The 144,179-nt window shown below is 41.8% G+C and overlaps 1 protein-coding gene across 1 annotated transcript; it reads right to left on the bottom strand.

Annotated features, from left to right (window-relative positions):
- Window positions 1-54,133: 54,133 nt before the first annotated feature.
- On the bottom strand, window positions 54,134-128,947 carry kdr (kinase insert domain receptor (a type III receptor tyrosine kinase)). The gene is made up of 30 exons (XM_055648367.1): window positions 128,490-128,947; window positions 120,645-120,726; window positions 118,629-118,834; window positions 117,045-117,166; window positions 115,821-115,989; window positions 111,389-111,528; window positions 107,448-107,619; window positions 106,815-106,932; window positions 105,187-105,356; window positions 103,442-103,598; window positions 100,145-100,277; window positions 96,647-96,755; window positions 92,220-92,567; window positions 91,764-91,910; window positions 86,792-86,923; window positions 84,871-84,977; window positions 84,300-84,435; window positions 82,916-83,020; window positions 80,964-81,077; window positions 78,687-78,775; window positions 74,897-75,009; window positions 74,437-74,566; window positions 73,891-73,980; window positions 71,978-72,089; window positions 71,753-71,852; window positions 70,226-70,331; window positions 66,881-67,026; window positions 65,468-65,561; window positions 62,938-63,023; window positions 54,134-57,394 (listed from the first exon to the last, which is right to left on the bottom strand). Exons 1-30 carry the CDS (start codon window positions 128,554-128,556, stop codon window positions 57,196-57,198), a joined length of 3,999 nt encoding a protein of 1,332 aa, XP_055504342.1. The 5' UTR covers window positions 128,557-128,947; the 3' UTR covers window positions 54,134-57,195.
- Between the last annotated feature and the right edge of the window lie 15,232 nt (window positions 128,948-144,179).

Here is a 144,179-nt window from a genome sequence, read left to right as displayed (position 1 = left end):
GAACCTAGTGGAGTGCGATTTCATCTTTCTGTACCTCCTGCCCGACATGAGAAGAGGGCATGGCACTGATGGTTAGGATCCAAAATGATAAATGCCGTCTACTTGAAGCAGTGCCTCATGTTAATGCTTGTGATAGTGGGATGGGCAGTGCCTATGAAAGACAACAATGGCAGGTATTTCTGGAAATAATACAGAAGGTTCCATTCCAAAGAGGAAGAAAGATTCTAAAGGGAGTAAGAGGCGACCGTGGCTGACAAGGTAAGTCAAGGAGAGTATAAATATAAAAGAAAAGTATAACATAGCAAAGATGAGCCGGATGCCAGAGGATTGGGAAAACTTTAAAGAGTAACAGAAGATAACTAAAAAGGCAATATGGGGAGGAAAGATAAGGTATGATGGTAAGCTAGCCAAGAATATAAAGGAGGATAGTAAAAGCTTATTTAGGTATGTGAAGAGGAAGTAATTAGTTAAGAGAAAAGTGGGCCCCTTGAAGACAGAAACAGGTGAATATATTATGGAGAACAAGGAAATGGCAGACAAGTTGAACAGGTACTTTGGATCTGTCTCCACTAAGGAGGACACAAATAATCTCCCAGATGTACTAGTGGCCAGAGGACCTTGGGTGACGGAGGAACTGAAGGAAATTCATATTAGGCAGGAAATGGTGTTGGGTAAACTGATGGGACAGAAGGGTGATAAATGGTCTGCATCCTCGGGTATTGAAGATGGTCTGCATCCCAGGGCTTAAGGAAGTGGCTCTCAAAATTGTGGACGTATTAGTGCAAATGTTCTAATGTTCTATTGATTCAGGATCAGTTCCTGTGGATTAGAGGGTAGCTAATGTTATCCCACTTTTTAAGAAAGGAGGAGAGAGATAACAGGGAATTATAGACCAGTTAGCCTATCATTGGTGGTGGGGAAGATGCTGGAGTCACTTATAAAAGATGAGACAGCCGCACATTTGGATAGCAGTAACGGGATCAGTCCGAGTCAGCATGGATTTACAAGGGTGAAATCATGCTTGACTAATCTTCTGGAATTTTTTGAGGATGTAACTAGGAAAATGGACAAGAGAGAGCCAGTGGATGTTGTGTACCTGGACTTTCAGAAAGCCTTTGATAAGGTCCCACATAGGAGATTAGTGGGCAAAATTAGAGCACATGGTATTGGGGGTAGGGTACTGACATGGATAGAAAATTGGTTGGTAGACAGGAAACAAAGAGTAGAGATTAACGGGTCCCTTTCAGAATGGCAGGCAGTGACTAGTGGGGTACCGCAAGTCTCGATGCTGAGACTGCAGCCATTTACAATATACATCAATGATTTAGATGAAGGGATTAAGAGTAACATTAGCAAATTTTCAGATGACACAAAGCTGGGTGGCAGTGTGAAATGTGAGGAGGATGCTATCAGGATGCTGGGTGACTTGGACAGGTTGGATGAGTGGGCCGATGCATGGCAGTTTGATGTGAATAAGTGTGAGGTTATCCACTTTGGTGGCAAGAACAGGAAGGCAGATTACTATCTGAATGGTGTCAAGTTAGGAAAAGGGGAAGTACAACGAGATCTGGGTGTCCTTGTTCATCAGTCACTGAAAGCAAGCATGCAGGTACAGCAGGCATTAAAGAAAGCTAATTGCATGTTGGCCTTCATAACAAGAGGAGTTGAGTATAGGAGCAAACAGGTCCTTCTGCAGTTGTACAGGGTCCTGGTGAGACCACACCTGGAGTATTGTGTGCAGTTTTGGTCTCCAAATTTGAGGAAGGACATTCTTGCTATTGAGGGAGTGCAGCGTAGGTTCACAAGGTTAATACCCGGGATGGCGGGACTGTCATATATTGAAAGAATGGAGCGACTGGGCTTGTATACATTGTAATTTAGAAGGATGAGAGGGGATCTTATTGAAACATATAAGATTATTACGCGTTTGGACACGCTAGAGGCAGGAAACATGCTCCCGATGTTGGGGGAGTCCAGAACCAGGGGCCACAGTTTAAAAATAAAGTGTAGGCCATTTAGAACGGATATGAGGAAAAACATTTTCACACAAAGAGATGTGAATCTGTGGAATTCTCTGCCTCAGAAGGCAGTGGAGTCCAAATATCTGGATGCTTTCAAGAGAGTTAGATGGAGCTCTTAAAGATAGGGGAGATATGGATATGGGGAGGAGGCAGGAACGGGGTACTGATTGTGGATGATCAGCCAAGATCAAAGTGAATGGCGGTGCTGGCTGGAAGGGCCAAATGGCCTTCTCCTGCACCTATTGTCTATTGTCTATTGACCAGATCGAGTCCATCACTTTCTCTAACCTCTTGCGTTCCTATGCGATGGAATTGCTGTACCCAGGCGATGATGCAACCAGTCAGGATCCAGGTAATTTCTGAGGCAGGAATTGATCCGCGCCAAAAGCGACCGCACAAAGCACCATCACGGTGGATGTAAGTGCTACTGGACGTTAGTCATTGAGTCAGGTCATTGGGTTGTTCTGCCTTTTAATGCAGGTTAAAAGAATCTCAGCCTGCAGCTGCGAGAGGTTGAAAATGTCCTGGAAAACTCCACTTAGTTTAGTTTAGTAACACAACGCGGAAACAGGCCTTCGGTCCACTGAGTCCGCACAGACCAACGATCTGTGCACACTAACACTATCCTACATACATTAAAGACAATTTACAATTTTACCAAGCAAATTAGCCTACAAACCTGCATGTCTTTGTAGTTTGTGGCATCATCGTAGCACCCAAAGAAAACTCACTCAGTTCATGGGGAGAATGTACAAACTCCATATGTACAGCACCCATGGTCAGGATTGAACCTGAGTCTCTGGAGCTGTAAGGCAGCAACTATACCACTGCGCCACTGGTCCGCATAGGTCTTTAGAACTTGACCAGGTTCATCCAGGAGTTCTGGTTGGGAAGGCTCAGAATGTTTTTGTGGGAAAACACTCGCCCACACATTTCTTTATGAAGTGGGTGATGAGTGTGGCCTATTGATTCAGAGATCCACTGATGAAGGTTTAGAGTTATTATTGTCACATGTATGGAGGAACAGTGAAGGCATTGTTTTGCATGCAATTCAAACAGATCATATACCAGATATAGATACAAACAGTTCAAAATCATGTTCAGTAGAGGGGCAGATACAGCGTGCAGAATATAGTTCTCAGCATTGTAGCACACTGCAGTGCATCAGTTCTATAGACAACTTTGAACATTGCCCAGTCCACCAATTTGACGCATTCCTGAAACCACTCCTCTGCCTCGCCTGACCAACATTTTGTGGTCCTCTTCGATGGTGCCATGTTCTTCAGTCTTTGTCTATATGCAGGAGAAGAAGCATAGCCAAGTGGTCCGATTTTCCAAAGTGTGAGTGATGAATGGAGAGCTAGGCATTTCAGATGAAGGCACAGCAGAATATCTACTGCCTTCATAGCGGGAGAATCAGCATTGAAATAAAACAAAAGCCATTTGGTGCTAATGTTAAAAGCAGACGTTTCACACAGATTTGCTTAATTTTTGCCCCCTCTAGTGACTGCTGAAAGAAAAATCAAAAAGCAATGTTGTGGCAAAATATCCTCTCATTTCTACAGAAGATAGACACAAAAAGCTGGAGTAATTCAGCGGGAAAGGCAGAGGCCTCGAGCTGAAATGTCACCCATTCCTTCCCTCCAGAGATGCTGCCTGTCCCACGGAGTTACTACAGCTTTTTTGTGTCTATCTTTGGTTTAAACCAGCATCTGCAGTTCCTTTCTACACCTCTCAATTCTACAGATGCTGAGAACAATTTTGACTTTGGTAAATAGAATAAAATGAATGATGTTGATAAAGTGGCTGCCATCTTCCAAAATTCCTTAGACTCTGGCATTATTTCCACAGATTGGAAAGCAGCAAATGTAATTCCATTGTTTACAAATGGTCAGAGAAAGCAAAGAATGATAATAGAGCACTTTAAAAATAGCAGTTTAGTTCAGTTTAGTTTAGAAATACAACACAGAAACAAGCCCTTCGGCCCACCGGGACCGCAACGACCAGCGATTCCCATACGCTAACACTATCCCGCTCACAAAGGACAACTTACAATTTTTATCGAAGCCAATCATCCTACTAACCTGTATGTGTTTTCAGTGTAGGAGGAAACTGGAACAGCCAGAGAAAACCCACGCAGTCACAGGGAGAACGTACAAACTCCGTACAGACAGCATCTGCAGTCAGGATCAAACCCATTGGGCAGCAGCTCTACGGCTGTGCCACAGTCCCATAATATAAATAGAACATAAAATGATAATAGGGCATTTTAAATATAGTAATCGGATTGGACAGCATCAACATGGAATTACGAAATATTGCCAAATTTGGGTGTTTTTTTGAGGCTGTACAAATAACGAAAGACTGATGGATGTGGTCTATTTGAATCTACATACATCTTTGAAAAGATGACACTGAAGAGAATATTAAATTAAAGGAAGAGTCTTGGTCTATAAGACCATGAATCAATGATTGACTTCACAAAGGGAATGTTAGGTGACTCCGTGTTAATTTTCACTGGTGGGTCATTGATGGACAGTCCAGGGCTCAGCACATTGATGTGATCATGAAGAAGGTTAGAAACATAGAAAATAGGTGCAGGAGTAGGCCATTCGGCACTTCGAGCCTGTACCACCATTCGATATGATCATGGCTGATCATCCAACTCAGTATCCTGTACCTGCCTTCTCTCCATACCCCCTGTTCCCTTTAGCCACAAGGGCCACATCTAACTCCCTCTTAAATATAGCCAATGAACTGGCCTCAACTACCTTCTGCGGGAGAGAGTTCCACAGATTCACTACTCTCTGTGCAAAAAATGATTTTCTCATCTCGGTCCTAAAAGACTTCCCTCTTATCCTTAAACTGTGACCCCTAGTTCTGGACTTCCCCATCATCGAGAACAATCTTCCTGCATCTAGCCTGTCCAACCCCTTAAGAATTTTGTAAGTTTCTATAAGATCCCCCCTCAATCTTCTAAATTCAAGCGAGTACAAGCCGAGTCTATCCAATCTTTCTTCATATGAAAGTCCTGCCATCCCAGGAATCAGTCTGACGAACCTTCTCTGTACTCCCTCTATGGCAAGAATGTCTTTCCTCAGATTAGGAGACCAAAACTGTACACAATACTCCAGGTGTGGTCTCATCAAGACCCTGTACAACTGCAGTAGAACCTCCCTGCTCTTATACTCAAATCCTTTTGCTATGAATGCTAACATACCATTTGCTTTCTTCACTGCCTGCTGCACCTGCATTCCTACTTTCAATGACTGGTGTAACATGACACCCAGGTCTCGTTGCATCTCCCCTTTTCCTAATCGGCCACCATTCAGATAACAGTCTACTTTCCTGTTTTTGCCACCAAAGTGGATAACCTCACATTTATACACATTATACTGCATCTGCCATGCATTTGCCTACTCACCCAACCTATCCAAGTCACCTTGCAGCCTCCTTGCATCCTCCTCACAGCTAACACTGCCCCCCAGCTTTGTGTCATCCGCAAACTTGGAGATGTTGCATTCAATTCCCTCATCCAGATCATTAATATATATTGTAAATAGCTGGGGTCCCAGCACTGAGCCTTGCAGTACCCCACTAGTCACTGCCTGCCATTCTGAATAGGACCCGTTTACTCCTACTCTTTGCTTCCTGTCTGCCAGCCAGTTCTCTATCCACATCGATACTGAACTCCCAATACTGTGTGCTTTAAATTTGTATACTAATCTCTTATGTGGGACCTTGTCGAAAGCCTTCTGAAAGTCCAGATATAACACATCCACTGGTTCTCCCTTATCCGCTCTACTAGTTACATCATCGAAAAATTCCATAAGATTCGTCAGACAAGATTTACCTTTCATAAATCCATGCTGATTTTGTCCAATGAATTCACCACTTTCCAAATGTGCTGCTATCCCATCTTTAATAACTGTCTCCAGAATTTTCCCCACCACCGATGTTAGACTAACTGGTCTGTAATTCCCTGTTTTCTCTCTCCCTCCCTTTTTAAAAAGTGGGGTTACATTACCTACCCCCCAGTCCTCAGGAACTACTCCAGAATCTAAAGAGTTTGAAAGTAGTTCCTGAGGACTAGAGTTCAATAGCAACTCTACATTCTTAGTAATTTAAGGAGATTTGTTACGTCACTGGATACTCTAACAAACTTCTAATTATGTTGTGTAGAAAGTATTATGTTCAGTGGCATCACGGACTGATCTGGCAATTCGAATGCACTGGAACACAGGAGGGCGCAGAGAGTGGTGGACTCAGACCAGTCCATCATGGGCACTACCATCAAAAGTATTGATATCAGGCACTGCCTCACGAAGCCAACATCTATCATCAAGATACCCACCATATGGGCATGTCCTCTTCTCGCTGCATCTGTCCCAGACCACAAGGTACAGGAACAGCTATCAGGGTCTTGAACTGACCTGCAAAACTCTAATCCTATCTCGACAATGGAATACTATGGACCACCTCTTGCATCATCATAGACTTGCCATTTTCCTGGTTGTGTTTTGCACTGGTTTAGTGTTGATTTTAAAGAGGCAGCATGAAAACAGGCCCTTTGGCCCAGCAAGTCCTCACCTACCAAAGATCACCTATGCACTAGTTCTATTCTGCACACTGGGGACAATTTACAGAGCCAATCAAACTACAAACTTGCATGTCTTTGGAATGTGGGAGGAAATCGGAGCACCCGGAGAAAACTCACACGGTCACAGGAAGAACGTACAAACTCCGTACAGACAGCACCCGTAGTCAGGATTGAACCATGGTCTCTAGTGCTATAAAGCAGCAATTCTACTTCTGTGTCATTGTGCCACCCCAATGTCTTGTTGCTTTGCAGTCTTATGTTTTTAATGCCTGGCAGAAATGTATTGATCAATTTATTTATAATTTCTTTCTGCATGTTGTCTGTGTGTCTATGTGCCTGTGATTCTTCTTCAAGCAAAATCTTCATTATGCCTGTACCTCACCTTACTTGTGCAGATGACAATAAACTCCACTTGACTTGACAGGATATGAGGGAGCGGATGATGGACAGGAGAAAGATATACACAAATCTGGGTGGCAGTGTGAGCTGCAATGAGGATGCTATGGGGCTGCAGTGTGACTTGGATAGGTTGGGTGAGTGGGCAGATGCATGGCAGACACAGTATAATGTCGATAAGTGTGAGGTTATCCACTTTGGTGGCAAGAACAAGGCAGATTATTATCTGAATGCTGTCAGATTAGGAAAGGGGGGGTTGCAACGAGACCTGGATGTGCTTCTACATCAGTCACTGACAGTAAACATGCAGGTATAGTAGGCAGTGAAGAAAGCCAATGCCATGCTATTATTCCATGTTATAACCTTTCCTATCATATCAGCTGCATGTTACTTGTCTCGCCTACATTCCCTTGCTCCTTATTGCAAAATTCGGGAAGATATGCATCGTGGTTGAATTAAAGGGCCTGTCACACTTAGATGACTGTTTAGGCGATTGGAGGAGACTGTGATCGCCACATGGTCGCCACATGTTCGCTGGTGGTCTCTGGTGAGTCTCCTTCATGGTCGTGAGGAGTTCCCGCATTCTGGGTACTAGTTGCGGCCTCAGTATGGTGCCGCAAATTTTTCAACATTTTCTACGACCAAAAATTGGTCGCCATGGAGAAAATTGATAATCCTGTAGTCATGGGTGCAGTTGTAGTGGGGTCGCCATGTAGTTATAGGTAGTCGAGGTAGTCGTAGGTAGTTTTAGTTAATCGCCTTTGCTGACCGACCATTTTCATTGGCTCATTGGGAAAAAAAACGTAAGCACTAGTTTTCAGAACCAAGGATATCCGACCGGTAATGTTAAATGCCCGCCGAACTTCACAGCTGTGTATCTCTGGCTTATTAAAAGCTGTCTAGCTTCTTTAAAGTGACTCCACTCCTTCTCCCCCCTTCTCCCTCCCCCTTCTCCTCCCTTCTCCCCTCCCCCTCACCCCCCCTCTTTTAAAAGACTTACCGTACACTGTGCTAGCCGTCTTAACCTCCCTGTTCATCACGGTGTGTGTCTGTATCACCTTGGCTTTGCACCGTGTGAATTTCAGACAGTGCTCCCCCACTTTCCCTGGCCCCTGCCTTTGCGATTTGTTGTGTGTGTGTGTGTGTGTGTGTGTGTGTGTGTGTGTGTGTGTGTGTGTGTGTGTGTGTGTGTGTGTGTGTGTGTGTGTGTGTGTGTGTGTGTGTGTGTGTGTGTGTGTGTGTGTGTGTGTGTGTGTGTGTGTGTGTGTGTGTGTGTGTGTGTGTGTGTGTGTTCCACTCCGACAGTCGCCGTTCCAGTTCCCAGTTTTTCAGGTGAGTGCCGCGAACTTGACAGTCGCCGGCAGTCCACTGAAAAATCGCCCGTGGGACAGGCCCTTAAATAGCGCCCAATTTTCATCTATTTGTGAAGGGTTGAAAAGATTGGGCTCTGTTATCTTATCATCCAAATTTGTTCTGAAAAAACGATCAAAATATACAAAATATCTACATATGATGATACCATCTGCGTTTTGCAAGCTGCTTTTTATTTTACAATGACCAGGCCATCCTGTTGTATATCTAATCGGTTTCAAAATGCTAACAACTATTAAATTCACAAGTTACAGGAATAGAATTAGACCATTCGACCCATCGAATCTACCCCACCATTCAATCATGGCTGATCTTGCATCCTAATCCCATTTTCCTGCCTTCTCCCCATAACCCTTGACTGCTGTTCTAATCAATAATTTGTATATCTTTCCCTAGAAAGAAAACTGTACTTATTTGACCTCCACAGCCCGAGAGAGCCTCAGCACTATATCTCGGCTTTTGTATTCCAGTCCTCTTGATATGAATGCTGGCATTGAATTTGCCTTCCTTACTACCAATTTGACTTGCAAATTAACTTTTTTGGAGTCCTGCACCAGCACTCCTAAATCCATTTGCACCTCTGACTTCTGGATTCTCTCTCCATTTAGAAAATAATCTATGCCTTTATTCTTATTACCGAAATGCATGACTCCGCACCTTGCTATACTGAATTTCATCTGCCACTTCTCTGCCCACTCTCCTAACCTGTCCGAGTCCTTCTGCAGAGTCCTTGCTTCCTCTCCTTCTCCTTCTCCTTCGCCTTTCTTAGCATCATCTGCAAACTTGGTCACAAAGCCTTCCCCTTATCCAAATCATTAATATAATAATTATCTCCCTAATATTCAGGAACATTTTCCTTATACTCTGTTCAAGGACACCCACCTGTAATCATTTTTTTTTTTGCTGCCTTGATTAATCACATCCATATTTTATAGAAAATGGCAAGTTATCTGTTAATTAAGCTGGCTAAAATTTCTTGCATCAATCTACTCCACCGAACTACTAAACTAAACTAAACTAATAAAAATAGTAAGACTGTATTGCAATAATAAGTACTATTGGCTCAGGGAACCAGAAACCTGGGATTAATTCTGACTTTGTGTAGAGTTTGTTTTCCTTTTTGTGTTTTTTTCTTGGGCATTGTAGTCACCTGCCACATATCAAAGATGTACTGGTTTGTTAGTTAAATGGACAGTATACATTGTTCGCAGTGTAAGTGGGGGTAGGTGGAGGGGGATGGCAAGAGATTCAAGAGAGACATTTATTGTCACATGAACCAATTGGGGTCACCATACAGCCACACGAATAAATAAGAACACAACACACGATAGACTTTAACACACGATAGACTTTAAGGAAAATTGGTGGGGGTGGGTGTTGCTAGGGATGTGAGAGGAGGAATGGGATGGGTGTAGATGTGTGCTTTTTGAGTAATGCATTGATATTTGAGTCTTTGCAGAACGTCTAAAGTGTTGAGGTTGTGGTAACCTGTCAACGGTAAAGTAGGCATAATGTGTAGTAATTTAGCAAATCCGTGCTCCTTTTGATCCCAATGTTAAATTCATGAATTCTATTTTGTAGAAGAGGGCGGCACGGTGGCGCAGCGATAGAGTTGCTGCTTTACAGCGCTTGCAACGCCGGAGACCCAGTGTTTGATTCCGACCAAGGGTGCTATCTGTAGGGAGTTTGTACATTCTCCCTGTGAGCACGTGGGTTTTCGCTGAGATCTTTGGTTTCCTCCCACACTTCACACTCATGTACAGTATGTAGGTAAATTGGCTTGGTAAATGTAAACATTGTCCCTAGTGTGCATAGGATAGTGTCAATATGCGGCGATCGCTGATTGGCGCGGACCTGGTGGCCTGAAGGGCCTGTTTCCGTGCTGTATCTCTAAACGAAACCAAACTAAAGATACAGTATACCCAGCTTCGGTTTATCATATCCAAGTTGCTCTGCGGAGAATGGAGGCTTGTGAAATCAATTCTGAATATTCTGATTTTATTATTATGAAATAAGAAATCAACGTGGGAATCTCAGAACAAAAAAGAACCATTTAGAATATATTGATTGAGTGGGGAAGCTTGTTTGGAGCCAGCATCTACCAGTGATACCAAACAGACTGAATCCCTACATAAACATCATCACAGTCTTTTGTAGCTGCCGTTGTTCTGGAGTAAGAGACTACAGTAATCTAACATATATTCAGTGTATGATTGCTATCAAATTTTGACATTGTCAAAAACATTTGTATGAGCTTAAAAAAAGAATGAATAGAGCATAAAAGGAAAGTCTTTCACTATTTTGTGCATCTGTAAACTGAACCATGTTTATTTCAGAAACATCCATTTCCTTCTTTCTTATCTGTGACGAGCTCGCCATTAACATTTCCCAGTTCTGAAATGCAACTTGTCACACTATACTATTCATTGATATTAATGCAACATGGCAGATGATAAGGATTTAGACCATGATGTAATTCTGTTATCCACTAGGTGTCACCATTAACTCACATTTTACCTCATCTTCTTATTCTCATACAGACCTGGGCCTCTTTCATTACCAGGGTGAGGCAACATGCAATCTGGAGGAATGGCACCTCACACTCTGCTGGGGTAGCTTATGACCTAACGGAATCAACATTTAATTATCCTCTCTGCCCTGTGCCCCAGCAGGATTCGCACATATTTCTCTCCTTCCCACTCTCCCCATTCCCCCACCCAGCTATAACCCTTCCTCTGGATTCAAGATACAAGTTACAAGATAGATTTAAACTTGCCAGATTCACCTCTTTTATCCTTACTGCATACTTTTTGGTTTTTCCTCTCTGGCCTTAGACCACTCACCTGTCTATCATAAATACCCCTCACCTATATCTACCTATCACTTCAAGAGTTCAAGTTCAAGAGAGTTTATTGTCATGTGTACCAGACAGGACAATGAAATTCTTGCTTTTCTTTAGCACAACAGAATATGGTAGGCATGAATACAGAATATATCAGTGTGTCCATATACCATTATATAAATATATATATATATATATATATATATATATATATATGCCAGGTGTTTTCCTATACCTGCTCTTTCACCATTTCCCTCACCACCACAATCAGTTATTTACCCATGTTCTCCAGTAGATTTCGCCTGACCCGCTCAGTTACTCCAGCCCTTTTTGATTAATGCATTGATATTTGAGTCTTTGCAGAACGTCTAAAGTGTTGAGGTTGTAGTAACTTGTCAACGGTAAAGTAGGTATAATGTGTATCGATTTAGCAAATCCGTGCTTTTTTTATGTCAATGCTAAGTTCATGAATTCTATTTTGTAGAAGTACTAGGTCACTTTAAGTTTATTATAGTCTCCTTGAAATAATATTGACTTGGAATTCCCAATCCTTAGACATATGGCGTGATAGATCTGTACAGCATGTTCGTGAGTCCATCAGCCCAACTTGTCCATTTCAGTCAAGATGCCAGTCCATGCTAATCCCATTTTCCTGCATTTGGCCAATATCACTCTGTTTATTTTGTATCCATGTACCTTCCCAAAATGCTTTACTGACGCTGATTGTGCCTGGTTCTGCCACCATCTTGTAGCTTGTTTCATATACTCACCGCCCTATATGTGAAAAGCTTGGTCATTAGACATCCTTATATTCCATTCAGTGAGACAACATCAGCCGCTCAGACTGACTCGTGCTGACATGGTCACTGTTATATATCATAGAATCATAGAATCATAGAAAATAGGTGCTGGAGTAGGCCATTCGGCCCTTCGAGCCTGCACCGCCATTCAATATGATCATGGCTGATCATCCAACTCAGTCAGTTTGTCCTACCTGCGAGAGCACGGTGGCGCAGCGGTAGAGTTTACTGCCTTACAGCACTTGCAGCACTAGAGACCCGGGTTCGATCCTACAATACTACAGGTATTGTCTGTCTGGTCATGGAGTTTGTACGTTCTACCCGTGACCTACGTGGGTTTTCTCAGTGATCTTCGGTTTTCTGCCACACTCCAAAGACGTACAGGTTTGTAGGTTAATTGGCTTGGGTTTGTATACTTGATATGAGTGTAAATTGTCCCCAGTGTGTGTAGGCTTGTGTTAATATGCGGGGATTGCTAGTCGGTGTGGACTTGGTTGGCCGACGGGCCTGTTTCTGCTCTGTATCTCTAAACTAAATTAAAATAATAAGTTTCCTGCCTGTGTTAAGATTCACTATTCACCCTGGAAGCAAAAAAAAAGAAAGTCAGTATTCCTTAATGTCTCATCTGCTGGCCCCAACATTCAGCGTCATGATGTGCTTCAAGAGGATGGTCGTGTGTTCGTTAACTCCAGCTTCCCAGATAGCCTTAATCCATTGCAACTCACTTACCACTGTACACTCCATACATTCATCCCTGGAACACCTGGATAACAAGGATACCTCTATCACTCCTGCCTTTCGGTTTGAAGGGTTCTGATGCAAATCGTCACCTATTCCTTTTCTCCAGAGATGCTGCCTGACCTGCTGAGTTACACTAGCATTTTGTATCTACCTTCAGTATAAACCAGCATCTGCAGTTCCTTCCTACCTCTACCAGACTCCTAGTTATTGATTATAACTCCACCCTTTGACATCATAATTCCAACTAAATTCATTTCCAAACTCCTAGACCTAGGCCTCAGCACCCCTACGGGTATCTACAACTTTATTCTTGACTGCCTGACCCATTGACCGCATAGGTGACAAAATGGCCTCCACGTTAACTCTCAACATCGATGGCCTGCAAGATTGTGCTATCAGCCCCTTATTTTAACTCTTATACGCTCAACTGTGTGGCCATATTTTGCTCTAACTCCACTTACAAGTTTGAGATGTCTCTACTGTAGTGGGCCGGATCTCAAACAATGATGAGACAGAATGCAGGGAGGAGATCGAAAACTTAGTAGTGTGGCGTCAAGACAACAACCTTTCCCTCAGTCAGCAACGCAAAGGATCCTGTCATCAAATTTAGGCAGCGGGGTGAAGTACAAGCCCCTCTCTGCATCAATTGTGTTGAAGACAAGTCGAGATGGATAAAACCTTCCTAGGTTTAAATATCACCAACAATTTGTCCTCGTCAAACCACTTTGATGCTATGGCCAAAAATACGCACCAATGCCTCTATTTCCACAGAAAGATAAGAAAATGATGTATGTCTCTCCAATTACTCAAAATCGAATGAATTGTTGCTTAATGCACAGAGCATTAAACAAATCAGATGTAATGAAAGCACACAAAGTAATAAATAAGCATGGAACAATAGCCATTACACAGATAGGTTTGCAGGATGACATAGGATGGGACCTGAATATTACAGGGTTCGTGACATTATAAAAGGAAAGGCGGTGAGGGAAAAGTTGTGGTGACCCAAGAGCACGAAATCAAGATGTAAAAATATTCTGATGAAAATTATGGAGAAATATTGTTTGGGTGGAGCTGTGGTGGACAAGCTCCCCAATTCTAACCACACAATACAACTGAGGAGGAAGGAAAAAATAATGGCAACTTGTCAGACAGGTATGGCAGCAATTATTGAGGATATTAATCTACACAGAGCTTAGGAAAGGTAAAGTCATGGAGTCTTACAGCATGGAAACATGCCCTTTGGCCCAAATTCCCACACTGGCCAACATGTCCCATCTTCACTAGTCCCATCTGCCTGCATTTGGCCCATATCACTCTAAACCCATCCTATCCATGTACCTGTCTAAATGTTTCTTAAAACAGAGATGAAGAGTGATTTCCTGGAACCATACATCTGGAGCATGTCAGAGAGGAGGATATAGTAGACCCAATATTGTGGATAGGATTATTTAATGAATTAAAGTGCTGGAGTAAATCAGCGGTTTATGTAGCATCTCTGGAGAACAAGGATAGGTGGTGCTTCAGGTTGGTCTGAAGAAGGGTCCTGACCCAAAGCATTACCTATCCATGTTCTCCAGAGATGCTGCCTGAACTGCTGAGGTACTCCAGCACTTTGTTTCTTCTTTTGAAAACCTTCTGCAGTTCCTTGTTTTTTAATGGTTGACATCATCATCAAGGTACCCCTAGGTTGTAATATCCATAATGTTACCTGTTGGAATAGAATTTGTATTGGACTGGATTGGTGATTGGTAGATGGAGCATGGAAACAGATCATTCGGCCCACAGAGTTCATGCTGACCATCAAAGAACCTAATCACACTAGTCCTCACACTAGTTATCCCACTTTCTCATGCACTCCCTACATATTAGGGGTGATTTACAGTACCAATTAACCTGCAAACCAGAGCATCTTTGGGATATGGGAGGAAACCAGAGCTCCAACAAGAAACACTGACAGCATCCAAGACCCTGGGTCTTAAAGCAGCAGCTCCACCAGGTCAGATGAGGTGGTATGAGTAATATGCAAATTCAACTTGAGGAAGAGAAAAACAGGATGAAGCTTAGTATTTTTAAACATAGCTAACATGTATAAAAGCTGAGCTGGCTGAAATAGAAATGGCAGATTAGATTAAGTGATCAGTCAGTCATGATGCAGTAATGGATATCTAAATGGATCTTTCAAATACATTCCACTGAGAAAGAAAGATTCCAAGGGCAGAACACACCACTTGTGGTAAACTAAAAAGTTAAACCTCATATCAGACTTAAAATAAAATAAAATAAAATAATTGCCCAAAGACAGGTAGCAGGCAATGAGAAATGAACAGAATATCAGAATGAGCAACACATGACTAAAATAATATTATGGAAGGAAAAAAAGATGAAGTATGAGATAAAGTGAACTAGTAAAATAAAAACAGAAAGTAGGTGTTCCACATATTAGAAGGAAACATGGCTTTGCGTAAAGCTGAGGTTCATTGTCATTGATGGCTGCATTAGTGGTGATACAAGCAAGTGCAGAGTGTGTACGTAGGGTAGGTAATTTGTTGTGAGGGCTTTCTGCCGCTATCTCAAAGGGTGTGGATATGCAGTTTACCAAGGAGTACAAATACCTTGGAGATTACCTGGACAGTAAACTGGGCTGGCTCAGGAATGCTGAGGCCCTGTATAAGAAGGGACAGAGCCGTCTGTACTTTCTGAGGAGGCTCCGCTCTTTCTACGTCTGCAGTAAGATGCTGCAGACGTTCTATCAATCGGTGGTGGCCAGTGCCTTCTTCTAGTCTGTCGTGTGCTCGGGTAACAGGGCGAAGACTGCAGACGTCAACATGCTCATCAGAGAAGGCTGGCTCCATCCTGTGAGTGGAGTTGTATTCATTGGAGGTGGTCTTGAAGGGGAGGATGCTCCTCAAACTGCGCAGCGTCTTGGACAATACAATTCACCCCCTCCATGACACACTGGCCAACCTGAGGAGCACCTTCAGCAACAGACTGGTTCCACCAAGATGCAGCACAGAACTCCATAGGCGATCCTTTTTCACAGTGGCTCTCAAACTGTATAACTGCTCCACCTTCTGCTGTGGGGTAGACAGACACCCGTCCCCCCCGTCCCCCCAAATCTTTGCACATTCCTAATCCTGCACTTTCCACTCGTCACTTTAATTTAATGCTTCATATATCTTGTTGTGTTTTATGACTGTTGGCAGATAAATTGCCCTCCTGGGATAAATAAAGTTACATCATATTGTATCGTATTGTATCGTATCGTATCGTGTCGCTTCGTGTCATATTGCATGTGAATGAGTCAGATAGGGAAGTTGGCGTAATGTGCGCATCATGATGTAGATGAATGTGGCACTGTGCTTACTTGTCCTGGTCTCAGAGGATCACACCATGATGATTCCAATAGTAGGGAGGACCCTCCTACCTGCTGATTTTGTTGCCACAACCAGCCATAGTGTCAGCTGCTGACTTTATTTATCGCTGTCGCGTTGGAAGATGATGTTCTTCTAGATTCCTGTTGGCCGCAGCATGCCATCCAGCAAGTCCATTTATCAGCTTATGTGCTTTAGTAGCACATGCTTGCACTTTATAAAATAAACTCCCTTCAAATGGGCCTGTTTCTATGCTGTATGGCTCTATGACTCTATGACAAGATTTATTATAACCCAAGCATGACTTTATTGCTGATGAATTTCAACCCCTAAGAATGAAAATTCAATATTCCATTAGCAATTTTAATATCTGCCTTTTAGAGTCATAGAATCGTGGATATGCAGGGAATGGAGGAATATGGATCACATGCAAACAGAGATTGGTTTAACTTGGCATCATGTTCAATACAGACATTGTGGGCCAAAGAGCCTTTTTTTGTGCTGTATTTTTCTACTGTAATAGTCTGAAGAAGGGTCCCGACCCAAAATGTCATCTGTCCATTCCCTCCACAGATGCTGCATTATCTGCCGAATTACTCCAGCATTTTGTCCTTTGCTACGATTTCAGCTTCCTTATTTACTTACTGCCTATTATGCCCCTTGGCATGTAGGGCAGCAACAAAGGTCCTCCACTCCTGTCTGTTCTGAGCTAGCTTCTGGACACTACCCCAGGTCAGGTCTATTGTTTTCATTTCCTCCTCTACAGATCGATGCCAGGTTTTGGGTCTCCCTCTTTTCCTTTTCCCTTCCGGTGTCCAGTGCAGGGCTATTCTTGGGATGCTGTCTGGTTCTCTTCTCAGTATATGGCCAATCCAGTTCCAGCGCCTTCTCATGATGATGGTGTCCATGCTCTCTTGTTGGCATTGAGCAAGGAGATCTTGGTTGGATATGGTGTTTGGTGTTTGATGGTGCTTCCTTGTGCCCAGGGGCGGAAAACCCGGGGGGGCCAGAGGGGAAACGTCCCCTCCATGTTTTGAGAGGTGGGGGATATCCCCCCCAAGTTTTTGTAATCCGGATTTTAAAATCCGGTGAAATCTCCGCTTTTCGCGAGACAATGGGGGTGGGACTGCTGATCGAGGGCACCGATTGGACGAGAGAGATGTCGGTCGGCAGGCAATGGGGGTGGGACATGATTCAGTGCGTTGATTGGACGAGGGAGGAGTAAGGGGGGGGGTGGGACTGAGGATAGAGTGTGCGCTGATTGGAGGAGGGAGACCTCGCACAGACCTGCGCTTCATCCGCAGACAGGATCGATCCCGGCCGGGTCTCCGGCGTTGTCCTGGCCCCACCTCAGTACTCCCCCCCCCCCCCCCCCCCCCCCCCCCCCCCACACTCCTCCCTCTGGCGGGTGGCAGCAAAGATCCTCCGCTATAGGATCTTTGGTCGGGAATCAGATGGGCCAGCGCAGACAAACAGCGCTAAACCCAGCTAACTCTGTCTGTCCCACCAGGTGAGCTTACAACCCTTCCCAGGCTTGTGGGAAATACGGCCAGAGAGCAGAAGCAGTGCTGGTGTCCCGTCAGTGCAGACAGGGCTGTAGTTAACCCAGCGAGACAGGCAGAGTTGAGCTGCATTTAGCGCTGGATTGAGCCTCCGAAGCCTCGCGCGCGCGTGTGTGTGTGTGTGAGCTCGCGCATGCGCGTGTGGCCACCAAAAAATTGTGTCCCCCCGTCTCCTCCATGTTTTGATAGCGAGTTCCGCTCGTGCTTGTGCCTACTTTACTCTTCTCTGTTCCACGTTCTATGACTCCATGCTATGGAGCTTTGTTTTAGCTCCTAATGTCCATGAGCATGGTAGCGACTTTATCCCAGCTCAGCAAACCTTATACTATAACATCAACAATCAATCATTAGCAATCTTTCAAACATCATCACCCACGTAATTGTGAACTGTTTCTGTTTCGATGGATGCCATCGGGTATTTTCAGCATTATCCATTTTTGTTTCAGAATTTACAATCATTTGCTTTTGAATGCTTTTTTTTCTTCCTACTCAATGCTTCTATCATCACAGTCCTTTCTCTGGCCTTCTTCTCTCCGCTCAGCATCTTTCCCTCTTGTTCATTGCACCATTCTACTGTCAGACTCCCAACCCATCTCCCACTTAAGATAGATGCACAATGCTACAATAACAGCAAGTTAGGCAGCACCTTTGGAGAAAAAGAATAGGTGATGTTTCGGGTCGGGACCCTTCTTCAGACTGGATCCGAAACGTCACCTATTCCTTTTCTCCAGAGATGCTGCCTGACCCGCTGAGTTACTCGAGCACTTTGTGTCTATCTTCGGTATATATAAGCAACCGCAATTCCGCTCTACCCACCTCCTAAATGTTCCTTTTACTTTTGTTCCCTCCGCTATTATCACAACCTAGTCCTCCTTTTATTGCCCTTGATATTAACAATTCTTTTTCTCCAAACTGCTTGCCCCCTCCTCTCCCCCTACCCCTCCTTCCACCTGATCTCTCTTTCCATCTCCCTCTTTCCCACTTTCCCTCCTTAATTTCCCCTTTGCAGCTCATCTCCCCTAAACCCTCACCTGCTGGGGCAAGTTACTACCACAGCCCTACCTGACCTGGATCCTTGCCTTCCTGTGTGCAAGGCTGCAGTTGGTGGAATGGCCAAGTCATAGCAAAATGATGCCAATTATCCACGGATGCATAGTTGCAGGAGCACATTAACTCTGTGAGAGAATACATGAGGCAGGTGAATCGGAAATTAAACAGGAAGACAACAGCACAGTTCACTCTTGGTTTTTCAGTGTTGGTCCTATTTCTCAGCTGCTCTATATTTAGTCATTCTCTAGTTAGAGCACAGCGGCATGTTATTTCCATATTAATTATTTTTGTATTTTATCAAGTCAATTCAGGATAAGCAATTACAGATCACATGTTACATTCAAAAGGATGCAGGATATCCCATGTAAAATGTGGTTGAGCAAAGAAGAATTTGGTTCTCATACGACTTGGCAAAAAAAGGGTGTAAGATAAGTCAGTAAGGTGCAAGAGGCAAGTCAGTTCCTGATACGGGGTCCTGACCCGAAACATCGATAATTCCTCTCTCCCCATAAATAGCTCTTCAATCTGCTGATATCCTCCAACACATTGTATTTGAGGCAAATTGGTTTTCTGATTGCATGTTTAAAAGCAATGTGGGTTAGATAAATTAGTTTTATCTATCGAATGATAAATACATCCTAGATCCTATTAATGGCAGGAATAAAAAGCCAAAGATCTAAAAATTAGATCCAATTCTGGAATGCTGCAGGTACCTCCCATGTGGTCAATGGAAGTCACATTGGTTCATTAGGATAGAGAACATACTCAATAATGGTAGGGTAGAACTATGCCTGACAATAACTGAGGCACTCAGCGATATGCGGGATTGCTCAAGGGCCAGGTGGAGAAAGCTGCAAGACAAGCAACTGGCAGTTTGATGTTTTAATGTAAAAATCCAGCTTACCTGATAGATGCAGGCTTCAGAGAAACACTAGTGTGGCTAGCGAACAACTAAAAGAATGAATTATGAAACACAGTACCTCGGTACACATGGCAATAAACTAAACTAAACTAAGCACAAGGCCAAAAATAGGCAATTTGACCAATTGAGTCGACTCCACCATTCAACCGTGACTGATCTATTTTTCCCTTTCAACCCCATTCTCATGCCTTCTTCCCCTAAACTTTGACACCCTTATGGGCCTGTCCCACTTAAGTGACTTTTTAGGCGAGTGCAGGAGTGCATGGTCGCCACATGGTCGCTGATGATCTCTGGTGAGTCTCATGGTCGTGAGGAGTTCCCGCATTCTGGGAACTAGTCACGGCCTCAGTATGGTCGCCATGTTGAAACATTTCTCTGTGACCAAAGATTGGTCGCCATGGAGAAAATTGATAATCCTGTAATCGTAGGTGCAGTTGTGGTGGGGTTGCCATGTAGTTATGGGTAGTCGAGGTAGTCGTGGGTAGTTTTAGTTAATCGCCTTTGCTGACCTGTCATTTTCTTTGGCTCATTGGGGGAAAAAACGTAAGCAGGAGTTTTCAGAACCAAGGATAACCGACCGGTAATGTTAAATGTCCGCCGAACTTCACAGCTGTGTATCTCTGGCTTCTTAAAAGTTGTCTCCACTCCTTCTCCCCCCTTCTCTCTCCCCCTTCTCCCCCCCCCCCCCCCCCACCTTCTCTTCCCCCCTCTCCCCCTCCCCCGTCTTTTAAAGGACTAACCCTACACTGTGCTAGCCGTCTTAATTACAGCGCCAACCATCCTGTTCATCGCGGTGTGTCTGTATCACCTTGGCTTTGCACCGTGTGAATTTCAGACAGCGCTCTCCTTGCTTGCCCTGGCCCATGCCTTTGCGATGTGTTTGTGTGTGTGTGTGTTCCACCGACATTCACCAGCAGACCGCTGAAAAATCGCCTAAGTGGGACAGGCCCATTACTCATCAAGAATGTATTAATCTCCACTTTAAAAATACCCAATGTCTTGGCTTCCACAATCGTCTGTGGGCAATGAATTCCACAAATTCACCACCCTCTGGCTAAAGAAATTCCTCTTCAACTCCAAAATAAAGGTACGTCTTTTTAGTTTGAGCTCTGCCCTCTAGTTCCAGACTCTCCCATTACTCGAATCATCCTTTCCATGTCCACTCTATATTAGACCTTTCATTATCTGGGAGGTTTCAATGAGATCCTCTCAATCTTCTAACCTCCAGTGAGTGAAGTCCCAGAGAACTTCAAACGCTCCTCATATGTTAATCCAATCATCGGGATCATTCCCGTAAACCCCCTCTGGACCCTTTCCAATGGCCGCACATCCTTCCGCAGATGTGGGACCCCAAAACTGCTCCAATATTCCAAACCAGCACCTTATAAAACCTCAGCAATACATCCTTGCTTTTATATTCTTGTCACCTCAAAATGAATGCTAGCATTGCATTTGCCTTCTGTACTACTGATTCAACCTGCAAATTAACCTTTTGGGAATCCTGCACCAGCATTCACAAGTCCCTTTGCACCTCCAATTTAAGAATCCTCTCCCCATTTAGAAAATACTCTATACCTTTATTCCTTCTACCAAAGTGCATAATCGTACATTTTGCTGCACCCTATTTTATTTGCCGTTTCTTTGCCACTCTCCACTGTCCAAGTTCTTCTGCAGACACCCTGCTTACTCAGCACTACCTGTCCCTCCATTCAATTTCATATCATCTGCAAACATGGACACAAAGCCATCAACTGTTGAACTATTTTAAGGACATGCTGCAACCATTCACAGACAATCTCACAAGAAGTGTTGCATTTCTGCAGTGGCCGACTGCCAGTTTCAAAATAATCCCTGGCCACCCTTCAAGATGTGTGACAAATAAAAGTTTGTGCCGGCAAGGACTTCTTTACATTTCGATGCCCCTGTGCCTCTCTCTTGGTGTTATCAGACCTATGATAAACGTCCTTGTTTCTCAAAATATTGCACCTTATGCTGCGTCTTTCCATCCTGTTCCGGTAGCAGGTTAAATTAGGACTTGTAATATTTTTTTCCCCCTTCCTCCACAAGCTAATAAAATCCAAGCTTAACATAAACTGGTGAAGCCTTCTTGTGTAGGAAGGAACTGCAACTGCTGGTTCACACTGAAGATAGACATAAAATGCTGGAGTAACTCAGCAGGTCAGGCAGCATCTCTGGAAAAAAGGAATGGGTGACGTTTCGGGTCGAGACCCTTCTCCAGTCTGATGAAGGGTCTCGACCTGAAACGTCGCCGAAGCCTTTTGGTCTTTTGTCATCTTCTCTTCAACCTAGATGTCAATCTTAGTTGAGTTTGAAAAAGGGTCCTGACCTGAAACATCATCTGTTCATTCCCTCCACAGATGTTGCTTAACCCTCTGAGTTCCTCCAGCACTTGGTGTTTGGCACAAGATTCCAGCAACTGCAGTTTCTTGTGTGTCAGGATGTTCATCTACATTTGCATACCCACTGTGACACAGGAGAACGATTGACCCAGAGTTTCTGCTGGCTCCAGGCAAAATATTCCCCCTCTCATTTCCATATAATCTATTCTTGCTCCCATCCTCTCTCATTTTTACTCTTATCTTTGGCTTCCCAGTTCTAAGGCACACCTTTTTATTAAGTCTGTTGGTAGCTCAGCAGCAGTGATGGAAATGGGGGGTACGCTGGGGGACGGCGTTCCCCTAGGTTTCAGTTTCCATCCTGTGCGTGAATTTGCAGCTTTATCCTGTGCTACTTAATCTATGGGAGAGCAAACCAGCGGATGAAAGCAACGACCATAGAGCGGAATAGGTGACATTTCGGGTCGAGACCTTTCGTCAGACTGAGTCGGGGAAAGAGGAACAAGAGATATAGACGGTACTAAGGACAAATGAATGGAAGATATGCCTATATCACCCGTTTCCCTTTCCCTTGACTGTCCAGGAACTGCCTCAGGCTTGTGTGCATATACTTTGACACCATCTCCATCATTCCGTTCATCCGAGTGGGAGGAATATTGCAACCCTGAACCAGGAGCTGCTTCAGGCATATGTGCATATACTTTGGCACCATCTCCCCCACTCCTTTCATCCGAGTGGGAGGAATATTGCAACCCTGAACCAGGAGCTGCTGCCTGACATGCCTTCGTAACACGGATCATTTCTCGTGCCACCATCTGATTCATCAGATGTTCTAATTGAGACAAACGCCCAATCACATCTGCCATAGATGTGGGGACAGATTCCCCTTGACCCAAATCATCCGATAGGACTTGTCCCACAGACTTGGCTTTGACTTTGCCCCGACTCGGGGTTGTCAGGCTGCTCCCTCTCGGAGCCGAACCGGGACTAGCTGTGCAGATCGGTGCTCTGTTGGTATCATCATTATACTTACCAGACAGGTTGCACCTGCTAGTGACTCCGAGTCCTTGCTCCCTTCTGGAGCCCCAACGGAGTATTACAGGGATGGACTGGAGCACCTCTGGCCCCCATATGACTCGGATGAGCCGGCATTATAATCAGAGTCACCTCTTCCCGATAGTCCACTAGACAGAGTGGGATAAATGCTGCAACCCTGCACTAGGTATAGCTCCACAGGTGTCTGATAGACACTGAAAAAAGGCTTCCTAAGCCAGGAGCTCTTTTCTGGAGCCTCAGTGGAGTTCCTCCGAACAGTCACCCACTCCAGTGGAGTCCCATACTGTGTCAATAAGCAAGTCAAATTTTTCTACACATTTGGTGTATGATAATAAATGTCCTATCTGCTGTGATAGTCACAAACGTGACCGAACAGCAACTGCTATTAAAAAATTGCCAGCTCCATTTTTAACTACTATAATCATTTAATTTGTGTAATATATCACTTTATGCTGATACCAGTATATGCTCCCTTAGCAGCATTTCTATGTTAAATTTATAGACACTATGACAGACTGTAATGCTAAAACCAGCATCTGCTGCCTCAGCAGCAATATTATTCAGACATTTTTTAGGCGCTATTGCCAGACTATAAAGCTGAACCGGTGTATGCTGCCTCAGCAGCATTTCCATGTTTAATAATCTATATAGACACTTATGGCAGCTGTTCGCTGCCCTGGCCACGGCTAACATCGGTCGCTGTAAACTTAGCAGCGATACGAACCGTAGCCGCTATATTAATACACTCTCTTCTGCTATTTTTATCAGCGAGCTCCCAAGCCGTACCGGCAGCCCTAACTCCTAATGCAGTTCCATGGTGGCTAAAATCCGGCCGGCAATAATGAACCCAAGTTCCTCTGGAGCTTCCACGGCAGCCTCCGATAAATCGGCCACCTGCTCCCGTAAGTAGCTCCAATGGCAGCCGCCGTCAAAATGGCCACCTCCATCAACTACTCTGGGACCATTATCGCAGCGGCCCGCTGAAAGTAAAATTCACTTACCTGCCAGAGCAGTTGCGCGCCATTGCGAACTGCTCTGACCCGTCGCATACATTTTGCGAATTGACGTGCATGCGGACTGGCGGGGTCTTCACGTAGTCACTCACGTGACTTTGAAATAATATACACAATAAACTATATTATAAATACACAATAAACAAGTGATGCATTCTTGTACGCTTACATGGGTATGACCACACATTAAAAAATTACCCCCCCCCCCCCCCCCTTCCTTCCCAACCTCAGATTCACGGACCGTCGAGTACCCCTAGTTCCTAAAACCCATTTCCATCACTGGTCAGCAGACTGTACTGAGGCAGTGGGAATGCCAGCATTGTTGTTTTGAGAGGGTTTCAGAAATGAAGGAAATACTCAGATGAAGTAGTGTTATTTTAAGGACGAGATGGGCAGGAACATTTTTGACAACATTTTACGAAATGCAGAAGCTTGACAAAGATCAGTGATCGGCTGTAGCTCTTGTCAAAATAAAAAGTGTTTCCCTCCCCATCCGTGTGGAGTTCCTGCTTCAAAGGCAGTGGCCCAGCCATCACTAGGCGTCTCGAATTCCCAAAGGCTTCTACTCGCTTATAGTTCGGATTCCTTTGAATCCCTTATGCTGGTTTGACACAGGAAACATCTTCCTCCAGGATATGCATACTCACAGGAACTGGCTGTAACTTATTTGTTTAATGCTCATGCATTTATATTAGTGGAAGTTTCAGAGATATTAAAAATTATATGAAAATATTTAACTATTATATATAATATTCATGTGATTGCTGTATGCTGTGATGCTGTGATGTACCGTTGCGAGGTGCCTGATCACCCAGTACTCACATGTACTCCTTACTGATCAGTGAAGAGAGTATATTAATTTGCACTTTGCTGAGACACTGATTCCATATGCATCTGACAGCCTCACTCATGTCATGACTCTTTATTTGTGAATTAAAAAATATAGAGGCTAATATATCACAGTATGCCCGCATGCCTATTGTCCATGAGCATTGTGGCATTCTATTTGCAAAAGGAGCATGTGGGTAATCGATCATAATAGTGTTGAATGGTCCATGCATCAAGAGAGAAGAGAGTTTAGCTGTCATATGTACTGACGACTGTACAATAAAATTCTTACTTGCAGCTGCATTATTGGCCAGTAAACAAAGTAAACAGATAATATATAAGCAAAAATTTCAATAAATTCATAACCACAATACTACTGCAAAAAAAAACCTTAGTGCAACCAAAGACAATGTATAGAAGTTCACATTTGAGGTTGGTGTTGTGTAGTGTTCAAGAGCCTTATGGTTGTTGCGAAGAAGATACTCTTGAACCAGGTGGTCTCAGTTTACAATCTTCCCAATGGTATGAGCAAAATGAGAGTGTGGCCAGATCTTTGATGATATTGGCTGTCTTTTTGAGGTAGCGCCTCCGACAGATCTCTTCGATGGTGGGGGGATAAGTACCTGTGATGGACAAAGCAGTGCCGTCCACTCTCTGTAATCTCCAGGCTTTGATGCAACCAGTCGATATGTTTAATATCATGCAGCTGTAGAAGAGAGTATTTGTCAACATGCCGAATTTCCTCAATCTTCTCAAGAAGTAGATTCATTAATGGGATTTCTTTGTGGTTGCATGAATGTGTTGGGTCTACGACAGATCTTCAGAGATATGTGCGCCCAGGAACCTGATGCTGTTAGACAATAGACAATAGGTGCAGGAGTAGGCCATTCGCCCCTTCTAGCCAGCACCGTCATTCAATATGATCATGGCTGATCATCCACAATCAGTACCCCGTTCCTGCCTTCTCCCCATATCCCATGATTCCACTATCTTTAGGAGCACTACCTAACTTTCTCTTAAAAGCATCCAGAGAATTGGCCTCCACTGCCTTCTGAGGCAGAGAATTCCACAGATTCACAACCCTCTTTGTGAAAAAGTTTTTCATCTCTGTTCTAAATGGCTTACCCCTTATTCTCAAACTGTGGCCCCCTGTTTCTGGACTCACACAACATTGGGAACATCTTTCCTGCCTCTAGTGTGTCCAAACCCTTAATAATATTATATTTTTCCATAATATCCCCTTTCTTCCTTCTAAATTTCAGAGTATACAAGCCCAGCCGCTCCATTCTATCAACCAATGACAGTCCTGTCATCCCAGGAATTAACCTCGTGAACCTATGCTGCACTCCCTCAATAGCAAGAATGTCCTTCCATAAACCTGGAGACCAAAACTGCACACAATACTGCAAGTGTGGTCTCACTAGGGCCCTGTACAACTGCAGAAGGACCTCTTTGCTCCTATACTCAACTCCTCTTGTTATGAAGGCCAACATGCCATTCGCTTTCTTCACTGCCTGCTGTACCTACATGCTTACTTTGTTGCTTGCATACAGCTTGCATGTTGTACATTCATTGACATCTACACTGTTTTGCAGAGACAAGATGGAGCAACTACACAGGTTCCATGAAAGCCATGTGTCAAAACAACAACACAGTTCAACACCGCCAAGAAGACCCGTTAACAGATGCAAACCAGTCACATGCACTGGCTAGAAACTGCCTTAATCCACAGCAAGATGAACCAATTATAAGTCACTTTAGGCACAAACTTGGGTCACCATTCGTCATTGGCCTAAAGTATTCAATTAGCAAATGCAGAAAAGAGACATTGCCCTGAATCAATCACTGTAATTACGTGGCTTCCCTGTGTGATTAGTTCCAGAATTTTGTAAATGGTGCTAAATATACTTGGACAGCTGCTTCACAGAATTATCAAATTGATCTGAGTCATGCCAGTTTGCAGATGAAGTGGGAAAACTGGACACCATATTTGAGTAAAACGGAGCATTCTGCATTGAGAGTTTCTGTTCTGTAATTGATTCTGTATATAGCTTGTCTTCATCTCCACCCAACTTCTGAAGAAATGCTGAACAAATGCTTTTGAACACTAAACATAACCTGTGCAACTTAACAGATCATAAGATCATAAGTGTTAGGAGTAGAATTGGACCATTCGGCTCATCAAGTCTACCCTGCCAATCATTGCTGATCTCTCTCCACCTCTTCACCCTTAACAGACTTTCATGAACTTGGACTCTCAGTCTGAAGGAGGGTCTCAACCCAAAACGTAACCTATTTCTTTTCTCAAAAGATGCTCCTGACCCTTTGAGTTACACCAGCTTTTTGTGTCTATCTTCAAGAACATGCCGCTCAACTTGCTGAAAATGATGTGTCCTGACAAACTCACACAATTCGAGTTCTCTACACAGGATAAGCCAGATAAAATATCTGTACGTTTTAATGCAATTTGGCCGCCAGACAACAATCCCTGACTGTACATCATCCTTAAACTTTCCCTGACCCTGTTAGTTACAGTTCATGAAGGAGATTGAACATTGTCGATGGCAAAGATTAAAAACGCTGAGATGAAAAATACACCAGAGGCTTGGTTTGGAATCAGAACTGATGCAGCAAATTGGTTTTGATTTAATTTTCCACTCTCAAAACTCAGAAGAAACCAAGATGTACCAACTGCCCCGTATCTCCTCCATCACTTCCAGAGATCTCAGCAGTCCTTCCAAGGAAGACAGAAGTTCACATGCATGTCCTCTAACTATTTACACTGTATTTGGTGCTCCCTATGTGGCCTCCTTTACATCGGTGAGACAGAGCGTAGACTAGATGGCCGCTTCGCCGAACACTTGTGTTCTGTCCACCTAGGCCTGCTGGATTTCCTGATTGCTAACTCCCTCTCCCATTATCAATCCAACCTTTCTGTCCTGGGTCTCCCCCGTTGCCAGAATGAGACCATACACAAATTCGAGGAACACCACCCCGTATTCCACTTGGGTAGCTTACAACCTAATGGTATGAACATTGAATTCTCCTATTTTAGGTAGCATCACATCTAATTTTTTTTCTCTTCTCCCCCCCCCCCCCATCTTTCCCATTCTCACATCTATCCCACCTTCTTCCCGCCATCCACATCCCATTCCATCAATATCGATTGCATTAATGTATGAGGAGGGTTTGATAGTTCTGGGCCTGTACTCACTGTAGTTTAGAAGGATGAGGGAGAATCTCATTGAAACCTACTGAATAATGAAGGCCTGGATAAAGTGGATGTGAAGAGGATGTATCCAATAATGGAAGAGTCTAAGACTAGAGGGCACGACCAGAGAATAAAATAACTTACCTTTAGAATGGAGATGAGGTGGAATTTCTTTAGCAGATGGTGATTAATCTGTGGCATTCATTACCACAGACAGTTGTGGTGGCAAGTTGGGTATTTGTTAAAAAGAGATTGATAGATTCTTGATTAGTAAGCGCGGCAAATGTTACTGGGAGAAGGCAGAAGCATGTGGAGAAGGAAAAATAGATCAACAATGATCAAATGAGGGAGCAGACTCGATGGGCCGAATGGCCTAATGCTGCTCCTATGTCTTACGATAACCCTCCCTCAGGTTTCACTTTTCACTCCTCTTTCAGTCTTCTCTCCTTATCAATGCTCTTTTGCCTCCTGGACTCCTTTTTTGTCTCCCTTAGTCCTGTTTTTGGACTCCTTTTGTCTCCCTTTGTCCACCTATCTCTCAATAAAATAAACCTCACCTGTATCCACCTACCACTTACCAGGCTTTGTCCTGTATCCCCGTCTTTTCCAGCTTTCTCTCCCACACTATAATCAATCTGAAGAAGGGTCCAAAGCCAAAACATCATCTATTCATGTTCCCCAGAGTTGCTGCCTGACCCGCTGAGTTAATCCAGCACTTTATGGTCTAAGAATACTGATTGTTAGTTTGCAGTGCAGCTGGTATTATTCTTGTGGTATTCTGGTATTATCCCAGTGTACTTTCGAGTTCATTTTAAAATTATTTTATTTGTTTTTAAATCGTTATGGGCTCGCCCCGCCTTACCTCTCTGAGCTGTACGCTCCTGCCCGGTGCCTCAGTTTGATCAGCTGCTCCTTGATACCAAGGTAGTCAGAGGGGATAGAGTGTTGCTTTCTGGAAACGTTTCAGAAGTCACTGTCCATCTTCAAATCCACCCTTCATTTTTTATTCTCTGGCTTTCGACACTTGAGACATTGCTCCTGTTTTTAGTGCTTTTAATGTCTTTTAATTTTTACTGTTTTATAGTCCTTTATTTTACGGTTTTTAATGGTTTGTAATACCTTCTTGTCCATGAGTTCTCATGTACAGCACTTTGTGGCAACTGCAGTTGTTTAAAGTGCTTTATAAATAAAGTTATTATTATTATTATTGTAACAGTTTGATGGGATGTAGTAAAATGTGTTTTTAAACTTAAGTCATGAATTTCAGTAATTTTTCCAGGTATATGTTTCGTTCAGTTCTGTGTGACAAAATGGAACAGTTAATTTTGTATTTATTCATACCTGGATTTAAATATTTAATGACTTTTGTCTTAATACGTTGATCCCATTCACTTTTTTTAGTTGGCTTATGGGTGGCCTTCAATTTTCTGTTTGCAATAAATCTTAATCCATTTTCTGATTTAAAAAATAATTTATTCACTTACTTACAGATTGGAGGCTTACATGCATACATTTAAAGGGAAGTTGAATGAATCACCTAGAGTAGACCAGGTTTGTACAGAGCAAAGCACAGGCCACATGTTGAACAGAGCCAAAAGGATTTGCAGATGCTGAAATCTTGAGTAAAACACGAAATGCTGAAATAACTCAGCGGGCCAGGCAGCATCTGTGAAGGGCATTGATTGACAGCGATTTGCATCAGGACCCTTTTACTTCTGGGACTGATTGCAGAATGGGGGAGAAAGCTGGAGAATATTACTTGAAACATTGAAACATTGAATAGATTGCTTCTGTGCCTTTATTAAATGAACTTACCTTGAGGCAGTAATTTTAATATTAAATATTCTATGTTGATTTATTTTTGCGTGGTTAAAAAACATATAATTCTAAAATCTAACTTCCAGACTATCATAAATCCAAAGAATGTAACTGAATGAAGAGCAAAATGATTTCTAACATAAGAGCCTAAAGCATTTTGTTTCAAGTAAACTTCATGAAATTATCGAATGGCTGCAGTCCAACTTTCAACATTGACAATTTGGACAGAATTTGCTGGAAATAATAAACATACACTGTATTTTCAGCATGGTTCTAGAACTAAGCAAAGTCATATTTCACATGAGACTGGATCTTAGAAGAAAAAAAGACTGTAAACAAACATCTGCTGCAAGGGATTAACAATGTAGCTTCCACTACTGAGACTCGAACAACTTTAGTAACAATGATGGAAGCTAATCAGAGGAAAATAAAAAATATATTTAAGAAGTGGAGGTCATTCAACAGCTGTTTGACTTGGGTTGTGGCCAATTCACGCATCTTACAATTATGTCAATGGAGAAACCTGCAGAGGGACCCCTCTGACAAACATTCAGAACTGGCATAAGATTGGGCAGGATGGTGTGGAACACAAAGACACCGTGGCTCTTATTCTTCTTTCCAGTGGCAAATGTTCAAGCAGGTGTAAATTGGTGTACAGGATTTGACTTCGAGGTATTCAGGGAATATGTACTTATTCCGGTATTAATGCTCATCGCAGTGTTTCGGTGCAGTTGGCCTTAGGACAAGTATGGGCCAAATGTGCACTAAACATTGTAGGGACTGGGAAACTGATTCACATTCTATATTTGTGTGGGAATCTACATCAATCTGCAAATGGATATATATGAATATATATATATAGTGTGTGTGTATATACAAGAGTGTTAAGTATGCGTGTTATTTAAAACGTGGCTTCTTCCATGTGCTAAAATTGTTCACCTAGCCTATTTAATATAAAGTTAAAACATTGTGTTATTATAATTCTTGTTTTCAAATGCCACTGAAGCAGAGAGGTATTAGTGTAATATAGTCACAGGGATACAGCATGAAAAAGGCCCTTTGACCCACCATGGCCAATTATCCATATCCCACATTTAATCTGCCATTTTTGTTCTATCCACATTCCCTTACACACACTAGGGACAATTTATATTTTTTCCAAGCCAATTAGCCTGCAAACCTGTACGTCTTTGGAGTGTGGGAGGAAATCCAAATATCCTCAATTCTGAATTTAAGTTTTCTAGTGTGATTTTTGACCAAAGTTCTCCTGAGATTAGGTTTTACGCGCCTGGGCTGAATTATTCGAGGAACTGGATGAAAATGTTCATGGATCATTCAGAAAATGATGAACAAACAGACAAAAGACCGATATTACACAGAAACATTTTATTTCATGAATACATTTTGAGTAATTTCATTGAAGCATGTTACTTACAGTTGCTTACAAGACTTGATTCATATTGCGGTAAAGGTATGAGACTTTTCGACAAGGGCATGGGTGCCACATGTCGAGGAGAGGTTTGTTTCATTCACTGGCAAATACTGACCTTTGTCCCCGATGAATTAAACACTTGAAAATGCTTAATGTTGCCTTCACGCTTTGACTTTGTAGAAATACTGAGAGTAGTTTATAGAATGGACATGTTTTCCTGAAGAAATGGGATCCTTGATGTTACTTCCATAAACAAGGGCACTGCATCCAGCAGGCAACAGAAATGTTTATTCTGGAAGGGATCTTTACACAAATAAACTCAAGGTGATAATTTTGCACATAAAACATGAACTCCAGTAGCTCAAAGTCACAGTAACAGAAGTGGGTTTCAAATAAACAAAACAATGGTGAAAGTGTGGAACAAAATATTCTTCTCATAAATAGCACCATTGATTTTTATTTGCTATTTCATTCATGGGAGGATGCCAGGACTGAGTGGCAGATTCTGCTCAACTGTTGTTTCTCCATCGTATCTTTCCTTGTGGATAACAGGACAAGCAGATTAATTTAAGAATATTCTTCTTCAGTCAACTTGCACTTTTCACAATTACTTTCTGATAATAAAGCAAATAAATCCAATTATTCAATCATTCTTCCATATATTTTACTGGTTTATTCTATAGCAATGTTGAAAGTTGTATATCACAATACTCATTTACAAAACAACTTTAACAGTGGTCGGCAATAAGTAAACCATTCTAATATGGAACATAGAACAGTACAGCTCAGGAACAGGCTCTTCGGCCCACAATATCTGTGCTGAACATAATGCTAACCTCAATAAACTAACCTCATCCATCTGCACATGATCCATATTCCTCTATTCCTTGCGTATCCATGCCTATCTAAAAGCATCTTGAATGCCACTGTCTTACCTGCTGCCACCATTACACCTAACAGTGCCAATGAATCCATAGAGCTGAGAAATTAACATTCAATAACATCGGAATTTAAAAGATGAATTAAATACCATCCACACTAAAAATGCTGCAGGAACTCGCCGGGTCAGGCAGCATCCCTGGAGAACATGGATAGGTGACATTCTTCAATTCAATTCAATTTTTAATTTTAATGTCATTGCACAGATACAAGTATGGGTACAAGGAAATGCAGTTTAGAGTCAGTCCGAAGTAATAGTGCAATATAGAAATAAAAATACAGAATAAGCAAACAATATGGACGGAGAGACTGGAGAAATCTATCGTCGGGACTCCGAGTTCAGCAATTGGAGAGTGTTGTTGTAGAAGCTGTTCCTCATCCTACTAGTACGAGACATGAGGCTCCTGTACTGCCTCCCTGATGGGAGGAGGGCAAACAGTCCATGGTTGGGGTGGGAGGGGTCTTTGATGATCTTCCCGGCCCGTCTCAGACACCGTTTTCGGTGGAGGGCATCCATGGCAGGGAGCGGGGCACCGATGATGTACTGAGCGGTTTTCACCACCCGTTGTGTTGCCTTCCTGTCCGCTACGGTGCAACCGCTGTACCATACCGTGAAGCAGGTGGTCAGGATGCTTTCTATGGTACAGCGGTAAAAGTTGGTCAGGATCTGGGGGGACAGGTGAGCTTTCTTGAGCCTTCTCAGGAAGTAAAGGCGCTGCTGCGCCTTTTTGATCAGCTTGGAGGTGTTGAGGGACCAGGACAAATCCTCCGAGATGTGTACCCCGAGGAATTTGTAGTTGGAGACGCGCTCCACCTCAGTCCCGTTTATATGGATGGGGGTATGTCTGCCCCCTCTGGTCTTCCTGAAGTCAACAATAATTTCCTTCGTCTTCTTGGAGTTGAGGACGAGATTATTGTTGGCACACCAGGTTGTCAGGTGCTGGACCTCCTCCCTGTAGGCTGACTCGTCGTTGTCACTCATCAGTCCTACCACCGTGGTGTCATCGGCAAATTTAGTGATGGCGTTGGAGCCATTCTTAGGGATGCAGTCATGAGTGCAGTCTGAGTTGAAACCCATCTTATGTAAATATACCTGGTGTACACTGCTTTTCAGACATTGCACAATCAGTTCATGGTGAGCTAACAGGTTGCAGGGGGAATAAAACACATGCTGGTTGGGAATGTTCATGGATCTAGAATGATTGTTGACCAGAGAGTGAGGGCCAACTGGCTGGAGCTTATGGTAGTTGACAGTCGGAAATGGGAGGTGCTCGTAAATGGGCAATGGGTAACCTTGGCAATCATGATCAACTAAGGTCAGCACTCAATGTTAGGATCATTAGACAATGGGATGCACTGTTCAGGTCAGCAGTTTGGTGTGTGGGAGGCAGTCTGAAGTAGGGTCTTGTCTTACCCGAAATGTCGCCTATCTGTTTGATCCAAAGATGCTGCCTGGCCTGTTGAGTTACTCCAGCACCTTATGTCCTTTTGGTGTGTGGGAGGTGGTGAATCAAAGGACATGCTTTAGGGGAAGGTATTGAATTATTTGAGGTAGTGAGAGTCCACAAGGATAGGCATAACAGAGATCAACTTGAGTTCTGCCCCAATTAACAGCCTGGATATATTATGCTAGTCCCTCTTTACATTGCACTTGTGCGTTTCACAGGCCCAGTAAAAGACTGTGTTTCTACATGGGGGATCCACAAGTGCTGCAGACCACAAATATGCATCACAAAAGTAACAGGGCTTCCTGACCTGCACAAAGAGCCTCTCTCTCTTTATTTCAGATTTGCAGTCTCTGTTGTTGTTTCATTTTCAATATGAATTTTACCTTGGGAAAGGCTGATCTAAATGTGAGTGCAGATTTATCTGCATATGAACTTGCAAGGTCTAGTCTTTCTAATTTGTGATATTTTAAAATAACTGAAATAATTCAGCAATTTAACACTCCCAAGCTTTAGGGACTACATTTCTAGAAATCATTAGATTCGATTATTACTTTATTAATCCCCTTATTCAGGGGAAATTCAGATGTCCTTGCAGCACATTAATAAAAATACAATATAGCATTCAAGAAGTTAACATTAAAACATAAAAACATCCCCCCACAGAGATTCCTACTGTGGGGGAAGGCACAAAGTCCATAAACCACCATGTAAAGAAACTTCACACTCATAGACACATAGGTGCAGGAGTAGGCCATTTGGTCTTTCGAGCCAGCACCGCCATTCAATATGATCATGGTTGGTCATCCAAAATCAGTACCACGTTCCTGCTTTTTCCCCCATATCCCTTGATTCCATTAGCCCTAAGAGCAAAATCTAATTCCCTCTTGAAAACATACAATGAATTGGTCTCCACTGCCTTCTGCAGCAGAGAATTCCACACTCACAACTCTCTGGGTGAAAAAGTTTTTCCTCAACTCAAATTCATCTTATGAACTGTGAAGCCAGGGAGAGTGAGGAAAGTAGCAAGAGACGGTTACAAGAAATAGGTGGAGTCCAGGTGAGGCACAGGCAATGGCAGTAGAGGTGAAAGGGAAGGTGTTGGGGAGAAAGGAGGGGGATGTGGTGGGGGGGGGGGGGGGGGGGGGGGGGGGTGGATTAGTTAGAAGTTACTAAAATGAGAGAATTTGATGTTCATACCATTGTGTTGAAAGTGAATCATTTTGCCACACACCATTAGTCCACGCCGACCATCGATCACCCATACTAACATGAATCTTACTAAATGTTCGTAAAAATTTGTAACTGGGAACAAAGTATCATCATCTGAATGGCCTCTTTCTATGCGTTAATATTCCAGTATTATAATTTTGTATTTTACATATTTCTGCACTAACTTTGCACACATGGCATGAGAACATAAGAACCCAAGATCATGATGGATCTGATGTCTCAGCACCTTTTCCTGTGCTAACCACATACCCCTTAAATCTCTTAAGATCTGAAAATCCATCAATTTCTGTCTTGAGTACATACAGAGACTGAACCTCCACAACCTTCTTGGGTAGAGGAATTGCCCCCTTGTCCTCAGTGCCTGTCCGTGTAATTTCAGACAGTGTCCTTTGGTTCTCGCCACCTCAACATCAACATCAACTCCACGTCCACCGTGATAGCGAGGCAGTTGTTACACCTGCAGGTGTACAGCTGCTATAGCATAGATTCTATTTATTGTGACAGGGCAGCTAACAGATCTGCTGAACGACCTTAAACAAAAATCTGTAAGGAAGTAGCAGGAGACGAGTCACAGATGTTGCTATAATGGTACGTCCTCTGGCGGGAAGTGATTCTCCTGGTGATATTCACCTTCTTTTATGACATTTATATAATAGCAACAGTAACAACAACAGGAGCTGCTGCAACTCCCAGCTTTGCAAATGCCAGTCTGTTTGAAGTATTCAGGATACAGCAACCGCTCCACTCCCTAACTCTTTCAAAGATGAATTAAATACATGACCAGATTTCTACTATATTACATGATGCATGTTGATGGTGTAACAAGGCAAGGAAGAATATCCCTGGACCTTCCCTCCCATAGATGATGAATACCGTGACCCACCAGCTTCGACACCAGTAAAATGCTTCAACTTTACTTTCGGCCTGAGATTTAAATCTTTACTTCAATGTATTTTCCAAATTTAGTCTGTTCATGTGCTGTAAGGGGCTTTGTTTCATTGTCCCACATATTTGGATTGCATTCTCTGACATCATCCCTACCCCCTCCACCCAATTGGAAACCTTGCATACGATGGGCGGGAGAAAGTGCCCAACAACATTATGCTCGACAATGCTTGACATTTTAAATTCCAAAACATTCTAGCTCTTGGTTGGGCTATCCTACTGACAATCCCAGACCAGCCAGCAGTATGCTGTGCTGTTTTCCTGTGCTGATGTTTAAGTATATTTGTGCGTGTCATCTCACCTCAACTCAACTTGTCCAACCTCAAAGTGCTGGAGTAACTGGAGCATCTCTGATCTGAAAGATCACCCATGCTTTTTCTCCAAAGATGCTGCCTGACCCGCTGAGTTACTCCAGCACTTTGTGTCTATCTTTGGTATAAACCAGCATCTGCAGTTCCTTGTCTATAGCATCTCTGACCTGCTGAGTTACTCCAGCACTTTGCACTCTACACAAGATTCCAGCATCTGCAGTTCCTGGTGTCTACATTGTTCAACTGCAATGTACCCACTGAAGTCATATTCATCTTGCTTCCTGGCTACTGGTGATGAAAAAGAGTAGTAGATTCTGTACTTTGAAACTCAATGAATAGCAGACCACAGTAAAAGGAAATGGTAGAAATCTGGTTATGCATTTAATTCATCTTTGAAGGATGGGGGTGGGGGGGTGGGTCAGTTTGTAAACCACCAGCTGTCTGTGCCTAATATTGATAGCGAAGAGCCAAGCTATGTTACTCATCTATTCTGCTTAAATCACTCACCTTTTTCTCTAAAGCAAAAAGCCAAACAGACATTCTGCCAGTGAAATATTTAAACAATAAAACAATTAGTTGGACCACCTTTAACACTGATGGTTCAACTCTTGTCATTGTTCCAGTTTGGCAAGTACGATGGAAGAAACCTATATGCATTGAAATGCATGTATTTAAACCACAGCTCCCCTGTTCATTTTGTGCCAGTCAGAAACTGCATCTTATTAAACAGAGACATAGAATAACAAGTATCGGGAAGGATAGACAGGAGTGCTTAGGAGTAACTGAAGCTGTAACATAAGCACTAAAGTGTATTGCAAAAGTCCCAATTGGGTGTAATAAAACATGTTTTCAGGTTCATTCTTCATGCCCCCAATTAACACTGACATTAACACCATGGCTGCTTCATATATCAAATAACTGCTTCAAACATGAGACTGATGTCGTTTGCAGGGTTCTGACACTTTTATTTTCAAAACAAACAGAGCACAGGATCCAGGGTCCCAGTGAAATGGTTGTTGTTTTGAGGATTAAGAGGTCCACACCATCAAATAGCATTAACCTGCATCTTGACAGAGGTTAATCATTATCTACCATTGGAATGAATTTTGGTTTAGGTACTCCTACTTTTGAGTTTCGCAAACTGGCAAGGCATACATATCTCATATGATCTGTTTGATGCCCAGTGTGTTGATGTAATCACAAAGAAAGCACACCCACACCTCTACTTTCTTGGAGTTTGAGGAGATCAACATACTGTATCACCGAATACTCTATTAAACTTCCACAAGTGTACACTGGAGAGCATAATGACTCGACTGGGTGTATCAGAAATTTGAACACTCAAGAGCAAACAAAGCTGCAGAAAGTGCTGGACATTTCCTGGTATCTCATGGACATTGACCTCCCCGAACCGCTGCCTCAGGAAGGAAGCTAATAACATCAAAGACCCATACCACTTTGCCATGCTGTTATTCTCTGCCACCACCAAGAAAAAGGTACAGGAGCCTGAGAACCATTTCCTCCAAGTCCAAGAGCAGCTTCCTCCCATCAACCATCAGGTTTTTGAACAACCCTGCGCATTCCTAATCACATCCCTATCTCAACCACTTCCAACTCTATTGCACCTTCATCAAGTTCACAAGTTATAGGAGTATAGTTGGTGTTATACTTGGTCCTCACAGTCATGTAGTAGAGCAGGGGCCAAGCACATAACCCTGAGGAGCACCAGTGTTGAGGATTAAGGTAGAGGAAATGTTATGACCAATTCTAACCAAGTTAGATTGGCTGGTTAGGAAGTCCAGAAACCAGATGTAGATGGAGGCCCCAACAACAAAGTCCAAATGAGCTTATCAGTATTATGGTGTTAAAGGTTGGACTGTGGTCAATGAATAGCATTCTCCCAGTTGCTGGACACTTTAATTCTCCTTCCCATTCCTGCACAAACATTAGCTTTCCTCCAATCCACAGGAACTGATCCTGAATCTATTGAAAATTGGAAAATGATCACCAATGCGTCCACTATTTCTAGAGCTACCTCCTTGAGGACCCTGGGTCCTTAACATATCTAAAGAAGCTTTTACTGTCCTTTATATTCCTGGCCAGCTTCCCTTCGTACTTCATCTTTTCAGACCGTATTGTCCGTTTTGTTTCCTTCTGTTGTCCGATGAAAGTTTCCCAATCCTCTGGCTTCCTCTTTGCTGTGTTACACATCTTTTCTTTTAGTTTTATTCTATCCTTAACTTCTCTTGTCAGCCACGGTTGCCTCCTACTCCCCTTAGAATCTTACTTCCTTTTTGGAATGAAATGATCCTGTGTCTTCTGGATTATGCCCAGAAATTCCTGCCCTTACTGTTCCACCATCATTCCTGCTAGTATCCCTTTCCAATCTACTTTGGCCAGCTCCCCTCTCATGCCTTCATAATCCCCTTTGTTCACTGCCACTTCCGATTTAACGTTCTCCTTCTCAAATTGCAGATTAAAACTAATCATACTATGATCACTACCTCCAAGCAGTTCCCTTACTTCGAGTTCTCTTATCAAATTTGGTTCATTAGACAACACTAAATCCAGAATTGCCTTTTCTCTGGTCGGCTCCATTACAAGCTGCTCTAAGAACCCATCTCGGAGGCACTCGACAAACTTTCTTTCTTGGGGTCTTGAACCAACCTGATGTTTCCAGTCTACCTGCATATTGAAATCCCCCACCACCACAGTGGCATTACCTTTTTTGTTTTGAGAGGTGGGGCACAATCCCCCCATGTTTTGTAATCTGGATTTTTAAATTTGGTGAAAAAAAATCTATTAAAAATCTTCGCTTTCCACAAGACAGTGTGGGTGGGACTGATGATCGAGGGCGCCAAATGGGCGAGAGAGAGGTCGGTCAGCATGCGGAAGGGGTGGGGGGAACATGATGATTCAGCGCGATGATTGGAGGAGGGAGGTGTCAGTCGGAGGCGAAAGTAAGGGGGTAGGACTGAGGATAGAGCGCGGTGATTGGAGGAGGGAGTCGTCCTGGTGGAGGAAAGATCATAGAGCGGACCTTGAATCGGCCCGTTGGCGGGGCCTTTCTTCACCCGGCCCGGCGCGGCTTAAAATCGTCCACGGGATCCTCAACACTTGCCTGTGCTTCCTTCGTGCTTCCAGCTTTGGTTTGGACCCAACCCTGATTTCAGGTACCTGCACCCAATCTACTGCTTCTCACAATAATTCTCCTTCCATACCTTGTGTTGCACATTGGCTGCCATGCTCCGGCACCAACGGGCGGGCCTCCAGTCTGACTCTCTCGCAGCACCAGGCCTCATTAACCCAGACATTACTTCATTCTCAACTGATAGAAAAATAAAAGAGACTTGACACGAAACATCACCTATCTGTGTTCTCCAGAGATGCTGCCTGATCTGCTGAGTTACTCCAGCATTTTCTGTCCTTTTAAGTTCCATTGTTCAAATAAACATCCAATGTGACGATTTCAACATTGTCCTCCCAAAAAAAAAATCCACTACATATAACCTCTGCAATCATTTATTTGTGGTTAATGGGAGCTTGCTGTGTATAAACTGGCTGGTCCATTTCTCTAAATAACATGCCCTTAAGAAAAGAAAGTCACTCTTTTGTGTATTGTTGCAGGATAATGCAAGAATGAGGACGATATTCTATGAACGCAAACTAGTTTATATATTTATTGCACGTAACAATTAGAAAAACTGGAGTAAATTTAAAGTACGTTGCACTGTAAACATATCCTTTTTATTACATTTCAATGACAGCTTTGTTATTGTTCAGTGAGTTTGAGCACACCCTGATCCATGTAATGTATCTACATTTTCCACACCTAACCCTAGTAGCCTGAGTTTTATGATTTGGTGACTGAAGGAAAACATGAAGTTTATAATGGATTTGTCGGTGTCTGAGTTTAATGGGATTTACATCATTTGGGCACACATTTTAAAGTAATCTCTTCTTGAAAGTGAAAAGGTGTTTACACAACCCTATCTTAAAATGCCAAGAAGCACTTAGTGGCCATTGCTGCTCGTTAGCATTGTTCCCTTCGAAAAACTGGAGGGGAAAAAATATTCCTGTTCTGTGTCAACAAATGCAACCAAATAAGCAGATGATTGTATATTCAAGATATGAATCAGTATAAAGACTAATGGGCCTGTCCCTCTTAGGCAACTTTTTAGGCGAGTGCAGGAGACTCTGTGCTCGCCACATGGTCGCCACATGTTTGCTGGTGGTCTCTGGTGAGTCTCCTTCATGGTCGCGAGGAGTTCCCGCATTCTGGGAACTAGTCGCGGCCTCAGTATGGTCGCCGCAAATTTTTCAACATGTTGAAAATTTTTCTGCAACCAAAAAATGAACGCCATGGAGAAAATCGATAATCCTGTAGTCATAGGTGCAGTTGTAGTGGGGTCGCCATGTACTTATAGGTAGTGGAGGTCTTCGTAGGTAGTTTTAGTTAATTGCCTTTGCATTTTCATTGGCTCATTTAGAAAAAAAAACGTAAGCAGGAGTTTTCAGAACCAAGGATAACTGACTGGTAATGTTAAATGTCCGAGAAAAGCCAGAGATACACTTCACAGCTGTGTATCTCTGGCTTATTAAAAGTTGTCTGGCATCTTAAAAGTTGTCTCTCTCTCCCCCTTCTCCCGCCCCCAATTCTCACCCCGCCCCTTCATCCCCCCTCCCCCTTCTCTTCCCCCCCCCCCTTCCTTCCCCCCCCCCCCTCCTTCCCCCCCCTTCTCCCCCCCCTTCCTCACCCCCTTCTCCCCCCCCCCTTTTCTTCCCCCCCCTTCTCTCCCCCCCCCCTTCTTCCCCCCCCCTTCTCCCCCCCTTCTTCCCCCCTTCTCTCCCCCCCCTTCTTCCCCTTCTCTCTCCCCCCTTCTTCCCCTCCCCCCCCCCCTTCTACCTGCCTTCTCTCCATACCCCCCTGATCCCTTTAGCCACAATGGCCACATCTAACTTCCTATTAAATATAGCCAATGAACTGGCCTCAACTACTTTCTGTGGCAGAGAATTCCACAGATTCACCACTCTTTGTGTGAATTTTTTTTTTCTCATCTCGGTCTTAAAAGACTTCCCCCTTATCCTTAAACTGTGACTCCTTGTTCTGGACTTCCCCAACATTGGGAACAATCTTCCTGCATCTAGCCTGTCCAACCCCTTAAGAATTTTGTAAGTTTCTATAAGATCCCCCCTCAATCTTCTAAATTCTAGTGAGTACAAGCCAAGTCTATCCAATCTTTCTTCATATGAAAGTCCTGCCATCCCAGGAATCAGTCTGGATGGAAGGAACTGCAGATGATGGTTTAAACTGAAGAAAGACACAAAAAGCTGGAGTAATTCAACATGTCAGACAGAATCTCTGGACAAAAGGAAAACATTATGTTTTGGTGTTTAAGAAGGAACTGCAGATGCTGGAAAATCGAAGGTACACAAAAACACAGAAACTCAGCGAGTGCAGCAGCATCTATGGAGCGAAGGAAATAGGCAACGTTTTGGGCTGAAACCCTTCTTCAGATGTTTTGGGTTGGGTCTGAAATAGGTTCCTGCACACTTTTGGAATGTGGAAGGAAACAAGAGCACCCGGAGAAAACCCATGCGATCAAAGGGAAAAGGAGCAAACTCCATACAGACAGCACCCATATTCAGGATCAATTTCGGGTCTCTGGCACTTTTAGGCAGCAACTTTATGGCCAATGTACTGCCCCATAGTCTTGAACTGAATAAAAACATACAGTAGCTGTCAATTGGAGATTTAAAACTGAAAATGGATATTTTCATTTTTTTAGTAACCGAAGTTATCAACGTATAATTTTTTGGGTGTTGGAAAACAAAATATAGTGGCACAGCTGATGGACTTTCTGCCTCACACACCAGAGATCTGTGTTTGACCTTGTCCTCGGGCACTGTCTGTGTTGAATTTGCACATTCTCCCTGCAAGCGTGTGGGTTTCCTCCCACATCCCAAAGACGCATTGGCTTTGTAGGTTAACTTGTCTCTGAAAAATTGCCCCTAACGTGTAGGGAGTGGGTGAGGAAAGTGGGATAACAGAACTTGTGTGAATGGGTAGACAAAAATGCTGGAGAAACTCAGCGGGTGAGGCAGCATCTATTGGAGTGAAGGAAATAGGCGATGTTTCGGGTCGAGACCTTTCTTCAGACTGATGTGAGGGTGGAGGGGGAAGGGAAGAATAAAGGAAGAGGTGGAGACAGTGGGCTGAGGGAGAGCTGGGAAGGGGAGGAGAAAGCAGGGATTACCTGAAATTGAAGAAGTCAATGTTCATACTGCTGGGGTGTAAACTACCCATGTGAAATATGAGGTGCTGCTCCCCCAATTTACGGTCGGCCTCACTCTGGTCATGGAGGAGGCCCAGGACAGAAAGGTCGGATTCGGAATGGGAGGGGGAGTTGAAGTACTGAGCCACCGGGAGATCAGTTGGTTATTGCGAACTGAGTGGAGGTGTTGGGTGGAAGGGATCGCCAATCCAGTGCTTGGTCTCACCGAGGTTAATCCTGAATCCCTGAATAATCCAACCACATTTTTGTTTGGAAGTGGAAAGCAATAATAGGAATTACATTCATTGCAACGTGTAGAAATAGTTGAGATACTGTATTATAATTTTGCTGCATGTCATTGTGGTATATATCATGTCTTGATTGGTGAATATGTTTAGTTTGTGACTTTATTTGAAGCAGAAATAATATGTGAATGCTTCATTGAGCATAATTCCGACTGGTAACTATGCACTTCGTCCGAGCACATTATCATGCAAGCTGTCTTAAATGACCACCTAAACTGTCATTTGGCAACTTAAAAACTGTCAAGGTTGCCCGGCTGACAACAGAGAAAAAAAATTAAGTGGGAGCCCTGCAAGGTATATAATATTTTTGACACTGTCATAGGCCTTTCTTACATATGCTGTCACAACGCACTGTATTCTCTAAACAACCCTTCAGTAATTTTCCGTGCCCTCCATTTCAGAATAATAGTGTTTTAAGCCAATAACTCGACACTAGCACTGGCAATAAATAAATAAATAAACAGCGCAGCTTTCCAGCCTCTTATCTCATTGGCCACGCTCGGCTGCAAATCAAATCTACTGGACCATCTTCCATTAGTCGTGGGGTTGGGGGATTGGGAGGGGCTTCACAAGTGGAACAGCTTAGGACCGTTCTTCATCTAAATCCGGCCCTGGCTTTAGCCGCCTTAATTACAGCGCCAACCTTCCTGTTCATCGTGGTGTGTGTCTATATCAACTTGGCTTTGCACCGGGTGAATTTCAGACAGAGCTCCCCCCGCTTGCCCTGGCCCCCCGCCTTTGCGATGTGTTTGTGTGTGTGTGTTCCACTCTGACAGTCGCCGTTCCAGTTCCCAATTGTTCAGGCGACTGCCGGCAACTTGACAGTTGCTGGCAGTCTGCTGACAAATCGCCTAAGTGGGACAGGCCCATTAATGATTAGCCTTCTCAGGTGCTTGTACTGGGTGATAACGTGAATAATTTACATTGAATTCGCTGGATTGTTGTGTAGGGTAAGTTTGAATGTTGAAGTTATTCAGAATCTATCTCTAGAGCACATAAAAATAGTCCGAGGAAGGGTTCTGACCTAAAACGTTACCTATTCCATTTCTCCAGAAATGCCAGCATCTGAAGTTCCTTCCTACACATAAAAATATTTACATCAATATGAATGTAATATGTACTGCTGCTGCTGAACAAAATCTTCCTCCATTTCACAGAAACAGAACTCTTTGAAAACCATTGATCAAAATATCATAGATGGACACAAAAAGCTGGAGTAACTAAATGGAAGTAAAGGGATAGGTGAAGTTTCGGGTCGAGACCCTTGATTTTCATCAAAAGGTCCATCAATCACAGAGACCTACTGAAAACCAGTTGAAGATTGACAGATGTAGGATTTCCAAGCAGGAACAATTGACTGCAAAAACAATATGCAGCAAGTTGAATTCTTACTCCTAAATAAAAATGCTACTAAGGATTTAATATAAACGGGAAAAACGAATTTTACGAAGAGCTCATAAAATTTATCCTCCAATTATTTTTTCCACAGTTGTACCAAAGTTGACACTGCAAGGACATCAAATACAAAAATAAAAAGCAATGTTGAACTTGAGGATGTCGTCTAAGTATTGTGTGCAGCTTAGGACATCCCATTATAGGAAGGATGTAAAGCAATGGAATAGATACACTGAGATGTTAACAGGAAGAATGAAAAAAAAATCTTCCTGGCAACAATCCAGTGAAGCAATGCAGTTAAGGGCCTGATATTTTTCCACTAGACTTGGGACGATTCAGGGATGAGCTAAGAATATAAGTAGGAGAAGAAGTAGGTCAGATGTCAAATGGTGCCTGGTCTGCCATTCATTCTTGGCCACAACACCACTCCCTGCTCTCTCTCCCTATCCCCAGATTCTCTTGCAGTTGAAATGTCTGTCAGGCCTTGCTTTGAATATTAGTATTGTCACGCATACCGATACCAAAAGTAAAAAGCTTTTGTACGCTTACTGTCTAGTAGAATGAAATCATACTGTACATAAATACAATTAAGCCATGTACAAATACAACAGGCAGTGCAAAGAGATAAATACCAGCCTGCAGAATATAGTTTTGCAGCATGTAGCTTTACAGTTACAGAGAAAACTAGACTAAGTGGGACCCGTTGGGTCCCATGTTCACATGGGAGGGCTGGTCCCCCAACGCAATATTTCACCTCACCACCAATTCCAATATTGGTGGCCAGTGGGGGGGCTTTCTGGAACGTTAGTATGGGTGTTGTGGGCCAAAGGGACTGGTTTCCAGAGGGCTAGTATGGACATTGTGGGCTGAATGGATTCTTGGGCTGACAGCTCAGTCACTCAGGCCTTGTGGGCTAGCAACTCAGTCACTCAAGCCTGGTGGGCTGGCAGCTCAGTCACTCAGGCCTGGTGGGCTGGCAACTCAGTCACTCAGGCCTGGTGGGCTGGCAGCTCAGTCACTCAGGCCTGGTGGACTGGTATCTCAGTCACTCAAGCCTGGTGGGCTGGCAACTCAGTCATTCAGGCTTGGTGGGCTGGCATCTCAGAAACTGCCAGAAATTCTGCCCAAAACAGGTGAGAGAGAAGGGGAGAGGGCGGAGAAACAATTTTGTTTCTACCCATGCCATTTCCCGATTTTCCCAACATTTAATTTAACTACTCTCTTCTTCTCTATATGTGCAGAAGCTCTTGAAATGTGTTATTGTGTTGTTCGCTATTTTTTTCTCGTGTAAATCTACCTTCCTACTCTTTATATATATCCTCTGTTATTCTTTGCTGGTTTCTAGTGCAAATCATAATCCTTTGGCCTACCACTAATGTTTGCAATATTGTAAGCCTTTCCTTTCAATTTGATACCATCCCTAACCATTTTAGTTAACTAGAGATGTAGCCATCTCGTTGAACCTCTCTCTCGCATAGAGATCTTTAAATATCAGCACTGATGACCCATTAATCTATTTGTGTCCTGGTATAAGTTTTAAAGATTTTGAAATATTTTATAAGATTATCAATAGCAGGTTGAGGAATAATGCATGGAATTAGGTAGGAGGAAGAAATCGAAGTTTGTCTGAAAGAGTATACCTGACGATACCAGAAGAAATTTAAGACCCTGAAAGTCTTAGAAAAGATATCCTCATGCGGAAAATGATTAGATTTTTTTTGCACAAGCCTATTGCAGAGTGGCCCATAAATTCTTTAAAAAAGGCATTGGAAAGTCACTCAAAAACATGAAAAGAAGGGGTAATGAGTATGGAAAGTTAGCGGGAGAACTGGAGATGAAGTTTCAAGGTTGTACAGATTCATAGGGCTGAATGATATTTTTTCAGTGTTTCAATATCCCAAAGACAAGGTTCAGTCCTTCCTTCATTGTGAATTAGGTCATTTCAGACAAGAGAACATAGATTACAAGAATACAACTAAACTGTGAGGCCAATGAAGTACTAACTCTGTCAAAATATTTCTGCAGCATATTTTGCAGCAGTCCAGCAAGAATTGGTAATTGGATGTATCAAGCCGTCTTGATACCTCAAAGCAAACAAACTGCTTTATAGATCACAAAGGAAATAGTTTTCCTTGAGGAAAACTATTTTTAACAAACATTAATTAAAAACTTCCTCTCGCTTCTCCGTGACTAGGTTCGCTATGCAACAGATCATTGTAAAGGAAGGAACTGGGAAAGGAAGGTAAACTGGGGCTGAGAAATGCAGTAGCTCTGTTATTTATATAAAATTCTTGACTGTTCACACGGAAATCTAATTAAATTGCTAATCTTGCCAATCTAAGAAAGCATCAGACTGACCACGCTGGGCTGAATCAATTTATCGCAGATGCCTGAAAATTCAGATGTCTATCTATTACACGTAAAAGATGAATACAGTACTTACTGCTGAAAATTGATATCCTTTGGTTTTATGGCTCATCGCCTAGTCTCAACTAACTTCACCTCACGAATATCGCACTATTACAAAATCTTCAACCTCGACCAGAGCAGAAGGTAGGTAAGAGGGGAAGATGGAGACACAAAGGACTGCAGATACTAGTATCCAAAAAAAGAACAAAAAACAAGGTGCTGGATTAAATCAGTGGGTCAGGCAGTATTTCTGTAGGACATAGATAGGCAATATTTCAGGTTGGGACCCTTCATATGACTGATTTTAGTTGGGAGGAAAAAGCTGGAAAAGGTGGGGGCGGGACAACACCTGGCAAGTGATAGGTGGATCCAGGTGAGGGTGGGGGGAGGGTTACTTTTTTAAAAAAATTTTTTGTTTATTTTATTAGAAGTTAATACAGCACAAAACAGTACAGTGGAACCTAATTTTAGGTGCCAACTATGTAATACCGTAATCCATTCTATGTACAACCTCTAGTTTTATGTTATAAGAAGGAAGTAAGCAGGACAAGAAAAAGAAAACAATAGAAAGAGGAAAAAGTGGAAAAATAGATGGTAGAGAGTAGAAAAACGTGAAGTGTGTATATAAAAAATAAAAAAGGAAGAGAGAAAGTGGAAAGTAGAAATAGAAGAGAAGGCCCCTTAAAAGAGAATTTTTCAAATCTGTATTCTGAGATGTAGATCTATCCGCGTCATGAACTGAAATCAGCAATCTTTACGGTACCGCTACATCACATGATTCCAAAAAGTCGATGAAAGGAGACCAACTCCTTAAGAATTGGTCATTTTTATCTATTAGTCGGAGTCTCATTTCTTCAAGGCGTGCTATGTCCATCATATTCCTAATCCACATTTTAACAGTTGGTGTGGTTGTATTTTTCCAAAATTTAAGTATCAATTTCTTTCCAATTATTAACCCATAATTAAAAAAAACATTTTGATCTTTATTTAAATTGGTATCTTCTCCTATTATTCCAAATATAATCCATTCCGTTTTGGGTTCGGGGGAGGGTTATATAAAAGAGAAGAAGCGATGTTACATAAAATTGGGGAATTTCATCTTCATGCCATTAGGTTCTACACAAGGGATTAATGTGCAAAATTAGAGCACATGATATTGGGGATAGGATATTGGCATGGATAGAGAATTGGTTGGCAGACAGGAAGCAAAGAGTAGGAATTAATGGGTCCTTTTCAGAATGGCAGGCAGTGATTAGTGGGTTGCACCAGACTCCGTGCTAGGACCCCAGTTATTTACAATATATATTAACGTTTTAGACGAATGAATTAAAAGTAACATCTCCAAGTTTGCGGATGACACAAAGATGGGTGGCAGTGTGAACTGCGAGGATGATGCCTTGAGGCCGCAGGGTAACTTGGATAGGTTGGGTGAGTGGTGCAGTATAATGTGGATAAATGTGAGGTTATCCACTTTGGTGGCAAGAATAAGAAGGCAAATTATTATCTGAATGGTGTCAGATTAGGAAAAGGGGAGGTGAAATGAGACCTGGGTGTCCTTGTACATCAGTCACTGAAAGCTACCTCAAAAAGGCTGGCAGTATCAGCAAAGACTCACACCATCCTGGCCACACACTCATCTCCCTGCTACCTTCAGGTAGAAGGTACAGGAGCCTGATGACTGCAACCAGGTTCAGGAATAGCTACTTCCCCACAGCCATCAGGCTATTAAACCTGGCTCGGACAAAACTCTGATTATTAATAACCCATTTTCTGTTATTTGCACTTTATTTATTCATGTGTGTATATATTTATATTATGGTATATGGACACACTTATCTGTGTAAATGCCTACTATGTTCTGTGTGCTGAAGCAAAGCAAGAATTTCATTGTCCAATACAGGGACACATGACAATAAATTCACTTGAACTTGAAGTAGTCATGCAGGTACAGCAGGCAGTGAAGAAAGCAAATGGCATGTTAGCCTTCATAGCAAGAGGTTTTGAGTATAGGAGCAAGGAGGTCCTACTACAGTTGTACATAGGGTTATCGAGTCATAGCGTGATACAGTGTGGAAACAGGCCCTTTGGCCCAACTTACCTACAGAGGCCAACAGTATCCCAGCTACACTAGTCCCACTTACCCACGCTTGGTCCATATCCCCCCAAACCTGTCCTATCCATGTACCTGTCTAACTGTTTCTTAAATGATGGGATAGTCCCAGCCTCAACTATCTCCTCTGGCAGGTTCTTCCATACACCCCCACTCTGGTGAGACCACGTCTGGAGTATTGTGTGTAGTTTTGGTCTCTTAATTTGAGGAAGGACTGTGTAGGTTTGTCAGGTTAATTCCTGGGATAGCGGGACTGACATATGATGAAAGAATGGGTCGACTGGGCTTATATTCACAGGCATTGAGGATGAGAATGGATCTTATAGAAACATATACAATTCTTAAGGGATTGGACAGGCTCGATGCAGGAAAAATGCTCCCCATGTTGGGGGAGTCCAGAACCTGTGGAATCTGTGGAATTCTCTGACACAAAAGGTAGTTGAGGCCAGTTCATTGGTTATATTTAAGAGGGAGTTAGATGTGGCCATTGTGGCTAAATGGATCAGGGGGTATGGAGAGAAGGCAGGTACAGGATACTGAGTTGGATGATCAGCCATGATCATATTGAATGACGGTGCAGGCTCGAAGGGCCGAATGGCCTACTCCTGCACCTATATTCTATGTTTCTAAACATGGTCACAGTGTAAGAATAAGAGGTAGGCCACTTCGGACTGAGATGAGGAAAAATCTTTTCACCCAGAGAGTTGTGAATCTGTGGAATTCTCTGCCTCAGAAGGCAGTGGAGGTCAATTCACTGGATGTTTTCAAGTGAGAGTTAGATATAGTTCTTAGGGCTCACGGAATCAAGAGACATGGGGAGAAAGCAGGAACGGGGTACTGATTTTGGATGATCAGCCATGATCTTATTGAATAGCAGTGCTGGCTCGAAGGGGCAAATGGCCAACTCCTGCACCTATTTTCTATGTTTCTATGTTACCAAAGTGGAATATGAGATGTTGTTCATCCAGTTTACGTACAGTCTCACACTGGCAATGGAGGAGGTCCATGAACAAAAGGTCAGTATGAGAATGGGAAGGGGAAGTTGGGAGGATGGTAGATCGATAATGCAGAAATTTGAAGAGAAAGTCCATACATTTCACTAAAGTATATTCCATTGTGAAAGAAAGACTCCTCGAGGTGGCCTCAATATCTATGGCTAACTAAGAAAGCTATGAAACAAAAGCCATACAATATTGCAAACATTAGCCACTGCCAAATATTATTGGAGAAAGTTATTGGAGGGGATTCTGAGAGACAGAACATACCGTAAATATGTTTGGAAAGGCAAGGATTCATCAGGGATGGCCAACATGGCTTTGTGCATGGGAAATTGTGACATGAATTTAATTTAGAAACATAGAAATTAGGTGCAGGAGTAGGCCATTCGGCCCTTCGAGCCTGCACCGCCATTCAATATGATCATGGCTGATCATCCAACTCAGTATCCCGTACCTGCCTTCTCTCCATACCCCCTGATCCCTTTAGCCACAAGGGCCACATCTAACTCCCTCTTAAATATAGCCAATGAACTGGCCTCAACTACCTTCTGCGGGAGAGAATTCCAGAGATTCACCACTCTCTGTGTGAAAAAAGTTTTCCTCATCTCGGTCCTAAAAGATTTCCCCTTTATCCTTAAACTGTGACCCCTTGTTCTGGACTTCCCCAACATCGGGAACAATCTTCCTGCATCTAGCCTGTCCAACCCCTTAAGAATTTTGTAAGTTTCTATAAGATCCCTCCTCAATCTTCTAAATTCTAGTGAGTACAAACCGAGTCTATCCAGTCTTTCTTCATATGAAAGTCCTGACATCCCAGGAATCAGTATGGTGAACCTTCTCTGTACTCCCTCTATGGCAATAATGTCCTTCCTCAGATTTGGAGACCAAAACTGTACGCAATACTCCAGGTGTGGTCTCACCAAGACCCTGTACAACTGCAGCAGAACCTGCCTGCTCCTATACTCAAATCCTTTTGCTATGAATGCTAACATACCATTCGCCTTCTTCACTGCCTGCTGCACCTGCATGCTTACTTTTTATGACTGGTGTATCATGACACCCAGGTCTCGTTGCATCTCCCGCTTTCCTAATCGGCCACCATTCAGATAATAATCTACTTTCCTGTTTTTGCCACCAAAGTGGATAACCTCACATTTATCCACATTATACTGCATCTGCCATGCATTAGCCCACTCACCCAGCCTATCCAAGTCACCTTGCAGCCTCCTAGCATCCTCCTCACAGCTAACACTGCCCCCCAGCTTCGTGTCTTCCGCAAACTTGGAGATATTGCCTTCAATTCCCTCATCCAGATCATTAATATATATTGTAAATAGCTGGGGTCCCAGCACTGAACCTTGCGGTACCCCACTAGTCACTGCCTGCCATTGTGAAAAGGACCCGTTTACTCCTACTCTTTGCTTCCTGTCTGCCAGCCAGTTCTCTATCCACATCAATACTGAACCCCCAATACCATGTGCTTTAAGTTTGTATACTAATCTCTTATGTGGGACCTTGTTGAAAGCCTTCTGAAAGTCCTGATATAACACATCCACTGGTTCGCCCTTATCCACGCTACTAGTTACATCCTCGAAAAATTCTATAAGATTCATCAGACATGATTTACCTTTCATAAATCCATGCTGACTTTGTCCAATGATTTCACCACTTTCCAAATGTGCTGCTATCCCATTTTTAATAACTGATTCTAGCAGTTTCCCCACTTTAGTTTTTTGAAGGCGTGACAAAGAGGATTGATGAGGTCAGGGCTGTAGATGTTATCCACATGAACTTTAGCTGGATTTTGACAATGTCCCACATGATACAAACGCACCTCTAAACTCGTGGAACTTCACTCCTTGGAAAGGGGATTTGTCAGCACTCCTCTCTGCAACTGGATCCTTGACTTCCTGACCACAGACCACAATTAGCAAAGATAGTTGACAAATCATCTTCTACGATAATCCTCAATACTGGTGCCCTGCAAGGATGCGTTCTTAGCCCCCTTTCATACTCCTGATACACCCATGACTGTCTAGCCAAATACATATCCAGCACAATTTACAAATTCGCAAATGACACCACCAGATATTAAATAATGATGAGATGAAGCACAGGAAGGAGATTGAGAACCTTGCAATCTGGAGTCAAGACAACAACCCGTCTGTCCCTCAATGTTAGCAAGACAAAGTAAATTGTGATTAACTTCAGGAAACAAAGTGGTTCACATACCCTGTGTTTAAGAAGGAACTGCAGATGCTGGAGAATCGAAGGTTACACAAAAAAGCTGGAGAAACTCAGCGGGTGCAGCAGCATCTATGGAGCGAAGGAAATAGGCAACGTTTCGGGCCGAAACCCTTCTTCAGACTGATCGGGGGCGGGGGTGGGCGGGGACAAGAAAGGAAAAAGGAGGAGGAGCCCGAAGGCTGGGGGATGGGAGGAGACAGCAGGGTGACTGAGGAAGGGGAGGAAACAGCAAGGACTAACAAAATTGGGAGAATTCGATGTTCATGCCCCCAGGATGCAGACTCCCCAAACGGAATATGAGGTGCTGTTCCTCCAATTTCCGGTGCTGCTCGCTGTGGCCATGGAGGAGACCCAGGACAGAGAGATCGGAGACGGAGTGGGAAGGGGAGTTGAAGTGCTGAGACACTGGGAGGTCAGCTTGGTTATTGTGGACCGAGCGGAGGTATACAATGACGGCACCGAAGTGGAGATGGTTGAAAGCTGCAAGTTCTTCGGAAGAAATATCATTTATACTTTGACAACCTTCCTCACTGTATATCTTAACCATTCTTTTATATTTTATAATTAAACAGATGGTCAAGCAGAACATTTAGGCATGAAGAACGTCTGCTCTATTTCCACAACCTGGTTTCAATTTGGAGAATGTTCCATCACAGATGCTGGCCATCTGCCTGAGTATGCGTATGCAGACCTAAACAATATCGCAGCAATTGAAAACAAAATTCAAGCAGCAGATTTTCTGACACTGGATGCAAGGAACAATGGATAGGGGAGACCGTAAACGTGTGATTTTGCCATCCAGATCAGGCTGGAGCAGTTCAGATGGGGGAGCCAAAGTCATGGTGATAAGGCACAATGTGTTATTGAAGAGAACTAAAGGACTTCATATTGCACACCCAAACTCCAGATGCAAACTGAACAGCAACTTCTGTTGTCCGCATTCAGATAGTGTGAAAATCAGGACGTTTGGTTAACCTGAAAATCACGATGTTGTCCTCAAGTTATTCTGTTCCAGTAACCTTTGCTCTTTTGAATTCATTATTTACATGCATAGAGACATTGAGTCATATTAATACAGTGTGGAAACAGGCCCTTCGGCCCAACTCGCCCACACTGACCAACAATGTCCCAGCTACCCTAGTCCCAGTTGCCTGCGCTTGGTCCATACCCCTCCAAACCTGTCCTATCCATGTACCTGTCCAACTATTTTTTAAATGATGAGATAGTCCCAGCCTTAACTACCTCCTCTGGCAGCTTGTTCCATACACCCACCACCCTCCGTGTGAAAAGGTTACCCCTCGGATTCCTATTAAATCTTTCCCGCTTCACCTTGAACCTGTGTCTTCTGGTCATCGATTCCCCTACTCTGTGTACAAGATTCTGTGCATCCACCCGATCTATTCCTCGCATGATTTTGTATACCTCTATAAGATCTCCACTCATTCTCCTACGTTCCATGGGATAGAGACCCAGCCAACTCAACCTCTCACTATAGCTCACACCCTCTAGTTCTGGCAACATCCTTGTAAATCGTTTCTGAACGCTGACAATATCTTTCCTATAACATGGTGCCCAGAACTGAACACAATATTCTAAATGCAGTCTCACCAACGTCTTATACAACTGCAACATGACCTCTCAACTTCTATACTCAATATCTGACTGAAGGAGGTCAAAATGCCAAAAGCCTTTTTGACCACCTTATCTACCTGCGACTCGACCTTCATGGAACCAAGCACTTGTACTCCTAGATCCCTCTGCTCTACAACACTACCCAGAGGCCTACCATTTACTGTGTATGTCCTGCCCTTGTTCGACGTCCCAAAATGCAACATCTCACACTTTTCTATATTAATATCCATCAACCATACCTCTGCCCACCTGGTCAATCGATCCAGATCCTGCTGCTATCGTTCACAGGATACAAGGTAATGAGATTCTCATTAAAGAAGCCAGAGCAATTAAGGTTTATTCATTCAAATATATGTCCAAATTTAAGAGCATTTTTATTTAATAACTTTTCTGGCATTGATCATTTTACTTTTAGGTTACAGGAGTATTTTCAAAGATCACCGTTCTTTCTTTACTTTTTTCTTTTTTTTAATTTTGTTTTCTTTGCATAATTTAGCTTGAACTAAATATTTTGCTTTATACTTCTTGGTAAAATTGAAACATTTGAAATTTTCATTGACAAGGGAAAGGACAGCTATGAGTCGGCTATTGTCCCTCTGTGTTATTGTGTGCAGTTTTAGTCTCCCAATTTGAGGAAGGACATTCTTGCTAATGAGGGAGTGCAGCCTAGGTTCATCAGGTTAATTCCTGGGATGGCAGGACTGTCATATGTTGATAGAATGGAGAGGCTGGGCTTGTATACTCTGGAATTTAAAAGAATGAGAGGGGATCTTATTGAAACATAAGATTATTAAGTGTTTGGACACGCTAGAGGCAGAAAACATGTTCCTGATGTTGGGGGAGTCCAGAATCAGGGGCCACAGTTTAAGAATAAGGGGTAAGCCATTTAGAACGGAGACGAGGAAAAACTTTTTCACACAGAGTTGTGAGTCTGTGGAATTCTCTGCCTCAGAAGGCGGTGGACGCCAGTTCTCTGGGTGCTTTCAAGAGAGAGTTAGATAGAGTTCTTAAAGATAGTGGAGTCGGGGGATATGGCGAGAAGGCAGGAACGGGGTACTGATTGTGGATGATCAGCCATGATCACATTTGAATGGCGGTGCTGGCTCGAAGTGCCAAATGGCCTACTCCTGCACCTATTGTCTATTGTGTATCGTTGCTTATTTTTTTTAATAGGAAACTCAAAAGCCAAAATCCATGAAGAAGACCATAACCACAGATAACTCCATCAAAATGTTTTATTAAAAATGAAATCAACCTTTAATACATGGTCATTTCAAAGAACTCTAAAATGAATCAGATATAATATTTTTTTTTACATTCAACATACATTCATTTTTTGGGATTTGAGCTGTATTCAATTTGAAAACATTAATCAGCCACCATAAGGTTATTTTTCCAGGATGAGTTCCAAATTATCATGGATCAGAAAACGCAGGTAAACGTGGCAATTAAAATTGGTGAGAGCAGATCAGCTGCTCACTATGTACCTGCCAGAGATTGTTTTCCACTGAAGTCAACATGCACTGTCTAATATGGGGACATGAGACTCATTACTTCAGCTAAAAAAACGGAAAACTTTATGTGTTATGCGAGTCATGGCATATGCAAGGAATGGAGTGATATGGACAGGACAGAGATTAATTTAATTTGTTGTCGAGCTTGGCACAGGCAGTGTGTGCCCGCAAGCCTTTTTCTGCTTTGTCCTGTGCTATGTTCTGTGTTCTATTATGTGTCCAATGATTTGATGTCTAAACGTTTAAGGAGATGTTCATTTGTGGGTTTATTCCATATGTCGTCGCAGCTTAATGTTAAATTTAGTTCTTATTCTCAGGCAAAATTCTTCAAGGATGTGCAGCCTCTAAACTAAAGATCCTCCTTCAAATATGGTTGGCATAATCCAAATTTGTGGATTCATTCAAATCACATAGACATGCACAACAAACTAGGTTTGTTGTAGAAAAATGAACCTGTGAACAAATTTTGGTTAATAAATGATGTCTGCATATTCCACTTTAAAAGATGTATGCTTCGTTTTCGCATCTGTTTAACAATAGAACCATCATCCTACATCGTTGTGCGAGGACATGCAAGAATCACAAATATGAATGTTAAATGATGGCAAGATTGTCAGTGCAGTTATATCAATAACTGACTGATTAAAAATGGAGCAATTGTGTTCTTGCAAACAACTATATTGTCCACCTGAAAGTGTGCTGTCCAGTAGTCTGGCTGATAGGACCACACAGATGGCGATCTGGATAATTGGTCTTCTGAATTTAAAGGCCTGGCCAGCAAGCAAGTTTTCTTTAACAATGGCGACTTTCTCCATGACAAACTATCGATTTTCTATAAAATTATGTTTGACAAACTGAGGAAAGTACCAAACATATATTTCTCATATCTACAACGGGAGTTGCCTTGGGAAGATGTTACCCTTTGAAACAATTCATTTTTGGAAGACAACAGACAGAGAATTAGAGCATTCTCTCAAAATAATGTAACTTTGCGATAAAATACTGTATTTTTCATTCCTGAAGTAGTACATTGATCATCTTGAGGTCTTTTTTATGTGATTGTATAAACCATAACAAAGGTCAATAGATTCACATTCAAAAATAGTAAATGAGATGCATTAGATCAATATATATTATGTACAGCACAATACAATCTTTATAAACTTCCAGTTAGATGCTTACATATGTTTATTTAAAAGTGTTTAATGAGAAGAGAGTATGCACCAGCCGATTAACCTTTCAATTCAACATTCCTCAAACTGTGGCAGTAAAATTTGTGCATTGTTTACAGGAATGTTCATTCAATGTAAGTCTTTATATCTGTGTTCAATATATTACATTTATTTGTGAATCTGCAGCCATTCAACACTCAGGTGCTACAAATAGGTGCCTGCCTATACATTCCTCCTCACATTCTCTCTGCATACACTCAGATGCCCAACTAGAGAGATATCCATCAAATGGGGATGAAATATGTTTTGCAATATGGGATATATACATGCAGATGATTTTGTCTTCCGTTTGGAAACCCAGTCTTAGTTGCCAAGTAATTTAATTTGCGCAGTATTTCATTCCGCATTTCCTCAGCGTAGAGTTGCTTGAAGTCGGCAACTTGATGGGATGTATTGAAGTGAAGAAATGCTGGCTACCTACATTAGAGTCATTTTCAGCCACTGTTCTTCCACACAGTAGTATTGACAACTTTGTTTCTTCCTTGTATGCCACATGATACAGCTTATGTGTTGGAGTATCAAGGCCACTGGAGGTGAACTCACATGAGTAGAAATCAGGAATCAGTTCATGCCTGGCAATTTGCTCCTCAGTAAATTGAAGAGGCAGATAAGGTATTGACTGAATTATTCCAGGAGCATCATCAGCTATGTAAAGATACCCAATGTCGATATTAATAACAATTCTATGAGCTAGAACAATCAAAGTTCATATTTTGACGATATTTTAGAAATTATATGCGGTAACTTTATACAATAGTGGCATAGGTGAATTTGCTACAAGGTGGCATCTTCTGAGTTCTGTTTGAAAATCTTAGACAGGTGGTGCACTGTATCGACTCACATGGTTGTATTCAGCTGGTGAGGTGCAGAAATTTTCCTTTGGCTGTTTTTCTTCATTGGAGTAAGGAATTGTGTCAGTGTCATCGGAATGGTATCCTGACTGGTAGCCGCTTGTCTGGTTAGAAACTTCAGATGTCACAGACTCTTTACTCTTGCTCGGAATTAAAGCACTGTTGATAATAAGAACATAAATGCTTCATCACTTAGAAATATCGTGGGCGGGAAATTTCAATTAAGCTTAACAAAACAGTGTCACCTTTCACAGTATATATATGTACACACGCACACACACACGCACACACACACACACACACACACACACACACACACATATATACATATACTTGGATGTGTGTGTGTGGTTATATATACTGCTGGTGCCTTTCAGCAAATATGTTGGGTGCACCCAAACTCCCATTGGCTTCAGGTTATATAAAGATGCTTCCAATGTGAATTGTATTATTTATCAAATATATGTCAAACACTTACAGGTATGGAAGATCATCTCCTTTTATTCAAAGAGCCCTGATGGCCATAGAAGCAAAGAGTAGGAGTAAACGGGTCCTTTTCACAATGGCAGGCAGTGACTAGTGGGGTACCGCAAGGCTCAGTGCTGGGACCCCAGCTATTTACAATATATATTAATGATCTGGATGAGGGAATTGAAGGCAATATCTCCAAGTTTGCGGATGACACTAAGCTGGGGGGGGCAGTGTTAGCTTTGAGGAGGATGCTAGGAGACTGCAGGGTGACTTGGATAGGCTGGGTGAGTGGGCAAATGTTTGGCAGATGCAGTATAATGTGGATAAATGTGAGGTTATCCATTTTGGTGGCAAAAACAGGAAAGCAGACTATTATCTAAATGGTGGCCGATTAGGAAAAAGGGGAGATGCAGCATTGAAAGTAGGCATGCAGGTGCAGCAGGCAGTGAAGAAAGCAAATGGTATGTTAGCTTTCATAGCAAAAGGATTTGAGTATAGGAGCAGGGAGGTTCTACGGCAGTTGTACAGGGTCTTGGTGAGACCACACCTGGAGTATTGCGTACAGTTTTGGTCTCCAAATCTGAGGAAGGACATTATTGCCATAGAGGGAGTGCAGAGAAGGTTCACCAGATTGATTCCTGGGATGTCAGGACTGTCTTATGAAGAAAGACTGGATAGACTTGGTTTATACTGTCTAGAATTTAGGAGATTGAGAGGGGATCTTATAGAAACTTACAAAATTCTTAAGGGGTTGGACAGGCTAGATGCAGGAAGATTGTTCCCGATGTTGGGGAAGTCCAGGACAAGGGGTCACAGCTTAAGGATAAGGGGGAAATCCTTTAAAACCAAGATGAGAAGAACTTTTTTCACATAGGGAGTGGTGAATCTCTGGAACTCTCTGCCACAGAGGGTAGTCGAGGCCAGTTCATTGGCTATATTTAAGAGGGAGTTAGATGTGGCCCTTGTGGCTAAAGGGATCAGGGGGTATGGAGAGAAGGCAGGTACGGGATACTGAGTTTGGATGATCAGCCATGATAATATTGAATGGCGGTGCAGGCTCGAAGGGCCGAATGGCCTACTCCTGCACCTAATTTCTATGTTTCTATATTTCTATAACAAAGGTAATGGTACCAAAATGATTCAGATACACACCTACCATCCTTGATAAAGCATAAAGTGCTGGAGGAACTCAGCAGTTTCTGTCCATTCCCTCCACATGCCTGTTCCGTTGAGTTCATCCAACGCTTTGTGTTTTCTCAAGATTCCACCATGCCCAATAGACTGAATTTGTGTTGCCAGGGGTGGAGTTGGCTGAATAGATGCAGTTTCTCTTGATCTGTCTACAGTCCAGCAGCATCTACCTCTGGATTTCTTCACTGAACTTCTCACAAGGGCAAAGGAGTTCCCTTTCCAACTATGGGCTGGCTTAAATGATTACAAGGTGAAATTTAAACATAAACTATACAAAAAGCAGAGCAAGGAGGACTTCTGAGTGCAATTTTTTTTTGTGTGAAATACGCACCACAACTGGTCAAGAGGAGGTGGCCTAGACTCTTGTTGCAGGCCCAACACTATAATCTACCATTTCACCACGTTTGGCACAAGCATCCTTGCAAAAATCACCAAGAGCGCACAAACACATGGTTCAGTAGAACAGATAAAATACATCACTTTTGCAAACACGGCAAATCAACGTCCATATTTTCATAGAAAAGCAGAGGCTCCACATATAGGGGGAACTGCTCTAATAACCATTGCAAGCTCTGATGGCACAGACAGAATTTGTCCTTTACACTTTAGTGATACAGCGTGGAAATAGGTCAGCCCACTGAGTCCACATCGACCAGTGATCACCCCGTACACTAGCACCGTCCTACACACTGAGGACAATTTACAATTTTTACCAAAGCTGATTAACCTACAAACCTGGATGTCTTGGAATGTGGGAGCAAATTGGAGCACCCGGAGAAAATCTATGCAGTCACAGTATGAACAAACTCTGTACAGACAGCACCTGTAGTCAGGATCTGCCCCGGGTGTCTGGCGCTATAAAGCAGCAGCTCTACCGCTGCACCACTTTGCTGCCCCAGTCCATTGACTGATTTAGGAGTTAGTGGAAATAATTCGACCTCTCCAACCACTTGCTAAGATACATAATACAAGTTCAATGCAGAAAATCTTTCAAACAGCCTCTTCCTATCTAGGTTCTGGCAGCAACATGTTGGAATAGATACTAAATATTTTTCCCCAAATAGCTTTATAGCTTTCTTAGAGATTTTGGAATAAGGCTTTATTACCTTATGATGATATTGACATGTTACTTATGACATTAATAAGATTTCATGCCTATTCATGTAAGAAACTAGTAGAACACAAGAAGTGACATTTGTCTTTTGCAAAACCACAAAAAACAGCAGTCTATTTCACACTCCATGAAAAAGTAAACTGGACAGCTAAAACACTATGATTTTCTGCATTGTTGCTAAAGAGCAATTTCAGCTCATTTGTTGTCAAACTGATTACTTCATTGTAATTGTACTTCGTCTTCATTGTAAATTTCACCCAATTACTTGGGAAGAGTTTCTGAAATGGCAATCAAATGGAAATTTACAACATTTCATAATTCTTTTATAAGTTATAACTAAGATACAAGACAAATTGTAACTCACTTTCCCGTTCCTATACTGATCTTTCTGTTCTGGGTCTCCTCCATGGCAGCAGCTATACTCCCAGCACCACCCGTTCTGCTTGGGTAACTTATAACCCAACAATATTTACATTCAATTATCCAATTTGATACAATAATACAATTCATTTGTTGAGGCTCATTGAGGTTCAAATGAAATTTGGTTTCTGCAGTCATACAAACAAGTAGAAGAACCAAGACACAACACAATTTACACAAACATCCATCACAGCGAATCTCCTCCTCACTGTGATGGAAGGCAAAGTCTTATCTCTCCACTGCACTCCCCATTCTCCTCCCGATGTCAGATTTCAAGTGGTGCTTCCCCTCCCACTCAAACAGGTGCACACACATTTCTCCTACCACCCCTAATACCCTGCTCCTTCCCCCTCCTCCATACATTAACTCCTATCCCCGAGTCGCATATTTCTCTTCCCCTCACCTTTATTCCTTTCAACCATATCTCTCCCTCCGGCTTTACATTTCAATCCTCTGCTTTCTTCATCTGAGGCCCTTTTGTCCTACTTTCACCAGCCTTGGTCACATATTCCACCCATCTTCCAATAACTCCCATCCCACCTGCATCCACCTATTAGCTGCCAAGCTTTGCCCTAATCCCACCTCCCTTTCCCAGCTTACTCCTTCCATCCTGTCTGAAGAAACATCTTGACCTGAAACATTGTCTCCCCATTCCCTCCCCAGATGTTGCCTGATCCATTAATTTCCTCCAGCACATTGCTGTCTGCTCAAACATCACTGACTCCAAACCCAGTCCTTTTTAAGTCCTTTGGAGGTATATTAGATACTAAAGATTGTTAACTACACATTTGACATTTTCCTGAATATATGAAACGAAAGCTACCGAAACAAATCCATATATTGCAGCTTTTGTGCAGCTTCTGAACTCCATTCTAATAGTTGTTTAAAAATAACATTATTAAATATCATCAAGAGCATACAGAAAATTCTGTTTGTTGCATAGATGATTGAAGGAAGATGCCTCAAGAATGAAATTACCAAATATATTCTTGTTAGGGTATAAGTCTCAAGAAGTTCTCAAGGATAGAGAAGGAAAGAACCTTATTAAATCTGCCAATCCCCACTAAAATCAATGACAGCCACTAATGCAATACAGCGGGAATTTTATGTCCAGCCTGTGAAAAATGTAGTGCTCTGCTGTACAAAATATGATGCATAATTATAGGTTTGACTTAACAAAACTGATCTAGGATAGAAAGATTTGGGTTTATGATCTATTCTCAAATTGCCAGAAGTCAACCTTGTTGTTATGATTGGCTCATCTGCGGGTAGTGGTTTAGTAAGTGATATCAGCAGATGGACATGCTGATGACATCTAGCATTTGATAAATACAAACTATCCCATTCTGCTTTGACCAAGTAAACTAAATCACAAGTTGTAACAAGAAGATACCAAGCAAATGCAAGCTCCACCCCAAGTCGGAAATATTACAACCCAAGAACGTGAGCATGATGTAAGCAGAAGTCATTGAGGATCAATATTAAACAGTCTAGCACGACCAAACGGTAGCGGAGTTCACGATAAGTTCATGGTAAGGTTCACTTGCACCTCCTCCAACCTCATCTACTGTAACTGCTGTCCCAGGTGTCAACTTCTCTTCACCGGCATGACCAAACGCAGGGTCGGCGATCGTTTTGCTGAACACCTCAGCTCAGTGTGTCTTATCCTATCTGATCTCCCGGTGGCCCAGCATTTCAACTCCCACTCACATTCCAAATATGACCTTTCTGTCCTGGGCCTCCTCCATTGTCAGAGTGAGGCCCAGCGTAAATTGGAGGAACAGCACCTCATATTTCGCTTGGGTAGTTTACACCCCAGCGGTATGAACATTGACTTCTCTAACTTCAGATAGCCCTTGCTTTCTCTCTCCTTCCCATCCCAGTTCTCCCACTGGTCTTAAGGGGCTGTCCCACAGTACGAGCTAATTCAAGAGCTCTCCAGAGTTAAAAAAAAAAAATCAAACTCGTGGTAAGCACGTAGAATGTACGTAGCAGGTACGTCGGAGCTCGGGACGTCCCTTAGCGGCTCGTAATGCTAACGGTAGGTACTCAGGAAACGCGGTAAGCTCGTGAAGATTTTTCAACATGTTGGAAAATGTTCACGAGAGCGCTGAGTACTTACGAGCGGCTATTACCGTAATTCTCCGAGTTCGAATCAGGGGAAACTCGGGAGAACTCTTGAATTAGTTCATACATTGGGACACACCCTTTACTGTCTACATTCTATCTTTGTCTCATCCTCTCCCCTGACATCAGTCTGAAGAAGGGTCTCGACCTGAAACGTCGCCCATTCCTCCTCTCCATAGATGCTGCCTCATTGCTGAGTTACTCCAGCATTTTGTATCTACCTTCTTCAGTCTATGCAGTCTCTATATAAACTATGTCTCCTTTCCAAATGTACAATTATAGCAGCAAATGTGAAGAATAGTTCTTCAAAGTATCTTCTCCCTTCCTGAAGAATATATTTTCTTATAATAGCAATTACATTCACTAATCTTGAACTTACCTAAATGCCAATGACTGACTCTGTCTGGAATCCAATGTCTTAAGTTCTTCTGATGCAAGTATCATGCCACTATCAGTCTGATTATCCTAGTTAAGGAAAAGATCTCAGTAAAAACAAGCAACACATTCTTCTGAACTTTTTCTTAAAATAGATTAGAATGAGGAAGAACCAACCAACTTGCCAAACATGTTCTTATAATATCTGCAAACACCATAGTTGTCATGAACTCTACTTCACTCATTGCACAATTCCTAAGATAAATGTCTATTAACTGTGTTCTGATTTCGAGAGTTGATAAAAAATTGTACTGACATCTCCAGTACAAAATCCCAATCGGGTATCACCATAGACCAAAAAACATAGAACAGTACAGCACATGAATGCGCCCTTTGCCTCACAATGTTTGTGCTGATTTAAACTGATCACATCTGCCTGTAAAGGGCCTGTCCCACCAGCATGTGATTGAATGCGTCTAGCGCGACCAAACGGAAGCGGAGTTTGCGCGGAGTTTGCGCTAAGTTCGCGGTAAGTACGCGCTAAGTATGCGCGTGATGTGATTTACGTCAAACTCTTCAATCAGCTGGGCAGGAGGCGGGCCGACTGAATTTGAACTTCGCACGGCATCGGGCGGTGACGTGATCGTGCAACGGCATGCCGGGCGGTGACGTCATCGCACAACGTCACGCGCTAGGCGTACGCCATCAAGCTGCGTATGACGTCAAGACGCTGCATACGACATCGAGACGCTGTGTACACCCTCAATGCGCTTGCCGGCCGACAGGCCATTGGCGCGCGGAATTTTCGAACAGTACAAGATTTTTGGAGCCCCGCGCAATGTCGGGACCAGCCCCGCACACCTCCATACGCCTCCGCCGATCGAAGTGGGACCAGCCCCACAAGGTCGTACGCCTCAAGCGACCACATTTGGTCGCGCTAGATGCATGCTATCGCATGCTGGTGGGACAGGCCCTTTAATGATCCATATCCCTCTATTCCCTGCACTGCCATATGCCTATCTAAAGCTTAAACATCACTATCATATCCATCACCACCCCTGGCAATGCATACCAGGCCCACATTATATCTCCATTGAACTTTCCCCTTCTTACCTTATGCCATCTAACATTGGGAATTTCCACCCAGGATAAAAGGTTCTGTGTACTCCATTTATTGCTCTCATAATGTTATGTACTTCTATCGTCTCAACCTCTGATGTTCCAGAGAAAACAAGCTAAGTCTATACAACCTCTCCCTGTAGCTGAAACCCTCTAATCCAGGCATATCCTCTGCTCCCTCCAAAGCCTCCACATCTTTATCTCTACCTTTATCTTAATATAATTTAAAAAACATCAATGATGACCTGAATTTTGTAGCCACACCATTCATAACATTATTATTATATCCATTGAAAATTGGATCTAATCAATCTAATCAATCTATAGTGTTGTGTCCTTATAGCATCAACATAGGCATTCTTTTCCAACCCACTCTGCTGAATGTAAGTTGTTCAGGTAAGATGGTGCAGCTTATCCTTGAACTCCTGGAATCCTTGAGCTAACTGCACTTCCAGAAATGTGTTAAGATTGTTAGTTATTATATTTTAGTCATTTCAATGTTCAATATTTAAGAAGGAACTGCAGATGCTGGAGAATCGAAGGTACACAAAAAAGCTGGAGAAACTCAGCGGGTGCAGCAGCATCTATGGAGCGAAGGAAATAGGCAACGTTTCGGGCCGAAACGTCTGAAGAAGGGTTTCGGCCCGAAACGTTGCCTATTTCCTTCGCTCCATAGATGCTGCTGCACCCGCTGAGTTTCTCCAGCTTTTTTGTGTACCTTCAATGTTCAATATGTTTGTTTAGTGCTGCATTAACCTGGTTTTGCTTTAAAAATAAATAAAAAAAACATAAGCATTGACCTGAATTGTGTATCCACAGCATTCTGCTGTTCTGTGGATAAAATACAGACCCATTGTATCTAAATCCCAGGAGCAGCAGAAGTTTCTGTGAATACTGTAAGTGCTGTCACACTCGATGGGCCAAATCAAGCACCGTGCGTAATGCAGCTGAAACCCAGGATAACCAACTTTGACAGCTAGAGAAGTTGTCAAAACCCTTCAAAGATTTCTAAATATTTCTGACAATCAAAAATATCCTAATCAAGCTATTGAAATTTTTACAAATTGAAGAAAATGTCTAAAACAATATCTTAACCATTTGAAACATTCAAAGTGTCTCAGAAAGTGTGATCCTTAATCTCTCATAATCTATCTCATTCATGGAGGTCAATGTTTGCAATTTGTCTGTGCCATCTGACCCAGCATAGGTTGTTCGAACAGTAGATAGAACATCTGCAAGATTATGCTCTGATTCTGGCTTCCATCAGGAATGTTGGGCATCCAGGTTTGAACAATCATGCATGGACGTCCTGAACTTTTTGACACATCCACAGAGAACTGTGCATGGCTACATGTAAGACTCAGTTACGTCTTACTCTTCATTCTACTTGGAAAAGTAACACCATCTATACTGACCTCTTGCACAATGATGGTTGCTTGTTTCACAGGTTCTTCTTCAAATGTCTTCACACTTGCAGGTCTGCTTTGCTTTTTGCTGCCATTAATATATCTTGAGGAATAAAAACAAAACAAGCATACCATGTTAGCATTAAACATCATTCTCCAAAAGGCTGGAAAGAATGTATTTAGAGATTGCAATTAGGAATTCCCGATATAGCACCAATATTCTTCCATAAATGTACTCATGTAAAGTGTGATTCTGGAATCCAGTACCGCAATAAGATGTAGTTCTTAAAGGATTTAAAAAAATCTGGATACTACATGCAATTTACAAACTAATGGGCATCAAATTTCACACTGTTCTGTCACTATGAAATTTGATATCCAACAGAAACACTGATCCATCAAATTGCCAATATCATGTGAGATTCATACCAATATATTTGTATAATTGTGAATGTTAGTATGTATTGGAATGCTCACAAGTGAAACCAAAGCAAAAAGATGTGTTACTCACAATGGCAACTTGCAAAACTTTTAATATTTAAAATTTGCTTCAGAAATCTTTGTTTCTTTTTTTGGTCCTCTTTTAACAACGAGATTAACAAAAACAATATTTCTGCAGAATGTCCCTTTTTCATTACGGTTAATCCAAACAAAATCTGTGAATGATCCTTTTTTTCTGATATTTTCTCCATATCAGTGACTGAAGTTGTTCTACAGGATGTTCTTAGCTAACTGCATCAAATCAAATGCTCTGAAAAATTCATTATTCTGAAAGTATTCGTTTTGAAAACTTTTGGAAACTTTTATTTTCAAAGATTTTTTCAGTAGCTATAACACTTAATGATTTCCTTATCAATTTCCACAGTGACCAAGTTATCATCTGGTATGTAATTTTATCTTTCTAATACTGTTAATAGTTTGAAATGTATCCATTCTTGGATTTTTCTAATGGCATGGTGGCGTAGCACTAGAGCTACTGCCTTATGGGGGAAGAGACCCGGGTTCGTTCTTGACTACAGGTGCTTGTCTGCACGGGTTTTGTACATTCTTCCCGTGATCTGCGCTGGCTTCTCCGAGATCTTCGGTTTCCTCCACACTCCAATGACCAACAGGTTTGTCGGTTAATTGGCTTGGTATAAATATAAAAATTGTTCCCAGTGTGTGTTAATGTGTGGGGACCGCTGGTCTGTGCAGACTCGGTAGGCCGAAGGGGCTTCCACGCTGTATCCCTAAACTAAACTAAAAAAAATTCAAATTCACTGTCGTACTCCTGCATGAAAATAGTCTGATACTCTGTTCTTGATCAATGGTCACATGTGATGATGGTTCACCAATATTTCTTCCTATTCCATCCTGTGCATTCAACTCTGGTTCCCCTCCGCTTATCTTGAGCAATGGTGGAACGTCCATTAAATTAATTACCGTATTCCGGCTGTGTTGTCATAATGGAATTTTGGATCGCATCCTTCCTCTTCCTCAGTACAGGAAGTAGGTGAAGTTGGCAGAGAAAGCCCAGAATCTTCTTCGATAGTCAATGACATGTTAAGTGGAATGTAATCCTTGCCATCCTAAAAAATGCAAAATATTTTCATGTTTATTAATCTGCTGCTTCCAGAGGGTTAAAAAGGCACAATTTGACATGGAAGTGTTTATCTGGCACCTGGATCCAAAATTAGATGTTACATGTTGGGCTAAATATATCTTTGATTCTCATTTGATTTAGCACCTCCTTCACTTGTTTAAATCAAAATCTTGTGCAGTTGTGAACACACATAATTTAAATATGAAATAAAAATTAAAATAATATTAATTATACCATGAAAAGCTTAGCATTATGTTATTTAGAGTCGGGGATGGCAGTATAGCTATTAGTCTAAGATATCCACAGGCCTGAAAATGATTAGCGGCAAATATTCAGTTCCCATGTCAAGGAAATATAAATGCAGTTATGACATTAGTTTAATTTGGATCACAAAATTAGCAACCTTTTTAATTCATAATAGTCCTCTAAAGTAGATGAACCAGCAATATTGTTCTAACAAGACTATCTGTACAAAGCAAAAACCAAAGCGAAACTCACCAGCTAACATCAGATCTGAAAATGCAAAGGCATTTCCAGTCCACCTCATCAACATGTGCACCTTTGTTTAAAGCTTGGTCTCAGTTGGGATTACAACACATGCAACCAGTGGGCTCAGATGATCAGGGCACATATAATGACATGACATATAATCACTACCTCACAACATATTCTCTTTGTCTTACCCAGTACCGATGCAGGGTCTCAGACATGAAATATTAATTATGTTTCCCTTTTCCCCAGATGCCCTGCTTACTGAGTATTAATAGTGCCAGCATTTTCTGGTTATATTTTAGATTTCAAGCATCTCTAGTATCTTGAAATTTCATTTTTTTGTTTTTATGCAATTAAATAGATGTTTTAGAAGTTGCTACTTAGAGTCATCGTGTCATAGACTGATACAGTGTGGAAACAGGCCCTTCGGCCCAATTTGCCCACACCGGCCAACAATGTCCCAACTACACTAGTCCCACTTGCCTGCGCTTGGTCCATATCCCTCCAAACCTGTCCTATCCATGTACCTGTCTAACTGTTTCGTAAATGATGGGATAGTCCCAACCTCAACTACCTCCTCTGGCAGCTTGTCCCATACACCCACCACCCTTTGTGTGAAAAAGTTATCCCTCGGATTCCTATTAAATCTCTTTTTGCCTCAACTTACCCTCTGGTCGTCGATTGGGCTACTCTGGGCAAGAAACTCTGTGCATCTGCCCTATCTATTCCTCATGATTTTGTACACCTCTCCCTCCTCCATGGAATAGAGACCCGGCTTACTCAACCTCTCCCGAAAGCTCACCCTCTAGTCCTGGTAACATCCTCATAAATATTTTCTGAACCCTTTCAAGCTTGACAATATCTTTCCCATAACATGGTGCCCAGAACTTATCACAATATTCTAAATGCGGTCTCACCAACGCCTTATACAACTGCAACATGACCTCCCAACTTCTATACTCAATACGCTGACTGATGAAGGCCAAAGTGACAAAAGCCTTTTTGACCACCATATCTACCTGCGACTCAACCTTCAAGGAACCACGCACCTGTACTCTTAGGTCACTCTGCTCTACAACACTACCCAGAGGTCTACCATTCACTGTGTAGGTCCTGCCTTTGTTCGACATCCCAAAATGCAATACCTCACACTTCTCTGTATTAAATTCCATCAACCATTCCTCCATCCACCTGACCAATTGATCCAGATCCTGCTGCAATATTTCACAACCATCCTCACTATCTGCAAAAGCCATTAACTTTTGTATCATCAGCAAACTTGCTAATCTTGCCCTTTGTGTTCTCATCCAAATCATTGATGTAGATGACACACAATAATGGCTCCAGCACCAAACCCTGAGGCACACCACTAGTCCCAGTTCTCCAGTCCGTGAAGCAACCTTCCACCATCACCCTCTACTTTTCCTTCCATGAAGCCAATTTGCTACCCATTCAGCTATCTCTCCTTGGATCCCATACGATCTAACCTTCCAGAGCAGCCTACCTACTTCTCAAACATCTTACTGAAGTCCATGTACACAACATCTACGGCTCTGCCCTCATCGACCTTTTTGGTCACCTCTTCAAAAAATTCAATCAGATTTGTGAGACACGACCTCCCACGTACAAAACCATGCTGACTATTCCTAATCAGCCCTTGCCCATCCAAATGCCTGTATAACCTATCCCTCAGAATACTCTCTAGTAACTTTCCAACTACAGATGTTAAGCTCACTGGCCAATAGTTCCCAGCATTTTCCCTGCAGCCCTTCTTGAAAAGAGGCACAACATTTGCCACCCTCCAGTCTTCTGGCACCTCTCCTGCATTTAAGGACGACTCGTACATTTCAACCAGGGCTCTCACAATTTCCTCTCTAATTTCCCGCAATGTCCTCGGATATATCTGATCAGGATACTTCTGCTCATTTCCTGACCTATATAACATAACTCTGCAAAATCCAGGGAAATATTTTAATAATGCAATTTCCCAGAAGTTTTCAGAAGTTTTCCAGCAATGTTATCACAAATGAACAAGGAAACCTTTTTGGATGTTCCCTCTTTCACTGCCCAGTTCAGAACCATCAATACTCCTGATTTTGCTAATGTAGCCATGGTTATCATCAGCAAATTCAACGAGTATCTAGGGTTGAGATACCATGACCATGACCCAGTCCCATTGATGAATTGTGGACGCAACCCAGACCACCACATAAACCAACCTCCCTTCCATTGACTCCATCTGCACCTCCAATCAGGCAAGACGTATTGAAGTGTGAAAATGCATACCTACATATTCAGGGACAGTTTCTTCCCAGCTGTTATCAGGCACCTGAACCATTCTATCAACAACTACAGAGAGGTCCTGAGTTATTATTTGCCTCATTGGAGACCCTCGGACTATCATTAATCAAACTTCACTGGACTTTATCTTGCACCAAACGATATTCCCTTTATCTGTATACTGTGAATGGCTCGATTGTAATCGTGTATTGACTTTCTGCTAACTGGTTAGTACATAACAAAAGCTTTTCATTGTACCTGGGTAAATGTGACAATACACTAAACTAAATTAAACTCCAATGTGGAATATCACAGAACTTTATGATTCAGGTACTCAGCTGCTCCATTGTAACACAAGAAAATTGACTGAAAGCACTTTGTTACATATTTAAATTTTAATAAAGTTTGCTTACTTGTTGAACATTTGTCTGGAGCAAGTTCCCGAGATGTTCTACTAACTCAGAAAAGAATGGCCTCATTTTGTAGTTTCCATGCCAACAATCCAACATCGTATGATAGCTGACAAGATAGAACAATTGTCATATTCAAAGATTAAATAAATAAAATGCAAAGTAATTAATTTGAAGAGGATTGTTCACATCATATGTATTAAACACACTTATGCATATGTATGTATGTGTATGTAGAAAGAAGGCAATATACTAAAAACTAAAGCTATTTGAGATTTCGGACTGGTGTTCCTACTTTAATCAGAACACATTGGCTCATGTAAGCAATGCTGATACCTGTGTGTACTACTGAGTAAGTGCCGTCTTTTTGGATGAGGATCTAAATTTTGCATCAGGCTGGTTATATTATGGCTCAGATTGAATCTTCAGATAGAGAATTTCAGGCATAGAATATGATACCACATCATTTGGTTTCATAATCTACTAGCATTCAGAGTTTAACATCAAGTTTCAGATTAAGGACATTCTCAAATGCATTGATCAATAGACAATAGACAATAGACAATAGGTGAAGGAGTAGGCCATTCGGCCCTTCGAGCCAGCACCACCATTCAATGTGATCATGGCTGATCATCCCCAATCAGTACCCCATTCCTGCCTTCTCCTCATATCCCCTGACTCCGCTATCTTTAAGAGCCCTATCTAGCTCTCTCATGAAAGTATCCAGAGAACCTGCCTCCACTGCCCTCTGAGGCTGAGAATTCCACAGACTCACAACTCTCTGTGAGAAAAAGTGTTTCCTCGTCTCTGTTCTAAATGGCTTACCCCTTATTCTTAAACTGTGACCCCTGGTTCTGGACTCCCCCAACATCGGGAACATGTTTCCTGCCTCTAGCGTGTCCAAACCCTTAACAATCTTATATGTTTCAATAAGATCCCCTCTCATCCTTCTAAACTCCAGAGTGTACAAGCTCAGCACCTCTATTCTCTCAGCATATGACAGTCCGCCATCCCGGGAATTAACCTTGTAAACCTACGCTACACTCCCTCAATAGCAAGAATGTCCTTCCTCAGATCAGTCCGAAGAAGGGTCTTGACCCGAAACGTCACCCATCCCTTCTCTCCAGAGATGCTGCCTGTCCCGCTGAGTTACTCCAGCATTTTATGTCCACTCTCAAACGCAAGTTAGTTTTCATAATTTCTTGAGGAGGATCAAGGTGTTTACTGTGGTCTGATAAAAACATGGGAATTATCACCATGAAAAATAGCTTACTGGGGCAACAATGTGCTGTGTTGGAATTCATAAGTTGTTAACAAAGGAAGGGTGTGCAAAGCTAGAATCAAAGAGCAGCCTCAAACAACATTAGCCAGAATGACTTCCTTCTGCATGAGTAAATCGCCTTGAAGTATTCTTATGTAAGGAGAGTTATGAACTGTTTGCAATGAACGTTTGACAATTATATTTCAAGAACACGATATTTCTCTCATTGAGATTCCAGAGAGAAAAACATGACATGGAAAGTGAATTACATTTCTGTCGTTGCATATTGAGGACATCGCATTCGAGTTCCTTCCTTCAGTTGCTGACAAAATTCTTCATCAATCTGAACGCCAGGATACGGAGAGGCACCTAGGAAGTGATCAGAACGAATAAGAAGATATATTAGCTATCTGGAAATGCACACCTCCTTTTATCACATTTGCTGCAAACTATTTTCTGTCCAATTCATTACCAAAGTAACAGAAGACACTCACCAAGTGAGAATATTTCCCACATTAAAATTCCAAAAGACCAGACATCACTCTGTGTTGTATAAACCTTATCAAAGATGGTTTCTGGTGCCATCCATTTAAGAGGAAGCAGCACCTAGAAAAGAAAAAAATCTTAATTTTCCAATACATATTTTTAGCTAAATATTTCATTGGATGGCTTAAGATATAGAGTCATAAAGTCACACAGCACGGAAACAAGCCCTGTGGCCCAACTTGCACATGTCAACCAAGATACCGCATCCACACTGTCCCACCTACCTGCGTTGGGCCCACATTCTTCTAAACTATTCCTTTCCTTGTTCCTGTCCAAATGTCTTTTGAATGTTGTTACAGTACCTCCCTTAACTGCCTCCTCTGGCAGCTCGTTCCATATATGCACCACCTTTTGTGTAAAAAAATCGCCCCCCAGGTTTTTATTAAGTCTTTCCCCTCTCACCTTAAACCTCTGCCCTCTGGTTCTCGATTCCCCTACTCTGGGTCAAAGACAGCGCATTCACCTTATCTATTCCCCTCATGATCTTCTCTACCTCTTTTAGATCACCCCTCATCCTCCTGCATCCCAAGGAAAAAGGTCCTAGCCTGCCTGATCTCTCCCTATAGCATAGGCCCTCAAGTCACGGCAAACTCCTTATAAATCTTCTCAGCACTATTTCAAGCTTAGCAACATTCTTCCGATGGAAGGATGACCAAAACTGAACACAATACTCCACATGTGACCTAACCATCACCTTGTACAACGATAACATAACATCCCAACTTCCAGTCTCACTACCCAGACTAATGAAGGCCAATGTACCAAAACCCTCCTTGACCACTCTAGCTACCTGTGGATAAACATCTTTGGTATCTACAATACCATAAACTTTATTGTCATCTGCAAACTTACTAATTATGCCTTCTACATTCTCATCCCAATTGTTGATATAATTCAGAAGGACAGGCAGCATCTCTGAAGAGGACCCGAAACGTCACCCATGACTTCTCTCCAGAGATGCTGCCTGTCCAGCTGAGTTACTCCAGCGTTCTGTGTCTATCTTCGGTTTGAACCAGCATCTACAGTTCCTTCTTACACCAATCATTGATACAAACCACAAAAAACAATGGGCCCAGCATGGATCCCTGAGGCACACCACTAGTCACAGGCCTCCATTCCAAAAAACAACCTTCCACCATTGCCCGCTACTTCCTTCCATGGAACCAATTCTTTATCCAGTCAGCAAGCTCTTCCTGAATCTCATGCGATCTAATCTTCCAGAGCAGCCTACCATGGCAACCTTATCAAATGCCCTGTAGTCCATATAGACAATGTCTACCGCTTTGCTCTCATCAACCTTTTTGGTTACTTCTTCAAAAAACTCAATCAGATTCATTTCATGATCTCCTCATACAAAACCATGCTGACTATCCCTAATCCAATCCTGTCTCTCCAAATAAATATATATCCCTCAGAATATTCTACAGTAACCTGTCTACTATTGATGCTAGACTCACTAATCTATAATGCCCTGCCTTCTCTTCACTAGTCTATAATGCCCAGCCTTCTCCATGCAGCTCTTCTTAAAGAGAGGTGACAGTGTTGGTTACTGTCTTACTGTGTACAACAGGATGATTTGTAGTTCTCAGCACATATGAGATAATGGTGAGATCATTCACTCATTAAACATTTCTTCTATGGAATTTAAATCAGGCCAGCAATCTTTAATGCATAGGTGACTATTTTCAACCCGATCTTTTTTTTAAAATCTTAGATTCTGTATATGCAGTATTTTTCACTCACTGCAGATTTCTGACCAGCAACATCAAAACAATTTCATTTGCTCATATACTCATGCGATCTCTCTTCCAGAGCCTAACATAATCATGGGTTCTTATCAAATGCCCTGTAGTCCATATACCAAAATGTCTACATTGTTCTTCACCACTTTTTTGTTCTTCTGACTCATCAGAGTCATTACGTGCATCTCCTCATCCCTATGGATGCATCCCTAAAAAGAGAAAATAGAAAGTAATTATATATATTTTTTGCTCATAATCTTTCTCTCCAGATGTTAGACCCACTAATCTATAATGCCAACTGCCTTCTTTACATTCAATACACTGACCAATACATTGTCCATCTTGGGAAAATATCCATAGGATCATCGTGGAAACGACTTAGGAAGAATTACAACTCCTTTAATTGAAGCTAATGTACCTGGCAATAGTCCGAATGGGATAATTGTTTTTGGACAGATTATAGTTAATCAGCAACGTGCCTTAATTTACTCTCACTCGCTGTCCAATTCCAGTTTACTTAAAAGAAGCCAGTGTTTGTGGTTCAAAAATAATATATTTTCAAAGAGACTGTGCACAATTCATCATGTTACATTATTGTGTGATTTGTGCAAAACCTATGTATCTTTGGGAGAATAGAAGGATTAATGCAATTTATGGTTTCGTACCTTCCGTGAGGCCAGAAATTCCATTCCCCTGGCTGTTTGGAAACTGTAGGAGATAAGGTCCTCCATTGTCAAATAGTTCTTGTGAAGGTCATCTGCGACTGTAACGAAGTAGAGAGTATGAGATTGAGAGCTGAGCCAAAGGCAATGCCCCCATTTCAAACTACAAATACTTGCATCTTTTATTACCTATTATCTTACTTAGGAAGAATTACAACTCCTTTAATTGAAGCTAATGTACCTGTCCTGACAATAGTCCGAATGATTGTTTTTGGACCCAAAAGTAGTAATCAGCAATATGTGAATTAATTTACTTCACTCATTGTCCAATTAGATTCTCCATCAAAATTGTTTGTGGTTCCCACCAATGATAACTGTTGAAAAGTTAGAGTGCAAGTGTATCATGTTACATTTTACCTTCCTCCTGCAAAACCTATCACTCAACGATTTGTCTTCTTAAAACAATTTATGGTTTGAGCTCTCACTACTTGCAATGCTGTCCAAACGCCGTTTAAACTCATTCTCCATCTCATCAGCTTCCTTCTCCTTTAGCTCCTTTAACCTCATTGCTTGACGCTATAATTAGGGAACGACAAAACTGCTTGTTATATTTACTTATTTGATCTATATTAGGACACTATGAACTGGAAACTTATATATAACATTAAATTCTCCAGTGTGATCAACTTCAAGTCAAACACTCTTGACTTGATGTTGATCACGCTTTTAATGTTATAAATGGAACAATAAAATTATGTAAACATAGTACTCAGTTAATACCATAATAAACAACAAAAAGTTCAATAAATTAAATATATATATATAGTGTAAAAACAAAAATAAAGACTGAGGTCCCTAGTGCAATCACTTAGGACACTATGATTGGAGTTTAGTTGTAACATTAATAGTCTCTCAACTTCAAGTCTGAAACAAAGCTGTCATTATGTTTACGCTTTTGGTTTCCCAGCGGAACAATAAAATTTTTCTCATAGTACTCAGTTAATACCATAATTAACAAAAAGTGTGTGTAAATATATGTGTGTGTAAAAACAAAAATAAAGTGAGGTGTGTGTGTGTGTCACTGTGTGTTGTGTGTGTGTGTCATAGTGTGTGTGTGTGTGTTTTGTGTGTCCCAGCGTGTGTGAACTTTGTGTGTGTCATTTAATAAAGTGTGTGTGTGTGTGTGTGTGTGTGTGTGTGTGTGTGTGTGTGTGTGTGTGTGGTGTGTGTGTGTGTGTGTGTGTGGTGTGTGTGTGTGTGTGTGTGTGTGTGTGTGTGTGTGTGTGTGTGTGTGTATGTGGTGGGTGTGCTTGGTGGGGGTTTAAAAGGGAGGGGTGGGGGGGGATGAGAGTCATTGATGTGGAGGAATAACGGGACATGTTCCCGGGTGTGCATATTTACGGAGATCTTTCCTGGTCCCAGAACACTATTGCAATCATAAAGAAAGCACATCAGCGCCTCTACTTCCTGAGAAGATTATGGAGAGTCGGTATGTCAAGGAGGGCATCTCGAACTGCTACAGGTGCACTTTAGAGAGCATGCTGACCGGTTGAATCGTGGCTTGGTACGGCAACCTGAGCATCCAGGAGCGGAAAAGGCTGCAAAAAGTTGTAAACACTGCCCAGTCCATCATCGGCGCTGACCTCCCTACCATCGAGGGGATCTATCACAGCCACTGCCTAAAAAAGGCTGCCATCATCATCAAGGACCCACACCACCCCGGCCACACATTCAGCTCTCTGCTGCCATCAGGTAGAAGGTACAGGAGCCTGAAATCTGCAACATCCAGGTTCAGGAACAGCTACTTCCCCACAGCCATCAGACTATTAAACACAACTTCAAACAAACTATGAATTATAACAGCCTATTGCACTTTATCAATATGTTTATGTGTGTATATATATATTCTATTGTATATGGCCACACTGATCTGATCTGATCTGTATTTATGCCTAAAATATTATGTCGTGCTGCAGCAAGCAAGAAAATAGACTCTCTTGACTTGACTTGTGGGGAATTTAAATGGATCCCAAACAAATCCAACTGTCTTGCCATCCTGAGAAATCTCACAAAGGGACATTACTGATAATAATTTCAGTAAATTTCAGCAGCTGAAATCAAGTTTTATGTGGTGATAGAATTGTTTTCTGCCCATCGAATGACAATTTCAATTCCATTGTTTACTATGACTCAGCCTCAAAGACATTTTTTTGGCAGGTTTTTCATTTCGCCAAAGAAAAGAGGTTCAGAAGAGGGCACAAAACACAAACCTGTGTGGAAACATTTTCCAGCTGTACTCTGCTCCCATTGTTTTCAATGGGGCACTGCCAAATGGGTTGTTTTATTTCAAAATGTCCACAGCTTTGTCCTATTTATCAGTAAATTATATGTTGGCTTTTAATAGCCTGAATATATATAGCACCTTTGTTACTGTAAAAGCAGGCCAAAGAGGCAGGAAAAGACACAAAATACTAGAGTAACTCAGGGGTCTGAAAAATGCCTTGCACAAACTGTTACCTATACGTATTCTCCAGAGTCCCGATGAGTTACTCCAGCACTTTGTATCATTTTTTGTAAACCAGCATCTGCAGTTCCCTGTCCCCATAGGGGCAGGAAGTTTGACAAAGAGACTTTGAACCTGAAAAATGACCAAAGCCTCTCACTCTTCCCATGGATGTTGCCTGGTTGGTGGAATTTTTCAAGAAATGTTGCTTTCTTTACAAAAATATGTGTTATATCATCTTAACTTGGGGAACAGAGGTGAAGTGAAGTAGTTTAGGTAAATGGACTTTGGGCCTGGGCACCCGACACAATAATATCAATTATGAACACGCAAATGTGCAAGAAATGGAAGTATGCAGAAATCTTGGAAGGGAGGGACACAGCATAGGAACACCAGGATAGGAATTTCAAATTCAATGTCCAGCTCAGAAGTTAAATCAAAGGTCAAATATAATTATAGATTTAGAACATGGACCATAGAGCAGTACAGTACATGAACAAGCCCTTCAGCCCACTAGGACGTACTGAATATGACTCCAAAACCATCTCTTATCTGCCTGCACGTAATCCATATCCCTGCCTTCCCTGCATCTCTACATGCCTATCTAAAAGTCCCTTAGATGCCACCGTTGTATCTGCCTCCAACACCACACCCCACAGCACATTCCAGGTACTCACCACCCTCTGTGTAAAAAAACCTGCCCTACACATCTCCTTTAAACTTTGTCTCTCTCACCCTAAATATATGCCCTCTAGTATTTGTGTGTCCCACCTAGTGTCTACATAACATAATTATGAAATTATGTCTTTCATAATTTTATATACTTCTATCAGATCTCCCCTCAACAGGGCATTTCAGAGAAAACAACCCAAGCCTGCCCAAACTCTCTTTGTAGATAATACCCCCTTATCCAGACTGCACCCTTTCCAAAGCCTCCATATCCTTCATATAGTGGAGTGACCAGAACTGCACCCAATATTGCTAATGCTACCTAACCAAAGTCCCACAAAGTTGAATAGTGACATGCTGAGTTTTAGGCTCCAAGTCCATCATCCTAAAGTAATTCTCTTCACCTCTACTTCCTACTGTAAGATAAAACAGAAGATTTTACTCGTTGAAATGAAAGAGAAAATGATGGAAGTTCAGACAATCAACCAACACTCATGGAGAGAGAAAAAAAACAGCGGTGATATTTCAGGTATACAGTCCAGACTTATTATTTGTCAGACTTTATTATTTCTACTCTTTTGATAATTGCTGCACCATAACAGATGCTGCACCATTTTTTTGTTAATCTTATTAACTCAGGCCATAGTGGTGAATTAAAGATCATTTCTGCAGTTCAAATAGAAGATGCAAGTAACATTCCCATCTCTGAACCAGAGGAAGTGGGTTTACACCCTGCTCTAGAGACTTGAGTACTGACACATAATTCGGTGAAATGCTGTAAGGGTATAGCACTCTGTGCTGTCATTTAGGTGTCTAGGTGTAAAAGATTTAATGGCTACATCTCTAGACAACAAATTGGTCATTATCTCCTGTTGAAATGTTATACTTTGCTTCTTTACGTTACAGCACTGTGAATGTGATAGCAGGACTGTGAGCCATTAAGGGCCTTTCTGAGGCGGTGAAAGACAAAGCATGTGCTTCATTCAATCACTACTGAACTGAAGAACTTTTGTGAGTGAGTTGATTTCAGCCAGGAAAGCTCATAGAACAGCAAATGTAAGAGGGAGCAACGTGGATCTACCTTGTAAGGAATATAATCACTTCTCTTGCTTCTCAAATAATTTGACAGGTTACCATGCTTGCAATATTCAACGATTACCATCAGTGGACCTGTTGATAGAACAGCGGGATTTATAGTATGAATTATAGGACAGTAATGCACAATTTTCAATGGACAAAATTCTATGGTATCAATGCAATAAAACACAAATCTTGCCACACAGGAGTATTTCATGCCAGTTTGAGGATTGTTAAAGGCTACTTACAGCAACAACAATTCATTTGAAACATTTAACTTATCCCTTATTGTCATAGATCGTAACCTTTCAACTATTTCCCTCTATGCCGCTGCTACCTAATCTGCTGCACATTTCCTCGGTTTTCTGTTTTGTATCACTTCTGATAATACCCTTTTCCAGCTTCTAAATGTGTCCACCTACATCGTTAATATCTGTAACAGTGCCGATTTAAAGCAGCAAAAAAATGCAACGCTGTTCAGTAGAGCAGTGATTCCCAACCTGGGGCCATATGGCCCCAAAGGAGCCATGGCAAATTTCAGGGGGGGTCATAGAATAATAACCATATAACCATATAACAATTACAGCACGGAAACAGGCCATCTCGACCCTTCTAGTCCGTGCCGAACACATAATCTCCCCTAGTCCCATATACCTGCGCTCAGACCATAACCCTCCATTCCCTTCCCATCCATATAACTATCCAATTTATTTTAAAATGATAAAAACGAACCTGCCTCCACCACCTTCACTGGAAGCTATTCCACACAGGAGACCACTCTCTGAGTAAAGACTTCCCCCTCGAGACCCCTAAACTTCCGTCCCTGTAATTCTCATGTCATATAGATCTTGTTTGAATTTCCCTACTCTCAGTGGGAAAAGCTTTTCTACGTCAACTCTGTCTATCCCTCTCATCATTTTAAAAACCTCTATCAAGTCCCCCCTTAACCTTCTGCGCTCCAAAGAATAAAGCCCTAACTTGTTCAACCTTTCTCTGTAACTTAGTTGCTGAAACCCAGGAAACATTCTAGTAAATCTCCTCTGTACTCTCTCTATTTTGTTGACATCCTTCCTATAATTAGGCGACCAAAATTGTACACCATACTCCAGAAGGGGGGTCATAGATAATGTTGGGATTTAGGGTGCCACAGGTTCAATGAAGCACAGTTGCCTCCTAAATTTCAGTTCTAATAAATTTAAATCTATGTAGTTGAAATGTATGATTGTAAATGGTTGTTTTATTGAACCCACAAAATATTTTGATGTTTGTGGAATAGAATAAAAGAGAATATATGTGCAATTAATAGACACTGATATTTTTATAGAAGGTATTATAATATTGAAGTACTTTTTTTCCGCTAATAATGTCAGGGGGGGCCACAGAAAAATTAAAAGATCCCAAGGGGGCCATGAGCTAAAAAAAGGTTGGGAACCACTGCAGTAGAACATACATGCTGTAATACACAATACATACTATAATACACAATACATACTGTAATACACAATACATACTATAATACACAATACAGAGGCAAATTTCTGTCAATGCAAAATTTTGAATAAAACTATGTGTAGATAGGAAATGGTGTGCAGTACATTAGTAGATGATGTCTGACTAGGTGATGGAGCATTGAGGTTTTCAGATGCAGGAATGGGTTTGGTGGATGAGACAAATCCTTCTTAATGCTGTTTTAGACATTAGACAATAGGTGCAGGAGTAGGGCATCGGCCCTTCAAGCCAGCACCGCCATTCAAAGTAATAGTAATTCGGCATAGTTCTATGTTCAGCATTATTTTCCTAACCTACCTGCAAGTGTTCCTGCAGCTGTTATCAGAAAATGGAACCACCCTATCATCAACTAGAGAGTGGGCCTGAGTTACCATCACCCTCATTGGAGACCCTCAAGCTATCTTTAATCAGACTTTATCTTCCATTAAATTTAATAGCTTTTATCCTGTATCTGTACATTGCGGATGGCTTGATTGTAATCATGCATAGACTTTTCGCTGCCTGGCTCGCATGCACCAAAAAACATCTTACTGTACCTCGGTACACGTGACAATCAACTAAACTAAACTAAGTGTAAAGGTGAACTATCACTACCTCAGATGTATTAGCATGATGATTTTTACCCACCAACATTCCACAAGATATAAACATAGTCAAGATCGATTGGATTCTGTTCTGAATTACTTATTTTATTGATTTTATACGACAGAAAGTGTAACAAGTAAGCTGCTTTTCAGAAGTGGTTTACAGGTGATGATAGTGACCAACTCACCTCCCACTTTCGTGCAGGCTCCCAGCAGGTTCACCACATTGAGGTGATGGCCAATGTGAATAAGGATCTTCAATTCAGACATCAATGCTCTATGATCACTGGACGTTGCCCCTTCTGAAAATAGCATAACGTCATAAGGTCATAAGTGATAGGATCAGAATTAGGTCAGTCAGCATATCAAGTCTCCTCCACCATTCAATCATGGCTGATCTCCCTCCTAACCCCATTGTCCTGCTTTCTCCCCATAACCCTTGACATCCATACATAAAGAATCTATCTATCTATCTCTGCCTTAAAAAATATCCATTGACGGCCTCCACAGCCACCTGTGGCAAAGAATTCCACAGATTCACCGCCCTCTGACTAAAGAAATTCCCCCTCATTTCCTTCCTAAGGAACAACCTTTAATTCTGAGGCTGTGACCTCTAGTACTAGACTCTCCCACTAGTGGAAACATCCTCTCCACATCCACTCTATCCAAGCCTTTCACTATTCGGTAAGTTTCAATTAGGTCACCCCTCATCCTTCTAAATTCCGGCGAGTACAGGACCAATGTCATCAAACGCTCATCATATGTTAACCCACTCATCCTTCCTCACATATGGTGCCCAAAATTGCTCACAATACTCCAAATGCAGCCTGACCAGCGCCTTTAAAAGCCTCAACATTACATTCCTGTTTTGTATTCTAGCCCTCTTGAAATAAATTACATCTGCCTTCCTTACTACCGATTCAACTTGCAAATTAACTTTTTGGGAATCCTGCAACAGCACTCCCAAGTCCCTTTGCACCTCCAATTTCGGAATTCTCTCCCCATTAGGAAAATAGTCAACGCTTTTATTCCTACTACCAAAATGCATAACTCCACACTCTGCTACACTATATTTAATCTGCCACTTCTCTGCCCACTCACTTAACCTGTCCAAGTCCTTCTGCAGATTCCCTGCTTTCTTTACACTACTTGTCCCTCCACCTATGTTTGTATCATCTGCAAACTTGGCCACAAAGCATTCAATCCCCTCTTCTAAATCATTAATATACAATGTGAAGAGTAGCGGCCCCAGCATCGACCCCTTAGAAACTACGCTAGTAACTGGCAGTCAACCAGAAAAATCAGTCTTTATTGCCACTCTTTGCCTTAGCAGGCAGAAGTGAAAACACACCTCCCTGTTGCAGACAAGGCAATTGCAAAATATATGCATCCATCAATAGTGGGAGGCACTGGCTTTTATATGTGATGATACATCAAGTACATTTGAATAAGAAAGTGTGGCTATTTATGAATACCACCAAAATCAGTTCCTTTCTACTCTCAGTGTATGGACCTGAGCACTCTGTCAGGCACCTCAACCCTCTGCGTGAAAGAGTCTCTGGTTCCTACATCGGCTCTATTAGCTACCTGAGACCGACAAGTTGGATGTGGAAGCAAGACATTCTCAATCCTGAGAAACTCCCTAAAAAGAACATTTTCAGACTAACGCTATCTTGTGCCGAGATACAATGTTTGTTTTCTACATGGAATGCAGTGCATTATTGTACAATGCTGTACACCAATATATCAGATACCCACAAATACTTGCAATAATAACAGTATTAGTTCAAGAAAAATCCTAATACAGATATTATTTTTAAATTAATAGCCTTCAAACATTTTTGATTATTCCAGCAAATATTTACAATTGAGCAAAAACGCAACTTTCTGGAGGAACTCAACGGGTCCAGCAGTCTGTGGAGGGAACGGACAGGCAATGTTTTGGGTTGGGACAGAAACGTGGGACAAAACCTGGAAAATGCGACGACTAGGTCACGTCATTAGCATGCCAAGGACACGTAAGTGGGACAGGGGCTTAAGTACGTAAACATTTTAAACATGCTGTAAAAACCAACCATTAGAGGTGGAATGGCATTAACATTGCATATTTCAGGAAGAATTCTTTCTCATTGTCAATTACCTTTCAACATTTTAACAGCAACAGTTTTGCATGTTGAGGATTTTTCGATATTAAACGCAGCTGCTTCAACCACTTTGCCAAAAGCTCCACGACCCAATGGTTTTCCTGATTAAAGAATGAAAATTATAATGTCATCATTAATTCAGTACTTTGAAATGGCTCTGAATGTAAATTGGTCTGAAACCAGATTTCTAAACAAATTCCTTCTTCTGTTCTCTGTCTGGGAGGATATTGCCAGTCAATTTGAGACTTTGAATGAAAATGATAAAACATATGTAATACAATGTTTTCAGATAGTTCTGCTCACCAAATAAAGAGGATTTACTGAAGACAACCCAAATGCAGTTTTTCTAATGGAGTTGCTGTACACTGAACTTACAGTTTTAGCAGAACTGCAGCAACAAATCATCAAATCTGAGCAAATCTGTATTTGCTGCAGTGTGATCACTACCTCAGTGTTATCACTACCTCTGGTAAATAGGAAAACAATCATGGTGAAAACTGTTTTGTTCTATTCCAACCATGTAGCGGACTGCCGGCCCTGAAAAACCGGGAACTGGAATGGGGGGAGGGGGGGACGGACGGACACGCACACGGATGCACACACACACACACACACACACACCCACACACACACACACACACACACACGCCGATAAGGGGAGGGCAGGGCAAGCGGGGGGAGCGCTGTCTGAAATTCACACAGTGCAAAGCCAAGGTGATACAGACACACACCGCGATGAACAAGAGGGTTGGTGCTGTAATTAAGATGGCTAGCACAGTAAGTCGTTTAAAAGAGGGGAGGGAGAAGGGGGAAGAAGGGGGAAGGAAGGAGCAGAGACAACTTTTAAGAAGCCAGACAACTTTTAATAAGCCAGAGATACACGGCTGTGAAGTTCGGCAGACATTTAACATTACCGGTCGGTTATCCTTGGTTCTGAAAACTCGTGCTTACGTTTTTTTCCCCCAATGAGCCTATGAAAATTAGTTAGCAAAGGCGATTAACTAAAACTACCTACGACTACCTTGACTACCTCCAACTACATGGCGACCCCACTACCACGGCATCTACGACTACAGGATTATCGATTATCTCCATGGCAACCAATATTTGGTCACAGAAAAATTTTCAACATGTTGAAAAATTTGCGGCGACCATACTGAGGCTGCGACTAATTCCCAGAATGCGGGAACTCCTCACGACCATGAAGGAGACTCACCAGAGACGACCAGCGAACATGTGGCGACTGCAGTCTCCTGCACTCGCCTAAAATGTCGCCTAAGTGGGACAGGCCCATTAGTCTTTCAATGCATGAATTTGTATGCACAGTTTATTCCAAAGAGGGAATAAAAATTACATCAAAGTAGAATTGGGGAATCTTACCCAATTTAAGTCTATCACTTGGAAACTCCCATTTGCTGGCATCATACGACAGCTGTTCATACTGTTTATCCATGGATTCTTCATCGGGGTCTAAGATGATTGATAAGTAGCCTGTTTTCAGTTCCGTGACATTGCGCTGGAGAAGAACAACAACTGAAAGTTACTTTATCCGCTCACCTAGTGTCAACAGAATGACTGTGCTCCTTTGAATGATCTTTGAGAAACGACACAGAGCAGTCAACGATCCAGAAATAAATGTTGCCAAACAAACAAAAGCGCACAGCACACGAGCCAAACTGAACATGCACGCCTCGCTTGCGATGACTTCAGCCTTCACTGTGATGCAGTTTGTCGGGCCTGTGAACATGCAGGATGGGCAATAAGGTTTTTTTCTTTTACATGAATGGCAATTCCAATTAACACACACATTAGTCGTTCCTTCATTAAGTCATGCAGCAGCATTATGGGGAGCAAGAAAAATTTGTGCACGTTGCTTTAAACAGAAACAGTCAGTTTTCATTTGTCAGACAGTGCAAGCTCTCTCAGGACAATGGTGGGATTGTTTTATTACCCGCTTTATTTTTCGAATGATGATTATTAGAAGCAGCCAAAAGAACATGGCAATCACTCCGGTGCCAATCAAGATAATCAGCTCAACATTTGTCTTTTTGTCGACTCCTAGAAAAAAAGGGAATAATCTGTTCAGATTTGTGCTGGTTCAGCAGATTACAGATGGGTGGGAGTTTATTGAGAAACAGATTAATAGCACAGATATATCCTGCATTAGGAGTGAAACAGCAGGGAGGTCGATGGATTAAAGTGAGTTTGTTACATATAAATATTGTCAAGTAAAAAAAAATCTAATTTAATCTACTGATACATTGGATAATACAAAATACCATTTGCCATAATACAGTTTAGTATACGCCTGAATTAATAATGTAAGAAACAGCATGGAAACAGGTCACCAAATCAACACTGACCATCGATCATTCATTCACACTTGTTCTATGTTATCCCACTTTCACATCCATTCCCTACACTGGGGACAATTTACAGAGGCCAATTAACCCACAAACCCGCACGTCTTTGGGATGTGGCAGGAAACTGCAGCACCTGGAGGAAGCCTACATGGTCACAGGGTGAACATGCAAACTCCACACAAACAGCAGTCGAGGTCGGGTTCGAAGCTGGTGTGTGGTCCTGTGAGGCACCTGCTCTACCAGCAGTACAACTGTGTCATGGGACAAGTAATCCATGACAGAAATCCAGAATGTGAATCAAAATATTTTAAAAGCTTGTCTCCAATAAATATGAAGATAGAGTGCTGTGAATGCAGGGGTGCAGGATGGTGGAGGAACTATGATCTTGCGTAAGTGTTTGAAGGCAATGATGGTTAATAGATGAGTGTCTGTGTTAGATGATGACAGAATCCTTTGATTAATATTTGAATCATTTGGTGCAAGCCTTGGAATCTAGAATGGGTTTTTAATAATAATAATAATAATAATAATAATACATTATACTTGTGGGCACCTTTCAAGAACTCTCAAGGCCACCTTACAAAATTTAGTAAACAGATTACAAAATATGTAAGCGGAATGAAACAAAACAAACAAAAAAAAATAAATAGTAAAGACATCAACAATACACCATTCAAAGAGAGAGCAGCGGCAGCTAATCGCGCCAGCGTTCACTCTCCCTTTCGGCAGCCATCTTGGAAATGGAACAATACGAATCTTTAACATAAAACATCCCCTCACAATGGTTTCCATTATGAGGGAAGGCACAATGTCCAGTCCCCAACCCCAGTTCACCGATAGCCGGGCCTATTGAGGCCTCCACAGTTGCCTCTACGGAGGCCTGATGTTCCAGGCCGTTCTCGCAGGGTGCTGTTGCTCCGGCGTCGGGAGAGTCCTCACAGCGGCTTGGGACACCTGGAATGGCCGCTTCCTTACCGGAGACCGCGGCTTCCGAAGTCGACAAGGCCGCGACGGTTGGAGCTCCACCACTGGCGATCTCATCGAGAGATCCCAGGCTCCTGATGTTAAAGACAGCGCCGCCACCCGCAGCTGCCCGCTCCACAGACCCGCAGCTCCGCGATGTTATTCTCGGCAGTCTCAGCTCACCATGAAAGGTTATATTGTACTGACATGGTGCTTTGTGTGTATAACATGTCACATTACTATAATACCACTGGCCTTGGAACAAAAAGCCAATAATAAAAATAATAATTGTAAAACAAACTACATTCAGTAATTCATTCACTTTAATGAATGAAATTAGAGATCAAATAATTAATTCACCACACCAATGTAATAGTGTGAGAAATTCACATTTATTATATTTGAACTACTCGCCAGATGGATAGCTTGGTGCAACCATTGCTTTCTACTTAAAATAACATTTAGTAACATTTAATGCTGCATGCTAGATGGTACATAAATATGAGCTATATGGCATGTGGAAGCAAGTAGGTTTGTTCTTCTAACCTTCTACAGCAATTGCAGCATAGGTCTCAGCACAGCCCTGCAGATTGCAAGCCTCACACTTGTACACCCCTTCATCTTCTTTCTTCGGTCTCTGGATGGTCAAAGTCCTGTTCAGCTCGCCGAGAACAATGCCTGATAATGAAGAGGCACAAGGGGTTAGATCAATAAAACTCAATTTCCTGCACAACTCACAATGTCACAATTCACAGTGGTGACAAAAATGACAGAATTTGCTAAATAACAAGGCACCAAAAAAAAGAATTGTCACGTTGCCAAGTCCTGCTTTTTTCTACTACTTCTTATTGTACATTATTTCTAAAGTTTACACATTTATCTTGACTTTCTATAGAAATCGCGAATATGTACTTGCTGTCATTGTAAATCGAAGAAAAATCGCAGATGCTGTATATCTCAAATAAAAGTAGAAAATGCTGGAAACACTCAGCAGTCAAGTATTTATTCTGAAGCATTAAGAATGATATCGGTGCTGCTTCCTGTGCTCATTAAAATGTGAAAATTTCATAATTTTTGCTGCCAATTTCCCTGATTTCATTTTAACTTGTTCAGTCTCTTCGAAACATAGAAAAATAGGTGCAGGAGTAGGCCATTCGCCCCTTCGAGCCAGCACCGCCATTCAATATGATCATGGCTGATCATCAAAAGTCAGTACCCAGTTTCCTGCTTTTCCCCCATATTAGCAATGTTACAAAATTTTGAGATTTAAAAAATCAAGTCTGTAATTTATCCCATCAGATAAAGCATAAAAATAAGTTTAATTTGACACCTAATTCACTTTCATATCTCAAGTATTTAAAACGTTATAGCCATTATCATACTCGGAAATTAGCATCTTGTCCCTATTGATTTTCTATGGACATAACAAAAAAGCTGTGATCGTGTGCTGTCAAAAGGCCATAACCTTCTTAAAAATTAAGAGAACTGAATGAAATTTTCAGTTATCGTAGATTGAAACATTCTGAAACAAATATAAAATAATCTAACTTGGATGACCTGAAATTAAAACATATAATTACCGCCAGTTCAAATTTCAATGATCATGGCTAGATCTAAACATGATCCATTCTTAAAAATGATTAACATTTTTAAATAGCCCAAGTGTCCAAATAATATTTATAAATAATTCACAATAAAACATGATTTTGAAATCTCATTTACATTAATTTATAGGCCAAATGGAAGGAATTTAGTGTTCAATTGCTGTATATTAAAGTCCATTTTAAAGCAGCTTTCCAGTGGGATCCTATGAACGCGCTGGTTTAGAACGTTCACATTGCGCCCTCAAATGCCCAGAAAAATACTGTGGGATATAACGGGGCCAAAATGAGCTACTCGCAATATTAAACTTGTATAAAGGGTTCTAAAGAAGCCCTTTTTAATGTAAAAATAAGGTATATACCTTTAATTGTTTGCTTTATAAAACCCTGGGGCTGCGAGAGGTGGCGGGTTTAGAGAGTGATTTTTAAACTACGATAATTATTATACAAGGCCTATAAAACTAATATTACCTTTTGCGTCGGGGTCTTTCAGCGATTTTTCGTTAATGATTTACTAGGCTGAACATTTTCGATTGCAACAGCCTAGTGAAAATCGTGTTTTAAACCCGCCCCTCTAAACAACGCCAAAATCACACACACGGGCTGGGGCAGATTTTCAACGACGTTTCAGGTAGGCTTTGCAACATACCTACCCATATCACTTAATTCCCTTAACTCTCTCTTAAATACTCCAGCGAATCTGCCTCCACTGCCTTCTGTGGCAGAGAATTCCGCAGAATTCACAACTCTCTGGGTGAAGTTTTTTTCCATCTCAGTCCTAAATGACCTATTCCTCTCATCCTTCTAAATTCCGGTGAATACAAGCCTAGTCGGCCCATTCTTTCATCATATGTCAGTCCCGCCATCCCGGGAATTAACCTGATGCACCTACGCTGCACTGCCTCAATAGTAATAATGTCCTTCCTTAAATTAGGAGACCAAAATTGCACACGATACTTCAAGTGCGGTCTCACCAGGGCCCTGTACAACAGCAGTAGGACTTTGTTGCTCCTAAACCCAAATTCTCTGGTAATGAAAGCCAACATGCCATTAGCTTTCTTCACTGCCTGCTCTACCTGCATGCTTACTTTCAGTGACTGATGTACAGTCTCTTTGTACTTCCCCTTTTCCTAAACTGACACCATCCAGGTAATAATCTGCCTTTCTGTTCTTGCCAACAAAGTGGATAACCTCACATTTATCCACATTATACTGCATCTGCCATGCATCTGCCCACTTACCCAACCTGTCCAAGTCATCCTGTAGCCTCATAGCATCCTCCGTGCAGCTCACACTGCCACCCAACATTGTGTCATCCGCAAACTTGGAGATGTCATTTAATTCCCTCGTCTAAATCATTAATATTTATTGTAAATAAATGGGGTCCCAGCACCGAGCCTTGAGGCACCCCACTAATCACTGCCTGCCATTCTGAAAAAAGACCGGTTAATTCCTACTCTTTGCTTCATGTCTGCCAACCAGTTCACTATCCATGTCAATGCCATGTCCTCTAATTTTTCACACTAATCTCTTGTGTGAGACCTTGTCAAAGGCTTTTTGAAAGTCCAAATACACATTTTTCCATCCCTTTCCACATCTCAGGGGATAGGTTAGTAAATACATCCATCACAGACCAGCCCACAGATTCCCATAACTATTCTGACTATAATTCCTCCTCCTCTGCGATTCCATTCATCAATTCCTCTGTCTCCATTGCATTTGTTCTCACACCAAGACTCTCAGTTCAGGTTTCTTCAAGATATTTTCCTTTTTCCCTGCTACTACAGTTAGATATCTTCTAGGCAGCACCACTGGAGAACATGGATGGGTGACGTTTTGGGACGAGACCCTTCTTCAAACTGTTGGGGCCTGACCTGAAACACCACATTCATGTTCTCCATGTTCTTCAGGCATGCTGAGTTCCTCCAGCACTTTGTGTCTTTCCTTAGTAAACCAGCATCTGAGGTTCCTCGTTTCAAAATCTTGGTTCTGCCCTTCCAGTTGATTGTCACTGTAACTCTCCATCACACTCCTTTTTGCCTTGTATCTATGTGCCCTCGTATAAGCTGCCCTAATTCACCTATCAATCACATGATTTCACCAGCAGCTTGTCAGTAGTGCAACCCTGGCATCATATTTTCAAAAACTTTCCCTTTATGACATTCATTTCTCCCTCATCATTGCTGCAATTAAAATTAACCTGTTTTCTCACTTTTATAGCTTTGACAAAGAATCTTCACTCTGAGGCATTAACTCTGTTTCTCTTTAGACTTTAGACATACAGCACGGAAACAGTCCCTTCAGCCCACCACGTCCGCACCGCATAAGCAATCACCCAGTACTATCCTACACATTAGGGACAATAGGGACAACTAGGGACAATGGGATGTCAGGGGTTATGGGGAAAAGGCAGGAGAATGGGGTTAAGAGCGAGAGATTGATCAGCCATGATTGAATGGCAGAGTAGACTTGATAGGTCGAATGGCCTAATTCTTCTTCTATCAACATGATATGGCAAGTTACAATTTTTACAGAAGCCAAGTAACTTACAAACCTGCACATCTTTGGAGTGTGGGAGGAAACCGGTGCACCCAGAGAAAACGCACACAGTCACAGGGGGAACATGCAAATTCTGTACAGACAGCACCCATAGTCAGGATCGAACCTAGGTCTCTGGCACAGCAACTCTACCACAGGGCCACTGTGCCACCTTTTTGCAAATGCTATCTGATCTGCTGAGTGCTTCCAGCATTTTTCCATTTTATTTGCTGTGAAGACTCAGTCTCAATCTTTCAATGTTTAATTGTTTCTCGAACATTGAAATATTCTTCCCATCCATCTCTTCTTCAATTAACAAATCTGGAGTATGGTGTACAATTTTGGTCGCCCAATTATAGGAAGGATGTCAACAAAATAGAGAGAGTACAGAGGAGATTTACTAGAATGTTGCCTGGGTTTCAACAACTAAGTTACAGAGAGAGGTTGAATAAGTTAGGTCTTTATTCTCTGGAGCGCAGAAGGTTAAGGGGGGACTTGATAGAGGTCTTTAAAATGATGAGAGGGATAGACAGAGTAGATGTGGACAAGCTTTTCCCTTTGAGAATAGGGAAGATTCAAACAAGAGGACATGACTTCAGAATTAAGGGACAGAAGTTTAGGGGTAATATGAGGGGGAACTTCTTTACTCAGAGAGTGGTAGCGGTGTGGAATGAGCTTCCAGTGGAAGTGGTGGAGGCAGGTTCATTGGTATCATTTAAAAATAAATTGGATAGGCATATGGATGAGAAGGGAATGGAGCGTTATGGTATGAGTGCAGGCAGGTGGGACTAAGGGAAAAAAAAGTTGTTCGGCACGGACGTGTAGGGCCGAGATGGCCTGTTTCCGTGCTGTAATTGTTATATGGTTATCATGGAGTGAACATGAGGACATCCGTCAGTGTGAGATGGTGACCCAGTATCATTTGGTAGCACGAATAGCTGAAGAAGCAGGTACTATCCTTAGCCAATGTTGCACACATTTTACTTGCAGTTGATAAGCAGTGATCTAAAACAGAGTGGAGGCTTTTTCAGTCAAGGGGAGTGCGAATACATTGTGTTATGTACTTAGTCAAAACAAAGGACAACAGATGCTGGATTACAAAAAAAGACACCAAGTGCTGGAGTAACTTAGCAGGTCAGGCATTATATCTGGCGAGGTGACGTTTCAGGTCGGGAGATGTGTTCCAACCCAAAATGTCACCTTTCCATGTTCTCCAGAGATGCTGCCTGACCCATTCTGATACTCCAACACTTTGTATCTTGTTTTTGTTACTTTGATATGTGTTGGCTTGAGAAAACTGTCACAAAACAATGAGAGTCATTTTGATTGAATATAACACAGTAGAGAGCAATAATATGGAACAACTATAAGCATCCTACCTGATGCTGGGAGAATCTGCTTCTCGTTCTTATACCACATAATATGTGGCCGTGGTGCCCCAACCACATCACATTTCATCTCAATAGAAGATGTCATGTTCACAGTTTGGTTGGTCATGTTATGAAGCACAAAAGGAGCCTGTTGAGCTGCAGTCAATATCAGAAGAAACTTCAGTCAATGAACACTTTGACAGTTGTCACAAATAATTTTTGGAAATGTTAAATGATGGGTTATGATAACTCAGTTTGTTAAACAGAGAGACAAGTTATACTGATACATCCCATACAAGTGATGTATCTGAGCAAAGCAACTGTTATTATCACATTATAAGATGCTAACCATGCATGCCCAATTTCTTTATTTCACCTTTGACCTTTGCAAACATTCCTCAACTTGACTGACAAAAAGGGGTAGAATCCCAATGCTTTCTTCCAATACAACAATATATTTCTCACCTTCTACAGAGAGAGTCTTCCTCACACACTGCTTTGCACCTGTCTTTTTATACTGGGCTTCACACAGATAATCTCCTTGATCTTGAAGAGATATATTGTTGAACCTCAGTTCGATGGTGATATTCTCAGTCTTGTGGCCAGAATTCACGCTCAAACCCACCTCCTGTGCATCGCGTTTGAGATGCTCACAAGTAAAGTTAGCAGGAGTACGACGGAGGCTTTCAAGAGTTGCTGGATTGAGTTTATAACACTTTAAGCTCTCATATGAAAATCGGTCAGCTCTGCACTGAAGAGTTACATTGTCCTTTTCAATTGGATGAACAGGGTGCAAACTCATTTCAAGGCCCCCTGAAAAAACAAAAAGACTCAGTCAATTGTCTTTATTCTATACATTTGTTATGGACCATTGATTTAAGTAATATTTAATGTTCAGCATAATCTCTTGGATAAATCAGTAATTGTGGACCTATACATAAATGTTTGCTGTTTACTGCTAAATACATGAATAGATATTTTTTTCTTTTGAAGTGCACATTATCTAATGCTGAATGTCAAAAAAAAAAATCTGATGCATTCTGGATTGAAATGATGTTAAATATAAATGTATTTACCCCATAGTTAGATTCAGTCATTTTTTTAAATGAAATGCATAAATTTAGGCAGCTTTAATTCAAAGTGGTTAAACTTCAAAAACTACTTGTGGGTCAAAGATTATATTCAATTACGTTGTAAACCTGCGGAAAGCTGTCAGAGCGTCTTGCATTATCTGTCCCATACTCACATATAATTTTCCTAAAAAATTGATGAAACTTCATTAGACAAATTATTAATAAAAGAGAATTGGCCTCACCAAGACTGGTTCCCAAACCTAATGAGGTCACGTAATTATTTCCAAGCAGGATATAAATGCTTTCCAAACTGCTCACACTTTTGACAGAAGAACTAACTCAAATTGACTCTGACAAGGAAAATATTTCATTTATTAGCCGGATTCATTTTATGAGAAAGGAATTACACTCATGAAATGCTGGAAATTCAGTGAGTCATAAAACTATTTGTGTGACTGTATTACTAAGTTACTTATATTTGTATCTATTGTCTTAAAGGAATCACTGGACCAAACCTTGCTAGCCAAATTCCTCCATCTAGAATCTATAGACCCTTGGTGTTAAACTGGTCCAGAATCAGAGGGTCACATTCACAGCCCATAGACATTTGAGATTCCTGGCAACATACCCTGAAAGTTTGACACCTGGCAAAGCAACAAATCCAACTACTCTCCCATTAAGTGCTGTGAATTATTTATTTTTGTGTTTAAATGACACTTGGAGATATTTTTTATTTATTAACATTGAAGCAAAAATAGCAGAGAGGGGATATGGGGAGAAGGCAGGAACGGGGTACTGATTGTGGATGATCAGCCATGATCACATTGAATGTTAGTGCTGGCTCGAAGGGCCGAATGGCCTATTCCTGCACCTATTGTCTATTGTCAAACTGTTTATTGTTCAAAATGTATCTAAACAATGCTAATAAATAAATCAGTCAAACTGCCATGAAATACTTTTAAGTAAGTTATTTATCTTCTTTGTTTCCAAATCCACAACCCTCCAATCCCTTTTAAAATCAATGGAGTTTTGCATTCACTGCTCGCCCTAATCTATTGTACGATGCAAGAGGCAATCCCCAGCATTTTACTTGAAATCTATAACCATATAACCATATAACCATATAACAATTACAGCACGGAAACAGGCCATCTCGGCCCTACAAGTCCATGCCGAACAATTTTTTTTTTTTCTGTCTTTGGCAGTGCATACCTGGCTTCTGGATTTTAGATGTTTAAGTGCCTTATTTCTGCTAGGAACAATTGGCATGGTCCACTGGTACCCTATTACCCCTAAACTTCTGTCCCTTAATTTTGAAGTCATGTCCTCTTGTTTGAATCTTCCCTATTCTCAAAGGGAAAAGCTTGTCCACATCAACTCTGTCTTTCCCTCTCATCATTTTAAAGACCTCTAGTGGTCCCCCTCACCTTGCTCCAGAGACTAACAACCTATTCAACCTTTTCCTCACTGTAATCGAGACCCAGCAAACAGTAATCTCCTCAATCACTCTCTCAATTTGTTGACATCCTTCAGCTATTAATAAGCAAAATATACCATTCAACTCCAGATTGGTGGTCTCACAAGGAATTGTACAATTTTTTTCAGCTTTGTACTCTATCAGATTTATAAAGGCTAGCATACCAAATTACCACCCAATCTTTTTTCCAAATCAAAAATATACGGTTATAATCAGATGTTCACTGTTGAGTTCTTTCCATCACATTTTTTCACATTTAAGATTAAACTCCATCTGCCATTTTCATGCCTCCTCAAATCACACTCTTTCCAATCTGCTCTTTCCGTTTAGGTAACTTGGAGATTTCTGTCTTTGCAGTTTCCCAGCTTTTCTGGATTTTAGAGGTTTAAGGGCCTTATTTCTGCTAGGAACAATTGGCATGGTCCACTGGTACCCTGCCTAAATTGAACAATCAAGCAAGTCAAAAGCACCACGGTAATAAAGTAGAACGTGAATTTTTACTCAGCTAAATGAGTGGCTCACTGCTCACTAACAACCTATTCAATGTTTTCCTCACTGTAATCGAGACAGCAACAGTAATTGCCTCAATCACTATTCAATGTTCCTCGTCAGCTATTAATAAGCAAATATAATAATTCAACTTAAGATAAGCACAAGGAATTGAGAATCTTTTTCAGTTGTCTCTATCAGATTCAATACAGAGAATTCACAAATTTTTAAATAAAAATATATTGTAATCAATAGTTGAGTTCTTTCCATCACATTTTTTTTAAGATGGGATTGATGCCTCCTCAATCACACCCCAATCTGCTAAACCTTTATAACTTGGAGATTCAGGTCCCTGAGTTTCCCAGCTTTTCCCAAGTTGGGAAAGGGGGAAGTACAACGGGATCTGGGGATCCTTGTTCATCAGTCAATTAAAGTAAGCATGCAGGTACAACAGGCAGTGAAGAAAGCAAATGGCATGTTGGGCTTCATAACAAGAGTTGAGTATAGGAGCAAAGAGGTCCTTCTGCAGTTGTACAGGGCTCTGGTGAGACCACACCTGGAGTGTGCAATTGTGTGCAGTTTTGGTCTCCCAATTTGAGGAAGGACATTCTTGCTATTGAGGGAGTGCAGCATTGGTACACCAGGTCAATTCCCGGGATGGCGGGACTGTCATATGTTGATAGAATGGAGCGGCTGGGCTTGTATACTCTGGAATTTAGAAGGATGAGAGGGGATCATATTGCATATATAACGTTATTGCAAAATATAAGATTATTAAGGGTTTGGACACGCTAGAGGCAGGAAACATGTTTCCGATGTTGGGGGAGACCAGAACCAAGGGCCACAGTTTAAGAATCAATTTAGGATCCATTTAGGACGGAGATGAGGAAAAACCTTTTCACACAGAGAGTTGTGAGACTCTCTATGTGTGAAATTCTCTGCCTCAGACGGCGGCGGAGACTGGTTCTCTGGATGCTTTCAAGAGAGAGCTAGACAGAGCTCTTAAAGATAGCGGAGTCAAGGGATATGGGGAGAAGGCAAGAACGGGGTACTGATAGTGAATTATCGGCCATGATCACATTGAATGGCAGTGCTGGCTTAAGGGGCCGAATGGCCTACTCCTGCACCTATTGTCTATGACCTTTCACCCAGGTCTGATCTCCTGTGGCAAAGGTTCACATGACAACAGGGCTAATGCTGCACCCTTCATTTTTTTGACTGCAGAGAAAATGTCACGTTGTTTGCAAACTATAAACAGCTCTTCATAAAATTATCTTGGCTGAGTATTTGCTTATCATAATATTGATTCAGAAAAAAACCCAGCTTCTTCAAGAGGTTGGGCAGTATTTCAGTTAAGTAAGTAAGTAAGTTTATTGGCCAAGTATTCACATACAAGGAATTTGCCTTGGTGCTCCGCCCACAAGTAACAACATGACATACAGTGACAGTTACGAATAACTCGGAAAACACTAAACATTAATAATAATAAAAAATGAATGATAAAACACCATTGATCAAGTAAGTGAACCAACAAAATACCAGATCAAAGGGAGGCGACATATTTTTGGCTGTTGAGTAGAGCAACTACTCGTGGATAAAAACTGTGTTTATGTCTGGCTGTGGCAACTTTGACAGTCCGGAGTCGCCTTCCAGAGGGAAGTGATTCAAAGAGTTTGTGGCCTGGGTGAGAGGGGTCAGAGATGATCTTGCCCGCTCGCTTCCTGGCCCTTGCAGTGTACAGTTCATTGGCAAGTTCACTGCTTATACAGATATCAAATCACAAAATTCAACTCTCAGCAGACCCTTCAGATGGGGCTCTCAAAGAGAACCTGCAGCAAATATGACATACTTACTGGTTACAGAAAAGAAGATAATCCTCTGATCCTCTCCAACTTTGTTAATGGCTCGGCATCTGTACTTGGCACAGACTTTGGCTGCTTGAATCACGAGAGTGCTGACCATCTACAAGATCAGAAAAGTGGTAATATTTATGTTACAGGTAACATAGAAACATAGTAAATAGGTGCAAAGTAGGCCATTCGGCCCTTCGAGCCAGCACCCCCATTCGAATGTATAAAGAAATGAATGAATTAAAGAATAAGTTTATTGAGTAAGTATGTACACATACATACAAGGAATTTGCCTTGGTGTTCCGCTCGCATCTAACAACACGATATACAGTAACAATTAAGAATGACACATAAAACATTGAACATTAATAATAAAACATCACAGTTTAAACATGTGAATGAAGTAAAACACCAGAGCAAAAGGAGGCTACAGACTTTTGGTTATTGAGTAGAGCTACTACTCGAGGAAAAAATCTGTTATTATGTCTGGCTGTGGTGGCTTTGACAGTCCGGAGTCGCCTTCCAGAGGGAAGTGCTTCAAAGAGTTTGGGGCAGGGTGAGAGGGGTCAGAGGTGATCTTACCCGCTCGCTTCCTGGCCCTTGCAGTGTACAGTAATTTCAATGGGGGGGAAGGTTGCAGCTAACAACCTTCTCAGCTGATCAGACGATTCACTGCAGCCTCTGGATGTCGTGCTTGGTGGCTGAGCCAAAGCAAACCATGATGGAGAAGGTGAGGACAGACTCTACGATGGCCGTATAGAATTGGACCATCATTGCCTGTGGCAGATTGTGTTTCCTCAGCTGCCGCAGGAAGTACATCTTCTGTGGGCCTTTTGACTGTGGAGTCGATGGTGGCCCCCCATTTCCGGGCCTTGGAGTTGATGGTTCCGAGGGGGAGTGGTGTTGTTGATGGTGAGTGGGGGGAGGGGAGGGGGAGCTCTCCCAAAGTCTGCTATGTGATCATGGCTGATCATCCACAATCAGTACCCCGTTCCTGCCTTCCCCCCCATATCCCTTGATTCCGTTAGCCCTAGAGCTTTATCTAACTATTTTTTGAATGCATCCAGTGAATCGGCTTCCCTGCCTTCTGAGGCAGGGAATTCCACAAATTCACAACTCTCTGGGTGGAAAGGTTTTTTCTCCTATGTTCTAAATGGCCTACTCTTTATTCTTAAACTGTGACGCCTGGTTCTGGACTCCCCTAACATCGAGAACACGTTTCCTGCATCTAGCTTGTCCAATCCCTTAATAATTTTACATGTTTATATAAGATCCCCTCCCATCCTTCCAGTGTATACAAGCCCAGTTGTTCCATTCTTTCATCATATAACAGTCTCGCCATCCCGTGAATTAACCTTTATGAACCTACTCTGCACTCCCTCAATAGCAAGAATGTCCTTCCCCAAATTTGTAGACTAAAACTGCACACAATACTCCAGGTGTGGTCTCACCAGAGCCCTGTACAACTGCAGAAGGACCTCTTTTGCTCCTGTACTCAAATCCTCTCGTTATGAAGGACAACATGCCATTAGCTTTCTTCACTGCCTGCTGTACCTGCATGCTTACTTTCAATGACTGATGTACAAGGACACCCAGCTCTCTTTGCACTTCTGCTGTCCCGAATCTGACACCATTCAGATATTAATCTGCCTTCTTATTCTTGCCACCAAAGTGGATGACCTCACATTTATCCACAATATACTGCATCTACCATGCATCTGCCCACTCACCCAATCTATCCAAGTCACCCTGTATCCTCATAGCATCCTCTTCACAGTTGACACTGCCACCCAGCTTTGTGTCATCTGTAAATTTGCTAATGTTACTTTGAATTCCTTCATCTAAATCATTAATATATATTGTGAATAGCTGCGGTCTCAGCACCGAGCCTTGCGGCACTCCATTAGTCACTGCCTGCCATTCTGAAAGGAACCAGTTAATTTCTACTCTTTGTTTCCTGTCTGCCAACCAATTTTCCATCCATGTTAATACCCTACCCCCAATACCATGTGCTCTAATTTTGCCCACTAATCTTCTGTGTGGAACCTTATCAAGACTTTCTGAAAGTCCAGATACACTACATCCACTGGTTCTCCCTTGTCCATTTTACTTGTTACAGGTACACTGAGATCAACTCAAAAAACAGTATCACCTCTGACCAAAGGAGTCCAGATAGTAAAGCAACATTTGTAATCGATGAAATTTAAGTATAACATTAAAGATATGTGCAATCACATTCCCAATTAATGTTATCAAAACACAACTACGCCATTAAGATCAGTGTGGTAAAATACAATACAATACAATACAAATTTATTGTCATTTGAACCTCAAAAGAAGTTCAAACAAAATTTGGTTTCTGCAGTCATATAACATGAAAAGAACCAAGACACACAAACAACACAATTTACACAAACATCCATCACAGATGTTCTCACTGTGATGTAAGGCAAAGTCTTGTCTCTCCCCTGTGTTCCATTCTTCCCCTGATGTTAAAGCTCCCGGCGGGCGATGGCAAGTCCCGTGGCCGTTATGGCCGCACCGGGCGATGCAAGGCCCCGCTCCAGGAGATGCAAGGCCGTTAAGGCCGCGCCGGGAGATGCAAGGCCCCGCTCCGGGTCTCAATGTTGGAGCCCCTGGCTGGCGATGGCAAGTCCCGCGGCAGGTGATGCAAGGCCCTGCTCCAGGAGATGCAAGGCTGTTAAGGCCGCGCCGGGAGATGCAAGGCCCCGCTCCGGGTCTCAATGTTGGAGCCCCCGACGGGCGATGGCAAGTCCCGCGGCCATTAAAGCCGCGCCAGGTGATGCAAGGCCCCGCTCCGGGTCACCCTCAACCACGCAACTCAGGCGGGAGAAGTTGCCGTTGCAGGAGTTCCGAAAAGTGGTCTCCCACCAGGGACTCGGGACTTCCGGACGTCACCGTCCACCGAACCTGCGGCTGGAGCCTCCGAGCACCGGAGTCGGGTCAGCAGCTCTCCACGCTCCGAAGCCGGCCAGCGCCATGATGGCGAGGAGTCCGCAGGCTCCGCAACTGGAGCCCCCAGGTCTGGAGGCTGCTCCACGGTGCTAGGCCCCAACGACAACGGAGGCCCGACAGGGAAAAGGCCGTACAGGAAGGCAGGAAGGAGATTTTAAAGTTTCCGCCCACAGCTAAAAACAATATAAAACCACAACAAACTATACATTCAATGGGACAAAGATTAAAAAAGGATTGCAGAGGCCGCTGCAACGTCAGTCGCGCCACCTTCACAATCATCATTCAAATTAATTTATATAGTTATTAGACTAAAGAAGGGTCTCAAACCGACACGTCACCTATCCATGACCTCCACAGATTGTCTGACCAGTTGTGGAATTCTAGCACTTTGTGTTCTACGTAAAATTCTAGCACTTGCAGTTACTCGAGTCCCCAACTCTCTTATATAATTATAGATTTGTTGCAATGATAGACTTCAACGTTTTTTGTGTTTGTTTAACCAAACATTTTCTACAGTTAATTCACCTTGTGTTTTCCTTTAATGACTTTAGTTTGAGGCTCTGAGATTTCTATCATATTGCGGCCTTCATTGTCTGTGATGTTCCTCCAGTTTTCATCTCCATCCGACTTATAGGGGGCTTGCAATTCTTTTCTATAACTGTTAGAAAGAAATTGAGATAATCATCTTCAAATAACTCCTCCAAGTTAAATATGACATGAGTTTCCAGCAAATCATAATTGTATTCACTCGGTTACTCAATGGGAAAATGTTCAGTTTACTGAAACACTTTGTGATGCCAGCATATCTCCTAAAGGTTAGGAAAGCTAATTTTACGACCAGTCTGGAGAATCAAATAGATAGAATTATTCTCCTAATAGACATGCAGAAATTACAATTGAAAATGATTAGACTGAGCTGAAGCAACTTCTTGGCTTCCTCAACTACACAGCTTGTTGACACTCATCATCAGACCAAAAAAAATAAATTCATCCCGTCTCTTTCTGAAGCTGAGTTACATTGCCACATTTGCAATCAACAACAAACCAATAATACTTGTGTCTGACCTCAAGGGAAAAGCACCATGATGTAGGAGTAGCACAGCGGGTCAGGCAGCATCTCTGAAGACAACTTGTACTTAGAACAAGCGCTGTCTGCGAGGGCGCTCAGCATCGCCAAGGACTGCTCTCACCCCAAAAGCACCATCCATGATGCCGAGGAGGTAGCTGTCACTCTACTCACACGCGGTGACTGCCAATCAGGCAAATCATCTCGCTCTTCCAGGGAGACTAAAATTTTGTTTGTCTCTGTACTTACACTGACAATGACATCTCCCTCCCATTGAGGTAATCAGAATGGAAGGTTGACTTTAATGAGGTACTTTTGAAAGGCAACATCGTGGTTTTGTTTAGTTTATTATTATTGTCATGTGTACTAAGGTACAGTGAAAAACGTTTGTTTGCATGCTATCCAGTTAAAGAAAAGACTATACATGATTACAATCATGCTATCCACAGTACACAGATGAAAGGTACAACATTTAGTGGAAACTAACATCTGATTTTTTAATGAAACTAGTGGGCATTGATGTGCTGATGTCATTTGAGCCAGAATGCATAACTGAATCAATTGCAATAAAGGTGAACTTAGTTTTTTGTTCTTAAATGAAAAATGAAAAAAAAATTTTTTTTCATTTTTCATTTATATAAAGTATATATGATATATACATATACTGGTTTAAACCAGACAGACACCAAAAGCTGGAGTAACGCAGTGAGTCAGACAACATCTCTGGAAGGAATGAGTGTTATATTGTGCATTTTGTGTGTAGCCTTAACAAATGCAGAAAAATATTCAAAATTCAAAATATTATTCAAACTCCTGAAGTGATTTCAATTAGGATACACTGAAGGTTGTAACTATGTTTGGAAGCAAGGCTTTGATAAATTAGTTTTGCTGCCAGAGATAATTCAAGTTCTAAGGAAGATGAGGAGACAGAGAAACCACTGCAGTCCTCAATAAGATTCTTGCTTCCGTGATTGGAAAGGGAAAACAATAGGGGTGGTGGAGGAAGGACCTAGTGGATGTGAGTGGCCAAACAAACAACAGGAAAGCAGATTGCCCAGGATTGTCATGCAGGAAGTCCACCGGACCTTCTGCGAGGCCAAGATAAGAAAAGCCTCTTGGGCTACTGTGGGAGGGTGTCACTCATTCTCAACATCAATCAATTCACTTCCTCTAGAATAAATACATCTTGCACAGACAAACAGTCAGCTTTTTGCCTGCATTATTCCTTTGCAACTTAACACAAAGTTACTGTTTTATTGGTTGGTATGCATCTAAATGCTTGCCATATGCCTAATGGGATATTGATAGTTCTCTGAACCCACTAGAGTATTTATTACATTGATAGTCAACTTATTGAACTATGTTGCTTGCTGCTAAATAAAATATATATCCCATCCACAAAAATGACAAGACGTAACATCAAGATTTGTCATTCTGTTTCACGGTAAAGAAAGACAACGGGTGCAGAATGTAAGAATTAGGATCAAGAGTAGATCATCCAGCTCTTGGTCCCTTTCTGCTTGATCCTCACCGACCTTTTATTTCAGTGCCACTTTCCTGGGCTAATCTCATATCCTGACCCTTAATATCAAAAAATGTTTTGATCGCTGTCAAAAATGTTCTGATTGACTGAGCACGATGAGGAAAAACATTTTCACCCAGAGAGTTGTGAATCTGTGGAATTCTCTGCCATGGAGGCCAATTCACTGAATGTATTCAAGAGAGAGTTGGATATGGCTCTTAGGGCTAATGGAATCAAGGGATATAGGGCAAAAGCAGGAATGGGGTACTGATTTTGGATGATCAGCCATGATCATATTGAATGGCAGTGCTGGCTCGAAGTGCAGAATGGCCTACTCCTGCACCCATTTTCTATGTTTCTATGTTTCTTGGTGGAGAAACCAAAGATTTGTGGAGAATTTCTTCTGATATCTGCTCTGAATGGCCAACCCATACTTTGCGACTGACCCCTGGTTCTGGAATCCAGTGCTTGGGGAAACATCAGCATTTTGTGTCTATCTTCAGCGTAAACCAGCATCTGCTGGTTCCTTCCTATTCCTTCCTACACATTAATTTTGCATCTGCCTCATAAAGCCCCATGAGGGCTTTATATATTTCAAATCACCTCTTATCCTAAATGCAGAAGAATATATGCTCAGTCTGCTTATTCTCTTTCCACAACAAACCTGCCATCCCTGGAATCAATGTGTAGGAACCCTTCTTCAGACTGAGAGTCTGAGAGTCAGATTGTGTCTATCCTTGGAATCAATCTTGGTAACTCTCTCTGCTTTCCCATGACCAGACATCTATCATTAAGATTAGGAGGTAACCACTATTCCAACTGTAGTCTCACATTGACCCTAAATAATTGGTGCCGGACATCACTAACCTGAACTCAAATTCTCTTGTAGTAAAGGCCAACAAACTATTTGCTCTCCTAAATGCTTGCATGCCAACTTTCAGTGATTCGTGTGCAAGGATTGTAATCATATATAATCTTTCCGTTGTCTGGTTAGCGTGCAACAAAAAGCTTTTCACTGTACCTCAGTACACATGACAATAAACTAAACTAAACTTGGGATACTCCGAAACCCAACAAATTGTATGCAATCTCTCACTATAGTAAAATACTCTGTCCTCCAAAAGTACAGTTCAATCCCAAGTTCAATTCATGCACAATTTCAGAACAAGTGAAAAATAAACCACCTCCGTCAGAACCACAATGAAGTACCAAAATAAGGAATCAAATATCTTACTTGTAGGAGAAGCTGCAGTTCTCCATGGGCTGCCAGTCCCAGATGATGCTGCTGGGAGTAGGGATGCCATACGCAGTGCAAGTCAATGTTTGCCTGCTTCCATAGTTGTGAAAGTCAGTATTTGTCGCCACTTCTTTCTCATGAATTTCTGGAGGAACTGTTAAATAATGAATCACACTTTCAGAAATCAGATGCCTGTGAACAACTGTCCAGGTGTCAGGGGTTATGAGGAGAATGGGGTTCAAGGGGAAGGATAGATCAGCCATGATTGGACGGCAAAGTAGACTTGAATGGCTGAATGGCCTAATTCTGCTCCTATTTCATGAACTAATGAAGTGTTCGGTTTGCTACACAGGGTAAACTATTGAGATGCAGAAAGGCATGAATAACCCAGAGGTTCCAAGTGCAAGTCCTTTCTAGCATCAAAGGTAAATGCAATTGAAATAAAAACAATTGTAGTTTATTTTAAATCATGGACAAAATAGTTAGAGCCTTTTGTAATGCAGTCAGAAATGCCATCAAAATAATTTCAGAGCGGACTTAACAATGGGTGGCAGTGGATCACCCGCATTGCCCACTGCCCAATTGCTGATCCCACTGGTATTTCAATTCAGATACTTTATAGGGGAAAATCACAAAGTGCTGGATTAACTCAGTGGATCAGGCAGCATTTCTGGAGGAAATTGATAGGTGATGTTTTGTGGTGGGAGCCTTCTTCAGATTGATTGTAGAGGATGGTATGTTGGCTTTCATAGCAAGAGGATTTGAGTATAGGAGCAGGGAGGTTCTACTGCAGTTGTACAGGGTCTTGGTGAGACCACACCTGGAGTATTGGGTGCAGTTTTGGTCTCCAAATCTGAGGAAGGACATTATTGCCATAGAGGGAGTGCAGAGAAGGTTCACCAGACTGATTCCTTGGATGTCAGGACTGTCTTATGAAGAAAGACTGGATAGACTTGGTTTATACTCTCTAGAATTTAGGAGACTGAGAGGGGATCTTATAGAAACTTACAAAATTCTTAAGGGGTTGGACAGGCTAGATGCAGGAAGATTGTTCCCGATGTTGGGGAAGTCCAGGAAAAGGGGTCACAGCTTAAGGATAAGGGGGAAATCCTTTAAAACTGAGATGAGGAGAACTTTTTTCACACAGAGAGTGGTGAATCTCTGGAACTCTCTGCCACAGAGGGTAGTTGAGGCCAGTTCATTGGCTATATTTAAGGGGGAGTTAGATGTGGCCCTTGTGGCCAAGGGGATCAGAGGATATGGAGAGAAGGCAGGTACGGGATACTGAGTTGATGATCAGCCATGATCATATTGAATGGCGGTGCAGGCTCGAAGGGCCGAATGGCCTACTCCTGCACCTAATTTCTATGTTTCTAGGATGGGAGAAAGCTATAAAAGAGAGGCGGCGTGAAGGAAAGATTTACCCAGGTTTCTCCCCCACTACGACAATCAGTCTGAAGAAGTACAGGAAATGGAGATGCAGGTGAGAGCTCCATCAATCACTCTGGGCGAGAAGCCCCATTTCCTGAAGAAGGGGAACTTCTCTGCTGTTCTGAATTGGAAAGCTTCATCTCGTAAACAGATGAGGCAGAAATGGAGAGACGAGAGAAAGGCAGCAGAGTGGGAGGAGGTGTAGTCTAGGTTGCTGTGGGAGTCAGAGGGTATGTCTTGCAATGATGACTTTTAACATTCACTTGAGATTCTTCAATTACGAAACTGCCCAGAACTACAGAATTTCTTACCGTTTACTTTGAGTTGAACTGTGTGATGCCGCACCTCTTTTGACATTGGATTTCTCAGTATAATTGTGTAATTCCCAACTTCATTTTCTGTAACATCACTGATCAGCAGTGCATATCTAACCTGCTTTATTCGGTAGTCATCCTTACTAATTGGTCTTCCATTCTTGGTCCTATAAAAATAAGTCATTTGGAATTATTCTGAAGTAATTACGGGATTTTCTTAAATTGTGCTTACATACTGTGGATATAAAATAATGTTGATCCCTTTGATAATCCTTTTATGCTGCGACCCTAAGAAAACGCCCAAAATTATGAGTAGAGCAACGTATTAGTAATAAACATTAGACCATATTTGGTACAGAACAAGGATCTATTGATTGCATGAAATGGTATTAGAAAAGTCTGATGACTTTGTAGTTTCTTTTGCAACAATGATCAATTTTAAAGTATTGCATTTAAAACACAGTTTACGTTTCAGCTGACCAAGTCATTTGATTGATCGATTGAAAGTTATAGCCCGGAAACCGGACATTTGACCTATCAAGCCCACACCAACCATCGATTTTAAGGATAAGGGGGAAATATTTTAGGCCCGAGATGAGAAAAACATTTTTCCCACAGAGAGTGGTGAATCTGTGGAATTCTCTGCCACCGAAGGTAGTTGAGGCCAGTTCATTGGCTATATTTAAGAGGGAGTTAGATGTGGCCCTTGTGGCTAAAGGGATCAGGGGGTATGGAGAGAAGGCAGGTACAGGATACTGAGGTGGATGATCAGCCATGATCATATTGAATGGCGGTGCAGGATCGAAGGGCCGAATGGCCTACTTCTGCACCTATTGTCTATGTTTCTATAATTACCCATTCACATTGGTATCTATGTTATCCTATTTAAGAATCCACTCCCTACACACTGGTGGTAATTTACAGAGATGAATTAGCCAGTGTCTTTGGGATGTGGGAGGATACTGGAGCATCTGGAAGAAGCCCATGCTGTCATAGAGAGAATATGCAAACTCCATACAAACATCACCCGAGGTCAGAAACAAAGCCAGAAGTCTAGCGCTGTGAGGCAGTAGCTCTACCAGCTACACCACCTTGTCATCTGCTATTTGATTCATTCAAACTAACTAACAAATAAAAACTCCACATGTTTACACTTGATTCAGAAAATATAAATATAACATTTCATCTTAAACCTCTGAAATTCTAGCAAAATATGTTTTTGATCTATTGTTCTATCCAATTTTGTGCATTATAACCAAAATATTTAAAGTATTAGAAACAAGATATTTAACTCAATGTACTGAAGTTCAACTCATTCCAATCATCCAAGGTCATTTAACATTTCATGGAAACACGTCAAAATGAATAATAAAACTGACAATTGCATTTGGTAAGATAACTACATATTTAATGCTCTGGTATTCATCTCTGTAAATAGGGTGGAAGATTGCAACCTTCACGTGGTCCACCCTGTTTCAACTAATGCAACCAACTCGACGTGTACAAACGGAAGATCAAATAGAACAAGTTGTCCAACAACTTTATGCTGTGCCCGCCTCACGAAAGAAGAAGATCTCTCTAAATTAACTGTCACTTATTATTTATATCATTTGTTTAGCAATTACCATTTCACTTCTGGCTGGGGATAGCCTGTGAACATCACTGAAATGTTGACATCCCTTTCGTTCAGTACTGTCTCAATTATTGACCTGGCTTTGAGATCTATGAAGATGAAGGGTTTTTCTGAAAGCACAAAATAAAAGCAAAGTCAGATCCTAAAGCTAATGGTCTTTTTGAAAACCTTTGGCGTGCAAACTTCTGAGTGCCAGAGGAACTGACGCTGTTTGTGTAAGAACGCATAGCTCATTATATTTGTGTGAACAAGTTAGGAAAACAAATTGTTAACATTCAACAAAAATGTGTGGAGGTTTGGCCCCTGGCACTGTAAAAATGATGTCAATTTGTTCAGTCATCAAGAAAAGGCACCTTTTTTGCAGCAGGGATGTTATTCTCCAAACAAGTACAAATGGTTTACTTGATGCCCCAAAAGCACATTTATGAACTAACATAATAGCTGTGCAAAGCTCTTTTGTGTCATTCGCCCATCAAGGTTATGGTGTTTGCAAAAACTCTTGATTCAGTCTAACATTTGCCAGTGGTAGTTATATTTGGTAATAATGTTATGCCCTTAAAATACCTTAAAACTATTTATATCTAGTCAATGTATTTCACAGCATATCATACAGAATATATCTTACCATAGACAATAACATCAGCGCTGGTCTCCTTTGTCATCCTGTCACTGGTAGCTCTGCATAAATATCTGCCTTCATCTCTCTTTGTCACATTATCTATAATCAGAAAGCTTGAGAATTCCAGGCTATTTGTTAAATGTCGCTTCTGGATTTTGATGAATAAGTGAGGATTGTGCTGTAATTAACAGAAATACAATACAATCAGTTTTATTCGTCACATTGCACATAAAGTGCAAGTGAAATGAATTTTCCAGCAGCGGTACAATGAGAAAGAACACACAAAAACACAATAAAATTTTAACACAAACATCCACCACAGCATTCATCACTGTGGTGGAAGGCACAACATTTGGCCAGTCCTCCTCCATTTCCCCCCGTGGTCGGGACCTCAACCCTCCGCAGTCGCCGCTGCGGGCATCCAGATGATAAAAGTCAAGGTAAGTGTTTAGTCAAATAGTGTTTATTTGGAGATCCAATACTACATAGTTCAAATTTACTGAATGGATTCTGCTACGGCCTCGATAACACACCAGTGCTCTACTTACTCAGAGGACTAAGGAAATTCAACATGTCTCCAATGATTCTTACCAACTTCTGCAGATCTACCATAGAAATCATTGAATGGATCACAGCTTGGGTTGACAGCTGCTCTGCCCACGATCACGACATGGTCACAGTCCAGCTCATCACACAAAGCAGCCTCCTCCATCTCATTTCCCCCCAATAGACAATAGACAATAGGTGCAGGATTAGGCCATTCGGCCCTTCGAGCCATTCAATGTGATCATGGCTGATCATCCCCAATCAGTAACCCGTTCCTGCCTTCTCCCCATATCCCCTGACTGCTGTCTTTAAGAGCCCTATCTAGCTCTCTCTTGAAAGCATCCAGAGAACCGGCCTCCACTGCCCTCTGAGTCAGAGAATTCCACAGACTCACAACTCTCTGTGAGAAAAAATATTTCCTCATCTCCGTTCTAAATGGCTTACCTAGTCTACAACTGTGGCCCCTGGTTCTGGACTCCCCCAAGTAACATCGGGAACATGTTTCCTGCCTCTAGCATGTCTAAACCCTTAATAAGCTTATATGTTTCAATAAGATACCCTCTCATCCTTCTAAACTCCAGAGTATACACGCCCAGCCATTCCATTCTCGCAGCGTATGACAGTTCCGCCATCCCAGGAATTAACCTTGTAAACCTATGCTGCGCTGCCTCAATAGCAAGAATGTCCTTCATCAAATTAGGGAGCTAAAACTGCACACAATACTCCAGGTGTGGTCTCACCAGGGCCCTATACAACTGCAGAGGACCTCTTTGCTCCTAATCTCAACTCCTCTTGTTATAAAGGCCAACATGCTATTCGCTTTCTTCACTGCCTGCTGTACCTGCATGCTTACTTTCATTGACTGATGAACAAGGACCCCCAGATCCCGTTGTACTTCCCCTTTTCCCAACTTGACACCATTTAGATAGTAATCTGTCTTTATCTAAATCATTGGTGTATATTGCAAATAGCTGCGGTCCCAGCACCGAGCCATGCGGTACCCCCCCATCTCATTCTCCCCACTTTCCCCATCGACTCCATCCACTCATCACGCTGCCTTGGGAAAGCAGCCAACGTAATCATGTATCATTCACACACCGTTCATTCCCTCTTCTCCCATCTCCCTCCCAGCAGAAGATGCAAAAGCTTTGAATCATGCACTGCCAGATTAGGAATTGCTTCTGTTGTCAGACTCTTGAATGGATTATCGTAACCTAACAATGTATTCCTCATCTCGCAATCTACCCTGTTACTTCTGATATCTATTCTTTCTCTATAGTTGTAACTATATTATGCTATCTGTTTTTCTCTTTTTGCAACACAGTATGTAAACATGTATGGTTTGATCTTCTCATATTTGGTACAATTTGGCTGGATTGCATGCAACGCAAAATTTTCACAGTATCTCGTTTTCATGTTTTCATCAGTTTTCATAATACAATATGACAATATAAACCTATATCAGTTTATGTGGACCTAGATCATCCCATTGATTAACATTAGTATCTGTGATGCACCAGGTTGGCTCACTAGGTATATTCTTACACCTGAACATGGACAGAAATCCCCAGGGGGGACAGGGGGGCATGCCCCCCCACCCATGTTTTGAGAGGCGGGGCATAATCCCCCCATGTTTTCTATCAGGATTTTAAAATCCAGTGGAAAAAAACCCATTAAAATCCCCGCTTTCCACAAGACAGTGGGGGTGGGACTGATGATCGAGGGCGCCGATTGGACGAGAGAGACGTCGGTCAGCAGGTTGTGGGAGGGGGAACCATGATGATTCAGACCGATGATTGGAGGAGGGAGGTGTCTGTCAGAGGCGGAAGTAGGAGGGTGGGACTGAGGACAGAGCCCGTGATTGGAGGAGGGTGACGTCCTGGTGGAGCAAAGATCATAGAGTGGAGCTTGAATCAGTCCGTTTGTGGGGCTTTTCATCGCCCGGCCCGGCGCAGCTTAAAATTGGCAACGGGATCTTCCACCGCCCTGTGGTCAAATTTCTGCCTCGAGACGATCGAGGCTCCCAATGTTGAAGCTCCCGTCGGACGATGAAAGGCCCTGCGAATGGGCCGATTCAAGCTGCACGATTCGGGGCAGACGAAGCTGCTGTTGCTGGAGTTCGGAGCCAATCACCAACCAGGTCAGCTCCCGATGTTACCATCCACAGGGCCCACGGCTGAAGCCTCGCGTGTGTGAGCATGTGCACTCGTGGCCATCAAAAAATTGTGTCCCCCCCATGTTTTGATAGTAATTTCCGTGCCTGCACCTGAAAGTGAAAATTTCAGTGCCACTCTGAACTTAAACTGCATAACTAATATGTCTCTGTTATGCTGCTGAGAAAGTGCTGGATTCTCTGATATATTGCTTTGTTTGTGGGAAATTAAATTGAGAGTCTGTCTATGTATTAAATTGAATATAAAAGATTCCTTGTCAAAAAAATGACTGGTCCCTTTACGAATATTTCCTTACTATTTTCTTATAAACAAAAATATTCCAGCCATTTATCTCAAGATAGGCCTTTCATTGTTTTGCTTTTTATCTTTCTTGGTGTTTGCGGAACTTTGTAGAATTTTAAGTTGCTTTACTTTAACAATAATGGTTGCAATTCCAAAGGAATTCATCGTAGATGTTCTTAACATTCAATCTGACTACATTTCACAATTTCTACAAAAGGGTAAACTCTTTACATACTGAGAACAATAATAATTTATAAGGTCTGATATTTTGTCATTTTAACTATGATTGTTTGTAATGGCAATTCATAAGGTATTTCTCCTGCTCCAAACATTACCAGCATATTTCCGTGAATCTAATGAATATAGAACAATACTGCCAGGAACAAGCCATTCCGCCCACAATGACTGTGCCTATCATGATGGCATGTTTTATTTAACAATATTGTTCTTTCAATAAGTTCATGACACTAAAATCTCAGGACTATTTCTGGTCTGTTACTCCCTTTAGCCAAGACTACCATCACCTGCATTTCATTTTTAAATTTGTCCCTGCAATGTAGATTTACAGTGTTTCCTTTGTACCATTTGGCCTAGTAATGTGACCTGAAGATCTTTTGGTGTTTTATAATCTTTTTGTGATTGTACTGCTAAAATAAATTATTAACAACCTTACTTCTTTCAACAGTTGTATTCAGTTTGCAATTAGCACTTTACCTGTTCGATAAACAGAAAATAAGTACTCCCAGGTAAACATGTAAAATATGTATGTTTAAGACTGCCATAAAATAATTGTTACAAAACAATCTACTTCTCCCCTTTCCTACGGTAAACCCAGACTTGAAGTAACAAAGTGAACATCCTATCCTGCTTCATTGGGTTTATTCAGAAAGATACCTTTTTACCTTTTCAAATCAATAAAAGCAGTAATATTTTTATATGTTATACCTTCTTATCTGGATATTCCCATTGAAAATTCAGCTGTACATTCAGTTCTGTTCTGGCAGTGCAGTTGAGTATCAAGCGCTCCCTCACTGACAATTCCACTGGGGTTGGTGTGTTCAGTGTGAGGTTATAAATCAAGTGTCCTACAGAAGGGATTATAAATAGAGACTTATGATGTTGTAGCGTGGATGATATTCAGTTTCAGTTTAGTTTTTGTCACGTGAAAGGTACAGTGAAAAGCTTTTTTGCTTGCTAACCAGTCAGCAGAAAGACAATGTACAGTCACAATGGATCCATTTACAGTCTAGAAGATACATTATATGGGAATAACATTTAATGCAAGCCAGCAAAGTCCGATCAAGGATAGTCCAAGGGTCATCAAAGAGGTCGATGGTAGTTCAGCGCTGTTCTCCGGTTGTGGTAGGATGATTCAGTTGCCCGATAACAGCTGGGAAGAAACTGTCCCTGAATCTGGTGGTGTGTGTTTTCACACTCCTATACCTTTTGCCTGATGGGAGAGGGGTGACGAGGGAGTGGCCAGGATGCAACTTGTTCTTGATAATGCTGCTGGCCTTGCTGAGGCAGTGCGAGGTATGAATTGAGTCAATAGAAGGGAGGTTGGTTTGTGTGATGGTCTGGGCTGCATGCACAATTTGCTGCAATTTCTTGCAGTCTTGGATGGCGCTGTTCCCAAACCAACCTGTGATGCATCCTGATAAAATGTTTTCTGTGGTGCATCTGTAGAAGTTGGTGAGAGCTGTAGGGGAGTGCTGTACGAACTCAAAAGGAACTGCAGGTGCTGGAATCTTGAGCAAAACACATGCTGGATGAACACAATAGGTTAGACAGCATCTGAGGAGAGAATGGACAGATGACGTTTTGGGTTGGGACCCTTCTTCAAGTGATTAGTGGAACCGGGTGAGAAAGGATTGATTAGCAAATGAGTCAGGTGGGGGTGAAAAGTGTGGAGATTGCAACTAAAACTGGAGGTGACAAGTAAATTCATTTCACTTGCACTTAATGTGCATTGTGACAAATAAAACTGATTGATTGATTGATGGGAGAAGACTAGATGATGGAATCTGATAGGGAAGGAGGGAAGGAGGGAAGTCAAATGTAGAACTAGAAAAGAGAATAGGTAGAAAGGAAATGTAGTGCTGTTTTGCCTTGTTGCTTAATGTACTAAGAACACATTTGCCATTATAAATAAAATAAAATAATTTGCAACAGCAGGTCAGACAAAATTTATGTGCAGAGAAACAGTGTCAATATTTTAGGAAAATAACCTTCCTTCCGAACTTAGTATTTTTAGAATTTTCAACCTGCTGTATTTTATTTGTAATTTTCAATCTAGCGGAGGAAATCTCCTAATGTTATCAGATATCACCACAATTTCTTACTGTCACAGTGTTGAACATTGATCTAGATCTGTGTGGACCATAATGCTTAATGTGCATTAACAGATGCCTTTGATGGCCATAGTTTGCAGTGCAGTGACTGTTTCAGTCCTCGATGTGCTCCTGCCATTTGCAGTTAAAGGCCATGATGAAGATATGCTACCCAGAGTAAGTGGGCAAAGATTGTGGATGGGGTTCATATGACCAGTTTACTGGAGCAAAATAGGTCATTTGGCCCATCGAGTCTGCTCCAATATTCCATCATTGCAATATATTTTTCCCTCTCAACCCCATTCTACTGCCTTCTCCCATTAACCTTTGATGCCCTTACCAGTCAAGAACCTATCCATCTCCGCTTTAAAAATACCCAATGACTTAATCTCCACAGTAGTCTGTGGCAATGAATTCTACAAATTCACCATCCTGTGACTAAAGAAATTCCTCCCCATCGCCGTTATAGAGTGATACAATGTGGAAACAGGCCCTTCGACCCAACTCGCGCACACCGGCCAACAATGTCCCAGCTACACTAACCCCACTTGCCTGCACTTGGTCCATTTCTCTCCAAACCTGTTCTATCCATATACCTGTCTAACTGTTTCTTAAACAATGGAATAGTCCCAGGCTCAATTACCTCCTCTGGCAGCTTGTTCCATACACCCACCACCCTTTGTGTGAAAAAGTTACGCAGAAAAGTTCTGAAGGAACTTCCTTTTATTGTGAGGCTGTGCCCTCTGGTCCTACACTCTCCCACTACTGGAAATATCCTCTCCACATCCACTCTGTCCAGGCCTTTTATTATTTATTTGTTCGGAGAAATTAGAAATTAGCAAGCAGAACTGAGGCCGGGACAATTTGATGCAATTATGTGGCCAGGGTGGCATTGGAGTTCAGGCCCTCTATCATGGACCTTGTCAACCAATGGGTAATGGGTTTGGAAGGTGTCTGATTAAAATAGTCATCACTGAGTTCCAATCTGGAAAAGATTGCTACATTTTTGTAGCATTAAAAGGAACAACATTGTGTGCCTTATTATCTGAACTATATTTTCCTTAACGTATGTTCAGACTTCATATCCTTTCTAATTTTTGTTCTTGGTGTTCTAAATATTGTCATAGCTGCCATTTGTAAAATTCCTTTATCCCCTTTCATTTAATTATTAATCTAACATCTTTAAATGTAAACTTGGGGTCCATCTGTATCAGTCAAAAACATTAGGATGCATCATTTTTTGAATAAAGGGGCTTTATGTATTCCCACTGATTTAAATTACAATTAAGTCTCTGTGGTTTCGGTAATGTTGTTCTGGTATACTTCTGAAGATCATCTCTGCAGTTTGTGATTAGTGTGTAAAAAAACCCAATGTCGCAGATCATCACATACTGAAGGTTCTGAAGGAGGCAATCATTGTAATTACTCAGTTGGTAAATGTCCCTTGTCTAACATGTCATCATCTGTAGAGACAGGACAAAGAGCAAATGAAGTGAAAACAAAGAGAGAGCTGAGTTCATGCTCTTCCTAGCAAGGAATTGTCACAAACATTCCAATATAGGCAATCTGGACATGGTGAAACCAAATGAAATACTTCAGAAAAACACCGCAGACGCATTTAAGTACAGATTCTGCGAAATAAAATGTCCGTCTCAAGTTGAATGCAGTTGGTGTGGACTAAATTCTACAATTAATTGATTATATAAAGGCAATTAAATTATTTATTGGAGAAGAGCTGGGTTTCCTGTCAAGAGAAACAGAAACGCAATAATGTAAACATTACCAACTCAAACCTCATTTCAGCAGGCAAAAAGCATGAAGTGACATTCTACTATCTGTAATTGCACTCGCCTTTATCAATCAGAAGTGTAGCCCCACTGTGACAAATAGTATAAACTGGGCAATTCTGATTAGCTAGTATTTCAGGACATACTTTATACTGTGGTTCTTATAAGTTGAGATACATATGAACCACGTGACAGACAGTTCATGTAACAGGCTGATAGACATCCAGTTATTTTCCATAAAAGTCCAAGCATTGGAATGCCTAACACCACTCAATGAACGGCATTTTCCATTGTAGTCATATCCTCCACAGTGGATAAATAAGCAATGATTTTTGTGTCAAATCATGGGGGTTGCAGGACAAAAGGGTGTGTTCTGGTTGTCCAGCTACAGAAAGGAATTCATTAAGTTGGAAATGGTGTCGGTGAAAATTCCCAGAATGTTACCTGGGCTTACAGCTTGAGTTATTAGGAGAGATAGGACAGGCTGAGAAATGTGTTCTTTGGAGACTGAATGGTAACCTTATTGAGTTGTACAGGAGGGGCATAGATGATGTTCACAGTCTTTTTCCTAGTGTAGAAGATTATCTCTAATTTTAAGGCTATTTCTAAGGGTGAAGTTTCCTCAGCAAAAAGGAGAATCAAATGATTACTTATTTCCTCTTTAATTATGGACTTAAAAAGGTGTCCTATAAATCCATGACTTGTGACTTACTGCATTTTTGAACAAGGGAGTCAAACTGGCTCTTTTGTAATCTTTTGGTACCCGTGAAATTTAACAAGTTTTGAAAAATTTCTTCCAGTGCGTTCACTGTATCTGCAGCCACTTATTTTAAAACCCCTGTGTGCAAGACATTGGGTCCTATCATTTTGACTTCCTTTAGCCCCAAGAGATTAGACTGAGATACATATAAACCGTGACAGACATTACAATTGCAGCATAATTTCTCTGTGTGCTCAGTAAGTGTTTCTTCATAGCATTCTTAACATTTTTAGTCATTCCTCTTAAGGTGCTGCTGTTACTGATTAAAAGCCAAACACCCCACCACCAAGCTAAATGTAGGACAACACAATACCATAAAGTACATGACATCTGACCAAAAGATGGCACAAAGCTCATGATAGTAACTTCATACAGATACAGCATAAAGCACCATTTAATGGATAGTCACAGAATTCTGTGTAAACTTTTTTAAAATCAAATATTATTTCCATATGTTTAAGATTCAGTCATTTCAATGTAAATATACAAAATGTCCTTACCTACAATCACCAACACGTAAGTATTAGACTGATAGCTTTTTCCGTTCACTGTTGTCTCACAGTTGGCCAGTCCTGCAGCTGTGGTCCTCTCTCTCATAATAATGAAACCTTTCTTATTGTCCCACAAGGTTGTTATTCCATCAGGAACAATGTAATTATCTGGATATTTCTGTTCACATAACAAAGAAAATTATTATTTTTTAAGTGAAAGTTGTAACTTTTGGTGAGGTTATATGCAATAACTAGTGAACAAACACACTGGTAAATTATGTTTATAATGTTGTACAGGTTCCCCCCCCCTTACAATCTTAAACATATGGGTCATGGAAACTCGCCCTTACAGAATTCATAAATTGCTACTCAAAAAAATAGCTGCAAGTAAATAATATTCACTTTCATGGAATCTGTGGGAAAATAATTTTTAATTCAATTTCAATTTTATTTTTTTAATATGTTTTATTATTTATTTATTATTTATTTTTATTATTTTTCTTGTGATTTTTTTTTAACGATACTGCTGTACGGGAAATTCATTTCGTTGTCTCAAAGTGAGGCAACGACAATAAAATTTGAATACAAGAATACAAGAATACAAAAAATAAGCAAGTAAATCAATGCAAAAATTGAATTTCTTTAAATTCTCATTTTTTTTTCACTACTTCAAATTTACAGAAAATCGTTAGATGGCCCATTTTCTGGGAATGCAACTTCCCATAATGTGGAGTCCCTGCACCATTCCACATTATACTTAAGTGATAGAATGGTATTAAATGGTATTAAAAAAAGAACGGAGTGCTGGAGTAACTCAGCAGGTCATGCAGCATCTCTGGAGAACATGGAAAGGTGACGTATCAGGTAGAGATACTTCTTCAGATTAGTTTTGATTCTAAAGAAGGGTCTTAACCAGAAACATTACCTATCTATGTTCTACCTGCTGAGTTACTCCAGCTCTTTGTGCCCTTTTGTTTATTAACCAGCATCTGCAGTTCCTTGTTTCTAACATAGTATTAAGATACCCCCAATTTTAAAGCTGTGTACAAAACTACAAAATGTTTACAGGCACACAGAAAGTTACTGTGCACATATTCAAATATAAAAAGTATATTTAAAATGTCAATGTTTATGTACATTTACAGCTTTAATAGTATACCTACTAGGATGTGAACTAAAAGCTAATTAAACAATGTATATATTGCAGCAACTGGGAAGATCAATTATATTTACCAGATGCAAGGTCACATTAAGATCCGGAATAGAGACCTTGCATGGAATGACAAGCTTCTTAGCTTCGGTTACGATCAGAGCTTCTGGACTCTGAGAATGATGCACAAATGGCATTTGTTCATCTAAAGTGCAACAAGATATCAATTTGTGAGTTGCTACAGCTTCAAATTCTAATAAAACATATCAACAGTAGCTGGTGAGTTGGATCACATCATTGCAACATATGCTTGAAAAGTCCATTAATCATGGATTATTCTTGGGTGGGGAGCACTCAGAAATCCCTCAAACGTGTGACATTGTCTCCTCAGTATTTTTGGCATCTCATCAGCTGCATTAGGGTAAGTGGTCATATAAAAGTATAAGCTAAAAGCGCATCAATTGAATCTGTAAAGCATTGGTAAAGTATTCTTTCATACTCTCTATATTGAATGAAAATAGATTGCACTAAAGTTTTCATTGATATTTTATTCCCTGTTTCATTTTGTAATAAATGAACCTGCAAAAAAGTAACTGCAGTAACAGTTGCATCAGGAATGAATATGATCTTCTGGGTAGCTAACTGTCAATGAAGCAGATGCAAAAAGCTGGAGTAACTCAGCAGGACAGGCAGCATCTCTGGGGAGAAGGAATGTGTGGCGTGTCAGGGCGAGACCAAGCGCTTGGCCATTTTCTTGATACATTTCGGATGAACTTCTCATGGACGTGTAAACTTTTAAATTATACATTCTGGGAGTCATAATCATTCATTATGAAAGATAAGCTTTCAGGTTGATTTGCAATAACCCACATTTTAATTGCGCAAAAGAAATTAGATGGTTGGAGTCATAAATGCAAATCAGGAAATTGGCTTGTTGTCGTATTATAATCCCTTCTGATCAGTAAGACAGAAGGAAGTGCTGCAGGCTATCTGCATTTAACCACATTGCTTTGGAAGTCAGTAAACAGGAACCCTATGGAGGTAATCCCAGCATGTGGCAGATTTTAATATGGGCACACTGCTGCTGTCAAAGCAAAAGGTGATCATTTGCATGGCCTCTGATAAGAATCTGAATCTACGACCACAAAAGAGGCAGTGCTGTTACATCAAAGAGTAGAGAGAATGAATACAAATGCTGCAGGAAATACAGGCTTAAACTGAAATGCTGCTCTCACTTGGAAAATTATCTAATTAATATTAAGAGTCTGAGTGTGTTTATTTGAATATGATAGGATTCAAATAAATAACATGTATTTAATATATTTAACACTACACTCATTCCACTCTTTTACTTATGCAGCATTGTGCTGATGTATAGTTATATTTTATTGAACTGTAGGCAAAACAATTGTGACTTGATACACATGATAATACAGTAACTATTGAAATAATGGTTACATTTTTTTAAACGTTTTTTTTCATTCTTTTTATCTTTTTTTATATTGTTACTTGGAATATTGACATCGTATTCAACAGACAGAGGAATTAGCCACAAGTGGATTATTAACTGTCACTGCTGCATTGAATTTATTGGCCATTGTTCTGACTATACACAAACAATTTCTTCCTGAGGACCAGATGTTAAACAATTGTAAAAGTTTTCTTACCCCGAACAAAGACATAGATACTTGCAGCTACATGGATCGGAGACAACTTATGGAAACACCGGTATGTTCCAGTATCATTTGCAATGGTCTTTGTCAGAATGAGAGTTGTGCAAGACCAATTCTCACTAGCGCACTTAGTCAGGGATATCCTGTGTTCCATGCTACTGTGATTTCTGGGCCATGACCATTCCAGGGGTCCATGTCCACTGCAGCAAACATGCAGAAGAAGCAACATATTCTCAATAAAAATGCACAGCCAGTTAAAACAATGTTAAGAATTTCAATTTTTATGATGTTTTAACCACAAATAATCATAAAATCTTCATCAATACAAAGAGGAGCATACATTTTGAATAACTATGCTGCAGTGTTATCCATACATTTCATAAAAGCAATTACAATGAAAATGGCATTATTTGATCAGATTTATTTTATATTTATTGATTATATTTCTCAGCAGAAAAAAAGTTAGAATGTACTTCAATCTCCAAGTGCTCAGTGTAATGATTCCATGTGGAAGATGCATGATTTGTGATAAACATATCCAACCATATTTCGATTAGTTTTTTAAATATGGATTCTAATGAAAATAGCTCCTAAGTATAACATTTTAGAACAAATAGCTCCTAAGTATAACATTTTGACCATGAAATAACAGTGAAGTTGATGTCTAATCCCAGTGAGAATACACTAACAACTTTTATGCTTCTTCTAACATGATCTTTCACAAAAGTGACCATTCAAAGTATGGCACTATTGCATAAGGTAGATTTAAAGGTGGAGGGAAGCAGGAATTAAAGGAAATAATTGCAAATCTTGGGGTCGTGATAGTGAGAGCAGAGTAACTAACAGTCATGAGGCCAAAATTGAAAGCTTTCAGGGATCTCACAGCATTGTATAACTGAAGGGGATGCAAATGGCAGTGAAATGAGTGAAACTGAGAGTTCTCAGGGGAAGGGTGAGAATATTAAAATACAGGCATTGCTCAGCGAGAACAAATAAGGGAGAATTAATGTTGGTCACACATGCACAACAGTGTGTCAGATGACCTCAAGTCACCATGGGGTGGAGCAAAGTCCACTGGAACATCCAAGGAAGACTTGAAGTAGCAGTGTCATAGATAAACATTGGGGCAACAGATAACTTGAGGCACGAACAGAGTCAGATCATATTATGATGGTGGAAATAGGTGCTTGCAGCAAGAGTGTAACTAGCCAGCCTAAAGCTCCTACATCCCTCAACTTCATCAGCTTCAAGGAAAACAAACCAAGCCTGAACAATTGACACATAACTGAAATATTCGCTTCATCCTACATCCTTGGAAGTTTCCTCTGCACCCTCTCCGGTGTACTAACACCCTTCCGAAAGTGTGGCAACCAGAACAGCACACAGTATTCCAGCTGTGGCCTAACCAATGTTTTATTAAAATGAAGATGGACACAAAATGCTGGAGTAACTCAGTGGGACAGGCAGCATCACTGGAGAGAAGGAATGGTTGACGTTTCAGGTCGAGACCCTTCTTCAATGTTTTATTAAGCTGTATTAAGACCTCTCTGCTCTTGTACTCTGTTCCCCAGCTTGAAGGCAAGAGTACTCTGTTCCCCAGCTAATGAAGGCAAGACTTCTTCAATACTCTATCTACCTATGCTGCCACCTTCAAGGATCTTTGGATTTGTACACCAAGTTCCTTTTGTTCCACTATACACCCCAGGAGCTGGCCCTCATTTGTCCCACTAAAATGCATCATCTCTTGTGAGGGTTATATTCCAGTTTATGTTCATGTTTAATATTTTGAACTTCAACAACAAAATGCACTGCAATACAGTTACATGGTCATTGATAATTCTGTCTGAATTTTTTTGTCTAATGTTCCTTTAGGTACTACTAATATAAAATGTTTAATAAAACAGAGACACATTGAAATATAAAATGCAGGTATTATCAATATTGAAAGCAGTATGATATTTAAGGCATTTAAATATAATAATTCATGAAAAAAGTAGAAACTGCTCTTACCGGCAAGTAATTATTAAATTCTCATTAGCATTAATTACATGTTCTTTACTCTGGATGTTAAGGTGTGGCACAGAATAGAAACCTGTAAATTAAAATATTAGTTGAATTTTAAGGAGAAATCATTGATACGTGCTAAATAGAATCAATATATAAGTATATATTAGTTTAATAATTAACACATTGACAATGAGCACAGAAAGATTCTAAATCACAAGGAACTGATACGAGAATAGGTTTTTGACAAAATAGTGTCTTTAATTTGTAATCCACATTTGCCACTCTTTGATTTCTAAATCTTGTTCAGTTGAAATACCTGTACATATTAATCTACATGACTTTATGTTTAATAGACATGGGTGTAGCCAGGTCTAGAAAAAGTATGAACAACCATTTTACGGAGATAGGAAGGAAAGTCTGCTTGGGTGGGTCCAAGGACTGTTTCCTCTGAGGAACTTTGTCATATTATACTTTAAAATATACATTTTCCTGTATTTTGTCTACTGCAATATTTTAAAGTCTTAATTTTAGGCCCAATAAATAAATAAATAAAATCTGATTCTACATGGTTTCATTGCGATATAATCTAAGATAAAGCAAATTTCCAATTTTATTCAAGAAATATAATGTGCAAACAACTTTAGCTGAGAAACATATCCCAAATATATCCCAGGAAGCGAGCGGGTAAGATCATCTCTGACCCCTCTCACCCTGGCCACAAACTCTTTGAATCCGATGGTCCCTCTGGAAGGCGACTCTGGACTGTCAAAGCTGCCACAGCCAGACATAAAAACCGTTTTTATCCACAAGTAGTTGCTCTACTCAACAGCCAAAAAACTGTAGCCTCCCTTTGATCTGGTATTTTGTTGGTTCACATGCTTGATCAATGGCGTTTTATCATTAATGTCTTATTATTATTAATGTTTCATGTTTTCTGAGTCATTTGTAACTGTCACTGTATGTCATGTTGTTACTTGTGGGCAGAGCACCAAGGCAAATTCCTGTATGTGAATACTTGGCCAATAAACTTACTTACTTACAAATGTTCTAGCAACAGAATTATTGAACGACCAACATATGTCAACTGGTGGTATGGTGCATGTAGAATGTTTTTAAAGAATGCTCCTTCTGATTTCACAAGAGATCAGGCCAGCTCAATATTTCCATATTCACATTAATTAGCTACTTAATTCATATATTGATAAGATGTTGTATTTGAGGGTTCATCATTAACATAATTGCTAATAGCACTGCATTAATGGAAGTAGTATTTGTATAATCTTACCAGTCAGATCCTAAACAATAGCCCATCAAGCAAAGGGTCAGAATAAATGCACAAAATAATGAATATCTTAGAACTATGCAGCTCCTATGGGTTGTGTGGTTAAATCAAGCCTGAAATCTGAATAATACATATTGAGAATGGGCTTTAGAACATTGAAGAAAACATAGAACAGTACCACAGGAACAAGCCGTTCGGCCCATAATGTCCGTGCTAAACACGATGCCAAGTTAAACTAATCTCCTCTGCCAGTACGTGATCTATATCCCTAATTCCCTGTTTTTGTGAAGACTATTGTGAATCCTTATGCTGATGTACTGGGATGAAAGGCAATCCTTTTCAGAGAACAGTGCAGATTCTCTGGAAAAATGCACAGGAATGACACCATGGAAGTAGCACAAAGTACGGAAGTTCTTTCAACTGAGCGACAAAATGGATGCTAAGAACATAGAAACATAGAAACATGGAAAATAGGTGCAGGAGTAGGCCTTTCGGCCCTTCGAGCCAGCACCACCATTCAATATGATCATGGCAGATCATCCAAAATCAGTACCCCGTTCTAGTTTTTCCTCATATCCCTTGATTCCCTTAGCCCTAACAGCTAAATGTGACTCTCTCTTGAAAACATCCAGTGAATTGGCCTCCACTGCTTTCTGTGGCAGAGAATTCCACAGATTCACAACTGAATAAATGAAGAAGCAACTTGTTGCCCCCTAAAAGAGTGCCAGTGTAATCATGCTTATCATGTGCATATTATCACAGCTTTGCCAAGTCATATCATTGTTACACTGGTGCCACATAGAAGAGGTAAGCAGAGCACAATTCCTATGACACAGGCATGTATGTTTTTAACACAGCATACTGTTTTGATATGTTTACTCTGGAGACAGTGAAAACGTCAAGGAACAAACACTCAGGACAAATAATGACATCTGCAACTGATTGAGAAGTGGTTTCTTCTGCAACAATAACAACAACTTCCACTTATAGGGTTCCTTGAACAGAACAAACAATCCAAAGGTACTCTACAGGAGCATTACCACAGTGTTGCCAACTAGACAGATAATGAATGATTAGGGCAAGGACCAAATGCTTGGTTAAAAAAAGGTAATCCGCATCTAAGAGGAGGAAAGATATGAAAAGAGTGTAGGAAGGAACTGCATATGTTGGTTTACCGAAGATAGACACAAAATGCTGGAGTAACTCAGGCAGCATCTCTGGAGAGAAGGAATGGGTGACATTTTAGGTCGAGACCCTTCTTCAGACCCTTCCTTCAGTCTGAAGGATGATCTCAACCTGAAAAGTCATCCACTCCTTCTCTCCAGCGATGCTGCCTGGCCCACTGACTTACTCCAACATTTTGTGTCTATTTAAGAGATGTAAAGATGCAGAGAAGATTGAGGAGAAAATACCAGAGCTTGTCATTTCACTGGTTGCTGGCGCAACCACCCGTGGCAGAGTGAAAACATTTGGGTGCCATGAAGAATTTGGAGTTTGAGAAGCCCAGTATCTCAAGGTGTATAGGTGAATGATAAAATCATAGCGATGTCAATGGGAATATAGGGAGAATACAATGCAATAAGTGCAGGATGTGAGTAAATTGGTACTTGACAAATACCATGGACAGTGAGCTGAAAAGTCTGATTCCTCGCTGTCATGCTGCGACTCAGAGGAGATTACCAAGGTATGGGAAGGTTTAAAGACATTCGGACAGGTACATGGGTAGAAAAGGTTTTAAGGAATATAGACCAAATGCAGGCAATGGGACTAGTTCAGATGGATGTTTTGGGCAGAATTGATACATTGGGACGAGAGGCCGGTTTCCATGTTGTATAACTTCTTTGACTCTCTGATTCATGGACAGATGACACAATTCCAGTTCCCTGGATTTTCTGAGGTCTAGTTTTAAGGAACAGCAACAATGAAACTCTATTAAAAAATATAAAATAACTAGGCTGGTTCCAAATGTTTCTGCTACTCAGTAAACACCATTCAAGAACTGCTGTCATTTAATTTTAGAATACTGAGCTCCAGCCTTCTAGCTTTGACCATAGTTTTGAGGCTTCAATTACTGTTGTGCAGGACAAGTACAACAGCACATTGTGTCATTGCTGGTTCCCCATTATATTATCCACACATACTTGAATGGGATTCCCAACAAGTGATCAGCATGGTTCACCTCCACTACATGCACATGGACAATGGTTACTTGGTGTTACATTATTGACCCTAGAAGTAAATGTGTTGCTACTCCAATCTAACTTCAAAATACAACTTTAATATTTAAAATTCATGATCTCTATGTCGGGCTTATGCTATGTTTCTATGTCTAACCCAATATTTAAATTAGAATTTTATTCAAAGATCAAAAGAACCAAAACCGATGTATTCAATTCTCTGTAATGTGCATATCTATAATTTAACAAATATAATTTAACATACAGATATATAGATATGCATTGCAATAAATATTCCACACATAGATACATATATCCATTCATAAACACATTCTAATCAGACATAGGATCTGGTAGATTTTTCTGCTCTAGTTACTTCCAATGCTATATATGGTCAAAATAAAATGTACACAATTCTCCAGTTCTATACTCAATTATCTCAAGAATGAAAGCTGTGGACTTCATCCGATCCCCTGAAACGCTGAATAACAGGAGGACTACTTCGCCAAGGGTCGAGAAGTACTTCATCCGATCCCCTGAAACACTGAATAACAGGAGGACTACTTCACCAAGGGTTGACAAGTACAGACTGAACATTCAGAATTCATAGAAACATAGAAAATAGGTGCAGGAGGCCATTCGGCCTTTCGAGCCAGCACCGCCATTCATTTCGATCATGGCTGATCGTCCCCAATCAATAACCCTTGCCTGCCTTCTCCCCATATCCCTCGATTCCACTAGCCCCTAGAGCTCTATCTAACTCTCTCTTAAATCCATCCAGTGATTTGGCCTCCACTGCCCTCTGTGGCAGGGAATTGCACAAATTCACAACTCTCTGGGTGAAAACGTTTCTTTATTGCAATCTTGCTCCTGAAACAATCGCCAAAAGACTGAATGCTGCCTTTTCAAATGGCAGCAGTATATTGTGCAGCCTCTGTCATAACAGGATGAGGGTCAGGTGGCTCAGTAAGAGATAGCTGATTGAGACCTCACAGACTCTGGTCAACAATTCAATTGTCTCATTTTGCACAACTTCGTGAATTTACTCAAGGTGTTCAATGTCAGGGCCATCGACAAATCAATTCGTTCTATGGGTAAATTCGCATTTAATCTACATTTCTTTCAATATCAGAGCTGTAAGATATCAATAATAATTGAACAACGAATTCCATTAAAAAGTGATAAGGGGGATGATAACCTTTATTCGATTGGTTATACTTTAGATTGCAAACCCATATTTTAGTCCGTTTGAAAAGTAGTCATAAATATTCTGCCAATCTTGTACAGTATTATCTACTCGCATCGTCTACCCGTTTTAGGAGGGATACGGCCGGGGAGGGGGAGGGGGAGGGGGGGGGGGGGGCTAATCCTGAACACAGTTCAGATGCATCGGCTGAGTTCAGCCATGTGTGCAGATTCACCTCATTAGAATGACCGCTGTCTATTTTATGGCTACTACCACTAATTGTGCAACAGGTTTCCTCTGATCAACAACAAGTCCCACGCCTCCTGCCCGTCTGTCAGGAGCTACTTCAGCGAGACAATCCGCGTTGACAGCAGACTTCAGCAGCTCAATTGCCCCCCAAAGATTATCCGCTTGCCATTATTCAGCTACTGGATAACCGTAGTAGTGCATTAGAGCGAACGACTGCGCAGACAGTTCCAAAGCCTTATTTTTGGCACAGGGATTTTTTTGGTTCACTTTTCATTTTCGAGTAGAACTGTAGTTTAAATAAATGTATTTTGTTCTGTTCTATTTCCCTCCAGTAATGATGGTATCGTTGTTTCTACCGTAAGAGTCCAAAACCAGGCAGAAATCAAATCACGCCGTGTAATATTCAGGAAACATTTGCGCCGGTTTTATTTTACCATAATTGGGAGAATCTCAGTCCATTCGCAAAAAGTACACTGCAGCCTGATGTCATTTGTTTTTGAAAGTAATGTGGTTCCTGTAACATCGATAAACTGGCTCCTCTATCGTAGACACAAAACGCTCGACAGGCAGCATCTCTGGAGAGAAGGAATGGGTGACGTTTCGGGTTGAGACCACTCTTCAGGCCTGTCAGTGATTGCTTTAGCTAGAAACATTAGACTTGATTCCTAGAAAGCTGCCTTTAGAGATATTGGCGTAAAGTATAATGACTAAATGAGAAAATGCTCCGAGCGGCACCATCTCTTCAGGTCCTGAAGAATATTCGCAATTTGCAATGCACTGCTTGGGAAAAAATGTAGTGCTGATGCAGGTGCGAACAAAAGATGGGACAAAGGAAAAACGTCCCTTTTATATACCCCCCTTCCCCCTCTTTCCAGTCGGTCCTGCCCATTTCCACCTATATCACTCCCTCTGGTTTCCATTTCACTCCTCTCCTTATCTGACACCCTTTTCCTTTTCACCTTTAATCTTTGTTACTACAGCCATCTGTAATCGCCCCTCGCCTGTATTCACCTATCACGTGTCAGCTTTTGTCCCACCCCATCTGTCTTTTCTAGATTTCTCCTCCCTACTACACATCAGACGAATCCAAACCCTAAAAGTTACCTGATAATTCCCACTACTGACGCTGGCTGACCCGCTGAATTACTCCAGCACGTTCCGTTTCACCTACCATTCCATCATCTGCAGCAAAGATCCTATAGCAGAGCTGATCTACAGTTCCTTGCAAAGATCCTATAGCAGTGCTCTGCTATAGGATCTTTGGTTCCTTGTATCTCCAACTGTTCTTCAGTTCCACTTCTGACTGCAGTGACCTGGACTCGCCACCACCCCGGACCCGCCACCTTCTCACCGGGAGCATGTCATTTACACAACAGTAACCCCGAGCTGCTCAAGTCGGGCTTCGCACTCCGCGGTTCTTTTGAGTCAACTCAATTTTGAGTGAAGACATTGTGTCTTTGAATGTTTAAGAAGGAACTGCAGATGCTGGAAAATCGAAGGTACACAAAAATGCTGGAGAAACTCAGCGGGTGCAGCAACATCTTTTAAGAAGGAACTGCAGATGCTGGAAAATCGAATTTAAGAAGTCTGAAGAAGGGTTTCGGCCCGAAACGTTGTATATTTCCTTCGCTCCGTAGATGCTGCTGCACCCGCTGAGTTTCTCCAGCATTTTTGTGTACCTTATGTCTTTGAATGTTCTCCTAAATGATATCGATCATTTCAGGAGGAAATCCACAGATTCACACATAATGAACAGAGCACAACGTCTGCTTCCTGCTCGACTTTCCACGGTAGGTGATTTTTTTTTAATGCAGTTGCTGGAAACAAAGTGACGGAAAAACTCGTCGTGCGGCAAATGCTATCTGACTTGCTGTACTTGGTTAGACTTTCTAAAACCTACTATCGCACTGACACAGAACGGACAACGCGACACCGACGAAGACAGGCAACGGTTTTACACAGTTTGGAAACAGCTCTTCGCCCTCTACCCAGTCCATGCCGACCATCGGTCATCCGTTCCATGTTCCCCCCTTTTTTCCGTACACTCACAACACATTAGGGGCAATTTACCGAGGCCAATTAACCTACAAAAACTCACGTATTTGGGATGTAGGGGGAAGCTGGGGCACTCTGAGAAAGCCTCCGCGGTCAAAGGGAGAACATGCAAACTCCACACGCACAGCAGCCGAAGTCAGGTTCGAGCCCGAGTCTCCGGCGCTGCAAAGCGCTACCATCACACCAGCTCTAACAGCAGCACCACTGTTGACGCCATTGTAAAAATCAATTATCCACAAACTATATACTAATATTAGAATTTCCCTGTGAATGTAACCCTAATTGTATAGTTTACACCATAATTGATTAAAAAAAACTTCAATTTCTTGCTATGACTACGATTTAACGGTAATACCTGTTTACGGGTGAGTTCAAATAACTCGTTAGCGCTGCATTACCAATGAGCTAATGAGGTCGTTACAAATCATTTTAAGCAGCGAGCACAGGTCGACTTGTCAGACTTCCCCAGCTAGCCAGAAGATGGACTACTCTGCTGCGAAGGATGTCTGCGGGAGCAGGGCATTGTTCCATACGGGTTGAAAGAGATCGGATTCTCCCCTCCTGCACGACACGAGATGTTTTTCTACATTCATTTTTAGATCAACTCAAAGATCCGCGTTAGCTCTCTGTTTAATTTAGAAAGCCGGTGCTAAAATCGCGCCACCCAATGAAGGTGAATAGGAGATGGGATTTATATTAGAATGTACCCCCACCCTCAAAAAAAAAAGAATTGTACATCAGGTTCGCTCACTTACAACATTAACTTAAATTTGCATTACGAAACAATTTCTAAACGAATTGGGCATTTTGAATTGTCCGCACAGTCGCTATAGAGTGAGGTTACCTTAATTAGTACATAACAACAACATTTCATACGTTTTCTTGCAAATATCCCTCACCAGCTGAATCAGACATCCCCGGCCACAGCCACAGCCACAGCAGCGCGAAAACCAATTTCCCCGACATGTCACCACGGGTAGCCCAGAAACCAGGACAACGTGACTTCTGGTCCAGCAGAGTCGTTTTCTCAATAAACGTTGAATGATTCCCAGCCTCGCAGTCACGTTCTCTGACCCCCGATGCGATCGTGTAACATTTTAAAGTCACCCTTGAAGCAGAGATTGAATGAAGTCTGCAAAAAGATCCAGGAGTTACAATCCTGTATCTATTATTCTAGATGGACCTGCAGAGGTAGATCAGGTTCGGTTGGATGAGGGTCAATCTTCGGTCTGAAGGGACATGGCAATTTGCCGGTTATATGCTGGAGGAGGTCCCAAGCTACGAAAATTGATCTTCGCATCACGTGTCACGAGGATGCAGCTCATTCCACAAACATCGGAAAACAACTACGAAATAAAAATAATCTTGTCGTGCTCTGATCTGCAAAAAAATAGGACAAATTAAAAAAAACGAACGATGCCCAAGAAATATTGCATTGAAACCACTTATTGAAAAAATGTATCGAAAGAGCAGTAGATCACATAATAGATCGAAAAATATAGGCAGCCAATATATAACGCGAAAGTCCAGAGTTGTAAATGTGCAGCAAGTCATCTGTTTAATGCAACTACTTTCACGAGACTTGGCTCTCTTCGAGCAATACTGGATGTTTTCAATCTTACGGCTAACGGAATCAAGGGATATGGGGGAGAAGGCAAGAACGGGGTACTGATTTTAGATGATCAGCCGATCATATTGATTGGCGGTGCTGGCTCGAAGGGCCGAATGGCCTACTCCCGCACTTATTTTCTATGCAATACCACATATATTGTAAAACAAATTAAGTCTCAAATGGATTGTTTTGCTTTTTTGATCTGAAAGTGTCGTTATCTAGAATTATTTTGCATTCTATTTGCCACAAATTAGTCAACGTAATGTTAAAAGAGAATCGCCTAGGATTTGGATTGCACACGCACGTTTTGTTTTCAATAGCAGACTGGTATCAGATCCCAGATGTTGTATTCCCAGTGACTTGCAACCCAACGTACTCTTTTAAAAAAGACAGAAATACTACCGGAGGAACTCTACGGGTCAGGCAGCATCTAAGGAGAACATGGATAAGTGACGTTTTGGATCGAGATCCTCCTTCAGACTGATTGTAGTGAGTGGGGTAGTTGAAAGAGAGGAGGAACAGGATAAAGCGTGGCAGGTAATAGGTGAACACAGGGAGGGTGAGTACGGGGTTGACAGGCGGATGGCTGGATACAGCTCAGAGATGAAAAGATAGAATGCCAGAGACAAAATGATTGAAGAGTTGCGAGTTGTGAAGCTAGAGGAAGGAATGTAGATGGAGGGGAAGGGGAGAAAGGGATGTGAGTCCAGGTGGGACACCGGGGAGGAGAGGGGAAGGGGAACGAAAGGCGGGAGGAGGTGAGTGGGTGTTTGAAGTTACGTGAAGTTTGAGAATTCGATGTTCATATAGAGAGGTTGTCAGCTATCCAAGCGGAATATGAGCTGTTTATCCTCCAATTTGCGTGTGGTCTCTATCTAGCAATGGAAGGGGACCAGGACAGAATGACCAATATTCAGTCTGAAGAAGGGTTTCGGCCCGAAACGTTACCTATTTCCTTCGCTCCATAGATGCTGCATCACCCGCTGAGTTTCTCCAGCATTTTTGTGTACCTAATATTTCTCTTCTGGCTGGTTTCAAATGACCTAGTTGGACAAGCCCTGCCAGCCCGCAGCCTGTTTCCCAGGTGAATGTGATTCAACAACAAAACAACGATATATTGGCGCTATGGCAAGGCTCTCAAAGGCCACTCAATGGCTGGAGAAGAAAGTGGCATCGTTGTTGCTGCAGCTGGGCGATGGAGCCTCGCTTCTCCTGTGTTAGCTCAGAGATGGTTTCCAGGTGTATTCGTTAAACAGTGGAGTTATCCCTGACGACCTATCCAATAATGCTTCCGCCACGACATTGCAAACATAAATTCACCAGCTCTTGTCGATTTGCGAACATTGGGAGCTTGCTGAACACAATTTGGCCGCAGTGTTTGCTACATTACCTTTCAAATGTGAAGTGGATGGGTGCAAGATAAGGCTGCAAAAGTTTCTGTACAAATCTAAGTTCTTCCATCATTGTCAGAAGCAATTTCAGAATGTATTTGTAAAGGAGCTGCCAATCATACGAGGTAAATTAATCTATAGATATCAGGCCGAATAAGTCCCTATCCTGTCCATTCCTACCTAGATGCTACCTGACCCGCTGAGTTCCTCCAACACTTTGTGTTTTGCCTAAGATTCCAACATTTACAATTTCTTGCGTTTCCATTAAAACCATCGAATTTCATAAAATACCATAATGATAAAAGTCAAATAATAGCACTCCAATGTCTTAAATTCGGAAATACGGGCCCATTAACGTCCCTATTTTTCATACCACAATTTTTTCCCCATGTTGATAACTTTCCTCTGTGAATAAGGTTGAATTCAATTGAATGCAGTGTCCATTCAAGCAAGATTTGAAGCTAAAAGTCTACTTTAGACTTGCCCTTCATTCCTATTTGGACTAGAGAGGTGAACCAACCACTTGGTTGCACAACATTCCATGGTCGGTGGACCAACCAAGGAATGTTGTTGGTGTGGGAAGGAACAGAGGCCGGTTTAAACCGAAGATAGGCACAAAATGCTGGAGTATCTCAGCGGGACAGGTAGCATACCTGGATAGAATGAATGGGTGAAGCTTGTGGTCGAGACCCTTCTTCAGACAAGAACGTCAAGCATTCATCGGTGCTCTGATTCATTCCATCCAGTGGGAACATTTAGATACACAAATTAGTGTGGGAAGGTAAGACTGAGTAAGTAACTGGGTTGTTTACATGACCTGCGGATATTAATGCTGATACCCGCTGCCTAGATCCATTCTGTACTTGATCCATTCGATGCCAGCACATCAGCGCCCCACCCAGCGAAAATATACCTCTATGACAATATTAGAAAGACAAGACCTAAATTATACTTAAAAGATCCCCACCAAAATGGGCTTCAGATTTCAGTTACTCAGCTGTGATTTTCTTTTGGTTAACTTTGTTAAGTGTTGTGAAATGTAACATTTGTTTTGGGCATTAGTTGTGTCATCTGCGCCTCAGTGGATAACATTTATGGGCCAGAAGGTTCCAGTCTCAACTCATCCACACTCAGTTGTTTTGCAACCGTTATATAAATTAACCGCACAGATTTTGTTCTGATAGTCACTGCTGTCGAAACAACCCAGTCTGTTTGCAGACAGTACTTTCATAGTCAGGCTTAGAAATTTGCTCAAAGTGCCCTACACGTCCCCGTTTCGAGCACAGCATTTGAGAACAACATTTCGTATCGCTATGATACTGAATGTGTAATAGCGTAAAGTGTTAAGGCAAACATTGGCTGATCATATAGGAAAGGCAGATGGGAGAAAATAAATCACCATAATGGAAAAAGGTGGACTATGGAGGAAAGGCGTTGATTCCCCATAGTCCACTTTTTGTCCATTAATATGTTCCAGATCCGCTGTCTGAAAAAAGCTCTGAGAATAGCTAAGGACAAACTGCACCCCCTCCACACACACCTGGATCTCCTGCCATCAAGCAAGAGATACCGCATCAAAGCCCGGACTACCAGGCTGCTAAACAGTCACTCTACCTGATTCTGCGACTTTGCACTGACATTTTAATAACTCTGGCACTGGCCACTCAAATCAGCTGCCCTGGACATTTCAATGACTGTTTTTACTGTATTTTAATGTTGCTGTTTCACCTGCTTTTAACTATTTATACTGTTTCATCAGGGACTGGATTGTTTTTACTGTTAGTATGTGTGAACTGTTTAAATTTCATGTGCGATGCTCCAGTATTCCCTTGGAAACGTCTTCTCATTTTGCACTGTTGCTTTGCCCTTCGAGCCAGCACTGCCATTCAATGTAATCATGGCTGATCATCCACAATCAGTATATCGTTCCTGCCTTCTCCCCATATCCCTAGATTCTACTAGCCCAAAGACCTCTATCTTACTCTCTTTTGAATGCATACAGTGAATCAGCCTCCACTGCCTTCTGAGGCAGAGAATTCCACAAATTCACAAATCTCTGGGTGAAAAAGTTTTTCCTCATCTCAGTTCTAAATGGCCTACCCCTTACTCTGGACTCCCCCAACATCGGGAACATGTTTTCTGCATCTAGCATGTCCAGTCACTTAATAATTGTATATGTTTCTATGAGATCCCGTATCATCCTTCTAAATTCCAGTGAATACAAGCCCTGTCGCTCCATTCTTTCATCATATGACAGTCCCGTCATCCCAGGAATTAAACATGTGAACCTACGCTGCACTCCCTCAATAGCAAGAATGTCCTTCCTCAAATTAGGAGACCGAAACTGCACACAATACTCCAGATGTGGTCTCACCAGGTCCCTGTCCATCTGCAGAAGGACCCCATTGCTGCTATACCCAACTCCTCTCATTATGAAGGCCATTAGCTTTCTTCACTGCCTGCTGTACCTGCATGCTTACTTTCAGTGACTGATCTACAAGGACACCCGGGTATCGTTGTACTTTCCATGTTCCTAACCTGACACCATACAGATAACACTCTGTCTTCCTGTTCTGGCCACCTCACATTTATCCACATTATACTGCATCTGCCATGCATTTGCCCACACCCAACCTGCCCAAGTCACTCTGCATCCTCATGGCATCTTCACAGTTCACATTGCCACCTAGCTTTGTGTCACCTGAAAAATTGCTAATGTTACTTTTAATTCCTTCATCTAAATCATTAATGTATACTGAGCCTTGTAGCATCCGAGTGGTCACTGCCTGCCATTCTGAAAGTGACCCGTTAATCCCTACTCTTTGTTTCCTGTCTGCCAACCAATTTTCTATCCATGTCAATACCCCACTCCCAATACCATGTGCTCTAATTTTGTCCACTAATCTCCTGTGTGGGATCTTATCAAAGACTTTCTGAAAGTCCAGTTACACCACATTCACTGGCTATTCCATGTCTGTTTTACTTATTACATCCTCAAAATATTCCAGATTAGTCAAGTATGATTTCCTCTTATTATACCCATGCTGACTTGGACCAATCCTGTTACTGCTAATCAAATACGCCGCTATTACATCTTTAATAATTGACTCCAGCATCTTCCCCACTACTGATGCCAGGCTAACTGGTGTATAAATCCCTGCCTTCTCTCTCCCTCCTTTTTAAAAAGTGGGATAACATTAGCAACCCTCCAATCCACAGGAACTGAAGCAGAGTCTATTGAACATTGGAAAATGATCACCAATGCGTCCATGATTTCTAGAGCCTCCTCCTTGAGTACCCTGGGATGCAGACCATCAGACCCTGGGGATTTATCAGCCTTCAATCCCATCAGTCCACGCAACACCATTTCGTGATTAATGTGAATTTCCTTCAGTTCCTCCATCACCCTAGGTCCTCTATCCCCTATTATATCTGGGAGATTGTTTGCGTCTTCCTTAGTGAAGACAGAACCAACATACTGTTCAAATCATCTGCCATTTCCTTGTTCCACATAATAAATTCATTTGTTTCTGTCTTCTAGGGACCCACATTTGTCTTAACTATTTTTTCCTCTTCACATACCTATAGAAGCTTTTACTATCCTCCTTTATATTATTGGCTAGCTTACCTTCGTACTTCATCTTTTCTCCCCATATTGCCTTTTAGTTACCTTCTGTTGATCTGTAAATGTTGCCCAATCCTCTGGCTTCTTGCTCATCTTTACTATGTTATATGTCTTCTCTTTTATTTTTATACTGTCCTTGACTTGAGTCCTGAAGTCTGAAGAAGGGTTTCTTCTTCAGAAGAAAATACTGAACCTTTTTTACACGTTATCTATTGAATCAGTAAGTAGTGGGGTGAGGAATAGTTGTGCGGCCCTTATCTATACAAACGCCAGTATTGTCTACCAACAATTAATGCAGCGAAGTCGTTCCTAGATTGATGTGGACAGATTATTCCAATAAAAAATGTGATGTGTGTGTACTTTAGCGAGTATTGATATCAGTAAATATAAAGCAAACTACCGCAGACTGGACTAAAATCAGTGGATATCCACCAGGGCAAGTTAGGTTACATGAAATACCCTGTCATGATTTACACCAGGTGAAGCCAACATTGATTCGGGATAAGACGCACAGTTCTGCAGTAACTCGGCGGTTCGGGCTCTGCTCTGCGGGACGGGATCTTTGGTTCGGGCAGCATCTCTGGAGAACATGGACAATCGGCGTTTCGGGAACGGGACACTTCGTCAGACTGGCCCGACCCGAAACGTCGCCTATCTCCGTCTAACCAGCCGAGTTGCTCCAGCATTTGGTATCTCCGTTTGTAAACCAACATCTGCTGTTTATTGTGTCTCCATTGATTCAGGAAGTTGCTCCAATTTGGTCGCCCATTATAAAGTACCATACAAAAAATTATAAGGTATCATACAAGGTATTAGTCTTCAGTTTCCCTTTGGCAAGTCACACGTTACGGGTTTGCGAACTAGATAATTACTTAAATTTAACAAGAGGACCATTTTTGAGAACTATAGTTAAAAAGGGAGATCTATATGTAACCGCGAAGGGCAAATGCTCCGCTGTGATTTACACCGGACAAGCTTCATGTCATTCGAGAGACCAGCTGCCGCAGTGTATCGGAAAAAATTGCCTTCTCTTTAAGTGCTTTCTTTCCACGATGGGGGACAATTTCCTGTTGGATGGAATGTTTTGTTTTCCTTACAGACGATCTCCCGCAGTCACGCCCGGTGAGCCTCTGTCACGATTTCCAGTTTAGAAGCAAAGTTGTTGTGCTTCTGGTTTTCGATGAGATAAGCGTGAAGGGTGCTGTGCATCGTCTGTGCACCTTTCGTGCTCTTATCAACGTAAGAAAATAAACTTTTAGTTCACTTGAAGGCCAAGGTGGCAGCATTGCAACAGTGCAGACAGCCCCATAGTGAAGGCAAGTGCCTGCGCAAACTATCAAAAGGGGGCAATATCTGCCTTTGACGGCGACTGAGGCATTTATGAGAGTTCTATATAGGCACACATGGATATGTGGGGTAATGGAGGAATATGGATCATGTGCTGGCAGTTGAAATTATTTTCACTTGGCATAATGGGTACAAATGTTGCAGGCTGAAGGGTCTGTTCCTGTCCTGTACTGTTCTATGTTCTATGGGTGGCCTTGTTAGGTGGAAGTTCTCATTAGAAATGCGAACAACATATTTTCAGCTACCTTTTCACTGCTAATATCAGTCCAGAGAAGAACACAACCTGAAACATTGCCTGTTGCCAAGACCACAAGATGTTGCAGAGCATTGCAGATATGGACAGGCTAGATGCAGGAAGATTTTCCCGATGTTGGGGCGTCTAGAACATGGGTGGCCACAGTGGGCTAAAACGAAGGGGTTTCCAGGACTGAGATAGTAAAAACATTTTTGTACACAGAGAATGGGAATCTCTGGAATTCTCTGGCGGCTGAGGCCACTAAAGCTATATTTAAGAGTTAGTGCGGCAGCTGCTGCTAAATCAGGGGGTATGGAGAGAAAGGGTACAGATACTGTTGGACTCACTGATTCCTTGAAAATTCCATTTCAAGAAGGCCGAAAGGCCCACCAAATGCACCAATTTGCTAGTTTCATTCCACTTCATGCTGCAGGGTATTCTGGCCACCAAATTCAAGTGCAGTTTCTTACCACTTCAAGCCGGGTGCAAGGCCACAAAATTAAAGTGCAGTTTCATTCCACTTCAAGCAGGGTGCAAGGCCACCAAATTCAGGTGCAGTTTCCTACCACTTCAAGCAGACTATTATCTAAATGGGGGGGGGGGGGGGGGGGGCAGGGTGACTTTTATCTAAATGGTGGCCGACTCCAGAAAAGGGGAGATGTGGGCGATGGACTTGGGCTGGGTGTCATGGTACTCCAGTCTGTTGAAAGCTGGCATGCAGGTGCAGCAGGCAGTGAAGAAAGTTGACTGGTATTCTTGAAATAGCTTTCATCGCAAAAAGGATTTGAGTGGCATTTCTTACCAGCAGGGAGGGTCTACTGCAGTTGTACAGGGTCTTGGTGACCATTTCAGCAGGGTGCAGGGCCAGTATTGCGTACAGTTTTTTGCCACTTCAAGCAGGGTGCAAGGCCACCAATTGCCAGTGCAGAGGGCCACTTCAAGCAGGGTGCAGGCCACCAACTGATGTGCTGGGATGTCATGACTGTCTTTCAAGCAGGGTGTGATAGCCTTGGTTTAGTGCAGTTTCATGCCAATCAAGCAGGTGCAAGGCCACCAAATTAGTGAAGTTTATACCATTTCTTAAGGGGGGTGCAAGGCAATTTCACCTAGATGCAAATTGAAGGCAGATTCATACCATTTCCGCAGGGTGGGGAAGTCCAGGACAACCAGGGTCACAGCTTAAGGATAAGGGGGAAATCCTTTAACTCACAGTTCAGTAGACATTCAGTTTTTCACAGTTGAGAGTGGTCAGACATCTCGTGAACTCTCCCCCACAGACACCCCCCCCCCCAGTTCATTCCCTATATTTAAGAGGGAGTTAGACCCCACCCCCACCCCCACCCCCCAACCCCAATCTTGGAGGGAAAGCCAGGTACCGCATTTCTGGGTTGGATGATCCCTCCCCTGATGCATACCGGAAGGGGCGTGGCCTTCGTGGCGTGAATGACAGGAGAGAAATTCTCAACATTTTTTAAACACTAATGACACTTTTATTTTTCATCGATGGGAAGAATCCTCTGCACCTGATGAACGGAGGGAGATGGCCAAAAATCACAGCCGTAAGTGGTAGCGTTTTATCTTAAAATCAATATACAGTGCAAACAGGACGTTGTCAAGTTTATACTTTTAATCGTGCTTTTGTTCAAACTTCAACCACCACCAACCATTTGCTGTGCTTTAGTTCAGACCTCAACCACCGCCAACCATTTGCTGTGCATTAGTTCAAACCAACCACATTTTCATTATCAAACCACATTAAGGGCACTCAAGGTCAGTAAAACCACACTCAGTTTAGTGAACATGTGTTCAGTGTTATTCACAGCTCAGACTGAGAGACATGACCTTCTCGCATCCGCCATCTTGCAGAGATTGACTGATGCACTCAACACTTCCGGGTTTTATAGTCCCTCTGGAAGGGGCAAGGCCTTCAGGAGAGAGAATCTCAACATTTTTTAAACACTAACAACTAAAAATCCTCTTGTCCTGACAGCGGAGGGGGGCTCTGAGTAAGATGGCCAAAAATTACAGCCGTATGTGAATTACAGCGTTTTCCCTAAAATCAATATACAGAACAACAGGAAGCGGTCAAGATCAGACTTTTAGTAATATAGATTATCTTATCTGATTGGATAAAACAAAGCTTTTCACTTTACTTTGGTACTTGTGACAATAATAAACCTAACCCTAAACCATTCCCTCCACACATGCTAGAAATGAGGAATTGCAGATGCTAGTTTTCAAAAAAAGACACAAAGTACTGGAGTAATTCAGTAGGTCAGGCAGCATCCTTGGAGAATATGGATGGACGATGTTTTTGGTGATGATTCCAGCATCTGCAGTTCCTTGCCTCTCCATCCTTCATTCATAGTCTCCACTAGTTTTGATGGGCTGGTTCGGCTCGCTTCACAATGTAGCATGAAGCAGCAGCAATGATGCAGTAAGGCCATGGGAGGAACTGCAGGGAGATTCTGCAGCCAAAGTGGGCTCTATGCTGAACTGGGTTGGATTGTGGGATATTATGATTAACTCTTTGCCTTCACTTGCCACAAAGTTAACATGCAGGAGAGCAGAACTGGTAAATTAACCCTTTCAGAAATTTGCGTTCATCTTGAATTGATCTGGCATGACCTGATCACAATAGATCCAATGATTCAGGTGTGCTATTAGTTATTTATCCCGCTACACCATTACTGCCCCTTTGTCACTGCAGATTTTTAAGAGATACTCGCTGGCAGTTTTAGATCAACATGGAAGCATGGAATTTCAATACTACATCTGCCTAGCATTCTCAGTCAGGAGACATTAATAAAAAAAACATATATTGATGCTCCTGAACACATCATTAGTGATGTAACCGGGGGTCATTGGGTGTTTCGGGTCTTTCAACATCAGACACCCTCACCCAGGCGACCCAGCCGTGGTTGATCAGACCAGGACTTGTGTTCAGGTGGCATTCGCTCCTTCCCACGGACCTCCTCTCCTGATCCAGAGCCATCTCGAGGCCTTCTCCACAGCCTCTGTGGTGTTCTTGATGGCTCTTCTCCTCTCCATTCTGTTGATGCCCAGCGCACTCAAGGCTTTGTAGAGTGATTGCCCTGCAAAACCTCTGCAGCCAACCTCGATGGGCATACACCTTGCCTTCCAGCCCTGCTTACGGCAGTCTATGACCAGCTCTTCATACTTGGTCATCTTCCTCTTGTGGGCCTCCTCCAGACAGTCCTCCCACGGCACTGTCAGTTCCAACAAGGCGATGTTTTTGGTTGCCTCTGAGACTAGGAGGAATTTTTGTCTGAGACCAGACAAATTTATGTAAACTCTCTTTATTCAAATATGAAAGCAAAACAAAATCATCTTTAAGCAAATGCTTGTTTCAAAGAGGAAATGTGTTGCACAGAATGTTGAGTTTACACATTATGCTTCAAGCATTCCCAATTTTTAATATTTAGAATGAACAAGAAAAATTCCACGTTAATTCACTGAATAATGAAAGGCCGAGATAGAGTGGATGTGGAGAGGATGTTTCCAGTGGTGGGAGCATCTAGGACTAGAAGCCACAACCTCAGAATTAATAGCTGTACCTTTAGAATGGAGATGAGGAGGAATTACTTTAGCCAGAGGGTGGTGAATCTGCGGAATTCATTGCCACACTAGGTGGTGAAGACCATTGAGTATTTTTAAAGGAGAGAATGATAGCTTCTTGAGGGTGTTAAAGGTTACAGGGAGAAGGCAGGAGAATGTGGTTGAGAGTGAAAAATAGATCAGCCATGATCAAATGGCAGAGGAAAATTGATGGGCCGAATAACCTAATTCTGCTCCTATGTCATATGGCCTCATGGTTTTATTTAACCAAAATGGATATAAAATATGCTGAATGTTACTGAAAGGTCTGGATTCCCAATGAATTTAAAAAAACGTGAAAAATAACAGGTGCATTTATGATTATGAACAAAAAAGTACGGATTCAATGATTCAATGATACTTTATTGTCACATGTACCCAGGTAGAGTGAATGCTTTGTTTTGCATACAACACGGTCAGATCATGTAGTAGACCTCACCTAGGCAGTATTCAGGTGTCACCACGTTTTGGTGCTGACAAAATTCCGATCGTTGACCAAACTGATGAGGCACAAGGAACAGGGTCATCTCATCCTCTCTATTTTCACTCTCTACTTCCTGCAAACTCTGAGAAACCATTTTTATTGTTAACTTTTTGTAGTGAACAGAATGTGGGTCATTCAACGCTCCCAATTTCAACAAACAGGATTTTGACTCTTTCCTCCACGATGACAATCAATAATATTTCAGCGTTTGCAAGGATTTGTAATGTGGTACACAACAGCTCCCCATTATCCAGATCCCCTTTGTATTCAATCCTTACTGTCCTTCCCATCTATGCCATGATATCTTACCATTATTCTCCTAGCTTCTCTCCATCCCCTTCTTTCCATTGCCCTTTTCTTCCTGTAGGAGCCATTGAGCTTAAGTCAGTATATTATAGCCATGTCTAACTTTTTTAATATTTTAATTCGTATCTGTATGTATGCTTGTAGGTGGGTTTTAATACGTAGAGGGGTGTGTCTATATCTGACGATGAACTGAGGCATAAAAAGTCGGAGCAAATAGAACAGAAAGAGAAGCCAGCTACTATTGATGCTGTTATCTCACCTCAGGTAAGTGCACATATTGGGACTGGAGTAGAAACCTGCATTTTCTCCATCTTACCAGTAAAGGTAATGAGTGGCAAGGGGAACATGATGTTGCAACCATATGCAGTTATGGATCATGGACGTTCGGCTACCTTTTCCACAGAAAGCTTGATGAGAAGGCTGGACATTACAGGAGAAAGGACTAAGATTTTCTTGCATACCATGAATGAGGAGAATTCAAATGTTGTAATAGTCATCATATTACAGGTATGGAAATATCTAGTCTGGATGAAGACAATTGTATACAAATATCTGATGTGTTTGCAGATGAGACCATACCTGTTTCTCATCTAAATATACCCAAGCAAGAAGACTTGGTCTTACTTGAAGAATGTCAAGATACCTAAAATAAATTCTGGTATCGACCTACTTATCGGAACGAATGAAGGTATCTTTGAAAAGTATCCCGATAAACTAAAGGAAAAGGTTAAAAGTAAGAAGAAATTTTATTCTAGATGATGTTTTTGATGTTGATTCTACTGCACCACGAGGTTCATGGTTGGTGGGAAGGATACTGGAAATCATGCCGGAAGTTAAAAGTTTGGTGCATACATTACGACTTCAGACTAAGAACAACATCTTGGTAAGACCAGTCCGCTTCTGGAAGGCGAAGGAACTCGCTCTAAAGAAGCCCATCCTGTTAAAATGACCTAAGTCTGAACGAGCTTCATATCATTATCTTTGTATTACTTAAAATAAAAAAACAATTAATCATTTAATCCTATCTCTTATTTCGCCACATCCAACGTGATCCTGCCAGCCACTCGCTTCTTAACAATAAGAGATTCCCAGAGTTTCTCTGAAAGCCCCCATGATCTGCCTTCCGCAAAGATCCAGGCTCAAGCCTCCGCAACTCCCTTGTCAATTCAAACCCAAAAAAACTTTTAATTTCCCTTCCCTTTTAAAATCCAAAAATAAAACATAAAAAAACAGAACAAAAGGAATAATGATAAACATAACAATGGTACCACCCCCTCCCCGTTAAACCCCCTAAACTAAAGAACGAAAAAAAAAAAGAATTTCCGTTGCAAAAAAAGAAATGCAACACCTGTCCCTTTACCTCCCCCCTCTGACTCCCATTCATCATGGGACCCAAGCAGCTTTGTTCAAAACAGGTTATTTCTGTTTGCGACAGAAAGAAATTGGGTTCACCTGTATCTCCTCCAACCTCATCTAAAAGAAACTGCATTTATGCTAGGTGAGATCGTGATGCTGATTCTACTACAGGTTCAGTGGGAGATTCTGGAAATCAAGCGGAAGTTGGGGTGCGTCATACGACTTCTAAGCCGTAACACCTCCGCTCGGTCCGCAAGAACCTACCTGACCTAAGTCCGAATGTAGCTCAAAAACTTCAACTAATCCCATTTTCCCACTCCCGACCCCAATCCGACCTCTCTGTCCTTCCGGGCTCCTCCCACTGGCCAGAGCGAGCACCCCCTCCCCGGCAAATTGCAAGCAAGAAATGCAACAACTGTCCCACCTCCCCCCCTCGATTATCAAGGACCCGCTTTCCGGGCTTGAGACAATGAATCTCCTCCAAATCTACTTTGTCTAGCCCTTGCTGTCTCAACTACCCCTCCCCTCATCCGCCCTCTGGGCTGGGTCTCCTCCATGGCCAGAGCGAGCCCCCAGCCCTCGGGAACATCCTCCTCCCCCAGCCCTCGGGCTCCTCCTCCTCCTTTTTCCTTCCTTCTCCCCGCCACCTCCTATCAGTCTGAAGAAGGATTTCGGCCCGAAACGTTGCCTATTTCCTTCGCTCCATAGATACTGCTGAGTTTCTCCAGCTTTTTTGTGTACCAATCAAGATTCAACGACTGGAAGACATTCTTACTATCTCCGGAGCTCTGTGAGTGCGTGAACTATATCTCCACTACATCCTACGAGAAGTTATGGCTGTCAAGGTTGGACCTTGAGAACATTACAAAACCTGCCATTATACTTCCCTCTGTATAACTTTTCCCTTCCTTGCTCAGTCAAGAATTCTCCCACTATTTATGAAAGCAAGCATGGAAATTCAGTTTAGCACAACTGCTATTATTACAATCTGCTTTAGTTTATTTAATCCTGCATAGTAAGTTACAGGTGCTAATATTGTACTTGCTTTAAATATGAACATCTGGAAAGACTAATAAACATAAATGAACAGTCAAAAAATCCTACCAAAATGCAATGAATTGTTCTACAGCTAAAATTATTGATGTGTTGTTGTTTTACCAGGAATTCATTTGCTGACAGGTCACTTCACGCACAGTAACAGTAGTGCAGTTGATAGAGGTGCTACCTCACAGCTCCAGAGATCAGGGTTCAATCCTGACCTTGGTTTCTGTCTGTGACTATACATGGTGATAATCGAGCCATTTACAGTGTATAGATACATGATAAGGGAATAACATTTAGGGTAAAGTTGGAACAACGATAGTCCGAGGGTCACCAAGGAGGTAGATAGTAGTTCAGGACTGCTCTCTGGTTGTGGTAGGATGGTTCAGTTGCTTGATAACAGCTGGGAAGAAACTGTCCCTGAATCTGGAGGTGTGCATTTTCACATTTCTATACCTTTTGCCTGATGGGAGAGGGAAGAAAACGGAGTGGCCAGTGTGCGAATCGTCCTTGAATATGCTGTTGGCCTTGCCAAGGCAGCGTGAGGTATAAACAGGGTCAATAGAAGGGAGGTTGGTTTGTATCCACAATTTGCTGCAATTTCTTGCAGTCTTGGATGGAACTGATCCCAAACCAAGCTGTGATGCATAAGATGGTGCATCAGTGGAAGTTAGTGAGAGTTGTTGGGGACATGCCAAACCTCCTAAGCCTTCTAAGGTGTGTTTTCTGGGTCGTTGGTTTAATATGGGTGGTCCAGGAGACCAACTGTCTTTGATATTGACTCCTAGGAACTTGAAGTTTTCAACCAGTTTGCATGTTCCCCCTGTGTAGGTTTCCTCCAGGTGTTCCGGTTTCCTCCCTCATCCCAAAGATCTGAGGGTTTGTGGGTTCATTGGCCTTTGGATTGAGAATGACTTGCTTCTCTGCCATTTTTGTTGGCTCCGTGATGGCTGATCAGGACTGTCTTGTAGTCACAAACCTACCAAGGAGGTGCCTGATGAGTCAGGAATGGAATAGTTTTTCAGTTGGTGAGCTCCTTCCACCAGTTATGCAGGGTTTCTGTGCCAATGCATAGACATGAGGTTCTTAATACCATTCCAAATACTCCTTCTTCACTTTGAGAGGTTATGGTCCAGAGGTTCCCAGAAGCCAGTGGGATATTGCAAAGAGATTCTTGAACCAGTTCAGTTACAAATGAATTAGTCGTCCATGCGGGCTTCACATGCGCTGCGGTTTCCTTCCATTAATGTCCCCTGCATGCCAGACAGGCATACTTGAAAATCAGAGAAATGATGTCCAAAATTGCGATGTTATGTCGCTGGACATTATGGACAATCCACATATCCTACCATCTCCATGTGATGACCAGGAAAGAAAAATCACAGACTTGTCAATTATTAGCACCTTTGCCTTTCATCATTGTTCTTTTCATCATTTAAACTCTCCTGCCTTCCATTTTGAATGAATGAATGAATGAATGAATGAATGATTGAATGATTGAATGAATGAATGAATGTATGAATGAATGAATGAGGGAATCAATCAATGAAGGAATGAATAACTTATTGGTCAAG

Source organism: Leucoraja erinacea, chromosome 1, assembly GCF_028641065.1.
Source record: "Leucoraja erinacea ecotype New England chromosome 1, Leri_hhj_1, whole genome shotgun sequence".
Classification (NCBI taxonomy): Eukaryota; Metazoa; Chordata; class Chondrichthyes; order Rajiformes; family Rajidae; genus Leucoraja; species Leucoraja erinaceus.
This window is presented reverse-complemented; position numbering and strand designations above follow the sequence as displayed.

Excerpts from the sequence above, each read along its gene's own strand:
- kdr (XM_055648367.1), bottom strand. The coding sequence starts at position 128,556 with ATGTCGGGGAAATTGGTTTTCGCGCTGCTGTGGCTGTGGCTGTGGCCG. Across the intron at positions 106,933-107,447 it reads CGCTGATGTTATTGTCTATG|AAAAACCCTTCATCTTCATA; the intron begins GTAAGATATATT and ends TTGTGCTTTCAG. Across the intron at positions 83,021-84,299 it reads AAGTGATAGACTTAAATTGG|GAAAACCATTGGGTCGTGGA; the intron begins GTAAGATTCCCC and ends TTCTTTAATCAG.